The 144,179-nt window shown below is 44.1% G+C and overlaps 3 protein-coding genes across 9 annotated transcripts in view; 2 read left to right on the top strand and 1 right to left on the bottom strand.

Annotated features, from left to right (window-relative positions):
* The window catches only part of slc4a3 (solute carrier family 4 member 3), a 53,205-nt gene extending 13,713 nt beyond the window's left edge, over positions 1 to 39,492 (top strand). For 3 of the 5 annotated variants that reach the window (XM_030342913.1, XM_030342914.1, XM_030342915.1), the window contains 20 exons: positions 3,931 to 4,205; positions 6,860 to 7,086; positions 8,871 to 9,097; positions 14,544 to 14,686; positions 16,551 to 16,731; positions 17,008 to 17,143; positions 23,263 to 23,464; positions 24,235 to 24,340; positions 24,946 to 25,130; positions 25,385 to 25,607; positions 27,156 to 27,371; positions 27,752 to 27,900; positions 28,378 to 28,572; positions 29,303 to 29,527; positions 29,716 to 29,805; positions 29,929 to 30,095; positions 31,616 to 31,869; positions 32,955 to 33,124; positions 33,645 to 33,818; positions 34,903 to 39,492. In XM_030342913.1, coding sequence (XP_030198773.1) covers positions 3,931 to 4,205; positions 6,860 to 7,086; positions 8,871 to 9,097; positions 14,544 to 14,686; positions 16,551 to 16,731; positions 17,008 to 17,143; positions 23,263 to 23,464; positions 24,235 to 24,340; positions 24,946 to 25,130; positions 25,385 to 25,607; positions 27,156 to 27,371; positions 27,752 to 27,900; positions 28,378 to 28,572; positions 29,303 to 29,527; positions 29,716 to 29,805; positions 29,929 to 30,095; positions 31,616 to 31,869; positions 32,955 to 33,124; positions 33,645 to 33,818; positions 34,903 to 34,980 — 3,623 coding nt within the window. In that variant the 3' untranslated portion in view covers positions 34,981 to 39,492. Of the gene's footprint in view, positions 1 to 3,930; positions 4,206 to 6,859; positions 7,087 to 8,870; positions 9,098 to 11,397; positions 12,750 to 14,543; positions 14,687 to 16,550; positions 16,732 to 17,007; positions 17,144 to 23,262; positions 23,465 to 24,234; positions 24,341 to 24,945; positions 25,131 to 25,384; positions 25,608 to 27,155; positions 27,372 to 27,751; positions 27,901 to 28,377; positions 28,573 to 29,302; positions 29,528 to 29,715; positions 29,806 to 29,928; positions 30,096 to 31,615; positions 31,870 to 32,954; positions 33,125 to 33,644; positions 33,819 to 34,902 lie in introns of those variants that run through there. The other 2 variants (XM_030342916.1, XM_030342917.1) reach the window with 2 other exon arrangements.
* A 7,527-nt stretch (positions 39,493 to 47,019) lies between these two features.
* On the top strand, positions 47,020 to 79,157 carry LOC115532895 (insulin-like growth factor-binding protein 2-B). Of its 2 annotated transcripts, XM_030342920.1 has the most exons (6): positions 47,020 to 47,151; positions 59,975 to 60,102; positions 61,027 to 61,435; positions 66,765 to 66,919; positions 75,860 to 75,982; positions 78,448 to 79,157. In XM_030342920.1, exons 3-6 carry the CDS (start codon positions 61,057 to 61,059, stop codon positions 78,604 to 78,606), a joined length of 816 nt encoding a protein of 271 aa, XP_030198780.1. In that variant the 5' UTR covers positions 47,020 to 47,151; positions 59,975 to 60,102; positions 61,027 to 61,056; the 3' UTR covers positions 78,607 to 79,157. The 2 variants fall into 2 exon arrangements, with proteins under 2 accessions (XP_030198780.1, XP_030198779.1); XM_030342919.1 differs by lacking the exons at positions 47,020 to 47,151; positions 59,975 to 60,102 and having other exon boundaries at positions 60,664 to 61,435; positions 78,448 to 79,156.
* An 8,966-nt stretch (positions 79,158 to 88,123) lies between these two features.
* On the bottom strand, positions 88,124 to 102,598 carry igfbp5b (insulin-like growth factor binding protein 5b). Of its 2 annotated transcripts, XM_030343256.1 has the most exons (5): positions 101,781 to 102,598; positions 92,943 to 93,151; positions 92,431 to 92,550; positions 92,031 to 92,130; positions 88,124 to 91,675 (listed from the first exon to the last, which is right to left on the bottom strand). In XM_030343256.1, the coding sequence occupies exons 1-5, from the start codon at positions 102,112 to 102,114 to the stop codon at positions 91,665 to 91,667; spliced, it is 774 nt and encodes a 257-aa protein (XP_030199116.1). In that variant the 5' UTR covers positions 102,115 to 102,598; the 3' UTR covers positions 88,124 to 91,664. The 2 variants fall into 2 exon arrangements, with proteins under 2 accessions (XP_030199116.1, XP_030199115.1); XM_030343255.1 differs by having other exon boundaries at positions 88,124 to 92,130; positions 101,781 to 102,597.
* Between the last annotated feature and the right edge of the window lie 41,581 nt (positions 102,599 to 144,179).

Below are 144,179 nucleotides of genomic sequence, written 5' to 3'. Positions count from 1 at the left end.
GACAAATAAAGTCTATTCTATTCTATTCTATTTTGTTACACAGTTGAGCCCTTTTCATTATTTAAGAGCAGATCGAATCGAATCTTGATTAATCGATTCAGAACCTTATGAATCGAAATCGAGTCGATTTAGGAAATTCGCCACGATACCCAGCCCTACTAACCACTCTCTTTTTGGTTCCTTGTGGTTCCTTGTTTGGCCACTTTTTGGTGATTGCTTTTTTACCGACTACAAGTAATATTTCGAGACGATATTTATCTTGGTTGCTAAGTTCAGTTGGTATATTACCTCAATATACAGTGCCAAAATTAAAATTGATCTCAAAGCCCAAAATAGATTTTATTTATGACACTGCGACTGTCTAACCAGTAGGGCTGGATTGCCATGCAATTCAAAAATATTTGATAGTGTTCAGCCATTGTATTGTTACATTGACTCCAGCAGTGTGTGGAATCTGCTATGCCATTCTGTAAATACTTTCTTCTTGGAGTAATATAAAGAAAACTTGCAGGGTTTTTCCATGAAAATTCTCTCCATTGGCGAACTGGTAGTGGAATAATTTATTTGACATATATTTAACCATTCATCTTCTGTTAAGGTTATGTTTGCTTCCTTCTCCCAATTATAAAGTGTAGAAAGTTTCTTGGAATGTTGTAAACAGGAATATAATCTTGACACCAATTTCTTATGGATTTTGCCTCCATAAGCATCAATAAAAACTTTGATGGGATTCAAAACAGCTTCATCATAAATTCTAATGTTTTTGTCCGAATGATGTCTAATCTGTAAATATGTAGAAGTCCTGTCTGTCTAATTTGTGGGATTCTTGAAGATGTAGGAAGCTTTCAAAGCCTTTATTGGTTGAAATTACGCAGTATGATGTGATGTGATGTGATGCCCTTGTCAGTTGTTTAAACCTCAAGTCCAGATGCTCTGGTTTAAAATCATCATCATGTTCAAAGCATCTCAGCCCTCGTGCTTTCTCCCCAATTTTAGATTCTAACATTCTTTAAACCAAATATTGAGAGGAACCATTGTAAATTTACTTAATTTTTCTAGATAAATGGTCTTAGACTTTGTATCACCAAGCAGGGATTGAAGTGGGATATCAAGTTGGTTTATTTCTACTTCTTTCCATTTTGCTTCGTAAATATTGATACACCAGTAAACTAAGTATTGTAATTGTGCTGCCTCATAATAGTCTACTAGACAAGGTAGAGACATGCCTCCCTTTTCTTTGGATAACTGTAGTGTTTTAAAACGTACTCTCGGTTTCTTACTTTGCCATATAAACCTAGAAAAACAGTCGCAGCAAAATTATCATCTTTATAATCTCTATTTGATTATGCATACTAAGTGTTAGAGAAGCCCATCTTTCCAAATGTATTTTTATTTGTGATAGGGTGATAATTTGTATTATATATATCAGTTAGGTTTCTCGGTATATTTACAACAAGATACTTAATAACATTAGTTTTCCATTTAAAATTAGATATTTGACATTTTCTTGTGGGAAAAAGTTATAAGTAAGGGTTTGAGTCTTATGTACGTTTAATGTGTAGCCTGAATAAAGACCATATTGTTCAAGGCTGGACATGAGTTTGGGCAGGCTTAAATCTGGCTCGGAAAGAGTCACCAAGACATTGTCCGCGTAAAGGCATATCTTGTGTTCTCTTCCTTTAATTGAGATTGAATATTTTATACCATTCTGCTGGCAGCTCATCTCCCCCTTGTACCTTATTTATTTTTATTTATTTTTCTCTGCTGTTATAATTGCTTATGTTATGAGCTTATTTGTTCCTCACTAATGGAAGGTGAATCTAATGTTTCCAGAAAGCTTTTGAGGGTTCCGCTAAATTAGGTTGGGAAGTTATTGTAATACGTTTCAAAGGACTCTTGTATTTCTTCTGGTTGTGTTGGAGTGGGAGAAAAAAGTATACTGCTTTACAGATTGGTGGGGTTCCCTCCATTAAGGCTGCCTCTTTAATAGTGTTGCAGAAGCGTCGCTACACATAATGACGTTACTAGTTTTCAGTAGTCAAGCTCTTTTATTGTTCAGTAGCGCAGTAGCGTCCACACAAGCTACATTTCCAGAGCGTTTCTGAGGCTCAAGCACAAGGCTCTGCTGCAGTCTGAAATAAATCGAAGGATCAGTACCCCCAAACATGGCTGATAAACATAGGAAGACGTTAGGTGTTCTATGTCGATGTTGATGGTATATGAACAAAACACTTCCGTATGACGGCGACATCACGTACCAATCATTGAGCTGATGCTACGACCAAAGACACACAAACTCACGCACACACCTGACACATGAAGTTGATGGCAAAGGGAAGGTAACATTTTTGGTTTACAGGTGAATTGAATAATCTTTGCTTATCATAGAAATGTGAGCTTGATCTTTTTAATGCTGTTAAAACCTGTCAATCTGGCATGACATGGTTCAATCTGGAGTGTGTTGTGAGTTCAGATCTCAGGTTATTGTTTAATAAATTCCAAAAACAAATACTAGCTTCTGATGTAGTGAACTACTTTTGCCATTTGTAGGTTAGCTTGCTTAATTTCTCTGGGGGGCTGCTTCTGTGTAGTGGAGTTTCATTTGCTGTAGAACTGGTTGCTTAGCTCAAGGCAGTTTCCAAGTAGCTTGCCCAACACAGCTCTTAATCAGAAACAGATATTTGATTCTCTGTAGTGTATTGGAAATCTTATACTGAAAATCAATAGGATGTATTGTATTGCTGTTGAGTCAATGTTACGCTGTTATGCCATAGTCAGCATGGTACTTAGCTTTGTTATGCCATGACATGTTTCCTCTTTATCACGTGATGATTTTGTTTTTTTTGTCGCTCACTTTTCTTTTGCTCTTAATGTTATTTATTCATTATATAACACTTTACATTTGTACATATAGTCATCTAATAATATAATGTTATCATTTTGTAGTAATACAGTTTAGTAATAGTATTACTAAACTGTAATTGCATCCCAGTATTGCATTACTTTACATTAAGTCCTCCTAATTATTTCCCTTTATCATCCATTCATCATCTGAATGACCTCTTGCCTCCATTATACGATACATGGGCACATTGAGGGCAGGTGGTATGAACACTCAATATAGTCACAGATTAGCATTAGAGTGTTCCCTATTATGAACGCCTGATGGTAGTGGGGTGGTCGGGGAGGGGAGGCGATGTGCTTTGATGTTTAGTAAACACTCAATGTCTCTATCACAGCCTGCTAATTGAAATCGAAGGGCTTTTGTTGACGTGTCCCAGCTAGCTTAATAAGAGCTTAACACAGAGTCCTCTGAGCAGAACCCCTTCTGAACGCCTCCAGCTACACAGACTGTCTACCACTCCACTCATGGTTTATTCAACACCATCACGACCATCAGGAGGGAGAGGCACGCTTTAGTGCGGGCAGCCTCCTTGTTCACTAGTTATTTAGAAGATACTTTCTGTGACTTAAAGGGAATCAAGGTCGTTAATGAGTAGGTAAGGGTGAGGGCCTCTTGCTCAAAGACGCCGGCAGGATAGACTGCATGCAGGTTTGAACCCGGTACCTTTCAGCTTGTCCATTGCCCCACGACTAAATGGACTGCATTTATATAACGCTTTTCTAACCATTGGCAACTCGAAGTGCTTGTGACCCATTTTTGGGTCTAAAGAATTTTCTCCCCCTGACTTCTTCGATCTTTCGTCACATTTGTTGCCTCACTCAATACATGCCCTTAACAAAAATGTCCCTGAGAATGATTGCACATTGCACCACACGCGGTTAAGTAGTCGCTCACTTTAAATGAAAAAACAGAATTAAAGGCACTTGATTTCTAAAATCACTATATCACGTATATTTAACCTTGACCCATTCGCATAATGACCTTTAACCTTTTCCTTCATCCCCCCCCCCCCCCCCCCCTTGCAGACCACCGCCACACGTTCCACCACACGCACCACCCGCTGTCCACCCACCTGCCCCTCCCCCAGCGGCTGCGCAAGCGGCCCCACGGCGGAGAGCGCCGCCGCAAGAAGCGGCGGCGGAAGAAGAAGACGTCCATGGCGCCCTCCGAGGTCACGCCCACCATCCACGAGGTAGACGAGGAGGAGGCGGAGCTAGAGGGCGAGGAGGCGGAGTCTGAAGCCGACGGCCGCTCCTTGTCGGAGGCCACGCCTACCCACCTGCCCGCCGACCAACCACAGGTAACATATGGCTGACGGGCGAGGCCGTGGACCAATAGGGATTATTCTAGGCCGACGCAGGTCTTTTGGGTAAAATGTTGAACGTGTTGCCTCAGTTCACCCTGTGACGCGTCGAAGCGCTGTTAGCGATCACCTTTGCTGACGGGCGAAAGCCGACACGCCGAACGGTCTGAAACCGCTGACCTAGGCACGACGGACACCTGCTCGGCAGTAGTTTATGTGTGTGTGTGTGTGTGTGTGTGTGTGTGTGTGTGTGTTGTTTATCATACCGGTGCTGCAGGTATAGAGGAGCAGGTGGCAGTGAGGGGTTAGTTGTCCCGAGACATTTAGGAAGATGGATGGCCCGTGTTGAAATGTGAATGTTTGTTGGTTTGGGATGCAGCGTTCAGCACTGATATGTCAAATTCAAGGTAAACGCAATCTATTTATGATACAAAGGTTTGCAGAGTGTGTCACCTTCCTTTTGGAAACATACTTTACTGTGATCGCACTTCAGAATAGGTGCAACAAGCAATAGTAAAGTCAATAGTGAATTTGTCATTTAGAAAGCATTGTTCATGCGACATTAGTCAGTAGTAAGTGGTTCATAATCAGTGATATAATCTTAATTAGATAAGAGATAATGGTTCATAAGATCATTAATAAAGTGTAATTGAATGATTTCCGAATTATTGATAATGTGTTTATAATGTTTAATTAACACTGAATAATGCTGCAGTTCATGATTTGTTCAGGTAGATAGAAAGCATTAGTCAAGTTTTTTGTGTGAGCTCATCTAAACTGAGGATTATCTATGCCTTACTTAACATTTATAAAACCCTTTTAAAGGTTGGAACTGCCTCAAGTAGGCTACCATTGCAGCAGTTCCAATACTAACAAGTCTCAAAAAGATATCCTCAACAGAAATAATTTAGAAGGACACAACGCAAAGTACTACAGACAATATCAATCTTTATTGTTAATACAGGAAATGTTAGTATTTCTTGTTGGTACAGAAAATTGCATGATGCATGGTTAGTACCAAAAAAATACATAATGTTTGTTAGTACAGATTATCAATTTGTGCTCAATAAGAACAGTGAAACAACTTTAACTGTACAAAATGCCAAAGAATGTTTTGCCAGTACAGTGAACTCTCAGCCATCCGTAAGACACAACCAAAAAAACACTGATTAAGAAAAGCTGGATAAAAGTCTGAGACTTAAGCTCACTTCTTCCAAGCAGCAGCTTACCAGAAGTCTGACAGGCGTCCATTTTGTCCCCGATATCCAAGACCAACAGAATCGCAGAGTCACGTTCTCTGACTAACAGGGACGGTTTCACCAGACCAGCCACCGCTCTGACCAGTGCAAAAACATTTTGGGGGACGGAGAAAGTAAACTTGCCTTTTCATATCATTGCTCAGGAAGTTGGCAAGTATAGAAATATATCCTTGTTGGTGTGAATACAACTGATCGCTAAACAAATTGTCTGGCCAAAAAGCGCAAAATTTCACACAACTTTACAGATATCTCGCTGGTGTTTTGGTCTGAAAAACCTTTCGGATGTGAGCAATGCCAAGATGGCGTACCAAGTGACATTACATCCATCGAAGCCGTGTGACTCTGGATTTTGACCTTTGACTTCCACATTGGCAGATTACTTCTACTCAGCATCTAACCCTCTCATCGACCACAGCATACATGGGCTGAAACAGAATGCAAAAAAAACATTTTAATAGTAAATAAAAAATAAAAAGGCATTTCATCAGAAAAAATGGCTACAGAAGAGGAAACTGAGGAAAGTAGAGTGTACCACCAGGACATGTAACTGAAGGAACAGACAGTTGAGAGAAATATTCTTGGTATGACATGTTTAAAAAGAAAAAGGTAAATTATTACAATACTGACTTTGCATGGAAGTGTGTTGTAGTGATTGTGGTGGTGTTTGAGAATTACATGTATGCAATGTGTTTAATGTTTAGGCTGTAATGTAGTTTTATTTTGACTATTTCAATTACTATTTTCTTATTAACAAGTTGCTGTCTTCTGTATTAACAATAAATATTAATACTTTCTACAATGCTACTTTGTGTTGTGTCCGTTTTCTGTATAAATAGTTATTAAGTGTTTACAATGCATTATTAAACACATTGTAAATAGAAATGTTGGAAATCATAACCTTAATCTTTATAAACCATCTCATAACCCGCTATCTCAATATCTTTTTTGCCGGAACAAAGCTTTGTAAATAAGACAATTACTATTTACTACAACTGTATTAATCCTTCGAAGTTTACTAAATTAGTGGCTGGGATTCCTGCTCATAGATCAGCCATTATAGGGACTGACCAACATCCATTCTGCCGGAAATTGACCACCTTTAGACACAACATTTAGAGATAAATGGAAATATGTTGCGTACATTCACATATCATTTGAACGGAAAAATCCATCAATTTGTATTGACCATCGTTTTTCTTTATCCGTTGATTGTCGAAGTTCAACCTGTTCTATTTAAAACCTTTTTAATACAGAGTCAAGGTGAACGTGGTAGTGAGGGTTCGATTAATTCCTGGATTAACCTAGAGACAACCCTGCCTCCATTTTGCCGCCATGACACCACCACCATTTTCCAACCACCACTCCACTCCCTGAACGTTCTCCTCCTCCCAGTTTAGCTCGGGGAACCAAGAGCAGCCCGGGCGCCTCCCACCTGTAAGCTCCTTCCACGTGGAGACTGAGACGGTAGCCGCGGCGTCGCAGGGGCCCATGGGGCCCGCTGGCCAGAAGGGGCGCCCTGCCCAGGGCGGGCGTCAGGCAGTGGGACGGACGGCCTCCGGACCCCTGGCGATGGAGGAGGAGGAAGAGGAGGAGGAGGAGGAGGGGGATACAAGTCGCAGGTAGGATGGCTCTGGTGCCATCTTTAAAACACTGCAAATAATATTGATTATTATTGATTATGCTGTTGGGCTCTCTGTATTCTCCAACCCCGACAACCGCTATGTATATATCTCACCTGTAGTGACGCACTTGTTCATTCACTAAGTCAATCACTCTTTCATTTGCTCTCTCATACAGTAAGTCACTCGCTGTCTCCGTTACACTCTCACTCACTAAGTCACTCACTCTTTGACTTACTAAATCGCTCTTTCACTTGCTCACTATCATTTACTAATTCACACACTCCCTAACTCAGTCTCATTCCCTGTCACTCTCTTTGACTTACTCACTCTACATACCTCCCTCACTCACGCTCTCACTTTTTCATTCACTGACTAATTTTCTCACTCACAGAGCAGGCCCAGTGTGTTTCCCAAAGTGAGACGTGTCGTATTAGGGAAGAACAGTTTGTTACCTTGTATTGTGTGAGTGAAGTCAGGCAGCCAAGACAGTGCAAACACAGTCAGGCCATGTGACTGAAAGCCCCAATTGCCAAGTGCTCAAGAACGCATTCAGCTTCACAGTGTAGAGTTTCTTCAGAACAAGTAAACCTGTTGTTGGCTTCTAAGGACAAAGCTGTGTGTGTGTGTTTGTGTCTTCGTGTTTGTGGGTATGTGTCTCTGAGAGCCTGGGATCCCTTTAGATTCTCACAATAATATCCTTGAAGTTGGTTCTTTCTGTAGGTTACAGTGTTCTTGTTATATACGTAGAGGATAAGACAGGATCGTTTAGTGTTTAGGGTTCCCCGAAACCTGACTCCCAGCCAAAAGGTTCTGGGTTTGACCCCCAATGCCGCAGTATACCTGCAGGAAAATGGCAAATGAACAACTATTCATATTTATTTTTTGAATACATTTTTTAACCATTGCACAATACATTGATTATGATTACACACATTGCATGACCCTCATATTTTTCTTTCTTCGATTAACAAAGTGTCTTATATTATTATATGTATTAACACTATACATAGTGTTATATACCCACTATACATCTAGTTATATACACACTACACATTAGGTTACACTTGAGACGACATTACAGACTACACAAAGCAGCAGACAGTGTTTTGCTGAGTCAAACAGGCATCATGCTATCCTCATGGTGTATAAACACCAGAACATGGATCCCCGTGTCGATATGACCGATGAGGTAATGCTCTGAATAATGGATGAAGCTCTCTGCTGGCAGCAGAGGGCCACATATTATTCAGTTTGTTCCCTCGCTGGGTTGGGGAGGACTCCAACTTGATGATAGTCCAATGATACTCACTATACAGTCAAGCCTATATTTTGTGCTTGGTTTATTGTGCACGTTTCATGTATTAAATGTTTGTACAAGAAACATACTCTATAATATATAATGTTGTCTTATTGTATATGTGTGTACACGGTCTCATATCTAGGGACGTGTGTGTGTTTAGTATTTGGTTATAGAGCCCCCTCCTGGTTAATAATAAGCACTGCAACTAACTGCAGTATGTGTCAGAGTAGAGTATTGTTTGGTAAAGTTTATCATAATTTGGGTTGCATGGATTGCAATACATTAAGCAGGATGAACCTCAAACTTTTTCAACCAGTTTTAACTACTTTATAAATGCTATTGCCCATTTCCCCCGCTCTCCATTCCATCCCTCCCTCCATCTCTCCTATCCCATCCTTTCTCTTCCTCTTTCTATCCCCTCTCCCTTCGACCCCCCCCCCCCCCCCCCCCCCCCCCCTCCCCCCCCCCGCCCCCACCCCAGCACCCTGCCGTCCCCCGACCACGTGTCCCTCCCGACGTCTCGGGGCTGGTTCCGGAGGCGCTCCCCCCATCGCCGCCCCCCCGGGGCCCAGCGGAGCAGCTACGACCTCCGGGAGAGGGTGTACATCGGCAGCCTCATGCCCCTGGAGATGGCCGTCTACCAGCAGGTGCCCACCGACGAGGCCGAGGCCCAGATGCTGGCCAGCTCCGACCTGGACGACATGAAGAGTAGGAGGAGACACACACACACACACACACACACACACACACACACACACACAGTAGATACAGTAGATACACACACACACACACACACACACATGCATACCCTGGACGACATGAAGAGTAGGAGGGAACCCACACACAGACATACATAAACATATACCGTATATACACGAACAATACATACACAAGCATGCATAGACATATACAGTGTAAACACATACACACTTCACACAGACTACGACTAGACATAACCTGGACGACATGATTAGGTTAAGTACCATTGTATATACACACATACATAGACATTTGCAGTATAGAAACAGAAACATATACTGTATTTACAAGTTCATATTGATACACGCATGCACCTGGACATCATGAAGAGTAAGAAGAGACCAATGTAAACAAATTGGCATAAAGTATATATGTACACATACATAGACATATACATTATATAAACAAGCACAAATAGTAATTACCGTAAGTTCGCTGACAAACACATAGACACATTCCATACACACACAAATACAGTATGTATGCAAACACATTCACATCTACAGTGTGCACCTGCACCCATACATTTACATTTAGGACATTTAGCAAACACTTTCATCCAAAGCAACTTACAACGGTTCACACAGACATTTGCAGCAGAGTCAACCGTGGAAGGTGACAGCCAGCTCGTCGGGAGCAGTTTGGGTTAGGTGTTTGCATAGCGACATCTCAACGCTCAGCTACGTTGAGCCGGAAATTGAACTAGCAATCTCAAAAGTCACCCCATATACACACTGAACACACGCATATCTGAAAGACATTAAGAGTAAGGACAATGCATATACACAGGATATTTATCCATGTTTAGATGTATACACACATACAAATAGGGGCTCTTTCACTGCTTCACTTTTGAAAGATCGTCTATGGCGCCCTCTACTGGTGCTTATAGATACTAAAGACTTGTTGTTCATAGCAGTTTTTTTCCATTATTTGTAGTCTGTAGATATGTGACCAAACTAGGATAAACATTTTGTTGCATAAAAGTAGCTACTATGAAATTGGAGTTAAGATGTAAATTCCACACATTGAACCCGCAAGATGGAAATGTGGCTTTATATTGTTTTTCACACTAGTGAATTAAATCAATGTTGGATGTCTCATAAAGTGTTGACTCGTGGTGAATATGGCTAATAATGTATTTATGTAAAACACTTTGGATAAAAGCAGCCACACAGTGTAACATACTTTCATTGAATATGAATGGTCTAAAGGGGAGAAGCTAAACTGACAGTGAACTCAAACAAGGTTGCGAGTTCGAGTGAGATAATGAATGTGAGGGAAAGTGGTTAGAAACGGGTAACTTTTTGGGGTAAAAGCACAGTGGTTCCACCTCCTCGGGGGGTGTTAATTAAAACCGGTTGATTCCCCCTCCACCATCGATCCCGCCGCCGGCTCTTCCCGCTCTTTACAGCTCTGTCGCCCCCCTCCGCCCCCCTCCACGTGATCGCTCAGATCTGGGCCGCCTCCCCTCCATCCGTCTGGACCAGGACTCAAGTCATTGGTTCACGCCCTCGTTCACTCGTGCTCTCTCGCATTGGCTCACAGAGGCTGTCCTGATATGGGTTGTGATCATGCGTCTGTTGAATGAGGCATGAGGCATGAGGTATTTTTAGATTGTGTCAGGGGGATTTCTTTCTGAACTATTGCGTCTATGGCGGATGAGGCTTCTCAGAGCATAAGTAGCACACGGTAGTTGTAGTATTGTCTCCTCTCTCACAGAGTGAGCACTGATCAAAATGTCAGGTAGAGTTTTTCATGCCCTTGCAGGAACGCTACTTGATTCTTCAAGGACCGCAGATGTGCTAGTTAGTGGGAGAGTCAATGTACCAGTAAGACATTGAAACAGGGGTACTTGTGATCGTGCCACCGATTGTGGCTGGGAAAAGCTAAAAAGGATAAAGTAATGCAAAATAGGATCCATGACAATTTTCATTGATGATGATCCAATGTCAATAATATTAATATGAAATATTTGGTCAGTTTAAACTATACAAAAGTGAAAATTGTTGCTCCTACTTTCTAAACTGTGTGTAAATGTTTTTGTTTTTTTAACAGATTGTTTATCAGCCGATCATATCCAATTAATAAATCTTCACATTTCGCCGTATGCACATGCACACACAAACGCAATTGGTTTCCATAGTTACCTGTGATGCATGCCATCACAACCAGAACATCCCCGTTGATTCCTGAGTGCTATTTAAGAACCGAAAGTATTTTGTTTGTTGGTGTGTGTTCCGGTTTCTTTGACCAGGCATTTATCAACATATCGGAATATCAGCCTGTATTAGTCATATGCTAGTACGGTCCCCTCAATAGTCAACCTTTTACTCAAACCGTGACATCATCAGGTTGGACTTGTTTCGTCATGGAAAAACTACTTTAGGAATATTCCAATCTATATGTTTTCCGCTCAAAGGATCGATCCACTGGACCACATCATGGAACAGGGCGGGGCTTCAGTAGGCGTTCGTTGGTGGTGGGGGTGCTTCTGAAAAAAGTGCAACACTTTTATCATGATGTCCTCTTGGAGGTCTGGAGGTAAAGCCTAACTTTCGTAGTTTCTCCTCTGGCTGTGAATAAGGGCCCATCTGCTGTGGAGATTACGCCATACTTTAGACGAGTGAAAGTTTCTTGATTTGTCCTTGACAATCTCTGTATTATTTTCCAACGAGTGAAATCGATTTTTAGATAATTACCTTTAAGGCTCCATTCAGGTAATTAAGTTGATTCATTTCTTTGATTTGTTGAGGGGTAACGTCTTTATAACGCCAGTATCCTTAACGTCTTCAGTCACTTGGCTTTTCTTTGTTCCAAGCAACCTTGATCCTTATCACAGTTAAAAACTGGTTGAAAACCAGAGGATTACCAGTTCTGAAAGGAGTTTGAATATCTAACAATTGAGAGAACACACTGTTTGTGGAAAACAAGATTTTGTGGAGACCCATTCCCAATCTTGTGAGAAGCCAGCCGTTGTGAAGACCCAAACTTGTTTAGACAAGCCTTTGAGAAGACCCCACTTTTGACGAAACCAAACGGTTAAGAAGATCTGGTCTTTGTGAAGACTCATTCTTTGGGAAAACAGCTTTTGGAACACGATATTTGTGCAGACCCAACGTTTGTGTAGACCCAGGCTCCGCAGAGCACAGGGGCCCAGGGGTGTGCAACGGCACCCAAGAGCCCGGAACCCTGGATGAACAGAGTGTCCGCCCGGAGCGGGGTGGAGCGGAGGAGGAGGAGGAGGCCCCATCCGCGGAGATGACAGACCACCCAGCGACTGAGGACAAGGAAGACAACCACAAGGACCACCACCAGGACCACCACCAGGACCACCATCAAGACAACAACCAGGACCACCACCAGGACCACCACGACGGGTATACCCCCAAGAAGCGGGGTGCTCAGGCCAAGCACCACCAACCTCTGGAACACCAGTCCAGCGGTTTGATGACCCCCCGTCAGCAGCACGACCCGGCGCACCGTGGCTCGCTGTTCACTGCCGAGCACTTCGACTTTGAGGAGTTTGTTCTGGATTTCGACGACTATGACCTGCTGGAGTCCATCCACAGCCAGCTGGCGTCTCCTCTGGAGCCCATCCGTGAGTAGCGTTCTTCTGATAGTCACCGTGTCACCTTAGTCGGGCTCTCCTGGTCCCCGATGATGGCAGCAAGGAAGAAGTTTTAAAATGTGGTTATGAGGTCAAACCAAAGCAAGACATGGGGATTTTGAAGGGACAGGAGTGTCTATTGACTGCTGGTTAGGGTGACTCCTAGCTGAAAGGTGGTGAAGGGTTAAAACCTTAATGTCCGCAGTCTATCTGAATTCATGATGCTGCCTAACTCCTACCTACTCTTTACTGACATGAATCCAAAAACAAAGGAATCACTTTTATGCTTGGGATGAAAGAGTCTGCTGAATGACTAAATATAAATAATTAAATCATATTATACATCAAATTAGACCATTTATTTTATATATGCAATTGGTGTTGTTTGAGGAAAAAGGGTTTCATTTTATAATTCCCTTCCTGTGATCCGTCCAAACTCTTGAACTGATATGAATAGCCATGCATCTGAAAGCCCCCATACTATGTTCTGAACTGGGCTAACGCCATAGCGATCGACCGCTGGGCCCCTTGTTTCCATTGATCGCGTGACCGACTGCCAGACTAATTAACCATAATCTGGGGCTTGGCCGTGCCGTGGCCACAAGCAGTACAGAGCCAGCCCATGTTATTGAGTGCATTGACACAGAGCAGCCCCACTGCTGTGTTAGATCCGGTGGCTCCAATTTGGTGTTGGCGACCTGGCCACAGCTGGAGCGGAAACCCGGCTCATTGATAAACTATAGCTTTTTGCTCTCTTTTGTCTTTTTTGTCTGCCACGAGAATCTCTATGGGGTGTGTCCAAGTTATGTAATGAATTTGTAGATATAGGCCTGTGCCATGAACGGGTCAACTGTTGCGTTATACTATGCTGCTTGTCAAACAGACACATATCTGTACCGGTACACACACACATCCACAGACCTTCTCAATCGCCCACTCGCACACTCACACACGTACACACACACACAAACACTTGCCCTCTCCCCCATGCACACACACACACTTACCCCCCCCCCCCCACACACACACACAGACACTTAGACACACACACAAACTTAAACAGACACAAAGTGTTGCCAAGGCCTTATCTCCATCTTTATCCTATTTTTGAGTTTATATACATTAGAACATGGAACATGAACATAGTGTCATCTAAACCCATTGACCATTTAATTTCCCCAGTTATGGGGATGCCATATTTATACATTTAAAATTGCTTTAAACTTCCCACATTCCTCACTAGCCCCTTTCAGTAGGCCCTGGGGTTATCCCCTTCCCTCTGGCTTTCCAGATCTCTAAATTGTCCTTTTGAAGTCAGAGGAAACCGTGTCACGCCGTCTCCGTCCCCGGCAGTAAGCCATAGCGAGGTCTTCTGGTGAGACCTCTTCCTCCTGTCTCATTAGGTAATACACGGCTTGTGGGCGAAGGAGCATGCAAATTCAATTTCTCCCCCTGTGACCACAAATGTCTGCCGGTAATTCTTCATCTCTCTCCAATAATGACCTCTACCTTGGTTCCAATGGAAGACTGGGATTCTCGGTTAGCCATGTTGACATTTCCCCAAACTATTCCGGATTATAAATTCTTTCCGGATTTAAATTAACTTCATTATAAAGGAAGGAGAAATTGCTGACATTGCACAAAAACGTAATATTCCAATTTGACTTACAAGTGTGACACTCTCTTGACTCTCACCTCTGGAAAGCTCAGCGAATGAGACTTAACATAAGAGAACATCTTCCACCAACCCCCACCCCCCCCCCCGGTTGTTGTTTGTGTGCACAGGTCACAGATTCGAGGACAACCCCGGCGTGAGAAGACACCTGGTGAAGAAGTCGTCGCGATGCCAGCTGTCCCGGGCCAACAGCTCCGGCCCGCTGTCCAGCCTCAAGAAGAAGAAGAGGGCGGCGGACAAGAAGACCCACGAGGTGAGGGGTCCGCACTCACGGCTCAGACCCAACAGGGCTTTATTAACCCCGGGGGCACCGGTCATCCTTTGCTCAGCTCTCAATGGAAGATAATTAGAGGAATTGGGCTATCAATTAAACAGGACAGTATAGTACAACAATACAGTTAATAGGAATAAAAGTAGTCTGCCCGTGTTCCCCAAACGTCAAGTTTTTTAGATTGTCTTTTACTCTTCTTCTCAAGTTAATTTGTAACTCTATTGGATGATGGCATCAGGGTTTTAGGCTGTACGATTGTACTGATTCCACCCATGTCTGCCTTTTTGGTTAAAGGCATAGACAAAAATGCTTTTATGTTGAATGCTGTGGTAAATCAATCATCATATACACACAACTAATTGGCAGTTCTTTCTGTACTACTTTACAATATCAATAAGTGATTGGTATTGTCATCTCAGAATTCTTAAAAATCGATCTAATGAAATCTACCAGACAAATTTGTTGACATTGGGAAATCGGGATGTTTATTTCACCTTGCATTCTTTCAGGGCTAGGCTGTACAGATACTGTGTGTTCCTGCAGATTAAATTCAATTTTCGGTAAGACTTTGAACTAATCCTGTTTGAACTGCTGGATTCACTGAAGAAGTGACTTACGCCAAGATAAATTACCAATGTTTCTTTTTATAGCTTTGAGTTTTATGGGAAGTGAATTTAACCATGACACCGTGTTTGGAAGTCGAAACTTTTCCTTTCCAAGTACCCAGTTGCTCTCTGAACTATATCCAAACTGCGGGTAATTCTATTAGTTGGACTATGTGTAGACTGTCTCTTTGAATTAGCGGTCCCCATCTGTTGGATTTTCCTCTGTCAGTTTGACCTCATGTTTGGGTAAACATAGAACTCCTCCGCAAGGTGTCTGTCCACAACCACAAATCTTCAGGAAATGTAAAACATCTTCCATGTTTTAACATTTGACTGTTGAGAAGGAAAAAACAAATGGTAATAGCTGTACAGGCCCTGGGAACCTGCTTGTGAATTATCATCATTTGCTGTTTGGTAAACGCGTTCATCAAACAGACATTAACAACAGTGCACACACTTGGGTCGGCCACAGTTGGGATTAGAGCGGCCATATTGGAGCCATTTTCCTTTAGTTGAGGGGCCAACATCAGGTTCAGTGTCGTTAGGTTCATCATGTTCCCAGTACATCCAAGGAATGGAATCCTAGGGAATTTAATATACAGGTCTGATTTTTTGTCGTAAAAAGGCACTGCTCTGTTACGTGTTACCGTTATGTCTCTGCCCATAAGTCCTTGAGACTGTATCAAAATCCAATTTGTCCATAAAAAGTCAATGCTTGTCTAGAGCATGTGTACCTGTGCAACCTCTTTAAGATTCAAGATTCAAGATAATTTATTGTCATTTCAGCCATATACACAGTATACAGTGAAATTAAATAGCGTTTCCCAAGGACATAAGGTGCAACATAATAATAAATAATATTATAATATAATAATAATATAATAGTAGTCTAATCTCCTCCCACAGCTCTGTCAGTATGGTCAAAAACACATCCACACCGAAACCTTAAGGTTTTCCTTTGAACATGTATAATACCTTGTATAATATAATATAATATAATATATCTTTTAGCATCAACATTAATATTGTGGTGACCTAGAGGCGCTTAAATAGACGACGTTTCAGACTTCTATATCTGGTCTTGGCTTTATTGATCAGCAACGGTTAACATGTATAATAGTGACTTTATGGGTTTTAGCTTTGTTATGGGTTTAATAAACCTAAATCGAAATCCTAAAATGGCAGATCATAGACCCATAGCAAGCTACATGCTGTTACCTTTAGCGTGCGTCGCTCCGCAGGTGTTTGTGGAGCTGAACGAGCTGATCGTGGAGAAGGACCACGAGATGCGCTGGAAGGAGCGCGCCCGCTGGATCAAGTTTGAGGAGGACGTGGAGGAGGAGACGGAGCGCTGGGGGAAGCCCCATGTGGCCTCGCTCTCCTTCCGCAGCCTGCTGGAGCTCCGGCGCACCATCACCCACGGTACAGTGGAGCCACGCACACACAAACATCTTTATATATCTTCCATATTAATCACTACTTATTAAGGTTCTCATACTATTTTAATAATACATAGCAGAATATCATTTGAAACTTACAAATGTTTGATATTTGAAATTTAGAAGAAATGAAATCTTCAAATGTTTTTCAAGTCTAAACTTATTTTCTTTAATGGATGACGGTTCCCCTGCACCTCCCTGAACTCGCATCAATCTCCACTCCACCTCTAACCCACACCCTCCTCCACGCCCCCTGTAGGAGCCATCCTGCTGGACCTGGAGCAGAACACCCTGCCAGGCATCGCCCACCTGGTGGTGGAGACCATGGTGATGTCGGACCAGATCCGGGCTGAGGATCGTTCGGGGGTCCTGAGGGCTCTGCTGCTCAAGCACAGGTCAGACATGAGAGGCGATCAGGGGGGATTGTTTCCACCCCAGACGGGGAACAGGGCTGTGACAGCCGCAGGTAGAGAGAGAAAAGAGAAGAGATTGAAAACAATGACACAAAAACTAAAAACACAGAAAATATGTGTATAAACACAATAATAGTAGTAGGAGATTAAAAACAACATCAATAGATATTGATAATTACAATAAATATATAATATTTATTTTTTTATAGACAGGCAGTCCAGGCAGACAGGAAACTGGATTAAAAGGTTTCGCTCCCGGGTTAGCGCACATCAGCTAGGCTGAGCCACCATCACCCCACCACTACCCCCGGAGGAACCTTAAAGTGCATTAACCCTTTCACCTTTTCGGCTAATTTACTCTTAAACCTGATGCGATATAATGTGATATGATGCGACCACGACCTCAGGTCCAATAAGCGCACCTTTCCAGGTCCGGGAAAGACATAACTCAATGGCGTTTGAATTTCCTGGAATACATATGAGACCAGAGAGGGAAACAAACTCAAAGCTTTGGCCCCAGGGCCACCTCTCCAACCCAAGCAGCGCGTGTTAACCTTCCCCGGCCTCGCAGCCCGCCACGCCTCATCGGAGACCTGTTTTTCCTCGTGCAAATCCTTCATCCTTCTTTTCATCCTCTCTCTCTCTCTCCTAACCCCATCGGGAGGGTCGTGTTTCCACCCTGGCTTTGAAACGCGGCAGGGAATGGCGTGTAAGTCAGGGCTCGTGGGCAGCAGGTCTCTGAACCCTTTATTGGAAGCGTTGGGTTGGCGGGGTGGGGGGGGTTGCAAGCGTGACAGGAGCCAGGATGAAGGGGGGGAGCGCGGACTGCGTATGTTGTGCCGGGCATTAGCGGGCTAAGAGCGTGGCGTAGGCCTTCTCTGCGGCCCGTGCAACACCAGATGTGGACGGTTTCCGCTGGCCCTTGAAAGCGCCGCTCGCCTGATGCCCAGGAAAAACAGAAGGAACAGATCATTTGAATAAAGAAGAAAAGATTCCTGGAATGTGCAGACGGCCATCTGGTCTCTCTAAGCCACCGTTTTTTGTTGCGTGACATAAAGGACTTTCTCACCGTTTCTCTGTGAATTCATAATTAAAATATTTTAAAAGGTGTTCTTATAAAATTGAACTTCTACTGGTGATATATGTGCAGACATAAAGGTATTTTCAGTGTTTTAATGACTGAGAGCCGTTCACTCTCACCCGTAGCAAGAATCGGCCAATAGGGAGTAAAGCACAGTTATTTAGTTGAATAACCACATGAGGGCACTGAAAACTACAGCAGATGACCAGGAGTGAGGTCTGACCAGCGCTATAAGTAACCGTTTCTAAGACATGCATGAATCTGTTTTAAAACCGAAGGATATCGACCGATACCAATCCCCTTCCCCACAGACCAATTAACAACCTTATATATTTTCTTATTTCCACAGAATTATTGTCTAGCATCTCCACAGACTTTGACTGTCTAGTTATAACTGGTGACTTCAATTTTCAGACTGATGATTTGAATGACAAGTGTGCAAACATTTTTTTTACCATTTTGGACACATTTGAACTGTCCCAACATGTGAAAGAGACTACTCATTATAAGGGGCATCCTCTAGACCTGGTTATCACAAAGGGCCTCAATGTTTCTGATCTCTCTGTGACTGATCCTTCCTTGTCTGACCACTTTTGTGTTTTCTTTAATATATCTTTTATTCCCGACATACAGACAAAATCAAATACTGTCAAAAAACGGTATATCAATGAAGAATCTTACGTACTTTTTAGAAAGGCCATCTCCTAACTACCACCTCTCAACCCATGTTCTGCTGATGATCTTGTAGAAAACTTTAATTTGAAAAATTTGAAAGTCATGGATGTCATTGCACCTTATAAGGTTAAAACGATTTCTGGAAAGCAAAAGGCACCCTGGAGAAAAGCTGCTTCTGTAACAGCACAGAAAAAAGAATGCAGGAAGGTTGAACGCATCTGGCGTAAAACAAAACTTCATATTCACCATGATATCTACAAAGAGAGCCTCCGTGCCCACAATTCAGACTTAAAAAGTGCTAGAGAAACATTTTTCTCCAATATCATTAAATCCAATAATAATAATGCAAAAACCCTATTTGCAACTGTTGACAGACTGACCAACCCCCCAACACAAATTCCACCTGATCTTCATTCCACTCAGAAATGCAATGAGTTTGCAGCTTTTTATACTGATAAAATTGAAGGCATCAGACGCACCATCAATATCTCCACTTCAAACAAAAATGTTGGACTACCACCCTGTTCAGGCAAAAGTAACGTGGCAGGGATGGCATGCTTTAATGTTATTGACTCTAAAACTCTTGTGGAAACTGTTACACAACTAAAGCCATCCACCTGTTGACTTGATTATTTACCTACCAACCTCTTTAAGAATGTTTTTGACTGCCTAGCAATAGGCATATTGCAGATAGTTAACAACTCTCTCCAGTCAGGCAACTTCCCAAAAGCCCTGAAAACTGCAGTTATTAAACCCCTTTTAAAAAAGCGGAGCCTAGATACCTCTATTATTAACAACTACAGACCAATATCAAATCTGCCCTTCATAAGTAAAATCATTGAGAAAGTTGTCCTCCAGCAACTTAATCACTTCCTGGCATCAACTGGTTGTTATGACACCTTCCAATCAGGATTTCGACCCCTGCACAGCACTGAGACCGCCCTCATTAAAGTTGTAAACGACATCCGTCTTAACACAGACTCTGGCAAAACCTCAATACTAATGCTACTAGACCTCAGTGCTGCGTTCAACACTGTAGACCATACAATACTTTTGGACAGGTTAGAAAACTGGGTGGGGCTTTCAGGCACAGTCTTAAATTGGTTCAGATCCTACCTACAAAATAGGAACTACTTTGTTTCCATTTGCGACTTTGTATCAGAATCAACCAACGTGATGTGTGGAGTCCCACAAGGTTCGATCTTAGGACCCTCTTTATTCAACATCTACATGCTCCCACTAGGGCAAATCATGCATAATAACAATATTGACCATCATTGCTATGCTGATGACACGCAAATCTATGTATCGCTATCACCAAATGACTATCGGCCCATAGATCTGCTGTGCCAGTGCATTGAGCAAGTGAAAGACTGGATGTGCCGAAATTTCCTTCAGCTAAATGAGGACATAACAGAGATAATTGTATTTGGTGCTAAAACGGAAAGGCTTAAAGTAACCCAACACCTTCACTCTCTGTCCCTGAAAACCTCAATCAAAGCCAGAAATCTAGGGGTTATCATGGATTCTGATTTACATTTCGAAAGTCACATCAAATCAGTTACAAAATCTGCATATTATCACCTTAAAAATGTAGCAAGACTTAGAGGGCTCATGTCCACCAAAGACTTACAAAAACTTGTACATGCCTTTATCACTAGTAAGCTTGATTACTGCAATGGTCTCCTTATAGGTCTCCCAAAACAAACTCTAAGGAAGCTTCAGCTTGTTCAGAACGCTGCTGCTAGAGTTTTAACAAAGACCAAAAAATTTGAACGTATTACACCAATTCTTAAATCGTTACATTGGCTTCCTGTAGGTCAGAGAATTGATTTTAAAATCATGTTGCTAACCTATAAATCCCTACATGGTTTAGGCCCAAAATATTGAACTGATATGCTTCCACTACATAAGCCTTCTAGAACACTAAGATCTTCTGAGACCAATCTGTTAATTATCCCCAGAGCAAACACGAAACATGGGAAAGCAGGATTTAGTTACTATGCAACAAATAGCTGTAATAAACTCCCTGAGGATTTAAGACTTGCCCCAACTCTGAGCTCCTTTAAAACAAGATTGAAGACTTTTATGTTTGCTTTAGCTTTCTGCTAAATCTTAAATACTTTACCTTTATTTTACTAAAATGCCTTTTTAACTTTCCCTTTATTTTCTATTTTTACCAGAAAAATACATGATCTGATACCAGAGAGAAAGGTTGTATAAGGGTTAGAGTCCTGAGTTTGTTTGTATAAGGGTTAGAGTCCTGAGTTTGTATTTGTATAAAGGTTAGAGTCCTGAGTTTGTATTTGTGTAAGGGTTAGAGTCCTGAGTTTGTAAGGGTTAGAGTCCTGAGTTTGTATAAGGGTTAGAGTCCTGAGTTTTGTTGAATAAGGCCTTTGGTCTGGGCTAGAGTCCTAGAAGCTGGGTTAGAGTCCTAGAATATTGTATAAGGGTTAGAGTCCTGAGTTTGTATTTGTATAAGGGTTAGAGTCCTGAGTTTGTTTGTATAAGGGTTAGAGTCCTGAGTTTGTGTATAAGGGTTAGAGTCCTGAGTTTTGTTGAATAAGGCCTTTGGTCTGGGCTAGAGTCCTAGAAGCTGGGTTAGAGTCCTAGAATATTGTCCTTTAGGTCGGGTTGTAGTCCCGACTTGGGTTCCAGAGAGACTGTTGATCTGATCTTCAATACATTGCACTTTCAATTTTACTTGCTAAAAAGCCTTTTTAACTTTCAATTTATTTTTCTCTTAAATACATTGCACTTTCTATTTTACTCATTTCTTGCATATGTTTTCTTTTACTTATCTATTATTTTATTTTATTGTATGACAATGTTTATATGTGAAGCACTTTGAGTCTGCCTTGTGTATGAAAAGTGCTATATAAATAAAGTTGCCTTGCCTTGCCTTATGAATCATTTAATGGTGGAGCTCAAATGGAATAATGACCATCACATGTGGATGTATTCATAGGAGGTGTACGCTTATCGCTTCCTGACGCCACATTAAATCACAAACCTCTTCATTGATTACTGTTTCCATGGAGGCACTCGGTCCACTGGCCCGGCACAGTGGGGTGCCAGAGGCATTCCATCGATCAGTCAAAGGCACAGAGTGAGCGTGAACTACATTGCAGTCAGCTGTCAGATTGAATTACCGTGTAAGGGCTGAGCCAGGCCTAGTGTGTGTGAAGAACCCTGTAGGATCCACAGCTCTCCATTGTGCCGAGGAAGCCAAAGTTGAAACCTGTGGATTTAGACAGGGAATGCAGTTTATCCTTCATAAGAGTATGAATATCTTATTACAACTGGCCTACAGGTGTTCGTGTCACCGGTTGTGAAGGTTATTTCTTTATTCATGTGTTCATGACAATTTGTTCGTAGTGTAAAATAATTCTAGCTTCATATTTATTTAAAAGAAATCTAGAATAATGTTACCTGGATCGCCGCAAGGGGTATTCCTATGTGTTTAGCACACAGGCAACCTCTAGGAAATGCAATTATCTGTCTGTATGAACGCCTACACACAGCATTGACAGACACATGTCCTCTATGGGATTTAAAAGATAATGAAACATATGGGAGAGCTCATGGTGTCCGTCTGTCTCGTGCAGTTCTCCTCAGCCAAAGTTCCCGTTTCCTCTGTCTGGACCCCCCTCTTTAAAGACACAATGGTACATAACGGTTTTCCACCAATAACACAGTAATAGTGATGGACACTGCTCGCCAGTGCTAAAACTTTGTCTGTGTTACGGTTGCAGTGATTGCTGCTGGTGCAACTAACATGGATTCATGTTTTATTGGAATGGCTTTGTGATATTTGACCTTTGGACGATGTGACACACTGACGTTTAACCCTTGTTCAACCCATTTAAACCGAAGAGCGGATCGATTAACTGGATGATGTCGTCTAAAAACTAAAACTTAAACTAAAACAACTCATTTATTCCTAAAAACATTCTGTTGCTTTTGTTACTAGCATGTGTCCTTGCGTAAAGCAACTGCATTGTTTGCCCAACTTCACGTTGAGCAACTTTAAGGTTGTTTAAGAGGAATTGCAGAACCTGAACTTCCCCTGCACCTCCATTGGGAATTTCTGAAACATGTGTGACGGAGAAAAAACCATTAGTGAACTTATCAAAAAGACCCATTCTTCTGCCCAAAGTACAAGGAGTGATGTTGTTTTGACTTTTAGGAATTGAACAACGGACATGAGTGACACTGTTGTTAAAGAGTTATCATAGAAAGAACATCTATTGTTCTTTATCGTTGTGCCATTGATACATGTTCCCACGTGTCAGGCTGCTAAACCTCCTCTCTGTGTCTCCTGACTGCCCCCCGTCTCCTCCAGCCACCCGAGTGACATGAAGCACCGCTTCCACCGCCTGCAGTCCACCAGCAGCCTCCAGGGCAGCTTCAACCACCAACCCAACCACCTGCACCCCACGCCCCCACCCGACACCAACCTGCCACCGCTGGCCGAGGACGGCGAGGAGCACCCAGACAAGGGGCCTGTGTACGACCCCAAGCAGGAGGTCTTCGTCAGCCTGTTTGTATGTTCAGACGGTCCTTCTTTGTTTGTTCTCTTTTTTTTGTATTTTCTCGTACTTATTGTTGTCCCATATGGCTCTCTGGTTTGGTTGCCTTTGAAGCTACTTATTTTTTAAATGATGTGTATTATTATGTGTGATGTCTCACGATGGCATATGTTCATTAACTTATCCAATTTGTGGATGTTAACTTCAAATGAACTTGAACTTGAACCAATGAACTTCCGCTCTGTCCTTTCCCCTCTGTGCTTTCTGAAACGTTCTGTTCCGAGTGTCTCGGTTCTGCGGAGATACACTTGCACGTGCAGAGTCGTGGTGTGGTTTGAGTCCTGTGATTCCACTTTGATTGTACTTGTAAGCGTCCCACCCTGATGAGGTCATGGGCGGGTCTGTTTTAAGACCCTCCTCTCGCACATGTGGCAGTTATTGCTCTTAGTCAGCCTGCAGGTGCTCCTAGTTAAACCCTCTTGATGCATTAGCTGCGAACACGTAAAGCTCCCCGCAGCTTCAACCGTTGGCAAACGCAAAACAGCCCATTCTGAGAAAAAAGAAACCATAAAACCCAACGCAAACTTTGGAAAAAGGGGGTTCATTGCCTATCATAGTGTAATGATAAAGTACGATTCTGATTGGGATATCCCTTTTAAAGAGATTGTTTTTGCTCCATTGTGATGACAAATCGGGGTCTGCCAGAAACGTCCTGTTGTAAATCGTATTCACCCCCTCCTCCTCATCCTCATCCTTCTTCTTCTTCTTCTTCTTCTTGTTCCCAGAAATCGCTCCACCCGCTGCCCCCTGAGGGCCACCCTGCTGCGGCCCGCTCCATGAAGCTCCTCGCTAAGATCCCTAAAGATGCAGAGGCCGTCATCGTTCTCTGTGGTGGGTGTAACAACAAAACACAACACAACATTACCACAGATAGGAATGTACTGAGTTTAGTGTTCTTCTTGGGATACCACACTGCTTTCTAACTGTTTGCTCCGCACTAAGAACAACCACAAAGCTAAAAGTAGGTTGGGCACTTCGCTTGTATCCTTCACAATCTTTTGAAGTTTGCCCTCTGAGTGAATTTGGACTATTTGTGTAGTTTTGTGTATTAGTGGCTAATACACATGTAGTGTATAAGTCCTATATGTAGCATAGTTAGCTCCTGCTCCTTCATGACTGTGTTCACTGTAAATCGCTTTTGATAAAAAACATCTGTTAGATTAAAAAGGAGTGAGATGTTTATGACTAATCTCAATTATGTTAACATTCGGATTCTGTGTTTTTTATTGAAGTTCTAATGCGCATATCATGCACAGATGTGTATTTGTGTTTTATTTTCTTATGCAAAAATGTTTGTTGAATTATTGCTGTGCTGTACTTCTGCTACTCTGTGAGGTTGACCTTACTCATCCGGGATACATGGTATTAAACATAGTCCATAATCTTGAATGGTAAAGCGGCACTCTTGACGGGCAGCTCTCTGGCCATGTCCCTAGGTTGCGTGGAGTTTCTGGAGCAGCCAGCAATGGCGTTCGTCAGGCTGAACGAGGCGGTGCTGCTGGAGTCGGTGCTGGAAGTCCCAGTCCCCGTACGGTTCCTCTTCGTCCTGCTGGGCCCAAGCCAGAATAACATGGACTACCATGAGATCGGGCGCTCCTTTTCCACACTCATGTCTGACCAGGTACAGCATCAAAGGCCTTTGTCCATGGTACTGATCTCCTTCCCCCTTGTGGAGGGTCTTTGGCGTTTATGCCCTCCAATGTCATATTTTATTAAAAAAAAATCTAGATTTATTTTGGATGGAAATGGGATATCTCTATGCTTTCTAAGTTGAAGGAAATGCTTTGTAACAATGAGGTACAGGGATCCAACAAAACAACCACACAGTATCACTTTGTTAACTTTGATCCCGCTCCTGGTCCCGCCTCCACCCAGAACTTCCACGAGGTGGCCTACTTTGCCGACGACCGGCAGGATCTTCTGAACGGGATTAACGAGTTCCTGGACTGCAGCATTGTGCTCCCGCCGTCAGACGTGGCGGGGAAAGACCTCCTGAAGACGGTCGCCGGCTTCCAGAAGGAGATGATGCGCAAGAGGAAGGAGCGGGTGCTGAAGAAGCAGCAGTCCTTCTGCCTGGGACCAGAGCAGGTCCACAAAGGTACCTCATCCAGTCCTTCTCCCAGGGACTGGAGCAGGCCCTTCTCCCTGGGGTTGGACCAGGTCCAAATAGGTTCCTCATCCTTCTCTCAGAGGGTGGAGCAGGTCCACAAAGAAACCACATCATATCCCCCTGGGATATGGACATGGACAAAATAAAGTGTGTGCTTTATTTTTTATGCATACCACAGAAACCAATTTTGGAGACTTGATCTTGTTCCAAAACATCTATCATTATACCACAGTATTATTAAATACTCGATCCTGGTCATTAACGCTCCAAGAGTGTACATCGTTTTAAATAATGGGACCTTGCCTCTTAAGAGTTCAAAATAAATTGGTCATACATGACTATTGACCAGATGTGTCCTTGACAACGCAACAACAAAATGCTCAAGCGTCATGGGAGAATATTTTAATTTCAGCTGATTAAGTCGATCATAAAACCTTCTGCGGTGGTAAGCAATCTCAGCCTCACCTAAGCTGCATCACCTCCCGCGTCATACATAATGTACCTAATGTCCTGGCCCCCCCTGTTGTGCTTTATCCCTTCCATATGCAGTGTCTTTATGACCTTACTGACTCATTAGGACAGCTTGCACGTTGGAGATACTCTGTTGTTTGTAAGTTTGAGAATCATTTCGACAATTTGGGCTACTTCTTCCAGATGATGAGGTTGGTGCTCTGCAAGCATCCTGGATGATATGATCAGCTATGATCCATCTTGTTCTAACTGCATGGCAGATATTCACTGCAAACTACTGTGAACAGGAAAAGAGCATTTCTGCTCTCGGTTGTTTCATTGGGGATGATACAAAATCGAAATGTATTGTATAATCCATCTTCTTGAAAAATCTATGTTTCAGTAGCTCATATACATATTTCAGTGGCTCATGTACATATATTAGTAACTCATGTACATGTTTCAGTAGCTAATTTACATATTTGATTAGCTCATGTACATATATCAGCAGCTCAAGAATATATTTCATCAGCTTTACCATTTGTTTAGGGGGCAGGGTGGTCGTCTGATCTAGTCTTGTGTTTGACTCCCGGTCGACAGGTTCTTGGTTTGAACCGCAATGTTCACGGACAGTGAGCAAGATCAATTAATCTTACCTGCCCCTTAGTGACATATACAAAATGATAAGTCCCTCCGTATTGATCATGTGTTTCTGTATTAATTCACTGTAAGGCGCTTTGGGTACCTGTATTTAAAGAGTCCCTTCGTATTGATCATGTGTTTCTGTAATAATTCACTGTATGGCGCTTTGGGTTCCAGTATTTCAAGTTTTCCCTTCGTATTGATCACGTATTTCAGTAATTATTCAAGATCGAGTTGCTTTGGGTACCTGTATTTAAAGAGTCCCTATGTATTGATCATGTGCTTCAGTAATAATTCATTGTAAGGGGCTTTGGGTACCTGTATTTAAATTGCCCCTTCGTATTGATCATGTGTCCAGGTAAGGTGCTTTGGGTGCCTGTATTCAAAGAGTCCCTGTGTATAGACTGCGGATATCAGTGGACATTCTCGTCACTTGCCCCGCAGAAGCAACTCAGGAGGACCAGGAGGAGGCGGACCAGGAGGTGGACCCCCTGAAGCGCTCGGGGGTCCCGTTCGGCGGGCTGATCCACGACGTCCGGCGGCGCTACCCGCGCTATGTCAGCGACCTCCGCGACGCGCTGGACATCCAGTGTGTGGCCGCCGTCATCTTCATCTACTTCGCCGCGCTGTCACCCACCATTACCTTCGGAGGGCTGCTCGGTATGTTCTGCGCACTCCTGCAGTGGAAACACACTGTGTTCATTATGTCGGTGGTTCTTAGACTGTTTGATGTCCCTTTTAAGATGTTTTAATCTGCCAAGTGCCCCTTGGTGCAAACATGAACATTAAACGGATTGGTTTAGTGAGAAACATGGGCTTGTGCTTCACTTATGATTGCTGTCGTTTATTGGAAATATTAACCATCTTTTTGTTAATATTCAGAATAAATTATTTGCTATAAAGATGGAATTATCTTTTTGTAATTTGCTCATAACCAACATCGGTCTTAATTCACTGTAAGATAATGCTTCAGCTTGGCCTATTTTAAATTCACACGTTTTAAATATTCCTTCTTTGGTTTCTGTGTCCTTTTTACACAGGAGAGAAAACGGAGGGCATGATGGGAGTGTCGGAGCTCATCGTTTCCACGGCAACCCTGGGCGTTGTCTTCTCCCTGCTGGGGGGTCAGCCACTGCTCATCATCGGCTTCTCTGGCCCCCTGTTGGTGTTTGAAGAAGCCTTTTATAAGGTGATGAAAACACTACCTCTCCACCACGCCTTCAAACAGCTCAGCCTCAAAGGTCGCTCTTGTAGACTCAAGCACTTTATTGATTATAGCATAAAGAAGAAAGAAAGTACCAAAAATACACTAAAAGACTAAATAAAATCAACCTCCACGACCAACATCCACATAAAGATACTTTCAATAGTTTCCCATCTGGCCTTGATGAGGTATTTTCACCAGATATGTATTTTCCTTTTCCTCATATATTCCAATATAACGCCTACCGTCACTCCCAACAGGTGACATTAAGCGAAAGACCAACAAGCTGGTGAATTATGAATGGTTAAAGTCTAAACCATGCATATTTACAATATTTCCTTACGTCATTTTGTTCCCCTCATATATTGCAATCAACCATCGCTACCAATCCAGAACCGCTCATTAGCTCCCGCAGATGTTTTGATGAAACCGTTTCCCTTGTGCGCGTTTCCCGGTTCCCAGTTCTGCCAGGCCCATGACTTTGAGTACCTGACGGGCCGGGTGTGGATCGGCTTCTGGCTGGTGTTCATCGTGCTGGTCATGGTGGCGGCTGAAGGCAGCTTCCTGGTGCGCTACATCTCGCCCTTCACCCAGGAGATCTTCGCCTTCCTCATCTCCCTCATCTTCATCTACGAGACCTTCTCCAAGCTCATCAAGGTAACCACTGCCAGTGGGGTAGTAGAGAGGGCTCTCAACCAGAAAGCTACTGGCGTGATTCCCTTATCGTCCTAGCCAAGTGTCGAGGTGTACCGGAGCAAGGCACCTAAGTGCTCCCATTGAGCTGGCTGTTGTCCTGCGTGGTTGACCTTGCCATCAGCGCACGAATGTGTGCGTATGGCTGCAACATTGAATTTGAGGCAATAAACTGTACAGCGCTTTGAGAGACCACAGTTCTGAAAAGCGATGCGTAAATGCAGTTTGTTTAGTGTTTGCAATCTAGTTATTTAGCAGATGCTTTTATAAATGCTAATCAATTTTGACACATTATGATCATTAATCACCAGGTAGGGGTTGGGACATATTAGCTCAAGCATGCCGACAGATAGAATGGAGACCTCTGCGTTTTAACACAGAACCTTTCAGATGTGAAGTAAGACCACCCTAGCATCTGTACACAATCCTTCACATTAACTGGTCAAAGCTAAACAAGTAATCCTGATAAGCAATTTGACCGCTTTGAGCTGTTTGAATACTCAATATCAGATGATGTAGTCATTGTACCTATTAACCATATCAGACACCATAACATATAAGTAAGTTATAAATTGAGTTCATCTTAATTTCCATTTGGGGATGAATAGTGTTATAAAGCAACGATCCATCCTTCTACTGTTTCTATCGCGTCATTAGTATTAACCAATCGTTGACCCTGTTATGGTCTCGCCAGGTGTTCCAGGAGCACCCCTTGATGGAGACCTATCCTGCCTCCCACTCCCATACTGGCCCTTGGATCGGCATCAAAGTGGGCCACCCTTCAGAGGGTCACGAGGACGAGGCCATGGTCCTGAACCAGCCCAACACGGCCCTGCTGTCCCTGGTCCTCATGATGGGAACCTTCTTTGTCGCCTTCTTCCTGAGGAAGTTCCGCAACAGCCGCTTCCTGGGTGGGAAGGTGCGGAACTCTCCTCCCCCTGTCAGATCCCGACGGTCCACGTTCCTGTTGAATGTAGAGCTGAAAAGTTCAAAGCATGCTTTGAATTTCATGGATTTTCCCTTATATTCGTTCGAAGCATAAGGATACATGAAGAAGCATCTATCATGACGCTGTTGTTTATGTATCTTTGTTCTTATCCTCTGCAGGCCAGGAGGATCATCGGTGACTTTGGGATCCCCATCTCCATTTTATTATCCGTTCTTTTGGATTACTCCATTTCCGACACATACACACAGGTATTCATACGATAACGACTTTTGAAAGGACAATAAGTAAAAGGCAATACAAGAAAGAGAAGGCAAAAGGTAACACATAATATGTGCTGTACTCAACCCGGGGGTCTTTTTATCTTCGTGCAGAAGCTCAACGTGCCATCGGGGTTCTCGGTGACGTCCCCGGACAAGCGGGGCTGGTTCATCAGTCCGTTCGGGGACAAGAAGCCCTTCCCCCCCTGGATGATGGCCGCCTCCATCGTCCCCGCCCTGCTCGTCTTCATCCTTATTTTCATGGAAACCCAGATCACCTCGTACGTTCCCCCCACACACACAGTACGAGTTCTCAATCTGTCGACCGCGGGCTGTGAGCGATCCCCACTATTAGGGGACCCAGTGGGTGGCAGCTAGTCACTTTTTAGCTGTTTAATCACGTTTCATATTTTGAGCAAACATTTATGGATTGGGATGCAAACAGTACTCCGTGCCTTGTCTCTTTTGACATGCTCATATTTTACTGCACAACACTATTGTGTTGGTACAGGACCATAAGTACCTTGAGCTAAGTACCTCTCATGAAACCAATATGGTCCAAAATGGTCTTAGAACGAAGGCAGCAATCATAGAAAAGTAGATGCTGAACATTCCTAGTTGTCAATTCAAATATCAGTTGGTAGAGTTCCTCTTTACAATTGCAGTTATGGTTGTATTGTTTATTTAGGGGTAGTTAGCCTAGCTGTATGCATTATACCGTTATTTAGTGTCATCTAAAAGGGTAAATACAGTTAAATAGGGTTGTTTAGAAATGTAATATTATATATAATAAGTATACCAGTTAAAAACATTGGTTTACTTGGGAAATACTTCACTCAAATTTTCCACACCATTCTATTCTGCATGTTTCTAGGTTTTTTTTGTTACATTTGGCTTTTTTTTAAAAGGCAGTAAAACTAAACCTAAAATGGGGGGGGGCAGAGGGGTTAACCACATAATTGACTGCCACTGATGTCATGCAATTAGTCCCAGCCAGTGGGTCCATCTGGGGTTAGGCTAAGGCTAACCCTTTCTAACCCTGCTATCATTTCACTTCATTAATCACCGCAGCAGGACGGCCGCTAACCAAGCTAACGAGACACAACGCAGACTCCGTACCTGGCCTCTCAATATTTCCTATTAGGACACACATGTTCATACGTTACTTTCTCTGTTGATGCTGCTGATACCGCCAGTTAATGCTTTCAATAGAGATGTTATAAAGTCGTAAAATAGTTGAGTTGGGTTTAAACCCTAAATCTTTTTAAGATGGGGGTCAAACACTCTAACCCCTACTAGACTATCCCATGCCCTTCCCATCTAATATAATCTTAAAACTAGGTTTGCACAAATACCATGTTTTCATAACCGTTACCCATTCTGATTACAGACAGTTCCATAATACGAAGTAACCATCCACAATAGCAGTGGTTCTCAAACTTATTTTTCTTTTGTTAAAAAGCTGAAAATTATGTAATCGATTTAGTAACATAAATTGATTGATGCATGCAACATGACAACATGAATTGTGGCCTGTACAATATTGCTTCATTATCAAGTCAACATCTTGACTTGTCAGATATGACTTGACAATAACTGTTTACAAATATATATACAGTATATAAATAGTTTTGAATTAGCATATCGACATAGCCCATTTTTTGGTCTAGTATCGGATCGGGGCATCCCTACTCGAAAAAGCCATCTCACCTGGTCTCACCTTACCCCCTCCTCTCCCCTCTCCCCCGGTCCCTTTTCTCCCTCTCATCCTCCCCCCTCCCCTCCCTCTCCTCCTCCCCAGGCTGATAGTGAGCAAGAAGGAGCGGCGTCTTGTGAAGGGCTCTGGCTTCCACCTGGACCTGTTGCTCATCGTGACACTGGGCGCCTTCTGCCCCCTGCTGGGCCTGCCCTGGCTCACCGCCGCCACCGTCCGCTCGGTCACGCACGTCAACGCCCTCACGGTCATGAGCAAGGCCACGGCGCCCGGGGCCAAGCCCGTCATCCAGGAGGTCAAAGAGCAGAGGGTGACCGGGCTGGTGGTGGCTGTGCTCGTCGGTGAGGGAGTGAGAGAGTGTGGGAGTATGGGGGGGGGTCATCAGTGATGAATGTGTTCAGGGTTACAGAACGCTGGGACAGTGTTGCAGACCTTTGACAGGCATCTGTGTCACTGGGTTGAACGGAAATAGGAATACATCTGCTTTTTAGACAGACGCTGAATTTTCAGTACAGTAGTATCTTAGGTTATGAAAGGGGTACTGTTTTTTTTTTTACTATATAGAAATGTTATTAACAGTAAAAACAATACTTTCCCCTCAACAATTCATAATTGTCCATGCATGAAAAGTCTAACTCTTTGTTCCCCATAACCCTGCACACAATCTTTCACTTACTGTATGCTCTTATTTTGAAGGGGATCACCTAAGGGGGATTAACCTTATTTGTACAATGAAAAAATCCATCTCACATAGCAAATATGTTTCTTCCAGCGAGTTAGAGGAGGATATCAAACTGAAATCATCCTTTTACCAGATCACTATATTTCCAAAAGTGAAACATGTCTGTTGTTTATTATAGATCATTTTCTAAACCCATTGCATTTCGTCATGTTCAAGGCCCAATTATCCATGGTGAATAACAGTCCCGAAAGACAGTTTGGAAGCCTTGCCTTTGACTGAGGATCTGATTTATTGTAATTTACATCTGTACATTCTATGAATCACAGCCTATTGATGATCGAATTCAGCCCAGCCTGACAAACACAGAGAATTATTCACCAAGGAAACAGACTGAGGGATGTAAGGTCCATCCATACTGACACGCGATCACGCATCCAATGCATCATTGGAGCCCATTACGTCAACACAGACTGATGCAGTCCCGTGCATCTGTGCAGTCAAATGCATCAGGCAGTCCCATGCATCACTGTGATGCAGTCCCATGCTTCACTGCAGTCCCATGCATCACTGCAGTCCCATGCTTCACTGCAGTCCCAGGCATCGATGCATATCTTATATTGTGATTCATATTAACACTGCACTCTGTTCAGCAGTTGCTTTTTTATGTTGATTTGACTAATTGCTTCTTTCTCAGCCTTATTAATAAATCACTTGTGATTAAAGCACCTGCCAAATTACTCCCAGGTATGTCCATTGTGATGACCGACGTGCTGCGGCTGATCCCATTGGCCGTGCTGTTTGGGATCTTTCTATACATGGGCGTGACCTCGCTGACGGGCATCCAGCTGTACGAGCGCATCACCCTGATGGTGACGCCCGCCAAGCACCATCCCGACCACCTCTACGTTACCAAGGTAACACACCCAAAAGGATGGGGGGTCGAGGTTGGAAGTGAAATCTCTGTTTTGTTGTGTTGAGATGAGTCCTGATCATGTTCATTTACAAGTGGTTGAGCGATGAATTCTATCATTTGAAAACATTCTTATAGGCTTAGCTTTCGTCTGTTAGAACCCTAATTACACCATACGTTGTCAACCAATCCGTTGTGAATAAGTATCGTTACTAAGCTCCACTAGATGGAGCCCCATCCATGCAAAAGTTTCTGAACAGCCCAACAAAAGAGTACTTATGTATTATCTAAGCTTTTTGTGTGTGTGTGTGTGTGTGTGTGTGTGTGTGTGCGTGTGCGTGTGCGTATGCCTGCGTGTTTGTACACATTCATGCTTGTCCATGGATGTGTGTGTCTTTGTATCTGTGTGTGTGTATTTCTGCACATGTTTGTGTGGGTCTGCGTGCGCGGGCCCCGTGTGCGTATGATTCTGTGCTTACCCCCAATGTGTGTCCGGTGCTGTGTGTGCCCCCTCCGCCCCCCAGGTGAAGACGTGGCGTATGAACATGTTCACGCTCATCCAGCTGGCGTGCATCGTGAGCCTGTGGGTGGTGAAGTCCACGGAGGCGTCGCTGGCCTTCCCCTTCATCCTGATCATGACCGTCCCGCTGCGCCGCCTCGTCCTCTCCAGGATCTTCCAGGAGCGAGAGCTGCAGGCGGTAGGTCCCCACGCCGTCTACCCCTACACCCCACTGCCCCTGCCCCCAACGGGATTCTGGGAAATCGACCCCTCGACATGGAGATCCAGAATCTGTGGCTGGTACACCCGTAGACATAAGCACCTACACATGCGTTTATGTATACGTCTAAATGCACAAAAACGCCTTTAAATGCACACACACACACACACATACACACACACACACACACACACACACACACACACACACACACACACACACACACACACACACACACACACACACACACACACACGTATGCAGTGACACACCAACACCGACACACACATACATATGCAGGCACACACAAACACTGACACCAACACATGCACACATTCTTTCGCAAACCGGAGGCATCGCCCAGACTCGGGTTTCCCTTGCACATCTTCAATGAGATCCCAAATAAATCCAAAAGACATGCAGTGGCTTTAATCATTGCAACTTCGGTGTGTAATCTTCACCGTGCTGCTCCCTTCTTTATTCAATAGTTTGTGTTCCTCTCTTGTTCATCTGGGCTCCCCAGCTGTTTTTCCTTATGTGAACACAGAGCACGACCAGCTCTTTGAGTCTGCCAAGGCAGACAGTCCAACCAGTCGTTCCTCTGGCTTTCGAAATGCACACTGGGATAGGATTCACTCTGCCAAGGACCAGCTCGCATACGGTTATCATTGTCATTTAACAGGCGTTATTTTATCTGAAACGACGTTTACAGTGGTGATCAAACCCAGAGCCATTCTGCAAGGAGCCCAAGGCCCTACTCTGTGCTACACCGGGGTTATATCACTACGATCAGAGAGGGGATGAATGACCTAAGTACTGCTGCTCCTGGCTAAACTACTTGTACGCCTACTCCATGATAGCGGGAGGATAGTATAGCGGCTAGGGTTTCAAACCGGCTACGGTGTTGGACCAATCTCCAATGTCCGAACCCTAACCTGTATACCAAGATGCCCCTAACCTCTACCTTGTCCTCTGTGACCCATGGACATAGGAGGGTCTGCATTGGCACCACCCCAACTGGGATTCAACATCATAACATACCCCCCTTATCCTCTGTTCTCAGCTGGACTGCGACGAGGACACCCCAAACTTTGACGAAGACGGACGGGACGAGTACAACGAGATCCACATGCTGGTCTGAGATATGGATGCCCAGCCAGCCAGCAAGTCAGCTAGTCAGCCTGCCAGTCAGCCAGACATCCTGCGGGACCAACCCTTGAAAATCCCCTTCCATGGACCCACTACAGAGTGAAACCATCCAGAATGCACCCCCTGTCCGGCCGTTCCCTCTACACCCAACTCCCTGTAGTACTTTACATTTGAAAACATTGTACCTAAGGTGGCGCTGGTGGTGGGGTTGTTGTTGGCGGTGGTGCCATTGGTTGTGGTGGTGGTGTTGCCCTCTGTGAAGATCTCCAAGTCTCCGGAGAAGCTTCAGACGTTTCTCCAGCTTGAATGCGAGCGTGGACAGGGCATATGGTGTCACTTTAAAGTCAGTACCGTTCCTATCCCCATAACCCCTTCCTTCCTTCCCCCATCTCCCTTTGAATATGATGCAGGTTTCTGGGCTCAAAGTGCAATGCAGACGACTTTGAGATCGGAAGTTAATTCAATTGTTCAAACAATTGGTGGATCATTGTATCGTCTTTTTTAAAATGTTGTTCATGTTTTGTCTGAATATGTAAGCCAAGTGGATGAAAGGCAATATATGGCTACTAAGATGAAGATCACCATTATTCAAGTCCGATCTTTCATCCAAACAGGGAGTGAGTGGAGTTTACACTAAGTCCCACTGCCTATGTTAATTTAGTTACCATGTCCCTTAATGCTAGTTCAACTGCCTGTGTGCTTTGGTGCTGTACAAGCAAGTGAAGTGTCCCCTCCCAATCTCCGTACTAGACAAATCTGAGTCCTGAGCACATTATGATGGTGTCCACCATGGCAGTCGAAACCCCTGTGTGAGGACTCCCGTCATAAATATGTCCCCCATTTTAAAAAGTTAAAAACACCATGGTTAGGGATGTTCCCAACACAATAGTGCACCACATCCCCCCTCAACCCCTTGATTCTACTGTAGGTGTACATCAAAATGAGCTGAAATATAGCCTCAAACCTTATTTTTCTACTTATGTGTACTTTAGTTTGATGTGGTTATTTTGTAAATGTAGGTAGCTTAGTGTACCAATGAAAAATGTTGACGTTTAATTTCTAGAGAATCACTACGAATACCTTGTGTAAATGTGTATAGGTGTGTGTGAGTGTGAGTGTGTGGGAGGGTGGGTGGGGCTAATTTAGCTACATCTGTCAGTGTCATTCACACTTTCACCTTTTGTCCTGACTCCAAAAAGCGAATTGCGTGATTCTCGTTATTTCTGGCTTCAATAGGAACAGAAACACACACCCACACGATCGGTGAGAACATGACAAAAAGAACAGCCAAGACGGAAGATTGTACAACAGGGTGAGTGGCAGTTTGGAAGAATAAGGATCAGCTCAAGTTGAAAGAACTCTCGGCTGTATAAGTGTCAGTACTTGTTCGTACAATGACTTCACGAACTAATACAATTTACATGTTATTATTTACATAAGTGTACTCTATTGTGTTGCTATTGTTTTTGAAGGAATCGGTTCAGCGTGGTGTGTGTGTTTAGCTACACAATCTACTATTGTCTTGAGTCGTTAGTAGAATATACTATTATCATAGTACTTTGAAACTAACTAGCAAAACTAACTTGACCTTTCGTTTACCCCTTTGTAAGCAGTCCGACCTCAACAGTTGGCTGGGATTCACCAGTTGTTATGTCAGGAGTTTGGCTGTTTGTTGCGTTGCTATAGAAACTGTTTTCCTTTTGGAGGATTGAAAGCCACGGGACAAGTTAGGAAGAGGATGGGACTCACACCTTAATAAAAACAATCTTCTTTCTAATATTAAACTAACATTTTGAATGCAGACTGAAAGCACTGGCCTAGTGTAGTCTTTGTATCTCAATGAACCAGATTACGGTTCAAGTTATTGATGGACACATATATTTTGAACATAGAGACAGGCAATTTGGCATGAACAAAAGAACAACATTTGTCTATCTTTTTCCTCTGAGAAGATCCATCTGGTTCTATTTCTACAGTTGGTTTGTCTTAGATACGGCCGTGCAAACAGACCGCGAGGAAAAACACTGCGATGCAGATTGATCAAGTAGCATGTGCAGCTGTCAGGTCACCAGTCCACTTCTTTTCAAGACTTTTATTTTGAACGGTCTTCCAGCGCTCCATAACCAAAGCTCCATCATTGTTTCTCCGCTCTATCAGCAAATAATTCCACGTAGACATTGCCATTAATTTTGCTAGTCCACACGTTGAGAGGTATTGAAGGAGTGTGAGAGACCTAGGGATTCAAAGCACAAGGGCTGGGTCGTTTAAAGTGCGTATTTCGTTTGTTTCGTTGACGCCACCGGGAAGCCCATGCTATTTGGGTTTAGATGGCTGTGCCCTAAATTCAAAACAATGCAGGATTTCGGTCTTAGGGGAATCTGACCTCCGATCTGTAAACATGTCTCTATAAACTTGCGTTGTTTCTCTCTCTATCCATTTTGTGTAAATAACGTGGGTACGGGATTTCAGTGGTTGGACCAATAGGAAACAGACATAAAACACCCTTCCCTGTGGAGGGAAGATAATTAACAATGGCATTTGGTTAATGTAAGAAAGACAACGATATTGTGTATGATACACTGAAAAAGCCTTGCTGTGCCAAGTATTATTGCATAAAAATGCACATTGAGCCGATACCATTGTTCAATTTCTACAAACTCACTTTAACTCATCTATGAGTTACTTACTTTATTTGTTCGATTTGACCCTATCCTGTGTTTGTCCCAGTGTCTTTGGGGGGATTTAGCCCAGCTGGGATCGGGACGGGATGGTCAGATGGACAATGGATGGCAACGTTTGTTCTCACCACATTCATGTGATATTGAATGTAGTGGTACGGAGGGTGTCAGGGTTGATGCTCTGTTGTTTTTCATTCTTGCCTCCCCCCCTGCCCTCATAACAAGACAGGCCAAGTTTGTGCCATGTATTCGCCAACAAAATTCCCCTTTCCCTACTTCTGCTCCAATTCAATACGGGTCATTTTAGTCCACCGCTAAATTCTGGCTGAACTCCTAACCGTCGTGGTGGGGGGGTGCTACAATAACTGTCAACCCGTTTATTGATGTATTTACTTATTTATTAATTTAATGCGCTGTTCTGCTCGCGCAGCAGAGTTCGGGAGGCCAGCCGTCCAAACCGCGCAAAGTTCTGAAGTTCCGTCTTTGTTGTGTGAGAACACAGAGTAAGTGTGCACGAGAGACGCCAGGCCCACGTGCACTTTGTTATTTCAGGAAACTCTTTGGAAGTAGTGCTTCTACACCGGTGTATAGTCTCAATATAGTGTGTGTGTGTGTGTGTGTGTGTGTGTGTGTGTGTGTGTGTGTGTGTGTGTGTGTGTGTGTGTGTGTGTGTGTGTGTGTGTGTGTGTGTGTGTGTGTGTGAGAAGCTAGGCGAAGAATATTGTTAGGGGTCGAAAGTAAAATCAGTGTTTCAAATCTTTGAGAGAGGGAGTTAGAGAAGGGGTGGGTGGGTGTGTGTGTGTGGGGGGGGGGGGAGGGACCGGAAAGGTGGTTATTATTAAAGATAATAAAAAGTTAGAGAGCAGCCACTCTGGTGGTTTCAAATAGGAGATGAAAAGGAAAAGTACATTCATTCCCTTCTTTCCTTTTTTTCTTTCTGTTTCAAAGTCCCACTACATGAGTCGGTGTGAGTAGTGCAGGGCCGCTCGCTGCCTCATACCACCATGCTAGCCGGGTCAGACCACCCAGCCCAAAGAGCAGGACGCTTTATTCCTGTTATTCCTAGACCTCCGATACCTCCACCTTATTGGGGTGGATGCCTGGCTTCGGGCCCACCCTGGATTTCAACAATTCGGAGCAATCTGTAATTACGTTTGATCATATTTAAAAAATAATATTAAGTAGACAATCAGCTATGTATGCAAGTAGACTAGTTTAATCATGTGTGGTCACAACGTTAGCTTTTTAATAGAAGTAAGCCGTGTTTAGTACTAGCTCGGCAGGACGATAGAATGTTCCGGAGTTTGAATGCCGTATTTTTGGAGAGTTTTGTATATGTTGAGCCATTCATGGCTGTCGAACACTTCAAGGGTTGAAAACACATTTTACATGTTTTTGAACTAGAGTACTCAAACACACTCAATACATAAGTGTAGTTTTTAACATATTTTGGAGGTAAATTCCCTTATTGTTGTTGAATGAATGCATTCAGCGGGGGGTTTGTGAGCCATGGCTATGTTTATCCCTTGCATACTTTAACTGGCTGGTTGAATAGTACCTTTTTCTTTTCAAAGGAACGATGTCGTTTGGAAGCTTGAGAGTATCATTACGTTTTTTTAGGTATATGCAACTGCATAGCTCAGAGGTATGAACAAAATCATTCTCTTCATGTTTGATTCCATGATCCATCACGAGATAATTTGGTATTTGTTACAATTGTTGTTGTCAGACCATGTATTTAACCACTCAAATAGCAGGTTGTCAAAGCACTGTAAAATGAAAGTATTTTTTTCTTTCTTTCTGAAATAAATATTTATTATGCGTTTCAAAGGGATTCTTCATGCTTCATTTACATACAACTTGTCGAAAATAAAATACAATGCAAATATGCCTGATTGAATGTTATTTTTATCTATATATAAAAATAACATTCAATCAGGCATATTTGCATTGTATTTTATATATATGTGTGTGTGTGTGTGTGTGTGTGTGTGTGTGTGTGTGTGTGTGTGTGTGTGTGTGTGTGTGTGTGTGTGTGTGTGTGTGTGTGTGTGTGTGTGTGTGTATGTTTATATATATATATATATATATATATATATATATATATATATATATTTACACAATGTATATATATATATTGAAAGACATGTGGTTGGTTACTTGTTGCTGTCCACTCACATACATGGCTATGGTTTGAAGACGGCAAAGTATATTTTGCCGTCATGGACACACAACCACACACACATGCACAAAGCGTGTGTGCGCGTGCGTGCGTGTGCCTGCCTGTCCCACGTTCATGCATTTGTGCACATATATTAATCATAATAAAATACATTTATGTAGCACCTTTGAATAATCCTAAGGCACTTTGCAAGTGATGACTGCAAACCAGTGTGCCTGTGAGTGTCTGTGTTCACTTGCATACATCATAATACATTGTATATGCCCATTTGCACAAAAAGATAGACACCCACACACACACATCTAAACTAAGTGTGTGTCCCATGCCTCAGAGCCCCAGGGTGCCGGGCATCTCCTTGTGGAAGGTGGTAAGGGGGAGGCAGAGCAGGGGCAGGAGCAGGGTGAAGATGATCCCCGGGGAGATGAGCAGGACCATGATGGTGAGGGGGGGGTCTTTGAGGGGCACTGGAGGCCCGCACTTGGAGAAGAACTTGTCGTGGATGTCCAGGTAGATGCCCTCCGCCACGTAGCGCCAGTTGTTACACAGGGTCCTTCCGCTCCAGTCCTTGATGCACTCCCTCAAAGTGTTATAGATCCTGTAGGTGAGGAAGAGGAGGGTGAGAAAGAGAGAGATGAGACAACCATTTTACAATCTCTTCAAAGGGAAATAACGCTAAGTGTGACTCAAACCCAAAAAGCTTTGGGATGCTTCTGGTAGGAATGTGTAGGCCTACATCTGCATGAAGTTTGTTTGAATCTGCTGTTCAGCTCCCCTCGGCCGAACCTCGGGCGCGGAGTCCAACGGAGCAGCCATCTGTAGCCCCAGTCCCACCACTGCCCCGTGACTGGGCTACTGTTACCTCTGTCTGCCCCGGTGCCCCCCACCGACTCTGATCTCAATCCAACAACCAGAACAGATGCTGCTACACCACTCCCCCCCCCCCCCCCCCCCCCCCCCCCTCAAGTCCCATGCCGCACAAACAGATCTGTACAGTTCACCAGAGTGTGTATTATCTGCATACGCAGGTTTATGTGGGGGCGCCCTGGCCCGTCTACTCGGATTCAGCTATGGACGGAGCTTACTTCAGATATACTGAAGGTGGGAGGCTACGCTTGTTTCCTTTTGAAGACCCCAAAAAAGCCCTACTCTTCACGTGGCTTGCTCAGGCTCGAGTTATATAAATACTTAAGGCTGATGGAGTGTCCCGGCTGAGAACACTAATAAAAGTCACGTCGGGGCGTTAAGTGAAGCCATTGCTCACCCTTTAGGGCGTCGACCCTCCCGATGATGGACGCCCCCCGCCTGAAGCACCGTGTTCAAAGGGCGGTCCGAGGGGCCGTGACAGCGGCGGTAATATATGTGTTGTTGCTGCGCTAATGAAAGAGCCGCTCTACGGTAGCTCGTCGCAGGCTAGCCCCCGACTCCGTCTGCACAAACATGTGCCGTCTGGAAACATCAGCAGGAGGCCAGGGAGGGGGTGGTGTGGGGGGGGGGGGTCGGTTTTCATTAAGAGATGACTAATTAGGTCCTCTCTGGAGAGGTTCTTTTTTTATACCTGAAGTATATAAAGTGTTGGAGAACCACGCCAGGAGGAGCCCGGAGACAGGAAGGAGGCCGGCGTTCCCATGACTCAGGGTCCTATATCTTCCCCAGGAAAAAAGATGAGGTACAGTATAAAAGTGCTCCAACGACCATGTCATGTGTTGTCCCGGTGAGATCAGTGGTGGCTCTGGGCCGCTGCTGTGAAGCCAAACACAGGCAGAACAGAGAGACAGACTCCTGTACAGAGAGACAGACGCCTCTCCAGAGAGACAGACACCTGTACAGAGAGACAGACGCCTCTCCAGAGAGACAGACTCCTGTACAAAGAGACAGACACCTGTACAGAGAGACAGACACCTGTACAGAGAGACAGACGCCTGTACAGAGAGACAGACCTCTGTACAGACAGACCCCCGTACAGACAGACAGACCCCTGTACAGAGAGACAGACCTCTGTACAGAGAGATAGACGCCTGTACAGAGACAGACTCCTGTACAGAGAGACAGACCCCTGTACAGAGAGACAGACCCCTGTACAGAGGGACAGACCTCTGTACAGAGAGACAGACCCCCGTACAGAGAGACAGACTCCTGTGCAGAGAGACAGACCCTTGTACAGGTGGAATGACCCCAGTACAGAGAGACAGAGGGACTTGTAAAGGGGAGACTGTTAGCCCTATGTTACCATTTTTCCTTTATTTGTATTGTGGGAGCAAGGGTAGGTTCCACATGATTTTGATTTGCAGTGTTGTCAGATACCCCTCTATCTTTTTCTTCTTTCTCCTCTCATCACCTTTATCTTGGTAGGAGGAGGAAGAGTGAGGAGGCAGAGGGTAGGAGGAAGTGGAGGAGGAGGTAGGATGAAGAGGATAGGATGAGGATAATGAGAGTAGGAAGAGGAGGTAGGAGGAGGAAGAATGGATGGGACGGGATCTCCCGTCCTCCCTTTCTTGCACGCATGTGTGTGTGTTGTCCTGGGAAAGATCCTCTCTCTCTCTCTCTCTCTCTCTCTCTCTCTCTCTCTCTCTCTCTCTCTCTCTCTCTCTCTCTCTCTCTCTCTCTCTCTCTCTCTCTCTCTCTCTCTCTCTCTCTCTCCCCCCTCTCTCTCTCTCTCTCAGAATCATTTTGTACCCACCACTTGAAAAAAAATACAAAAATAAAATAAAATCGAGTTGAATTATTATGGATTATTACACGGGTCTTCTCAATGCCGTGGAACGCTCCATTCACTTGCATGGGCTCTTCACAACTTCGCGGTGAATGCTAGATATAAATTGACAGCTGTCAAGGAAAACAAATTACTTTTTGCCTATAATGACGTCTTTGGTATCACTCCTCAAGTGGTCCGGTAACTTTTCGACCCAAGCGTCTTCGGTTGCTAAGCGACGTCAACGTCTTTGGCGGACTATTTCTCTGCTGATCAACACTACGAATGCTGGTCGCAAATAAATTGTAACAAGCCACACCATGTGAACTAATTTTTTCGTTTTGGCACGTAGCCGTGTAATAAGCGGGATAATGTATAAAACGTCGCCGGTCGAATTTAAGCGCCTTCAGTGGGAAGCAATTACCCTCGCTGCGCGTCGGTGTCCTGTTCGCCCTGTCGGGGCTTATTTTCCCGATAATGAACGGCATTCTATACATTATCCCTTACTTATTACACAGCTCTTCTCAATGCTGTAGACTACATTCGTATTCGGTTGCTAAGCGACGTCAACGTCTTTGGCGAATTATTTCTCTGCTGATCAACGCTACGAATTATAACAAATACATTGGAAAAAGACACACTGTGTGAAGTTATCTGAAGAGTAGGCCTATCAGAACGATAACCTGTTGAACTAAATGGATGTAGTAGGCTACACCACGGGATGCATCTGCAGACCACTGACACATAAATAAAGGTAAGACGCGATATTTATTGCTTAAGATTTGCTGGTGCTGTGGCGAGGTCTTTTGTGTTTTTTGCACTCATGTGGTCGGCTGTTTTAACTTGCAATTGATAGTCGGTGGGGTTAGTCTCTTGTTGACACAAAGTGACTTTTGGTCATTCTTGCTTTGCTTGAATTCTGGAATAATTGTGGAGGGGAGTTCATGAGTTTTGGTCAGAATGCCTGATGTAGGCTAGTTTTGATGGAATGCGTGTTGTGAACTGAGAACAGCCAGCTCCTGATGTGATACAGCGTTCAGCTGTGCAACAAATATTTTTTTCTTTTTCAATCTTGACGACTTCTGTAGTGCTGTGTGTAGCCACACCTTTGGCCCTTCTGAACTTAAACATGCAGTTAAATTCCTTTCCTAGCTCCTCTTGTTTACGTTGTTAGCTTAGCCATATCATGTCGTCAACATTGGATACATGGAGCAGAACATATTGGGTCATCTGTCCGATGCTTTTTGAAAACGTTTTCTTCATAAAACGTGCCAGACAGATTTTGTAAACATTGTATTCCTTAGTAATTAGCTAGGCCTACATGGTTATGCCGTCTTTCAGAACCTTTCATTACCGGCACTAAAGAGAGAAAAAGAGTGCATCCTCATAGTGCCCAGCACTTCTAAAAATGCACTTCCGAATGCGTCTCTGTCCCCAGCACATTTCAAACCAAACTGACGCCCATGATCAGGGCCGTTGCACCAAATCCTGGGCCCCTATACTATAGGTCAGGCCAGGGGTACTCAAGTAGAGTACCCCTCTACTCTACTTGAGGGGGGGTGGAGCGATTGTTGACGGGGGGGGGGGGGGGGGGGTGGAGTAATTTTTTTTTTTTTTTTTTTTTTTTTTCTCATGGGCCCCCCCTCTGCCTTGGGCCCCCCCACAACTGTCCCCCTTGTCCCCGCAGTCCGTCGGCCCTGCCCATGATCCTCATGAGTCATGACCCAGTGGTCCTCACCCTTTGACGGCAGGCCAGGGGCACCTCTCCTGGTAGCTGCTGGCCGCCATGGCCTGGCTGAATTCGTCGAGGCACACCTCGTTCACGGAGCTGGAGAACAGGGTCAGGTTGCAGGGGACTACCGGCTTCACCACCTGCTCTGAACAGGCTGAAGAATAAACAACCCTTGATTACCCTATATTACATTGCATTTATATTACATGTAGATGTGTTTATCGAACACGTTGTAAATTCATCAATGGTATTCGCTAAAAATAAACTCGACAGGACAGAGTGCGGTTTTTGTGCAAACACTTTATAATAACGTGCAGTCAAGCCATTTATAAGCTTTTATTAACTATTCATGATTAGGTCATTATTAACAATTTAATCACAAGTGGGTGTGTCCACCCAGATGTATGATGGATAGATCAGTTATTCATCTTCTTAAAATGTGTATTCATGTTTTGTTCATGATTAGTTAATCATTAACTAAAGAGTTATCAATTACACATTATAAAATGTTAATTGTTTTTTATTAGTACAAATAATGTATGTGTTTTACATATCAAAAAGCAAATACACAATAATGAAACAGCAAAGTGTGTTCTACCCCCTTCCACCAAATTCTGTTCCAACCGCATTCAAAAACGATATGCACATGATTGGATGAAGGGTTCAAGCTTGTAAAACAACAAATGAATCCTTAAATGATTTAATCTCCTTTCATTTCATGAAATTAATATTTTAAGGAAAAGGGTTTTTTGAAGAATCCGCAAAGTCATTACAAAGGAAAATATCGTCATATTTTCACGAACTCTGGATGCCCTTCTGAGTGAGTGAAGTTGAGAGTATTTCACTTAACCTAATGTTCAGGTTCAATGTCCCAGCACATGATATTAGAAACGGCCTTTTACAGGCCAAAAACATTCAAACATTCATCAGTTTCTCCTTACCTCTCCATGTCATGAGGAGGACCAACAAGTACGTAACCATGACAACCGGTGTCCTCATCTGAAAGGGAGGGGTAAAAAAAACAAAAGGTATAAGCAGAGTCCCTTGGACACTGAAAGTGATGAACAGAAAAATGTGTAAAAAACCTTTAATTAAGTTATCAAGGGTCATCAAGGAAATTATGTTCCATCCCAGCAATTGCAATCTCCAGTAATTTGAAGTCTTATCGATTTCTGTGCTTTAATGGGTGGAGTGTATTTTCCCTCCTGAGAATGTGGCCAAGCGTGGGAGTAATGACCACACACTGATAGCACAGCTGGATGAAGCAACAGGGTTTCGGACTTTGAGTACAAACACAACAAAACAGCATGGGTTGGAGGCAGGGGTGGGGGGGTGATTTAGATCACACACCCACAATCCAGAGAATTTTCAAGATTGAGTATAAAAGCGCACTTTGAGATGTGTATTAATAGTGTAGTGGATAATCCTCTTTTTAGATGCTGTTGTCCATCGTTCTGAAGTAGGCTATATCATAATAAATAAATAAATAAAAGCAACGTCTTGGATTAATTAAAAAAATCATAATTAGTTTATCATGATGTCTAATGTCTGCCTTTGCACTACTAAAAAGTCAGACATACACACACACGCACACACACATACACGCCTTCAACACACATCAAAATATAACAGCACACAAACCCATGCACTCACAAAGCAACAGTCATACATTCATATTATTTTTTAAGACACACGCTCACTTAAACACACACACACTTACCTAAACACACACACTCCTCTCAGAGTGAAAGGGAGCTATACCACCTGGTTGGGAGATACATTTGGGGACCTGTAGGCTGGCAGTCGGCCCCTCTGGGTGCAGACAGAGAACCCCTGTGGCCAGAGGGAGCCTACCACTCCTACCTTCGCCCTGCTAGCTTAACCACTCACATGCTACTTGCTCTGTATACTCTTCCTCATTACACACAGCAGAGAGAGAGAGAGAGATAATCGATGAATCTAAGAGAGAGTGAGTTTAATTGACAGAGAAAGAGATATAATGAAGCAGAGAGGGGAGAGAGAGAGTGGGGGGGGGGGGGGGAGATAGAGCGCAAGCTCTTGATGGGACTGGATGACCACGTGCTTCCGGAACATTCTCACAAATTGATGAGTGTTTCCCTGGGGAAGACAGCTCTCGAAACAGATGTGAAATGAGAATGTAGGGAGAGTTTGGTGAGGGGGCTGGGGGGGTGGGGGTGGTGGGTGGGAGAAAGATAAAGAGAGTGGGAAAAACAAGGACGAACAGAGCGCGATAAGATGGGGGAGAGAGAGAGGGAGAAAAGAGTTAAGGCAAGAGAGGGAAACGATACACGGAGAGAAAGAGAGAGATGGGGCGAATAGCGCAGAGGGGGGGGGGGGTCGGGGTGCACTGTAATCCCACAATCCCTCCCTTTATAAAGAACGGATGTCCGGTTCCCCTGGGATCCTCGGGAACATGGGGTCTACATGGCGAGGAACCCTGGTAGTCATCGTGGGTCTTGCAGGAACAGGGTGTGTCACGGGACGAGCGGGCTAAGCGTACGTTCATCTTATTTATTTACACACCGATGACACAAGGGTGGAACGGGGGGAACAAATAACGCAATCCTCAATTATCTCAAAGCGCCAAAGTAAAATAAATATAAATCGAGCAAGAGACAAAAAATACAAAAATCAATATTTCTCTTATAAATAATTTCATTAATTGCTACATACCATGGTTTTTAGATGGTGTCCACTCCCTAAATCCTCCTCTTCATTGAAAAAAGTAAAACAAACAGAAAAACGTGAAACAGAGTGGCAGAAGAATACCGAAGGCTCCCGTTGGTTTTCAAAACTCCCAAGTGCACCTGTTACGCCGGACAGATGGACAACAGCAAGAAAACCACCACCAACACAACAAAGTGAGCGCTCCTTCTGCTGTCTGTGTGTGTGTGTGGTGTGTATGTGTGTGTGTCTGTCTGTGTGTGTGTGTGTGGGTCTGGTGGCTCTGCTGTGTAACTGGAAGCTAACTGACTTATGCAACAACAATGGACAAGCTGCTTCCTTTCCCAAGCGCTTTGCTTTCCCAGGCTGCCCCATGGCCATATACTCCCCCACGCAAACACAAACACACACGCAAACACAACCACACACACACACACACACACACACACACACACACACACACACACACACAGACTCCCCCGGAGACCGGAAGGAATTTGCTGGGTTCAAGTGTCCATATAATGATGAGAAATCGTATAATACCTCCTTATGGTTAGCGGCTATGTGTAATAAGTGGCTATAATATTTAGAGTCTGGGGGTTGGGGTGGGGTTGGTAGTAGGCTAGTGGTCTCACCTCCCAGCTGAAACTGGTTCTTGATTCGACACACCCGAGGTCCAGTCCTGCCGTAACTGTAGGCATCCTTGTGCAATATGCCCTAACCCCCCCCCCATTGCTCTTTAGAGGAGTTATTTTTTTATCTAATAGGCCTATATGTGTACTTTCTGAGCAGATATACCATCCATCAGAAAATACAAAATAACATGACGATTGTTATTTCAGCCGTCTACCCCAATGCAAAGAATCCATGGTAAGCCCCTCACCAAAACACGAGGTCTGGTTTCTGAACCGCAGCCATGTCCACGTCAGGATGCACATGGTCATCTTAATCAAGAAGTTTCTCTCGACGCGACAGCTTAAAATGTAATCACAGGTAAAAAACCTGTATACATTTGGATTTGATAGGGTGTGAAAGATTAAAAAAATAAATACATGTTTTGTTCGTATCAAGCGTTAGCATTGTGGTATGCGTTAGCATCAAAGCTATATTTGAATACATTTACATTTCCTAATAATATATTACAAAACAGACGTGTGATGGACTGTCAGCTGCACAGCCACAGAGACAGGCCCTGCCAGTGTATAATTTCGGGGTTTCAAAATGTATCACCCTCTGAAATGTATCTGGATTAACTGTAAATTGCTTTTGATAGAAAAGCATATTCTAAATGAGTGAATAGTGAATGATGATGCTTGTTGGGTGGTTGATATTAACCGAGGGCAGCTTGCAGACACATTAAAGCGTGACTGTGACTTTTCCCTTTCTGGTGGAAAGCGGTAGTGACACACAGTGGCGTGAGAGGGTTTGGATGTTGAAACAATAGTTTTAGGTTGTAGAATACAATGTGTGGAGCATTTTTGTTTGTTGTTTGTTTGGGCTGTGTTTCTTTAATCATTTTGTTTCTTAAATATTTTGTTAGAGGAGCCAACGTTACACAAAATCCATCATAATCAAAAGGTGATTATATTAATCTCTTACACGGCTCTTCTTAAAGGGGACATATCATACCACCAGGTGTGAGTGTGATTAGCCATTACAAGCAGGTTTGAAAATGTGCAGCATTGTGACATCACAGGTGGGCGTGTCCACCTAGATGTGTGCTGGATAGATCAGTCTACCAGCACTGTAAAAACTCCAACTTAATATTGTTGTCCTAAAAAAGTATTTTAAGTTTTTAAGACTTGAAAAAATTAATTATTCATATTTGACTTCAAAATGTAAGTAATTCCAGCAAACCATCCATGCATCAACAGCATTTTGTAAGTTAACACGACTTATTTCCTTCAGTTGGGATGCACAACCTGTTCACAACAAGTGAAAAAGTTCTGGCAACTCGTATGTCCTTGTCGTAAAATGCGGGAAAGCCAACTTTCCGAGTTGAGGTTTGTTACCTGAACTCACACGAGTGACTAGTCATTTTTCGTCAGGGCTGGAGACAACACAGGCAAGTTTTAACCTTTCCAATTAGACTTGAAGTGTGAGTTTTTTCCATGAATGTGAATATAATACACGATAAATAAGTGGATACGGTATGCATTTTCACTGACGATAGTATGACCCTAAACAGAATAAATAATGCTTTAGCTTATTTATTCGTTAGCTTTAGCTTATCGCAAGCTAGGACGAGGCCTGCGGTGCTTATCTCGGTATGTTCAAGCAGCAAACAGCGCAGTCGTGCGAGAACGGCACTGCAGTCCTTTCAGACCGGCAAGTTCAAATACTTGGTATTCTACTAGACATATCTCGTTATTGCAAGAATACAGTAGCATACACTTCTAGCTATGTGTAACTAACTGTTAAATTAAGGAAGCTGTAGGACGGTTTTCCACGCCGTACGATTACACTTTTTTTCAATGGAGTCTGGTGGCTAATAAACTCCAAGTCACCAGACTCCATTGGAAAAAAAAAAAAAAAAGATTTTACGGCGTGTAAGACCGGTCTACAGCTGCCTTAATTAAACGGTTTGTTTGTGGGTTCTATTGTGTGGTTGTTGTATTTCTGTGGATACTAATGAATACTAGCGTTTTCGCTGGGGCATGTTGTGCTTTTCAGCCGTTCAGCCAGGCGGGCGCGTGCATGCGGGCACACCATATATAGTAGGGCTGGGTATCACTAGGTACCCCACGATACGATACTATCACGATATTTTACCCACGATAACGATAATATCACGATACAGCGATTCTGCGATTATCGATATATTGCAAGAAATTTCACCCACGATACATCACGATATCAGTGTCACTGAAGAAATTCAGAATTTATTACAAAAACATTTTATGCAAAGTAACAGAAAATTAGAAAACAAAATAAATGCAGAAAACATTTCATTGCTTAGTTTCATTCGCTCTGTTTACAGTGGATGTATCGCAATGGCGAGGCGCACACAGCCTTTAGCCGTGTTCTGCAAATATTCTAGAACACACGGGAGTCCTGGAGCTCTATATCAAAATATTATCATATAGCCTACATAGATATCTATATAATATATATTATATCCGCCAAAAGATGTGTGATCCGGTATTATGAATCTCAAACGACCGCGTTGGGTTCTCCGACGTTCCTGGTTCTTCAACGTCCTCATCAATGTGAAGTAGACCGAACCACGACAAGGAGGAGAAAGGGATTGTTCCCGGGCAGCGCTTAGGCACCTCCGCCTCCGGCGGTGGTCCCTCAGCGGGTCTCAAGCTGGAGACATTCGCCGCCAACAATCCCTTTCTCCTCCATGTCGTAGTTCATGTTCTTGAGGGAGTCAAAGCCAAAGTTCCTTCCCCCCAATTCATTCTCAACGTTGGCTGAGATAACCCCCAATACGAGTCTCGTTGTAGAAATACCAGAGACGAGAGTCCGACAGAACGGTTATCCAAATAACAAGGAAGTGTACAACACTTGCGATACAGTCCTGGAGCTCTATATCTAAATAATATCATATAATACATAGAAATCTATATCATTTAATACATATTATCACGGCCAAAAGCGGTGTGCGCCTCCAGACGATATAATGAATCACAAACGACTTTGTCGGGTTCTGCGACGTCTCTGGTTCTTCCACTTTCACATCAACCTGAAGTCGACTGAACCGCGCGCTGCCAGCTGCCCGCTGCCGGGCGATGGTGCCTCGCGGCAACCGGCGGCATGACGCAGTTCATGTACTTCAGCCAGTCAAAGCCAAAGTTCCTTTCTCCCAATTCCTTCTCAACCATGGCTGAGATAACATAACCCCCACAACAGTCTCGTTGTGGAAATACAAGACACGTCAAAGAACCGACAAGAAACACTTGCGTTACAGTGTGTGTATTCACACAAACACACACACATGTGGCGCTCGCACGGTCGAGTCTCATTGGCGGGCCAACGTCTCTGGGCGGGCCAGGCAGAGTAAGGGGAGGAGCTGAGATTCCTGATGACGTCAAGAATACAGACATTCCAAATCAGCGCACTTGAGCCTCCGTTTTTTCAAAGGCGAGCAGAACAGCTAGTGCTCGTTTTACACCAAACGCAAGTTTTAGCAATTGGGGGACCATAGGCAGGCTAGGGGAACTCATATTTATGTTAGAAAACCTCATATTTTCATGTCATGGGACCTTTGAATATCGATATTTGGCGTCAGCATATCGATAACGTCCCGCAAGACGAAATATCGCGATATGTCGCAGTATCGATATTTTGGCACACCCCTAATATATAGTTTATGCTTCATTCAGTGATACAGTAAATTGTGTGATTTAAATTTGAGAAAATATATCAGATAAACTCACCATTGACGTTTTCCTGTTTGCTCTCTACTTTAGTACATGTTACTTTGATTTTGAAGTAATGTTTAAGACAAATTACATAACAGCACACAGACAGACCGCAGCATTGAAGGGCCTTCCTTTTATTTCTCCGTGAGAGTCACGAGAAGCTGTTCAGGAATTGTCTGGTGAGTGGTCATTAGTAGCAACCGTCACTTGGATTATACTGTTACTAACAATATTTTAAAATAGACTGCTTGGATCATAATGTCTATTCTGTTATTGACTTTAACCTCTCTGCCCTTTATTTTCATCCAGTTTATCCATTCCAATGTTCTCCTTGCCCTCTTTATGTCAATGCATTAAGTGTCGTAAAAAGCTGTACTTCGTTGGCTATTACTTTATTTAGTCTGAAACTTACGAGATGGAAATGTTCTGTTTTTTAACATAAGTGTCTCAAGGTAAAATAAATGTAATATTTTTTATAGTTATTTGAGAGTAAGAGCTTATTCTGAGCCATAGGAAAAGACAAACCTTTTGTTTCATTTATTAATCATACATTTGTCTTTGTCTGTCATCACAAGGATACTGACCCAGAAGAGGAGAAGACAAGGGGTCTCATAGTGGGGATACTTTCTGTGATGGAGGATCACAGTTCCGCTCCTGCAAGACTTCAAAATGTAGCTGTGGTTTTAGAAGAACATATCGTCTTACAAGACCTCCCTGACCTGCCAACGGCCCTTGCGTTGCTCTTTGGGCTGATATACGCTCTGAACATCCAGTTTCCCAAGGAACTGCGATACACCTTTGAAATGTTTCAAAAGATCTTTTTGGAGCTGGGGACAGATCTCTCTGCAAGAGTCAGATCCCTCAAAAACAAACTTCTTCTGTAACCCTGTGTCAGAACCTAATGTTGAGCTGCAATTTCTGTTGAAAACAAACTTGTTGGGCCTGTTTTAAATTGTTAATGTTCATGCTGCAGCTGCCCTTTTGTATATTTACTTATTTTACTCAGTCCCCCAAATATCTCTTCTCTTCCTGTCTATAGGAATAATGCTGTATTATGCATTTTAATACAGCACGTGCTGTTATTTCAATGTTTTAAGAAAGCAACTGTTTCACCTGATCGGGTGAGCTATTGGTCTTCTGTGCTTTTGCACAGCACTTGAGACATGCAAGACATGTTCAATAAAAAAATATTTGAATTGAGATATTATAGCCCCTGTAATTTCTTTCATGCATGATGTATTATATATAGAGTTACTGCAAGTCGAAGTTGAGTTATGAGTATGGCTTTAAAGTTTTCATATTTCAAAGTTATTGCAAGTTTGAGAATTCAAGATGACTAAGGATTTAAAGTATTCATAACTTAAAATGTCAAGTTACCAAAGTAAACATAAGTCGAGATGACTTGGGTTTCAAAGTTTTCTTAATTTAGAATTGTGAGTTACCGCAACTAGACTTAAGTCAGGATGATTAAGGATTTAAAGTAGTTTCAACTCAAAATTACAAGTTACTGCAACTTAGACTTTAGTCAAGATGACTAAGGTTTTACAGTTTTTTAACTGAAGATTGTGAGTTACTGAAACTTCAGGTTGAGTTAATAGAACTTGAAATTCAAAGTATTACCAACTCAAAAGCAGAACTTAAAATGTTAAGTTGTCATTCCCAACTTAAAATTCTATTGCAGTTTGTTGCCTTAAAATTGTAAGTTGGCCCAACTTTAGATTTTTTAGGGCAGTGGACTGTAGCAAACGTTGCTCATCTATTCGTCACACATCTAGTTGGACATGCCCGCCAGTGATGTCACAATGCTGTACATTTTGAAAACGGCTTGTTATGGCTAATCACACTCACACCTGGTGGTATGATATGTCCCCCTTAAGGCTGTAGGATGCTCCGTTCACTTGAATTATTTTTGCATAATTGACAATTGCTAAGCATAATTGACCACTATCAAGGAAAGTGGATTTTTTTGCCTCTGATTCACGTCTTTCGTATCACTCCGAAGTAGTTACCGTACTTATAAACCCCAGCGTATTCTGTTGCGAAGCGATGTCAACGTCTTTGGCTAACTATTTCTCTGCTGATCAACACTACGAATGCTAACAAATAAATTGTAAAGACACACTGTTTGAAGTTATTTTTTTGTTTTGGCAAGTAGCTGTGTAATAAGCGGAATATGTATAGAACACCGGTCATTACCGAAAGTGAAGCAAGACCCCTCCGCTTCGTGTCGGGGTCGGGTTCGCCCTGTCGGGGCTTATTTTCCTGATAATGTCCGGAGTTCTATACATTATCCCTTACTCATTGATTACATTTGTGCTCAAAATGATCTGCACATGTACTTCCAGTCTTCATGCATGGGCGTGTGTGTGTGTGAGTTTGTGTGTGTGTTTCGTTTGTGTGTTTGCTGCCCAGCTTAGGTGTTGCGCTTACCCTTTCTCGAGAGGAAAGTGAGAAGGCTCATGTCTTTGCAATACTCTCCGTTCAGTCTATAAAAACGCCTAGAGTGACATTGAGTTAAACCGTTTTTGTATGTGCAAATGTTTCCACTAATTGTGTCTCGGGTTGTGTGCTCTGTTTGTGGAAGTTATGAGCCCTGTACAACAAGATGCTGAATTATATTTGAGTTCAGCCAAGAGAGAGGGAATTTGAGTGTTAAGGTGCAATTAAAAAAAAGGAGAAGGATTAAATACGGAGCAGAGTCGCTGGAAAGGTGTGTACCCGCGGGGGGCCTTGTTACGGAAATATTATTGGCCAATCAGCAGTGGGTGAAAAAGAACGGCAGAGTTCAAGTAATTTAATCTCACATCGCTCCATCTCCCTCCGTCCCTTTCTATATATCTGTCCATTTCGATCCGTCACACACACCCGCAGGCGCGCACACACATTAAGACACAGGTACATGCGCACATAGTTACAAACACAAAGAGGTAAACTGTCATGGCCTAGGGTAACCAGACAATGATGGAGGACAGAGGCGTGGTTCTAGTTTCACAATGATCACGGTTTATTTGACAACATAACAAAAAGGAGATCAAAACGTCGCAGCGTGGCAAGCAGGTAGAGATGCCAAAAAGGAAGGGGGCCTGGACTGCTGGAACAGGGCGCACCATATAGGCCACCAACACGGCGACTCCGCCCCTCTTCACCAGTCCTAATTCGGAGACAGGACAATCATAGGCAAGGCCTTGCGGCCGTCACATCTCCCCCCATAAAAAAAATCCACCGGATTTCCGATTCGGTCAATACAGCGATTCCACTACCTACTGCTCTTAAATAAAACTCATCAACCTGGTTCATCAATCAACCATTTTTAGCAATACAAATATTCTACGTCAAACAGTCGTAACCCACACATAAAGTTACTCAACACTACCATATACAACCTGACCAACAGCTCCTGGTCTCGTACTGACCCCCGTATTCCGGCGCCTGGAATAACTAAGGATAAGACAAAACGAGAGACTGCATAGAAATTACCACAATTGCATGTTAGACACACTAGATGGCAGGAGCGCGTGACAGCGCGTCCGCGATCACGTTCTCTTTGCCCCTGATATGCCTAATGTGCAGGAAAATACTCCAGCGCATCAATCTCTGGTTCGGGTTTTGAAGTGAGTGAAGGAAAGTTAACGGGTTGTGATCACTATAGATGACGATGGGTGTTGAGCTACCCCCAATGTAAACCTCAAAATTTTGCAAAGCCCAAATTAATGCCAATGCTTCTTTTTCTATGGTTAAGTAATTCAGCTGATACGAATTCAATTTTCTCGAGAAATAGCATATGGGACGTTAAACGGAATCCTCATCATCTTGGAGCAAAACGGCTCCAGCTCCCACATTGCTCGCATCTACGTGCAACCTGAATGGCTTATTAATTTTTGGAGCCAACAGAAGGGGCGCAGATGAGAGAAGATCTTTGGCTCTCTCAAACGCCGCTTGACAAGTGGACGTCCAAACAAAAGGCTAGTTCTTTTTAACAAAGTTGTCAAAGGCACAACGACTGAGGAAAAGTTCTCGCAAAAACTTCGATAATATCCCATCATTCCGAGAAATCTCATTAACTCTCGCTTAGTGGTAGGTGGTGGGTAACCATCTATGGCCAGGACCTTTGCGCGCACTGGGCGCACAAAGCCCTGACCAACCACTTTTCCCAGGTAGGTCATCGTCGCCCTGGCAAACTCACACTTCGCCAGGTTGACGGTGAGGTTGGCGTGTGCAAGTCGAGTAAATAAGTGATGAAGTCGATCCAAATGTGAACCCCAGGTGTCGCTATATACCACCACGTCGTCCAGATAGACTGCACAACCGTCCAAATTTGCCACTACCTGATTCATCAGTCTTTGAAAGGTGGCGGCAGCGTTACGTAGCCCGAACGGCATGACCTTGTGCTCATACAACCCACTAGAAGTAACGAAGGCGGATAGCTCCCGTGCTCGCTCGGTCAACGGAACTTGCCAATATCCTTTTAATAAGTCCAATTTGGTAGCAAATTTAGCTGACCCCACTTGGTCCACGCAGTCCTCCATTCTAGGGAGGGGAAATGAATCGGGTTTCGTGACATTATTCAATTTCCTATAGTCGGTGCAGAACCGATGTGTTCCATTGGCCTTTTTAACTAGCAAACAAGGACTTGTCCAGCTAGAATAGGACCTTTTTGCCAAATCATTCTTCAATAAATAATTCACTTCACCTTCTAAGATTTGCTGTCTCTCCCCAGAGACTATAGAAGCGTTGCCGAATTGGGATGGCCTCCCCAACGTCAATATCGTGACTAATAAGATCAGTCTGAGTGGGTGTGTCGGAAAAAAGACCCGGAAATTCCTTAATCAGCGCACTCAACTCAGATGCTTGATCTGGAGTCAGATGGCCCAACAGCAACGGTAAATTAGCCAAAGATTCAGTATTGTTGAGTTTTCCCAACAAAGCTGCATCGTCAGGCTCACAGGCGTCCACCTCCTCCAGCGTTGCCAATGCTGGCATGGAGGGGATGGAAGTTGCGATACAAGTCTGAATGCAGGTAGCGCCGTCCTCATCCGGTGCTACCACCACCGGACTGGGAACAGTGCTCAAATCAGGCCGCACAGACGGCAACTCCTCTTCCTCCCCGTCTCGGTTAAAGTAGGGCTTAAGCAGATTTGCGTGACACAGCTGTGTACGTCTTTTCTTATCCGGCGTGGCCACTACATAATTGTCATTTTTCTCTTGGCGAATCACCTTGTATGGCCCTGCAAATTTAGCCTGAAATGGAGAGTGTATGACAAGTAGAATGACCATCACCTGGTCTCCAGGTTTGAAAGAGCGACACCTAGCTTTCCTGTCATACACTTGCTTCATTTTCACTTGCGCTTTTTGCAGTTTCAACATTATTTTGCGCAGTGAAGATGGCACTACCAACTACCAGTCATATACTCCTGGCAGTCCGCTGCGTGCTGGACATCTGCGCATTAGGATATCCTCTCTAACCACATAACCATGTACGGTATCGCTGTCCTTCACTCTAGCGTATAGAGACTGTAACGAAGTGTCAGATCGTTGCGCATCGATCAGCTGTTCTCTCGGGATCGAATCAGGCAAACCAGGCAACGCAGGCAGCGCAGAACTGTCGCCATCACCTGTTTTGGCAGCAGCCCGCGAGGCAGAGCGTGTCACAGCAGCCACTGGGTGCACACAGGGGGTCTCACACCCCTCAAAGAGAGATCCTAGGTTAGACTTATCAACGCTAGGCGGTGCACTGGCCCATACTCTGGACTTGGCCAGCCCGTTACCAAGAATCATGGCGGTGCCCTGTAACGGGAGCGCCGGACGTACGCCAACAGCCACCTCACCTTGGACCAAGTCGGAGTCTATATACACCCTATGCAGGGGCACAGACAAAACATTTAGGTTAATTCCACGCACTAAAACAGACTGGCCAGTGTCGGAAGCAGGCGAGAACGGCAACACTGATTGCAAGATAAAATGATTCGACCGAACCAGTATCTCTGAGTATCTTAATCGGCACTTTCTCTCCATCAGCGCCTAGTGAAACAGAGCCATCTGAAATAAAGGGGGAAAAACTCACTTCGAATTCAGGCTCGTTCACGTTAATCGGTTGACTAGGGAGAGATATGGCCAAAGCAGATCCTTGTGCTGCGCCTTTAGTCTGAGTAGCGGTACCAAATTTAGCCTTATATTTTTGTTCATTCTCCTTTTTCTTTTTCAACGCCTCACATTGCCATTTCGTATGCCCTACGCCTAGGCAGGAGTAGTTTCTAGTTTCACAATGATCACGGTTTATTTGACAACATAACAAAAAGGAGATCAAAACGTCGCAGCGCGGCAAGCAGGTAGAGATGCCAAAAAGGAAGGGGGCCTGGACTGCTGGAACAGGGCGCACCATATAGGCCACCAACACGGCGACTCCGCCCCTCTTCATCAGTCCTAATTGGGAGACAGGACAATCATAGGCAAGGCCTTGCGGCCGTCACATAAACACACACGTACACACACACACACACACACACGCACACACACACACACGCACACACACACACACACACACACACACACACACACACACACACACACACACACACACAAACACACACTAGCCAGATCATTTGCCAAATCACGCAGAGACTTTCCTGTGTGATTTCAGATCCGACCACAGACTGGTATAATTTCAATCACACACAATGTTCTATCTGGAGATCTGAACTTATCCAGTATCGATGTTCAACCACGAGTCTATCTCTGTCTCTGTCTCTCTCCCCCTCCCTCGCTCCCTGTCTCTCTCGCCCCCTCGCTCCCTGTCCCCCGCCCCCCAACCTGTCTCGCTCTCTCTTCTGTCTCTCTCTCTGTCTCTCTCTCTCTCTCTCTCTCTCTCTCTCTCTCTCTCTCTCTCTCTCTCTAAATGATATCCTTGAGTGACGAGTGGAAAATGTGACCACCTCAACGCGGTATTCACTTTGTCTCCGCTGAACGGCTTCTTGAAAGACGGACCTCACAGTTAAAATAGCTTTCAGCGCCCCACCGTCACAGTCTCTCCTTTTAAGTGTCAAATTAAACGTTTGTCTACATTGTTTAGCAATTTCCCCCCTTCATTGTTGTTGGTTTTTCGCAGTCGCCACGCAACCCGTACACATAATACAATCAAAATGTGCTTCCGAGAGAGCAGGGGACGTTGCGAGGGGCCAGCCATACGAAAATCATTTCCATTCGGGCTAATTGACGGCTGTGAGCTAGCGGGCCAAGCAGCCGATAGACACGCTCTGCTTGTGTGTTTTTAATGCCCTGCGTGTGGAAAGTTAAACACTGTTTTTATTTTTTTCTCTTTATGGTGGGTAATGGAAAAAAAATCCCTCAAGTGGGCATGGTTAACCTGTAAAATAACCCCTAATCTGGTCTTGTGGTGTCAAACAGTTGCCCCTCTGTAGGTTTTATGTTTACATTTCCGTATGACATAGGTTTATCCGTGCAGGGTAAACCTGCCCGCAATTTGTTGTTCCCACAATGTAATGACATAACTGTGTACATTTTCCTGGACGGGCAACTTAATGTATGTCGCACGCACACGCACACACACACAAACACACACACACACACACACACACACACACACACACACACACACACACACACACACACACACACACACATACACACACAAGCAAATAAACAGACGATTATGTACTTAATTTTTCTTTACTAATACATTTATGCAATGTTGCAGTAAAGTAATTTTGCCAGACCCCCTTTTTTCACTGCACTTCTTTCCATTCCTAAAATAGTCTTTAAATACTCCACTGATAGTTCTGAATCCCAGCCCCTCACTGCTCCTGTTTGGAATCACATTTCACTGAATTAGTCATAACATTTCCATTTAGTCAATATAGCCGAAAAACTGTCTACTACATCTGCCGAGAAGTAGTGTGTGTGTGTTTGTGTGGGTGTGTGTGTGTGTCCATCCTATCTTCTTCGATCACCAACTTTTCTTCTGTTACTGTATATTCATCTGTATCATATATTTTGAAGTTCAGTGCCAAATTTACTGCTATTACTGCCTTGTGATGGCTTTGACGCCTACATTTCCTACACAGAATAAATGATTTTATCTCAATCTTAAATCAAGAACACAAACGTGTCGTATCCAACAGCAACAAAACAAAACATCTGCAAGTAATGTCTCTAACCTTGTCTGACTCTGACATATAGTTGACGAGAGACACAGTTCTGACAGACCAACCACCCCCCCCCCCCCCCCACATCTCCCCTCCTTGTTTTTTAGATGCATGTCAGTGAGGAGCAAGCTGTCATAGGTAGACTGTGGACATCACAGATCAAAACCACTAGCCACTACACTATCTACCCTCCCCCCTCCTACTGGGTTACTAAACACAGTGGGTGTTGTGGGGGGGGGGGGTCAATTCCAACAGTACAGAACGGTTTTGGGGCTGACCAGGCTTGAATGAACCAGTGAATGACGGATGGAGAGCAACTTTGGCTCGGGGCAAAAGGTTGAATCAACCCAAGAGTGTGTAAATGTAAAGTGCTAAAGTGGCCTTGTGCATGTTCTCGGCACTGAAGGCATATATTTCCCCTGGAAATATTCAGCGTTTTTATTTTTTTTCTCCGCCCTGCTTTTAACTCAAAAATGTGTTTTCCTTCGTCACAGGAGAGGGCGGCAGTCCAGCGGGTTGAGGCGCTGTTCTGTGTCTGTGGTCCCGGGAGGTGTGCGGAGGAGAGCGGACCAGGAGGGTCGTCCGGTCCAGGAGGGGAGACCTCGTGGGCTGTCCTCTGGAGGTTTGGAGACTGGGTCCGGGGTTTGGATCATGCATGCTGATGATGTGTCTGAATGAATGATGTGACATGCGTTCCTAGGCAGTACTTAAGGCGACGTTGATGGTTCCTTCCACACTTTGTACTACTTTGGTGTTCGCTCTCTATTTTTGTCCCTTTCCGTCTCTCAGTCTCTCCACCTCCTCTGTCGCTCTCCCACTCTCTTTAATTCTCTCTCTTTATAATTCCCTCCCTCTGTCTTTTTTCTTCTCTCTCTCTCTCTCTCTCTCTATCGCTCTCGCTCTCTTTCTCTCTCATTTGTTCATTTTTCTCTCTTTGTCTCTCTCTTCTCTCTCTCTTTCAACTCCCTCTCCTGCTCTCTCTCTCTCTTCTGTTCAATCCTGCTTTGGGAACACATATTTCCACTTCAATATTACACCGTTAGGTCATTCAGATCCCTAAACGCTGCCAAATAACAGATCATTGACGATGCATTAACCCCTTTTCCACACACACACACACAGACACACACAAACACACACACACTCACACACACACACACACACACACACACACACACACACACACACACACACACACACACACACACACACACACACACACACACACACACACACAGGAAAGCACAGAATCCTCCTGTTCATATGATAACCCTCGTGAAGCTAGTTAAATGACTCACACAAAGTCGCAGGCACTAGGACCCTGCAGCCCGGCCACGGCGCCGAGGTCTCCTGTACCTCCACCTGTTTGCCCGCCCAGAGCAGCTGAGTAGCTGACCGGCACGGGTGCAACAACAGTCAGGTTCACCAGCCTTATCTTCCCAGAGATAGTGGGGGGTCAGTCAGTGCGTCTGTCAGTCGGCTCGTCCCTCTAAAAAAAATAAACAAAAATCCCCCCCCCCCCCCAACCACAACTTTATTCCTAAAGGCTAAAGCTTTCCAGTCGGTGGAGGCGAGGATGGTTGCCTGCTTCTTCCTCACCCGGGGGGGCCTGCTGCTGGCGTGGCTGGCCCTGCCCGGCTCCCTGCTGGGGGACCTGGTGTTCCGCTGCCCAAGCTGCACGGCCGAGCAGCTGGCCGCCTGCCCCAAGGTGATGGCGGTGTGCGGGGAGATCGTGCGGGAGCCCGGCTGCGGCTGCTGCCCCGTGTGCGCCCGCCTGCAGGGGGAGCCGTGCGGGGTGTACACGCCGCGCTGCTGCACGGGCCAGCGCTGCTACCCCACGGCGGAGGCCGAGCTGCCCCTGCAGCAGCTCATCCAGGGCCTGGGCCGCTGCGGGCCGCGGCAGGAGGAGGAGGCGGCGCCGGCGGACCCCCCCCCCAAGGGGCAGGGCGCCAACGGTGAGTGGACGTGGCGGGAGGCGGTGGTTGGGGTTAGCATTGTGGCTAGCATGTTGTTCAGATTCGATGTGTTGCTATTGGAGTTTGTGTTATTATTTCTGTTGTTTGTATTAATATTATAATTAGTATGAGTTTTATGATTGCTGGAATGCCATATATAACTTTTCCGTTATTTTGTGTTTTAATAGTGTTATGTATTGTAATTTTTTATCATTCATATGAATAGTAGCAGTAAAGTAGTATTGAGGTAATATGAAAAGATAAGAGTACTAAAACAGGGCTTTATTAATCCCAATGGGGAGATGAGGATGTCAACGGAGCAAGTACAGGACTGTTAATATGGATACCAATAGTGGTAGTAAAACAAGTAGTACAAGCAGCAGTGGTAGCCTACTATAAGTTGTGGTGGTAGTAGCATACTAAGTTTGGGAAATAGATTCCAATACATGGGTTGACACAGTTCATGCCTTGAGAGCCAGTGTGCTGCATTCTGCCATTCAAAGTTCAGCAGTGTGTTATTGCACAAAAGTCAACAGATCATGGATTATAATCGATGCCACCACACTGATACATTTGCACAATGGTACACTTATTGCATTTTTTCCACCTTCATAAATCTGATCCATGCATATGAGTCTTGCGCTTTAGACAAACACAGAAATATGGAAGACACTTATGCATTCACAATTTTGATGTCAAGGAGAATCATCTTAATATGCTGACAGTAACAGTCCAACACAAAAGAGTTGTTTTTGTTTAATTCACCAACATCCTCCCCCCCCAAAAAAACATGTTTTATTAAATCGAAGGTGAATACTGCGGAGAATGGAAATGTTGTGCTCACAAAGAGTTAGCGGGACAAAGGGTCACGATTGATTTCTTCTGAATGCATGTTGACACACTGCTGCCTTTTGCTGCCAAAGACACAGAAACGTCCTCTGTCCCCTTCCTGAACCCGGATCGTTACAGCTATAGAGTTTGCAACGCGTGTATCCTGAAAGCTGTTTATTCACATTGGAAGTCACCTTGATCAAGACTTGTTTTATATTGTACTGATGTTGTTATGAACGTGCTGGGCTTCACTGCTCGACCAATCATCTAATCAGAGAGAGATCCAAGTATGTGTCTCTTCCACCGTGGCTTCAAACTCCCTTTGTAACCTTTGATATATTATTGTTTAGATGCTGTGTGACACACTAACTCCTCTCTGCCAAGGGGTTATTATTAGGTATTCACAGAGTATCTGTGGATACCTACCGTTATTGTCACGATTCTTATTATTCCGGATTGGTAATCCCGATTGCTCAGCCCCTGATTTGCACACTTTGTATTCCTGGTAAGCAGGTCCATTAGTGCCGAAATTCCCATAGGTGGCGCTATATAATATCCAGAGTTAAATCCTCGGATTACCCTCCTGACTACAAGAAGATTACTGAAACTTGGTGAACATGCCTTATTTCTCATGCTGATTTTTTTTGCCATTTGGACCCATGATATCTGTCAGGATAGATTTAGCTATGCAGTGACATTTCGAGAGAACTTTAAAGTCTTCTCAGAATCAACCAACAGTCAAGATGACCCAGAATTTGGTCCAAATATTTATCTAAGATTTAGCATTGTTTTTTGTTTCAACGAAAGAAGGCAGTCTTCCTGGGAATACAAATGTTGTGGACAAACTTGAAAACTTTTGTCTAATCGGGGATCTATAGAGCTATAGAGATTAACAATCCAGAATAATAAGAATCCTGACAATCACAAAAGGTAACTAACCAAAACATTTGAATCATAACTGGAACATGGACCTTTGGTGTGTGTGATACAAGATACTTCCAATGAAGTATCTTCCATAGACATCTACTTCCATAGATGTCCATTATTTGGGCGGTATTATGTCACCCTGGTCCCTGTCTCTGTTGTGGTGGATATCTGTTGTTTGGGTTTGCGTGACCTTGAGTAGGCTATTCTGGTCACTGTAGCACCGGTCACTGGTTGAGATTGGTAGCCCTTGCATTTTCCTATGTTCTGGCCACTAGCTGAACCCCATTCTTTACTTATACACGTGAACATTTGTAATAATTCTATTCTAATACTAATCCTCATTGTTTTTACGATTGAACGTATACATTGCACATATGGTTATGAAAGACCATGGTCTGTCTTTCTGTTGGTCTTATGAGCTGACGCTGCGTTTGACAGCATCTGTCTATCTGTCATGTCTGTCTGCTGTCTGCTTGTGTTTGCCAGTGTTTGTCTGTCTCTTAGCTCTGTCCGTGTGTGTGTGTGCCTGTGTGTGTGTGTGTGTGTGTGTGTGTGTGTGTGTGTGTGTGTGTGTGTGTGTGTGTGTGTGTGTGTGTGTGTGTGTGTGTGTGTGTGTGTGTGTGTGTGCGTGCGTGTGCGTGTGTGTGTGTGTGTTTGAGCTATCACCTGGCTGGGAGGGTGCATGTGGGGGCCTGTAGGCCGGCAGTAGGCCCCTCAGGGTGAAGACGGGGAATCCAGCCAGAATGAGAGTACTGCTCCTCCCTTAGCTAGTCCTGCTAGCTAACCGCTCACATGATACAGGCTCTGTTGACTCTCTATTACTTATTGATTACTTATCCATTATTACTGCACATCATAGCATGATCCGTTCTATCCATGGTGTAACGGTATTCTTCAGCTACAAGTAGGATACCGTTATTTTGTTTCAGCAGAGCTGTTACACATATATGGTCGTTGGTGGTAGCGCTTTTACCATTTCTCTTCTGCGGTATTACAGAATTGATCCGGTTTGGACAAAACATTCCTCTTTGGAACCCTAGGAAGAACACACTGATGTTCCCGGCGCTCGGAACCAAGAAAGAGGTTGCAAACACAAGCAGCGGTGGTGATTAGCGAGCACTGTGTTATGACGACGCCTTGGAGCGCAGTTTTGTTTTCAACTCACGTCCCCGTCCCCCCCCGCTCCGCTGCCATCCCGTGGCTGATGTAGGGCCCGGGCCAACGGGTAACGCCGCGGCCCTTCCCCCTTCAGACAACAACCACCCGCTTCGTTTGGCTACACAACGCAGCAGAGACCAGCCTCTCCCAGGAACGCAGCGGGTTCAAGAGTTTAAAGAGCTCGCCTGACGGTAAAGAGGTTTGGGTAGGGGATGGGGGATGAGGGGCTTGGGCGGGCTGGGGGGGGGGGGGGGGGGGGCGTTGGATCTCTGGCTAGACAAAACCGCCTCTTTTTTTAATGGTCCATCTGCCAGCCATGCAGCGTTTGAAGTGGTTTCACCCATTTCACGTGAACAAGGGTTCAAATCCAACAAGGCGCCCTCTCTCTCATTCACTCTCTCTGCACTCTTACCCCCTTGTTCTCTCTCTCTCTCTCTCTCTCTCTCTCTCTCTCTCTCTCTCTCTCTCTCTCTCTCTCTCTCTCTCTCCCTCTCTCTCTCTCACTGTCTCTCTCTCCCTCCTTCTCATTGTCGCTCTCTCATTCACTCTCTCTGCTCTTTTACCCCCTCGTTCTCTCTCTCTACTTATATCTCTCTCTCATTCACTCTCGCTCTGCTCTCTTGCCCCCTTGTTTTCTCTCTTTCATTGTATCTCTTTCATTCTATCTCACTCATTCTCTCATCTCATCATCTCTCATTGTTCTCGCTCTCTCATCCTCTTCCCCCCTCTGTCTCTCATTGCTGTCTCTCATTGCTGTCTCTCTCTCTCTCTCTCTCTCTCTCTCTCTCTCTCTCTCTCTCTCTCTCTCTCTCTCTCTCTCTCTCTCTCTCTCTCTCTCTCTCTCTCTCTCTCCTTCTCTGTGCTCAGTGTATATGATGACGGTGCAGATGCGTTAATGCCAAGCAACCTTGGAAAGACATTACTCACTGTGTGTGTTATGGGAGCCGGAGAGTGCCAATGCTCCAATGGCTTCAGACAGGTCGTTTCTATGGAGCCCAAGACAAAATCAACAACACTTTATTGATATGACAGCTGTTGGCGTGGAGAGCTAGCATTCTACCATTTTAGTTTTTTTTCTTCTCTGGAAAATAACATTTAGCTCGTTCCTATAGCACCTATAGTGAGGTGCTCTGCAAACACAACATCACACATTGCCTTTGAATAAACAACGCTTACATTTTTAATTCCACATTAACATTCCAGTTGAACCTTTATTGCCCCATGCACAGTGACGGACGTAATGGCGATGACATGCCTATTTCTAGCTCGCATGTAAGCATTTTTTAACTGTCGTTTGAGTCCATTTATGAAGGGGACCTTTAAGGTGGTTTTGGTAGATTGCTATCAAAAGGACTGCAGCGTAGTCATTTTCAATCGTTTAAGAGGTTAGTTCTGAGCTTCATGGTTGGTATATTATGTGATTCATTTGATCTTCTGTGTGCTCAGAAGAGAGGTGAATGTTGTAAAGTACTTAACCTGACTGCTGTTTCTTGGAATAGGAGCAGATATATTTCCCAGAGCTGCTTGTTCATGCTGAGTCAGGGTTCTTTCTGATCGTACAGATTTTTTTGGACTAAAGTGCCTGCCTCGGGCTTTGTGTGTTGGGCTGTGTGTGCGTCTGGGTGTACGGTGGGCGGGTGGGCTTTTGTGTGCAAGTGTGTGTGCTTGCACACGTGTATGTGTGCCTGCCCGTATTAGTGATTGTGTGTGTGACTGACTCCTCTCTGTAATTAGTGTGTTTGTGTTTGTGTGTGTGCACATGTCTGTGTATGTGTGCCTGCCCACATGTGTGAATGTGTGTGTGACAGACTCTAATCAGTAATGTGTGTGTGTGTGTGTGTGTGTGTGTGTGTGTGTGTGTGTGTGTCTGTGTGTGTGTGTGTGTGTGTGTGTGTGTGTGTGTGTGTGTGTGTGTGTGGGGATGTGTGTGTGTGTGTGTGTGTGTGTGTGTGTGCGGGTGTGTGGGTGTGTGTGTGTGTGTCTGGAGAGGACCATATTGACTCATCATCATACCTGAAGCACATCAAATCACAACAGCTGTCACTATTATTCACACACGCGTGATTTTAGTCGAACACTTTGTCTTCTCATGATTCTTAAAATGGGTTTCTCCCTAACACACACATTGACTCCACAGCCCTCGATGTATTCCAATTGATTGTAGATCCAGAGCAATGGGTGACCTGGACACGGCATGTGACGATAAGACAGGAACTTTAAGGACCCCCAAAGATGAAGCAGACCCTAATTATGTACTTTTGTTTTCAATATTCCTCCAACATTGTGTTAATCTTTATGTGTGTGTGTGTGTGTGTGTGTGTGTGTGTGTGTGTGTGTGTGCGTGCGTGCGTGTGTGCGTGCGTGCGTGCGTGCGTGTGTGCGTGCTTGTGTTTGTGTTTGTGTCGCCCTCCAGAGGTGCACGGCACCGAGGGTTCGCCGGTGCGTCCGCCGGCCATTGAGCCATGGAGCAGGACCAAAGTGTCAGCCGTGATTAAGCACAAGAATGACCTTGATTCCAGGATGAAGAACACCCAGTCGGACGACGCCAGACCCCCACTCTTGTCCCAGGTCAGCGTCTTGATAAACACACGTCCAAAATACCCTGCGTTCGCTCCAGCTTTTGGCTTCTCGCGTCAGGGAGCGAAACCTCCAGTGAGCCGACTCCGCTCTGTTAATCTGTGGGGTTCTGCCTCGGGGCTTGCTCTGAAGGGGCAGAGAACCCCCAGCGTCTCGCAGACTGTTGGGTCGGATCGCTTGCACCACACACATCCACTCAGAGGAGCCAAGGGAGGGACGGGAGTAGTGAGTGAATGGAGAAATGGACGGATGAATGATTTGGGAAATTGATGTTTATATTAATGGATGGATGAATTGATTCATGGAGAAATGGAGGGATGGATAAATGGATGGCTGAATGATAGATTGAATGAAGAAATTGTCATTTGAGATAAAAGGTGAATGAATGAAGAGAGAAATGGACGGATGAATAAATGGATGGATTCATTCATTAATCATAAAATTGATATTTGAATGTATGGATGGACAAATAAATGATTGGAGAAACAATTTGGCTGCCAGCTGAAAGGTTCTGGGTTTGATTCCCCACATACACAGTAGGGCTGGACAAAATATCGAATTTTTATCGCGATGACGATATTGACGTCCCACGATGACACGTAGTGTTCCCGCGATATTTCCGCGATATCTTTTTTAAATAATGCATCCGCAAAAAAATTAAATCCAAAAAAGAAACGAGCCCCACCCATGCAGTATACGCTCTACCTCCACTGCAAAGCAAACCCTGTACACATGTCTGCGACTGCGTGAGTCCATCCTGCACACAGCGGCGCAAAGCCTAAAAAGGGGGGGGGGGGCGTGGCCTGGCGCCAATTTGCCGCCGAGCACAGTGTGTGGCTCCTACCTCTAGGGGGTGGTAGAAATTCAAAAGATTTTTTTTTCAATGAATAATCGTGGTAAATAATCGTGATATCAACATTGATCAAAATAATCGTGATAATCATTTTGGCAATAATCGTGCAGCCCTAATACACAGCCTACCGGTCAGAATCTTTGATCCAGTATGCGCCCACCCCTACCTGCTCCTTAATCAAATTTGTTTACTGTCAGCAAAAAAACACTGGATTAATGAATGACCGAATATAAATCCCACTTTGCCGGCTTGAACAGCATTTTTATCATAATCAGAACGAGTTTTATTTCAAAGTACGTTTTCCAAGTTTTCATAAGGAGTTGCTGTGGTGCATCGATGCAGAAATACAAATACCAGACAAAAGGTTAGAAGAAAAAAGTAAAAAGTCATACTTGTGACTCGTAAACCAATGTAATAAAGCAGATTGGCCTCCCTTTTCTTTGTAGGGTAACCATGGTGATGTAACAGATAGGTCAGCTGTGTCCTGGCTGGCCATTCTTGTGCTTTACAGTAGTGCCCTCCACTGGGCAACCATTCACTTACATGCAAATTTGCTTTTATATGCATGCACGTACCCACACACCTATACGCACACACATTCACATGCACATATTCACATACACACTCCATTTCTCATGGATTAAACCGACCGCTTAATGTTTAATAATTTCAATTAAAAAATAAAAGTACTATATGCAAACATGTGGGATAAAAGCAAATCTTTTGTAAAAATCTGCAAGCATAACAGGGCAGAGTTATGCTTTTGTAAGTAATAGGATGTGAGGTGTGTTTTATTCATTCATTCCACTCACAAACCAACACACACACAAACCGTTAATCACACGTAATTCCCATCAGTCTCACAAATCAGTCTCACTCCTTATTTACATCACAGTACAATTATTAAGCTGATGCTTTTGTCCATCAAGTGCATTCAACTACAAATAGAAAACCCAAGAAGCCAAATAATCATTTGAGAACATACAATTCAACTGCTTCAAGTGCTACGTTAAAGAAACATGAGATTGATGCTTTTTTTTTTCAGGGGTGCTGAACAGATGTTTTGAGTCTGCGACGGAAGATGTTTAGGGTTTCTGTTTAGTGGAAAGCTCATTCCTCCATTGTGGAATCAGCACAGCAAACAATCCGGATTTTGGTTGAGAAGCAGCTGGATTTCCCTTCTAGTGAGGGAGCAGGATGCCGTTGCTGGGGTGTGGGGTTTGACCATGTCCTTGATTTGGGACGAGCCTTAACATTTCACAGCAGGGTAGTAACTGTGACTTGAATTGAATTTGTTCATTTACCATTTGTACATAACCCTATATTTGGATTGATCCATTTTAAGTATCTTTAATAAATAATACTAATTTAATATTGAAAGATAATGTAAAGTGCCAACGGGGCAGCAGCAGCCCCAGTAGATGTTTGCCTAGATTGCCGCGTGGGTCCTGGGCAGGCAGGTTTCTGTTTTGTTTTGGTGGTCAATTGCTGATTTCCATTTAATCTAATAAGAAGGAAACAATACGAGAATAGGTGTTGTCCCCTCAGTTTCCCCCGGCCCCAGTGCAGAGAGGCGCAGTAATAAGCAGTTCCTTGAAGAAAGGTTTCATCCAGAACAATGCCCTATGTGTGCCCCGGGGCCACATACATGCATATTCCTTTTTTTCTATTAAATTGTTTTTGATTGTCTCGTTTTTGATTATCAACCCTTTTATTTTGTTCCCTTCTCTGTTGATGAAGCTCACTGGGCTCTTCTATCACTAGACACCAAAAAGCCTGCAGGGCGAGATAATCTGGGACCATACTTTTTTAAAGTTGCAGCTGACACCATTGCTAAACCTTTATCAAACATCTTTAACCTGTTTCACTCGAATGTCATCCCCAAAATGTGGAAAGCTACCCATGTTCTCCCTCTGTTAAAAGAGAGGGACCCCTACTTAATAAACAATTACAGGCCTGTTTCCAATTTAACCATCTCATTAATAATATCACCAAAAAACCTGTGCCGCTCTTTTTATCAATCTTTCTGTAAAAGCTGTTGATACAGTTGACCACCTTCAGAAATGGCTGCTCGATATTGGGTTGCTGAGCAGACGGTTTGCTGGTTTGAGAATTACCTCTCTGAAAGTGCAAAATGAGTTAAATTGAGTGGCACTGCCTCCAGTTTGTTACATGTTGTGTCAGGGGTTCCGCAAGGTTCTGTTTTGGGTCCACTTTTGTTAACTATTTATGTTGACAACCAACCTCGGTCAAAATTTTCCTCATGCACAATTGGATTTTAAGGTCGGTAATATTGTTATTTACTGCTGTGGTGCCACCCTTCCTCATCACTTGAGTATTCACAGTCTGCTTTAGGTATTATAGAGTCACGGTTGTGTTGAATGCTACAAAAAGTAAGTTATTGTTGTTTTGTAATGCCAGGAAGACATTTGGTTCTCTTCCTAACATTGTAACCTTGCACGGCAGTCAGATTGAATTAGTGTCAGAGTAAAAGTATAAAGGTATTTAATACATGATCGTTGTATGATGATGATCGTAACTTTCGAGCTTCAAATTGAAAAATAAGCAAAGAAACTTAAGCCTACGCTTGGTTTTTACGTCAAAAACAAATCCTGCTTTTTCTATGCTGCCAGGAGAGAAATGGTTGATGTTCCTTCCGTTGTTTGACTATGGTGATCTGTTGTACACGCAGGCCTCGGCCCAATGCTTGCATTGGCTGGACACTGTACCACAGCGCTCTGAGGTTTGTCACAGGCTGCACAGCTCTCACTCACCATTGTGCCCTACATGCCATAGTTAAGTGGCCTTCATTGGCCTTGCAAGACTCACTCATCGGTACACATTTATTGATAAGTCCATCCTTGGTCTGCTCTCTTCTTACCTTTGTGGGTATACCTCAGCCAAAACTAGCAATTATTGTTTGCGCTCAAATTAGTCTCTTACTGTCCGTGCCTAGGGTTCACACTGAATTTGGCAAACAGGGCTTTATGTTTTTAGCGCCTGCAGCCTGGAACCTCTTGCAAACAGATCTGCAGCTAGAGGACCTGATCCAAAAATGTCTCAAAGGGTCTGAAGGCAAATCTAATTGGAATTTGTAATTGCTTCACTATAACCAGTACTGTCTCCAGCAGTCTGTTGGCCTTATGATTCTGTGACCTATGACTATATATTTTGTTTTATGTACCTTAAATGTTGTTGTGAAACTGTATTGCTGCCAGGGCTCCCCCTCGAAAAATTGATATTTTCGCCTCAATGGGGCTTGCCTGGTAAAATGAGGGTTTAATAGTCATAAAATAAATGAGTGAGGCCCCTAGGAATTATGCTGGTAGGGGGGTGGGGAGTGTTGGGGCCCCTCATATGTACTTTTGCGAGCTGGTAAACAATGTTGTACATGATCTGCATTTTCCCCCTAATTTCCCTCACTCTGGCAATTACAAAAAAGGCAGCAAAAAAGACCAAAAGTGGGGGAGGCGGAGGTTGGGGGGAAACAATTAGTGATGCCTTTCAATTGGAGTGTGCTTGTGTGTGTGGGCGGGGCTGGCGGGGGGGGGGGGGGCTGTTGGTTGGATGAACGGTGTGAGGGTGTGTGCGTGCGTGTTTGTGTGTGGTCCCTGATAAACAGCCCTGAGGGGTCCTCACACCCTGTCAAGGCCCCTGGGCCCCTTCTGTCACACCCAACCCCCCACCCCTCCTCCATCGCATTCATTCCACGCCGTCATCACGCAATCTTGAGGACACTTGTTTTGACCTCAACCTTTGTTGATGTTTTTGTTTTCTTTTATTGATTTCAAGTATTACACTAAATGTGCAGTTGTCCCACCAATCCCTTTCCAACGATATAGGCATAGCCACGGTGTACTGGCCCGAATGGTGCCAGGGGGTACTTCCAAAATTTTGCATTGTCCACTGCAACATTGAGCAGCCAAGTGTCAAGTGATGAGGTTCCTTGAAAGATTTATAAATTGTGTTTAGTTATTTGGTCTGTAAAACTATAGGTCGTACCTTCAAAGTTTTAGAAATGGGTTGATGGATGGAATGATCGATTGATGGATGAGCAGAGGGATAGTGATGGGTGGATGTTGGTGTTGGAGGCCTTGTTTTACTTAGCTATTTGATTCTCTTGAAATCTCGATTGAAAATGGTTGTGAGCCTGAGATTTCTACAAAGTTGGGCAGGCCTTTTGTTTGGTTCATTAACTTGTGTGGTGTCTCAAATCTCCTTCGGAAGCGAGATCTGAGGTTAGAGAGTGATGTGCTCAGCTCAGGCGTAAGGGCCCGTATGCAAATGTTTCTGAAACATTGCCGCTCTGTGCCTACTTCGGTTTTCAATGAGTCCAAGACCTTGCATTTGTATTATTAAACATGATTCCCAGCATCATCCAAATCAATGTAAAGTGATACACCACCGTCGCTACATCTCCATCCATTCTTGGATATTGCGAAACCATGGATGTGTGTACAAATCTGAAACCGGTGTGTGCATGCGCATAATCACAAGGCGACATCTCGTAAGCCCCTATGTGTAGGCTGAGACGGTTGTAAGCGCCTGGTGCCTTTCATGCACACAGTTTCGTTTTTGAGTCGAGATAAAATCATAATTCTTAAACGGTTGCAGATCTAGATATGTATCTTGTGTAAACAGGGCCTGTGAGGAGGGGTATGTATGTTGCTGTCTGCACATATGTATGCGCAAGAGTGTGTGTTTCTGTGTTTGTGCATGTGATTCTGTGTACACGTGTGTGTGTGTGTGTGTGTGTGTGTGTGTGTGTGTGTGTGTGTGTGTGTGTGTGTGTGTGTGTGTGTGTGTGTGTGTGTGTGTGTGTGTGTGTGTGTGTGTGCTTGTGTGTGTTTCTGTGACTGTGCATGAGGGTGCAGATACGTGTGTGTGTGTGTGTGTGTGTGTGTGTGTGTGTGTGTGTGTGTGTGTGTGTGTGTGTGTGTGTGTGTGTGTGTGTGTGTGTGTGTGTGTGTGTGTGTGTGTGTTTGTCTGTGTGTTTGTGTGTGTGCCTGTAATAACATGAATGAGATGAGTTGAGACATGGTTGGGGGTAGGGCTAAATGATAGGGACAGCTGGGAGCTGGAGGGCTACATGAAGAGAGAGAGACAAAGAGACAGACATAGAGAGAGGGAGGGAGGGAGAGAGAGAGAGAGGGAGAGAGAGACATAGAGACAAATAGAGAGAGGCCTGTGATGTGATAATGTCTGAGAGACCTTCCTCTCTCTCTCATCCACAGCCAACTAATCAGAGGACAGGGGTCCTTTGATCCACCAGCCCCTGAGACACACACACACGCACACACACACGCACACTCACGTGCACATACACACACACACAATCTATTAGTAAATTCAGGGTATTTGACCATTTTTTATTCTTATTTAATATTTAATTATCGATTGTCAGGGATGCAAACAGCTCACTTTTTAAGTGAGACTCACTTTTTTGACGGCCAAATGGGTCACTTGTGATCCAAGGAGTTTTTGTTTGGGGGGGGGGGGGGGGGGTGTCTAATTTGCGCCGGAACTTTCCTGCGCATGCGCACTCCTCATTCCCGTAACTAACCGTTTCTGCTATGGTTTCTGCTATCTAGATCGTTCAAAAACTATCAAGCGGAGAAATAGAGCTTGCGCCCGTATATTAATCATTACGGTAGCCCACACCACTTCCGCAGAACTACCGTCAAATCACAGAGACAAGATTCACCAGCACCTGAAGTATTTGTAACGTGAGCTTCTATGTACCGTAACTCCTGAATGGTTGGGGAATTTCAAAAATTTCGACCGGTTTCTGAAAGTAAAGAATGAGAGCTTAAGGTAAGGTTGCAGTCTTTTGCTGAAAGTTTAACATGAATATTATTTGTCTTGGAAGTATCCATGATGGAGTGACCAGACGTTCCCGGTTTCAGGGGACAGTCGCAGCTTTTGGTTGCCTATCCCCGGGAAAATAAAAATAAACTCTGTCCACGTTTTTTTTAAGATAAAAAATTAAGGAAGGCCGATATCAATCAAACTGATGGCCACACAGGAAATCTCCCCGTTTCTCTCCGCCTTTTTGGGATTTATGTCCTGGTATTGAACATCGGATGACTGGTCATTTTCATCCATGATATCAGTTAACTTGAGCTGACGTTAGCTAGCGTATAGACCTGCATAGTTAGAGATAACACTGTTACCAATTAAGTGTGGCGTAGGTAATCTAGGCCTAGGGAACGTGAAAGCTTGCGATGTGTGCGTTCGCACCAAACGCGACGGGGCGACAGGATCCCATACAAAGTGAGGCGTATCGGGCAATTTTTTTGCGAGGGAAAACCGGCGACAAGTTTTGATTTGTCACACCATACTTTCGCCGTGCACAGGCGAGCGCGTTCATGAGGATTTGTGGCGCGACAAATTCGCTCGACTTGAAATATTTAAACTTTGACGCAAATTTCGAGTGATGACAGCCAATCAGCGTTCAACAGCGTGGCCACTGAGTGACATGTGTAACGTAACAGTCAATCAGCGTTTAACCGTCAAACTCAGTGCAGTGCAGTCCGGGGTGAACTGCAGCATGGAGGAGAAAGTGATTGTTGCCGTATGCGACTCCCGGAGCTCTATATATATTAGTATATAATATGATATAATTGTATATATAATATCACAGCCAAAAGCTCTGCGCCTCCCGATGGCCGTAGCGCGGGGAGCTCACAGGGATTGGGCTTCTCAGGGTTTGTTTACCGGCGTTGCTATGGTTTCCGGTCTTGTGTGTTACATGATGAATGAAACAGGCGGTCGGAACTCTTGTGCATTAAGCTTTATTGTTTAGTGACTCTTTTAGTCAGATTCTATCTAATGTAGGGAGGTAAAGTAAAAACCATTCAGGTAGTAAATGTTGAATGAAATTAACTAGGACTTAAAATTTGCAATTTGGTTCACCATGGACTAGGCCCACATGTTTCAGACCTGGCCTATATCTACAAAAGAAACTACCTTTGGAGAACCCCATCCTACTATCCCTCTCTGCTCTAGACCCCATCCTCAGAGGTCCCTCGCAAGCTGTGATCCATTTGAAGAAGCTGGCCACCAACCTTCAACACTTCACAGACCCTGAAAGTGATGTCCACCTCGAAATAGTGGGGTACAGTGTGTCTCCAGATTTGGCCTCATTCAGTGAGGGAGAGGACATGGTCACTTGGTTGGCCAAGGTCTTCAATTCTCAAAAGTTCCCTGCATTGAGCAAAGTCGTGAAAGCCGCCCTCTCCATCTTTCATGGCCCATTGGTGGAGGCCTCCTTCAACCTTATGGGGGGCATTATTGACCCAAAGAGCAGCAACATGGCTATCCCTACATTTAATGCATTCCAAACTGTTAAATACACACTAAAATCAGGCAACATGTCCGCCACTCAAATTTTTAAGAGGGACGATCCAAAATATGGGAAATTGGATCAAAGGCTGTGTCAAAACATCAAGTCTGCTGGGGCAAGGGATGCGGCTAGACGCCAAAAGAACCGGATTTCAGCAATGGAGAGGGCTAAAGAATATGGGTACGAGAAAGCACAAACTGCAGAGGACAGTAAAAGGGCTGCACTCAAAGCCGAAAAGAGGGCAAGAATGAAGCATGCGGCCAAACAAAGGCGTCGGGCACTCGTGATCCTGGTGGCAAAAAAAAAGAAGTAATTCTGTCAAAATGACAATGAAAATGTTGTTTTGTTTGTTGTATTAATCCGTTACTCTAGCTATTGCCAATATGTTTACAATTCAATAAAGAATGGAGTAGAAATCTTTGGCCCTTTTCATCATTGCGCCCCTTCCACGGTCTCATGTGGGATCGGCAAGTCGCCGCGGTGTACTCACTTTTTTGACCCTTCACCTGTTTGCATCCCTGGATTGTACATGGGACAATATCTTATGGGTATCGTATTTATTTATAACACAACTAATCATTTCCTCTGTGTGTGTGTGTGTGTGTGTGTGTGTGTGTGTGTGTGTGTGTGCGCGTGTCTGTGTGTGTGTGTGTGCGTGTGCGCGTGTCTGTGTCTGTGCGCGTGTGTGTGTGTGTGTGTGTGTGTTTGTGTGTGTGTGTGTGTGTGTGTGCAGAGCTCCTGTGAGCAGGAGCTGAACCGGGTGTTGGAGGAGATCTCCAGGATGACCCTCCAGGAGAACCTCTACGAGCTCCGCTTCCCCAACTGTGACCGCAACGGCCTGTACAACCTCAAACAGGTACACACATTCATTCCTTCACCCATTGCCTCCCTCACTCTTTCGCTCTCTTACTAACTCATTCACCTGCTCTTATTTACCAACTCACTCACTTAATGCATTGACTTATCAAGATCACACCACATCATTGTATCCTAAACACCAAAATAAACACATTTTGGACAACACAAGACACAGACACCGAATAAACAACATGGAAGCATGCTGGGGCGTCATCTCCAGGGAGGCTAAATGTGAGGGAGAGACTCTTGGAAGTGGTCAAAGTTCATGGGAAAGCCATCGCCTGGTACCTTACAGAACGACAGTTTTCACTCAAAAGTCACACCAGGGTCAAAGAGAAAGACATAAACAGACATGCGCTGCTCTTTGGGGTTTCAATGGCTTTTTTATTATACACATTACACAGGTTTCATTACACGGGCATCCTAATAGTATAATTAGTAATAATGTAATATACCTGCACTGCTGAGTAATTGTCATATTATTCTTCCTCAATTCGATACTTTGTTAATTAAACTAGAAGTATTTTAGTTTAATTAATTTTACAATTAGCGCATTTAGCAGACGCTTTTATCCAAAGCGACTCACATCGGTTAAAACACACATTGACACCGACGGCAGAGTCAACCATGCAAGGCGACAGCCAGCTCGACAGGAGCAGTTAGGGTAATAATCAAAAATAATTAATAGTACTAGTAATACAAATAAATTATCTCACAACATTGATCTCAACCTAACTATGACAATGATCCTGGTTCGGATTAATAATAATGATGATCATGCTTATAATAACGATCCTATTAATGATGAAAATGATCAAATGATCAAAATGGGAGCTGTGTCAATAGTTAAACAGGTTCAACGGTTCTTGAACACAGGTCAGAGGCAACTGGCGTTGTTTTGCCCAGCAAGAGAAAGAGAGATAGCTAGATAGAGAGAGGCCTTCTTTCCCAGGACAACACACACACACACACACACACACACACACACACACACACACACACACACACACACACACACACACACACACACACACACACACACACACACACACACACACACACACACACTGTATCTCCCGTCCCTCCTTTCTTCCGCCACCAATTACTGTAACTGTCACTTGTTTTGTTCTTTCTCACCCAAGGAACAAAATGGACGTCCTTTTCTCTCCTCTTGCCCCTTCGCCCCACCCTGTCCCCTTCTCCTTCTCCCCCTGGAACTCCTTGTTCTTTCCCATTCATTCACCTCCTCTCCTCCTCCACCTCCTCCTCTCTCTTTTTTCCACCTCCTCATTTTCCTTTCCTCTTCTTCCTCCTTCTACTTCCTCCTCCCTCTTCCCTTTCCATCTTCCTCCTTCCCCCTCTTCCGCCTCCTCCTCCTCTTCCTCCTAAACCCTCCTCCTCCTCCTCATCTAAACTCTTCCTCCTCTACCTCCTCCTCCTACCTTACTCCTCCTCCTACCCTCTTCCTCCTCACCCCTCCTGCTCCTCCTCCTCCTATCCTCTTCCTCCTTCCCTCTTCCTCCTTCCCTCTTCCTCCTCCTCCTCCTCCTCCTCCTCTTCCTCTCCTGGCCAGTGTTTATGGCAGAAAACACTTTGATTATGACCTCATTTTCTGAGGGGGCGGAGGGGGGGGGGGGGGGGGGGGGGGGGTGTGTGTATCTGGCAGGCAGAGGGTCGGGGGAGGGGGAGGGGGTGCAGTCTGTAATCCACTGATGTGCATGAGTGGTGGGAATGTAGGCGGGCTACGGGGTGGGGGCACGGCTCGAGCCAGCACTGCTATTGGACGGCCCTGGCTCCGCCCCCCACCCCGCCTAAACTTTAGCCCCTCCAAATCTGAGGTCATGTTTTTGTAGACATGCGAAAACACGTTGGTGTGGAGCGCGCGCACACACACACACACACACACCCACACACACATGCCCTGTCTTAGTCCACATTGTCACGCCCCCAACTAACGTCCCCGAACATTCATCCCCCTCCTTTTTGTATTATCTGTCTGTGTCCAGTGTAGCTACTTGGGGGTGTGTGTGTTTATGTGTGTATGTGTGGGTAGGGCTGTGTGTGTGTGGGGGGGTGTTTGTGTGTTTGGGTGGGGTTGTGGGTGTGTGTGTGTGTGTGTGTGTGTGTGTGTGTGTGTGTGTGTGTGTGTGTGTGTGTGTGTGTGTGTGTGTGTGTGTGTGTGTGAGAGAGTGTGTTTGTGCCTCAAATGTGTATCAATTTATCTTGTTTGCTGTTTGTTGTTTTGCTTTCATTGTCATTGTCTTATTGTTTGTCGTCTATTTTTGTTATTGCTTGTAACAATGTGCCATCATCGGTTGTCCTTTGTTGTTTTGTTTTCATTGGTCAACGTCTCTTTGTCGTCACGTGTCATGGTGTGTTTTTATTGGTGACCTTGTGGTCACGGTGGTGCGGTGGACTCATGGTGGTGTGGTGGTCTCATGGTGGTGTGGTGGTCTTCCCCAGTGCAACATGTCCACCCATGGCCAGCGGGGGGAGTGTTGGTGCGTGGACCCCATGACCGGGACCCAGCTGCCGGCCACGCCCCGGGTCAGAGGGGACCCCAACTGCAACCTCCTCCAGGAGGACCCCGGCACCGTGCCCACGGCCGCCGCTATGCGCTAGGGCCTCGTCCACAGTGTCGTCTGTTTGTTTGTATGCTGAGCTTGTTTGTGGTTTTGTTTTTTTACCGAGGCAACATGGCTGTAAAGGATGTGGCAAGGATTTCTGTGTGTGTTTGTGTGTTTTTGGGGGGGGGACGGCTTTATAATGATGGCGATCACATGTCACATCTTTATGAAGGCAGATTGACTGTGTTTTATAAAGCAGGTAAAAGGATAAAAACCAGGAGACACATTCCTTTCAGATCCCCTTCATACATATGAGATATTGGCCGAACAAAATAAGTATTTAAGTGAAATGATCCATGTTGAAATATATGTTGAAATAGGAAATGTATGTTAAAACTTACATTTAACATCAACATTGTTGTTACCTATTTTGCTTAAATTTTCCTACGCACCCAAAATGGTTGATCTGCCGTTTGTGTGTGCGTGTTTGTGTGCGTGTGTGTGCGTGTGTGTGTGTGCGCGTTTGTATGAGGGGCCGCCTGGGACAGAATTCATACTTGGTCTTACACACACTATTATCTCGCATATACACCACTATACTCATACACACACACTATTAAACTCTTTTTACATGTAAGTATGAGAGTGTATAGTCGTGTATGTAAGAGGGTATAGTAGAGTATGAAAGAGAGTATAGTAGTGTATATAAGAGAGTATAGTAGTGTATGTAAGAGAGTATAGTAGTATTTGTAAGAGAGTATAGCAGTGTATGTAAGAGAGTATAGTAGTATGTGTAAGAGAGTATAGTAGTGTATGTAAGAGAGTATAGTAGTGTATGTAAGAGAGTATAGTAGTATGTGCAAGAGAGTATAGTAGTTTATGTAAGAGAGAATAGTAGTGTATGTAAGGAGTATAGTAGTATGTGTAAGAGAGTATAGTAGTGTCTGTAAGCGAGTATAGTAGTATGTGTAAGAGAGTATAGTAGTGTATGTAAGAGAGTATAGTAGTGTATGTAAGAGAGTATAGTAGTGTATGTAAGAGAGTATAGTAGTATGTGTAAGAGAGTTTGAATGAAACGGAAGTGAGTTTGAATGAAACGGAAGTGAGTTTGAATGAAACGGAAGGGTTTCCTCATTACCATTTACCTCCACAAACAAAAAGTGACCGTGGAAAATAAAGTAAATAAGAAGAAATACCACTGACATCTTTTTGCCACGGTTGTTTCTGCTGCTTGATTTAAGCACTTTATGGTCAAATCCCGCCGGCGGGCAATTTTTCGTTACACCAGCCCTTCCCCCCAACATGCTGGGTCATTTTCGGCATCATACAGTTGAGTGTTATAGCCATGTCATACACCGTTTGAAAGCTTAGAATCTCAGGAATGTCATCCAATGTCAACCATATGGTGGAATAGATATTTTTGGCGAATATAGATCAAAAATATCCTAGTGTCTTAGGTCAAAATAGCCCCCCTCACCTTCCTCCTCCCTTGGTGCATTCTAACTTTATCGTCGTTTTGGATATCCTTAGCAATGAGTTGATACTTCATGTTGGGTCTTGAAATGTTCATAAGAGTCTGCAGAAATCGAATATCAATATTATTTTAGTGTAATTACATTGTGTATATGCACAAGCCATCTTATACAAAGCATACTACAAAGCATACTACTATACTCTAATATTATAGACTTCCCAGCACTGTGAGAGTACATGATACAGTTATTCTGATAATGTCATAAAATTCTACAGGTTATCAGCTTTCCAAAGAGACCAAGCATGTGATTAGAGGTCATACTATGAAGGAGCAGTGCTCTCTAGAGTAGGCGCAGTGCAAAAACAAAAAAATTGCCAAAAATGGCCCGAACACTAAGTGGTTAATTTTTCCTTGTTACTCTTGAGTTGGTGGTGCTAGCTTTACTTTCAAAGCAGCAAACCCACTAGATAATATAGGCGGCGGGCACTGAGCCGCATAGGGACCAATGTGGGCCAGTGCCACTATGATTGACAGGCAGCCCACCCCATCAGGAACCGAGGAATCAAACTCACTTCCGTTTAATTCAAACTCACGTCCGTTTCATTCAAACTCACTTCCGTTTCATCCAAACTAACTTCCGTTTCATTCAAACTCACTTTTGTTTCATTCAAACTCACTTCCGTTTCATTCAAACTCACTTCCGTTTCATTCAAACTATTAAACTCCTTTTACATGTAAGTATGAGAGTGTATAGTCGTGTATGTGAGAGAGTATAGTAGTGTATGTGAGAGAGAATAGTAGTGTATGTGAGAGAGTATAGTAGTATATGTGAGAGAGTATATTAGTGTATGTGAGAGAGAATAGTAGTGTATGTGAGAGTGTATAATAGTGTATGTGAGAGAGTATAATAGTGTATGTGAGAGAGTATAATAGTGTGTGTAAGACCAAGTATGAATTCTGTCCCAGGCGGCCCCTCATACGTTTGCACATGTGTATGTACTTTACGCAAAAGTGAGTGTATAAATACTTCCTATTTTTTTTATACAGCATATCAGATATTTCTGATACGCTGTCCTTGGGCTCTTTAGCAAGGCTGTGTGGAAATGGTAGTGTGGATATACGCTACAGGTTGCTGTTATTAGCAGGTGTCTATGGGTGGTATTGTGGATGCTAACTGCTATGCCAGACGTTGCTGTAATTAACAGTTGAATATGGATCCTAGCATGGATGCTAGCCGCTACGCTACACGTCTCCATTGTCAGCAGAAGTGAAGGGGTCGTAGCGGGGATGCTTGGTGCTATGCTACGGTTATTAGCAGTCAATGCCAGGTGCTATGCTCCATGTTGCCCCTTTTATTCCACGCGTGTGTATTGCAGCGTTCGGGGTATCAGGGCTCCTGTTTGTTCAGCTGCTTCCCTAATTGGTCACCCCTACATGGATCCTAGCCTGTCGGCCTGTGAGCCAGAGAGAATACAACATATACAGTTTCTATACAGGTGCTAAGTGTAATCAGGCCACATTAGATATCTAAATGTTGAATCTGTGACACCCTATTTTGGTGGCCACACATCCCACAATGTGGAATGTGTGGCACCTTTATCTTTTCTTATTTTTTTCTTTCTTGTTTCATGTTGCCCATGTTTTGTGTTGAGTGTTTTTTTCCACTGAATTGTAACTCATTTGTTTGTTTTGGCTGTGGATGTAATGTTGTTCTCTGTTGATTTCTATGTGGTCGGATTGGTGTTCTTAACTGATTCTAAAGTTTAGTTTAAAGCACTTTAGAATAACTACAACTTTAAAGCATTAACAAAGAAGCAATTCATCATTTATAAAGCATTGTTCATGCATTCATGTATGTTTTTCATAATCAGTTGTAAATCGTTAATAAGACGGTTTCAATGTTAATTTATAAAGCTAATTGATGACTTACAAACTATTTACAAAGTGTTATTTTGTGCTCATCTAAAGTGAGGACAATGATTTGTACTATGGCAATGGTACTTGAGGAATTGCAATTGTAGCCTATGAGTATTAATGTAGTAACAATGCTTTGTAACTGATTCATTCCTACATTCATTTATTATTGCTGTAAATTGGAATTGGCCTATATTCTGAGATGCTACCCTTTAGTTCATTCAAATAACATCAACCAGTCAATACAATGCACAATATTTCCGTAGTTTTGATATTGGATTAATATGCATTACTTTGCCATAGGGAAATAGGTGCTTGTTGTTTTTTAAAATACCAGTATGTTTATATTCCTGTCTGTGGTGAAAAAATATACACAAAATATATTATCAAATAAAAAGATACATTGCTATTGTCTATTTCTACACTGTATATCTTACTGCAAAGTGGTGTGATGGTGTGTGTGTGTGTGTGTGTGTGTGTGTGTGTGTGTGTGTGTGTGTGTGTGTGCGTGCGTGCGTGCGTGCGTGCGTGCGTGCGTGCGTGCGTGCGTGCGTGCGTGCGTGTGTGTGGGGAGGTGGCATATATTCAGTTTTAAGTGTGCATTACCTGTGCATGTGTGTGTGTGAGCATGTGTGTTTGTGTGTACGTGACGTGAGTGTGGCTGTGAGTCAAAGAGGCTGATGTGGAGCACCTCTTTCTACATATGTGAGGGAGGAGAAGGTTGAGGAGGAGTAGAAAGGGGGGAAGTGGACGGCCCATAGCCTTCCTGGGCGGGAACTCCACAAGAGAAGAAGACTCAGAAGACCTGTTGTGTGTGTGTCTGGTGTATCTGTGTGTGATTTGTGCGATTGTGCATGTGTATTTGTAATGGGGTTTATGTGTGTGTGTGTTTGCATGTGTTTTAGTGTGTGTGTGTGTTTGTCTGCCCATGCATGCGGGTGTGCTGTATGTGGGTCTGTCAGTGAATACATGTTTATGTGGCCACATCTGTATGTCTAGGAATGGATGTGTGCATTTGAATGTGTGTTACTGTCTGCATGGATTTGCATATGTGTGTATGTGCCAAGGACCTCCATTTATCCAGAACCACAGGTATGGGGTGTGTGTCAAGACTTGGCACATGCACACGTGTGAACAGGGTTCTTCTTGGGGGCCGGTGCATTGAGGTGTGTGTGCGTGTGTGTGTGTGTGTGTGTGTGTGTTTGTGTGTGTGTGTGTGTGTGTGTGTGTGTGTGTGTGTGTGTGTGTGTGTTTGTGTGCATGTGTGAATGTGAGTGTGTGTGTAGGTTACTAATGACGTGTTGACATGCAGGGGATTAGAATGGCAGGCTGACATTGACAAATGTGATACAAGTGGGTTATGATGTCTATAAATACACACACACCTACGCACACACACGACATATCTACGCTCAAACACATCTATGCACACACACACACATACATGTACACTAACTTACCTACATATTCATATACACACATACACACGCACATACATACACCTAAACATATGCACACTACCACACCTACACACACAGATATTTGTGTGGGGCAAAAAAGCGCCTCTAGCCTGTACCCTGAAGGCTTGTTGTTCTCACCACTACTCTACTTCACACAGTATGTCTTTTATCTTCACGTTCCATCAAGCTACACCATGGTAACTATGTTAAACACACATAAGCATTACGATTCCCAACGTTCTTTGTGGTTTGTAGTGTACAAAGAAATGAACATAAAGGCCCCCATGGCTTTAGGATTGCTTTGGAGGGCACACAGGTGTAGATTAAAGATGTGCTAGCACCGGCTGACTCAGCAATATCATTCACTTGCCGCTTCTATTTAATTGCTCTACTGCTTTATGTTACCTAGCATTCGATCAGCTTTGTCTGACCAAATAACTGTGTGTAAGGGTTGAGACATTACAGGAAAGCTTCAACACACAGCACACAGCTGCTTGCAGAATTAATTTATATATACTGTATAGATATAGATATAGATATTTCATACGGCATAATCAAAAAAATATCTGTTTAGAGTTAGTTGGCACCCTTGACAAGTGCAAATATGTTCTTGATGACAATTTTATTGTCCTTGTTTTTTGGTGTGCATATACTTTTAATTATGTACAACAAAGTAGTTGAGTTGGATCAGATCATATACACGTATTTATGGAACACAGGAGTCTTCGGCTTGACAGATACCCTGTCTACATCTTTATTGAACATCTTTTAAACCAGCACAATTCTGAGAACTAAGCCACGACTTCCCATCATACTTTCGCTGTTGCTCCACATCCCTCATAAATCTAACCAATTTGGGTTTTTCTTCCTCAGGAAGTTATTTTGTCGAAGCCCAGGCTTAGTTGGGCCGAGCTGTAAAGAAGGCCCACACTGTCTTCCTAACGCATCAATACTTCGATGCGCGCCAGCAATAAGACTATCAAAGCCCTTATGGGTTGAGGCGTGTAGGATCGAGGATGTAAGGATCTCATTCCAGGTAAGCTAAAGAAACACACAAAAAAGAGCTGCGGTTCACACACTTACATCCGCCCCGCACCGAAACCCTCTATTTGGATTCAGCGTCTGAGCCCGTGTTGGATGGAAGGGCTGGCTTAAAATAGATAAATAGCTAGCATACACTTATCTCTTTGCCTTCAACCCCTGGCATCGGAGGATTCCACTACTACTCAATTGTATGATTTAGTCCAAACTGCCTTTCACATTCTTTCGCGAGTCGCCTTTCATCTCCACGCCGGTGACAAAGTAGATCACTGTCTTCTAAGAGATAGCGTAACCAAGAACACAAAGCAGTTATTAGCCAGGCTCCCTATTATGCAGTAAACATCTGTATGCCATTTGTAACTGTACATGGTCTTATGCCCCATCATTGCTTCTAAAAAGAGGGGAAAAGGTCACATGGAATGCATGAGGTGCATGAGGCGCACGGATCCCCCCACTTGAAGGCATCGCAACCAAGATGGTATGAAACCGGGTGGCGGGCGGTCATCGAGATGGACCCCCTCCCACCCCACCCTCAAACCAAAACCGTAGTGTCAGAGGCTGAGCTTTAAACATGTTCTTAGTAACGCTCAACACACGCAAGCGCACACAAACGCACATACACACACGCACACACACACGCACACACACAACGGACTGTCATGGAGCAAACCTAGGGGTGGGGTCTGGTTCTTGAGGTGAGCTGCGTGTTGAGATTAGACGTAGCCATGCAGCGTTGTCGCCCTAATTATGTAATAAAAGGGGGCATGAGGGCTTTGAAGTCCTAAGTGCAGTTGTCAGTTTCTTTGAAGACAAATCGTAATAGTCATGTTCACTGCCTCGCAAATCAAATCTCGTGCACATGTTCCCCTCTGACCCGCGAGTCTTTAACCTCACTCTCACGACATACAAATGTGTGCATGTGCTCACACACACACAGATGCAAATGTGCATTCAAACATGCATGCACACACATACAGGCACACACACAAACACACTAAAACACAGGCAATGCACAAATACACACTTAAAACTGCAAATATGCCACCCCGCCACCCTCCATCCCCACCCCGACACACTCACAAATACACACAACTATTAACACAGCAAGTAATGAATGAGTCTGAATTATGATTTGACATTTCACACACACACCCTCACACTCACACACACACACACACAGACACACACACACACACACACACACACACACACACACACACACACACACTCACACACACACACACACACACACACACACACACACACACACACACACACACACACACACACACACACGTACACACACACACACACACACACACACACACACACTATCATACACAAACACATCGAAGTACCCCAGTCTCCTTCTTTTAAGGCAGCCTTGATCATTGTGTAGTTCTGGGAGTCCGGGGGGGGGCTGGTTGTCCTAAAGCCTTTCATGGCTGTGTCAATCACTTCCATCTGGACCTGCTCAAACTCCCCTGCTCCCAGGGGACAGATGCTGTGTGCAACACCCCCCCCCCCCCCCCCCCCCCCCCCCCCCCCCCCCCCCCCCGCTTACACACACACAACAAAAAAAGCCCTGTTCTGTCACATCCCGCAATGCACCAGGGGATAAAGATGGCCAGACGTTGTTTCTGGGAGATCTGAGGGCAGACCTCACTCCTGTGAAGTCCAGTCCCTCTCTGAGTATAAGCATAGTTCCATTCAAGGATGTAGGGGGAGCGGGAGGGGAGGGTGTTCTCCATTGACATATAGAACACACAAGCACATATACACTCAAACAGAAACTCATGCACAGAAACACAGTAACACAGTGTCACACACACACACACACACACACACACACACACACACACACAACACACAACACACACACACACACACACACACACACACACACACACACATAGACACACACACACACACATAATCTCAAGCACACTTTCACACACCTCAACACACATGCATACAAACATAACCAAATGCATGTGAGCAGACACTTGTTTCTCATTCTGACATGTTATATTGACCCACCCCGTATTTCCTAACAGAGAGGGGGATAGATTGGGTGACTGAGAGAGATATAGTGAGAGGGTAAGAGAAATTAAGAGAGAACATGAGAGAGACAGACAGGTAGAGAGGGTGTGGGAGAGATGAAGGGAGAAAAGGGGATGACAGCGATCGATAGAGTGTAAGGGAAGAGGAAGGGAGAGAGTGCAAGAGAAAGAACTACAGGGACAGAGGTAGAGAGAGAAAGAGTTAGAGACGACGGGAGAGAATGGGTGACATAGAGTGAGAGATAAAGGGAGAGAAAGGGGTGATGTTCAGAGAGAGGGAGGGAGATGAACAGAGAGAATGGGGGGATAGTAAGAGAGAGGGAGGCAGATGAAGGGATAGAAAGGGGTAATAGAAAGAGAAAGAGACAGCAATGAAGGGAGAGAAAGGTGTATTATTCTGAGAGGGAGGGATATGAAGGGAGAGAAAGGGATAATATTCAGAGAGAGGAGGGAGGGAGGGAGATGAAGGGAGAGAAAGGGGTAATATTCAGAGGGAGGGAGGGAGATGAAGGGAGAGAAAGGGGTAATATAAAGAGAGAGGGAGGGAGATAAAGGGAGAGAAGGGGGGATAGTCAGAGAGAGGGAGGGAGATGAAGGGATGATAATCAGAGAGCGGGAGGGAAAGAAAGGGGTGATATTCTGAGAGGGAGGGAGAGAGAGGAGTAATAGAAAGAGAGAGGGATGGAGAGAAACGGTTGACAGACACACAGAGAGACTAAGGGTGAAAGGGGTAATAGACAGAGAGAGGGAGGGAGATGAAGGGAGAGAAATGGGTGATATTCAGACAGAGGGAGGGAGAGAAGGGATTAATAGACAGAGAGAGAGAGAGAGAGAGGGGAATGAGGTTAGAGAGAGGGGGGATAGTCAGAGAGGGAGAGATGAAGGGAGTGAATAATGTGTTTTTCAGGCAATGCCACCATTAAGCGGTCATAAAAGGGCCCCCTTACAGCAGACCCCCACTCACTCATTTGATTCATGCTTCCAACGGAATTAATTACACTTTGAACTTCAAACTCACACTACATGACTTCCTGGTTCCTCTGCAATCTTTTTTGACTACCGTGTTGAAAACCAGGTTACTACCACCTTAGGCTAGGCTTTATGAAGTCACTTCCTGTGCGGCCTGATATGCACTTCCTGTCTCTTTCTAATGTCTGGGTGCCTCATCAGAAAATTGGTGTTGAAGATGTTTAATGCCACTGTGATTCAGCCCAAAAATTATTGCAGGTCTTGTATACAAAGGGCCTTACTAACTGGGTTTGTCAGTGGAAAGGTATATAATGAGATGTATATAATGAGAGGTTAGGGTGTTTGTTTCCAAGCCAGAATATGGTGTGTTTGTCCCCTTTTTAGACCCTGTGTCTTTGAGCGTGATACCCTCTGATCACCTCTACTTGCTCATTTAACATATTGGAAAATAACCTTTCATTTTAAAGTAAAGTAAAATGGTAAGAAAAAGTTATTTTGGAATTAAAATCTGATTATGTCTTATGAACAGTTTGTCAGATGAGATGGTTGGACATTTTGGAAAAAACGCTTTAAAAAAACCCTAACCCTAACCCTTACTCTCTTCTTTAGTCGTAGTAAATGCAAGTCAACGGAAAACAAACAGTCAAGTGCTTAAATGAATACATAACTTTATTTAAATAAATGCTTTGTCATAACAAAAAAAAGAGACAAAGGTTAAACGAGTACATAAATTACAAGTTGAATAAATATTACACAGTGATATTCACTTTAATAATTTGCGATTTTTTGTATTTTTTCCTTTTTTTTCATTTAATTAATTTCCTGCAGTTCCAAATGCTGACCGTGTTCATATCCACCTTTATATCCTGCCAGGGTGATTTCTCAAGCCATTTTAACCCCGTATCCTAGCGACCAATTGTATTGTCTACCAGAGTAACAAACAAACCAAAACAAAAACCTGTTGTTATAACTGTAGTAAAGAGTCACATAAAAGAGCTGTCGTTACTGTAGTACTACTGTAGAATGAAGTATGTGATTATGAGTTTGAACCATATTAGAAGATTAAGAATCTGAGGAATGTACTCGTCGCAAACAGTTTAGAAGTTTCTTTTTTTTCCCTCCCCAATAAACTAAACCTAGCACCAAAACACCAAAAAGTACAAATTACCAGACATGCATGTTCAGTTTTGTACGATCGATATTTTCCTCTGATTGCAAAATGTGTAATCTTCTTAATAAATCAATCTGAAACTTGTGATTGGTCACTAAACCTTGACATAAAGAACTAAAAACTCCCGTCATCCCCCACCGGTTGCTGAAGACATCCTCAGATTCCAAAGAGCTCCTGTTAACTGTCTAGCTAAAATCTGTCTACCGTCATGCAATTGGTGAGCCCTTGTATTAGGGAGGGTAGGAAGTGGCTTAGGCCCTCCCCCCAAACACACACACACCCACCCACACAACCCAGATTCCAACTACATCCCCCCAATGCCTTCATCCCTGACCACCTTAGGTTCTACGAACTGTCAGAAGAGCCACTGTGTCATCGCTACACTGGGATGTCAATCATTCTAGACAATCCCCCCCCAAACCCCCCACCCACCAACTAGAAGATGTAATTCCAGGTGAAGTCCAAGGCATGGGCCACAAAAGCCCCTGTCGACGAAACAAAAAGAAAAGTAGAACGACCTCAAGCATCCTTCCCTTTTGAAAGAAAAAACAAGATAACACATGTATTGTTGGTTTCCTGTGATGTTCTGTTGTTTGTTCTTTTTTTTGTTTGTCCCCTGGATTCTTTTTGATTTTCCCCCCCATTTTTTTTTCCCTCTTAGCTTCATGACACCTGATCGTTACGGACGCCATTGTGTGTCAGTATCCCAGACTGAATATTTGTAATAAGTGCAAGCTGCTTCTTTTTAAAAGCAAGTTCTGGGACTTAGAGGAAGGGGCGGGGGGGGGGGGGGGTATCGGGTATACCTTCACTACTGTAAAGCCATTTTTTAAATGCACTTGCTGTTTCTCTCTCGCACGTTCTCACTGTGATTCAGCAAATGGGCTCCTCTGAAAATCTTTAAAAAAAACTAAAACAACAATAAAACTGGAAAGTGAGTATGCACCTGGGAGAAAGATTCACGCCCTCCTTTGATAAGCCATCTCTGTATTATAAACATCCTTTGGCCTTCCCCTGTTCTGGCAGTCGCGTACGTTGGCAGTCACTTGAAACAAACATCCATCCATTAGCTTATTAATAGAAGAAAGAAAGAGAAGAGAGAGAGGTTCGAACCGGCTAGTTGCTACGCAGCTCTTTCCCCCCACAAATCACTCTTGTCCAGAAATGTCCCGGGGTTTAGCTGGGGAACGGGGGAGGAATAATACCAGATTTTGTGACACATTTGAAAAAAAAATGACAGCAAAACAACAACATTTAAAGGACCGACCACATTCATTGTTCTTTAACTGTTTCAGGAGTGGACTTAGAATCTTTTGTTGTAAAACGTAGAGGCCACACGAAAAATAACAAAAACTGTCACTTTCTTGCCACGGTTTTCTAACGTCATCTCATGGTGGAAGGCACTAGAACCTGATCTCAAAGATAGAAAATTACACCCTAACCGACCTAGCCAGCTACCCTTGTGTGGTTGGAAAAGTGTTGACTGATTCCCCCAAATTGCAATGGTCGTAACTTGTAATTGTTTGAAGTTTTCGAAAACGCAATGACAAAGATTTCCCCAGAGCGGCATGCATACATCGGGCTAGTGTCTCTCAAGGCTAGCCTCTTTTAACCGCTCTGCATTCATATTAGCACAGGACTGGCGTACGTGCTTTGTCATCCTCATCCTCTCAATGATTCAATCTTTTTTTTTCTACACAATGCTGAAACAATGCTTTTTCTCTTTCAAGCACCAAAACATTGTCGTTGTTGGTTTCTAAAGGCAAAAAAAATAAAACAAAAAATAAAACATTCAATAACTATATTTAAATGTAATGTTATACACCACGATTACACTGTAATAGCAGTACACCACTCATGGCTCAAAAGTGGGCGGTCGTTACTTCACTGAAGGCAAAGGTAACAGCACAAACGATACCGTACAAAACTGTGCTTCACCCAATAGGAGCAGAGGATCCACTGGCCTTCCTGGTGAACACAAGCCTGAATGTGCACTCGAGTTAGCTTAAGCGAGGCATAGTTATTTAGTTTAACAGATTGAGTGTTCGTTCAGGGCTCAAGGGCAGAACATTTTCCATGATCTTTGTCTTGTGTGCGAGTCAGGCCACTTTAAGCTACTGAAAAGAGAAAATGTAAAAGTCAATCTTTTATTTTCCCCAGTAGAGTCAGGACTCTCTGTCAAAGTCTGTGTTGCCCTGCATGGCAGTGTCTGTTCAAATAGGCACAGTTGGCATTTCAGGCTAGCTACATTGTCAACGAGCCACTTATATAGGTTCATCTGAAGTTACCTGTCCACCATTGTGCTGTCAAACGCTCTCTCTCTCTCTTTCTCACACTCTGTCTGTCCCCGCGACATACTTGTCAAAGGCCAGTAAATAATTCCCAGCTCAGTAACCACTTCAAGCACTAGTTATAGCTTTTGTGACTTACAAAGGAAAAAATATAGAGAGAAAGGACATTCTTTGTTATAGGCTCGTTGCATCGTACATCTATACAAGATCATACATAAAGAAACATACTCACGGAAACACCAACACTCACTCAACACACAGTTTTCTGAAGTTACACATACATCTTAGCAGGTTCCCCTATTCATAAGTGCTGTGACAAACAAAATACCCCGACCGAATCGACTGTTACAGCCAATCCATACCTCATCATAGATATTCATTTTCTTATTTTCTTTTGGAAAAGAACGAAGCCACTTAAACCAAATAACGTCACCAATCAACCAATTAGATTCAAGATGCCTTAATTGCAGTTTTTTCCCCCTCCACAATAGTTTTGCATTAATTTCATATCATACAAAAATTTGAATTGTAATCCCAGCATCTACAAAAATATATCATATATATATATGTGTATATATTCTGATATATATGTAGCTGGGGAGGGGGAGCGGCAGCACATAGATGAGCCCCCCACTTTGAGCAGAAGTCTAGGGGGTCTGTTCTTGCAGGGTGTGTGGGGGGGTTGGGGTGGTAGTGGGGATACCCTTGTTCGAAGATGAGTGCTTGGACATCAAAAAGAGCCTACAAAAGTAAAGAAAGAAATAAAGAAAAATATAAGTGTCCCCATTCATTCGTTTGGATTCTTTTTCCTTTTATTTCTTCCTTTCGACAAACCCCCCCCCCCCCAAAAAAGAAATCTCAAAGCGACAGGAGGGTGGAGTCAACCGGTGTGATGAAGACGATGGTGATGGAGGAGGAGGAGCAAGAGAGGAAGGTGTGGGTTCAAGGTCAGGTGGTGCACGGGTAAGGGTGGAGGGGAGGGGGGATCAGGTGGGGGGGATTGTGGGTAATAGAGTTCTTCCCCCGTTGTTGATATTGTTCTTTATTCTCATTCACTCATTGTTGTTGTTGTTACTGCTGCTTTCCAGATCCTTACACTGGATGTCCCCACCACTGTAGTCTGTGCCGGGCAGCTGCACGCCGTACTTGTCCACGCACCAGCAGATCCCCCGTTTACGGCCGCGAGACGGCTTGCACTGCAGAGAACAACAACACGGTAGAGTTTTAAAATGATGCTGGATCGGATTAGGATACGTATCTTATTCCGAATTCAGTAAAATATCATGGGAGCAAGTGTATATCTTGATGTGGTGTTTTAGTCCCGCTAATAATAAATATTACAAAGTCAGAATATCTATCTTTCAAAACATCACAATTCCCCACCTTACCATAAGCATGCACATATATTATTTAGCATACATATATTATGTATGATGGCATTTTACCAATAAAGTTTTTATTTCTAATTCTCTTTATAAGTGGCAAAAACTGTCTACCTGTTTGCGCTTGAAGAATCCTTTTCTGTCACAGTTTGGGAGGTACAGAGACAGAGCCATCACGCGAGAAGTGTCCTTCATTCCTTGAATGATGCCATCTAACTTTCTCCTGCAGGGACCCTTTAAAGAAAAGTACAAACCAATGAGGATCAAGAAGAACAGTCAATGTTTCGCTCAATTTTAAAGCTTTAGAACAACCACTCTAAAATAACCCAATAACAACTATCACCGGACCATTGCTGATATGTTGACATCCATGGCTGATGCGTTGGGATGTTGCTTTAACTTTGATCATAATAAGTGCCTCACTTTGTTGTCAAAGTATTTGCGACTGAAACCACAGCCATTAAACTTGTTCTAGACTGTTTAGGGTTAAACAAAACCATCACAATAACTTTCGGCAAATTCGTAGGTTTGACCGATTTAGAAACTGAGAAAACAAGGGTGGATTGACAAGAGAATTGTCACACAAGCAGCAGTATTATGGCTCTGCAGTTGTAAGGAATACGTACAAACTCGGGCTCATGCTTGTCGATGGGGAGCGGGGAGTAGTCCATGGGGGGGCCCAGTGACCGCTGCTTGCCCTGCTTCCTCTTCTGCTCCTTGCGCACGGCGTGGGCCTTCTTCAGGATTTCCTTGGCCATGATGGGCACCTTGGCCGGTTGCAGGTCCTCCGCCATATCGGGCGACATTGCGTCGTCATACTCCCGTGACTCACGATCTGTACGTCAACAAAGATATCAAAAAGAACCGCATTGTTGTAATGTTTTTCAAACTTGGTTCATAGATATCCAGCCAGGCAGACGCTGTATGATGGAAGTGATCACTCACACTGCAACATTTTGATTGGCTGGCCGAACAATTCGATCTCTAAGCTCACACTGTATGGTTTGATTGACGTGCCACGATGTGGGTTATCACACAGCATGAAACAAATTATCATAATCAGGCAGGATATTGTATTGGTTTGATTTTTGACTCCTCGCCAAATGGTTCTGGGTTCACCTCCAATGTCTGCAGTCTACCTCGTGGAATCCCTGAGAAAGATGCAAAACCCCTAGTGTCCTCTTAGTAAGCTTTGAATACAAGTGTCTAGTGTTAGTCTATAGTCTTTAAGTCGATAATATTTCACCCAGCAAAGCGCATATAAATAGTGAGTCAAGTAGATTCCCATTCCTCTGGATGTATTCTCACTCCTTCCTCGTCGCACGGCATGTTTACCGTTCTATAGCTTGTTGTTTAAATGCTTCAGAAATGCATGACCAGATGCAGTTCCCAGGCTTTCTGGCCGCCAAATGTTGCTTTCCCATTTGTTTATGAAGGAGGGGGGTGAAACCAAAGATCAACAGCTGATGAACTTCAACTCTAAATGCAGACTTCCTTACATCCAAGTATCTCCTTATGGAATTCGTACAAACCACATAAATACAGCTTGGGTCATCTGCTACGTCAACCTACTAGAGTGCTAAGTCTTCACCTGGTTTTGATCTCCTTGGTTTCTCTACCACTTCACTTTAATTGAAAGTTAAACAGTCAGCTTTTTTTTTGGTCATAGCTTGGTTAGCTAGTTCAGATTGTGGCTGGAATACAAAGTGAGTTGGCAAAAGCAGGCGCCAGGCTGCACATCTGTGTGCTCGTCGTGAGACCTTTTCTGAAATACCATCAGATATGTCCCGACTGCCAAAGGCTTGCCTGGAAACTCAGTTGCTGTTTGTAGCACAGCGGCCCAAGTACATGAAGCATTGAGGCATCTGACGAAGTGAATCAACGTCCCACTAGCGTCGCAAGCTAACAAAATAACTCGGCAATGAATTCAAGCACATTTTCTGCTGCAGAAAGTCACGACACTTACTGGAAATGTATCTTAAGTTTACAGTGTTGATTTTTTTAATTGCATTTGTTTCACCAAATGCCTTTTTTTCTCAACGTGTAGCAACCTAGCTTCCCCCAGGTGGCAGTTGGGTCCCAGGGATAACAAGCGTTGTACCAGTAGGATATTAGAGGGTTGGTTGAGGTCCCTTATCCTTAAGCTAGCCCCTTACCCTCCTCCTTCTATCTTTGGCGGGCTCAGCCTCTTAAGCCTACACCTCCTCCCCCCAGCCCCCATGCCCACCCCCCAAAGCCAAAGCCAGAGGTTCCTTGAGGCCACCGAAAGAAGCGCCCCGCCCCCCACTACGCTGGCTCCGCCCCTGCCCATCGGCTTAATAGTAGCATAACTTCAGGGGTGTTGCCGGGGCCTTTGCCAGGGCTTTAACCGGCAGCAGCGGCAGTGTGTGCCAGCGGATGACCCTGGTTATATTTATCTGACAAGGAAATCTGCAGAGATGCGCCATGGCTGGGGGTTGGGGGCTGGGACAGAGACAGGCCTGCCGTCAATGTAGACAGAAACTTTTGTCTAGGATGGGCGGCATTATATAACTGATTAACATAAAGCAAATAAACTCTGTCGTATAAGAGGAATCAGGGACTGGGGTAACTATGTTTTTATTATTTGAATTATTTGAAGCAGACAGATTTGCCCTCCTCTCTCTCTTTGGTAAAAGACAAGACAACGGAGGGAAATAAAGCAATGGAGGATTGAACAAGGACATAGCTACTCCCAAGGAATTAAAATAGCCTGACACAGCATGGGTGTCTAGGGCATATGGGAGAGTGGGGGAGGTGGGTGTAGGGTGGTGGTGGGTAGTGGTGGGTGGTGGTGGGGGTGGGAGGTGATTACCAGAATCGGGTCTTTGGCTTCTGAGCTGCAGTGCTGCCTCTTTGAAACTAATCTCGGGACTCATGACTTGGCAGCGCCATGGTTTGTGTTTGGATATGTCCGCGTGTCTGCCTGCTCAGACTGCAAGGCCATAAACTGTTATAAATAAATACGCCACTCAAGCGCTCATCCATACATGATGCTTGTTGCCATGGTGAAGAAAAACTGTCTATTCATTTTTCTCTTAGCCGTCTTATTCATTCCGCAGGTTCAATAGATCAGCTCTAGAAGGTATTTAACACAAACTGAAAATATCAATGAATGCGTGTCTCTCTTGCAGTTTGGCGTGAAGAATATTAATATGTAACGTAATATGAGTAATGTTATGTTGCGTTTTTAGGGGGCACGTTACCTGAGGACTACTATTGAAAGAGACCCCACTCTGCCCTTGTTGCCCAGTGTAGAGTGTATCCATTGTAAAGGAAAACAGTCTCTCTCTCTCTCTCTCTCTCTCTCTCTCTCTCTCTCTCTCTCTCTCTCTCTCTCTCTCTCTCTCTCTCTCTCTCTCTCTCTCTCTCTCTCTCTCTCTCTCTCTCTCTCCTACTCTCTCGCGCGCTCTCGCTCACTCTCTCGCGCTCTCTCTCTCTCTCATTCTCACTAAATCAGTTGAATTCATCTTTTCTGAAGTGGGCCCTGCAGCCACAAAGAAAGAAAAAAAATCACAATTTTTCCATGCTCTGGGTCCCCAGCTTGTAAAGCAAGCTTAGAGGGTCTGTGTTTAACTACTGAAACACAGCCAAGACTCTGGACACCGGCCAACACTGCCTGGTCACGTGCAACCTCTCCATTCAGCTGAGCCCAACGCTCTCTCTCTATCTCTGTGTCTCTCTCTCCGAGTCTCTCACCCTCTCTCTCTCTCTTCCTCTCTATGACTCCCACTCTGTCTCACCCTCTATCTCACTGTCTCTTGCTCTCTCTCTTGTACTCTCTCTCTTTGCCTCCCCCTCTGTCTCACTCTCTCTCCTCTCTCTTGCTCTGTCTTTCACCTGCTGCCTCACCCTTTCTCTCTCTTTCGGTCTCTCTCTCTTCCTCAACTAATGAAGATTTCATTAGAACAAGAGGAGTGGAGGAGCCAAAAGAGGTGCACCTGATACTCTGTTTAAAAATTTACATCTGTGCTCAATTATTGCTTCATCAATATTACCCAGGATCGTCACGGAGGTGAATGCAAAGCCCAGAGAATAAAAAAAGTTATAAACCGCCTTCAAGAGGATTCTCTCAAGAGTATGAGCTCCGATTAAACATTTGAGAGAAGCGCTTTTCCTTAGCTAATAATAACCTTGCCATCGTATTCCTAAAAGTAAAGGTACTGACCAACTTTATCGGTCATTTGTGCCTTCTTTTCTTTCAATGCATCATTAACGTGATCTTTGGTCAAATTAAAAAATAAATGCCTGGTCGTCTCAATGAAAAGACAAATGCCATTTCGAGGTCAACAGAAGTAAAAACGTTTAGCACCACTAGGATTTAGTCATTTAAAGGTCCAAATGTCAAATCCTCCCATCTTCGGTTAGTATGTTCGACAATATGCATGAATCAGTGCACCTTTAACCAATGTAACCATGGCAGATCATTGTTGATGACAGCAACATGTTTAAGCATTGATGGACGTTATTCCCAATACTTCTAGTAAGGTTCGAATTTCTGGCGACGTGTAACAGTGCAGACCGCGTTAAAGATTGATTTCGAAAGGCTTTTCTCAACATTTGTACACAGCAGCAGCAGCAGCAGTAGCATCCAGCGCCAAAAGGCTGAATCTGTCGTGGGAGATCTGGCCCTATACTGCGGGAAATTCTACCCACTTCTGCCCATGGCCCGATAACCCCTGGCTTTCTAGAGCAGAAACACTGCGGCTGACAAGCCAGCAGATGAGTTATGCAAAATGCTACTACAGTATAGATTTTTTAGAATACTTAATTTTTGGTCCAAATTTGTTAAACGATTGACCATCAAAATCAAATATATTAATACCGCAACACCATACCTAACTACTGACAAGACGTAAAGATGATTTTCGTTTGTTTCAGCACAACAGAACTAATTCCCGCAGCCTTAACCCTACATTACCCTTGTTGCACAGTGTGTTCTGTACTGTTTCCGCAGGTTAGATGCAAGTTTGTGTTCTGCCAAGCGCATTTTTTCAGCATCCTGGACTTCCAGGGAACAACTTTTCCCCATGGTATTGTGCTTACATATGTTCATCGCAATCAAATGGCTTCCTGTTTCTCTGAATGTTATAAATAACCCCGAGAACAATCCAAGTATTAGAATTTATATTTTAATGGATGAAGGGGGAGAATGAAGTGTGCAAAAGGTGAATATATTTCTTTGTACAGCCTCTAGAGGTAAACTGTAGTTTAAAACTAAACCAGTTACATCAGAAAACATACAGTATCAGTGTTGTACAGATGGTCAAGTTAGGCTGCGCTCCTAATTTCGCTCTGAGGTCTCAACCCACATCTTGAGCTTGGCTCCTCAATAAGCCACATGGACAGGCGCAACCTGTTTTCGGGTCACGGCACCACAACACAATTGCTGGGTGTGACAATGTTCTGGCTCTCTCATGGCACCAGCAGCTATATTGGCTGGAAGTTAGGATTCCTGAGCTCACGTTCCGTGAGCAGAGAGCCTCCCAGAGACCTATAAAGAAAGATCCCTGGAGGGGGGGGAATGGAAGGGACAAGCCAACATATACACTGTTTTCGGGTTAACACTATGTTTGGTTTTGCAGTAGCCCACTCAATCAACTTTTTTTTATTGTGGCATTTATCTTGACCTTGGAATACCTGTCCCAAGGTCAGAGTTGGGGCCAGGAGTTGTTGGCCGGGGGACTATCATCATTTAGGGGCGTGAGGCAGGGGGTCGCCATTGGATGCCAGAGTTTCATGCAGTTTCTAACAAAACTGCCATGCCATGAGCGAAGGCTGAAGGCCAAGTTAATACAATCCACAGATTGTAGTGGTTGTGCACTGAAAATGTGCCAATCCAACTAGGGAACAGGGAAAGGGCAAGCATGTTGTAAATGAACTGGATTACATCTCAAATGTTCTGAATGGAGCACAGTGTGTATGCTAACCAGGTCAATACAATAAATCTTAAATTTAAGGATTGTGTGCCGTGGACAATGCTAAAGTGACAATATCTAACCCTGAAGGTATGTGTGTCCTTTGTGTCTTTTTCCCCACAGGCTCTACACAGTAATCCACTGTTCTGCCTTTCTAGGTTTTCAAACCTGTTTGAGTTGTGCCAAATCTCCATGCCCTTTTAGAGAGCGCCATGTGGGCATCCATAGTTGTCAGAGGCTCTTGACAGAGAAAGACTACTGTGTAAGCTGATGCACCTCACAGCTGTTCATGTTAGCAAGCCAGGTGTCTGTGAGCGGCATGCCGCACCAAGACTGCTGTAAAACTTTATAGGATGAAATCAGACAAGCGTGTCAGAGAAATCTTTCCCTCTACCATTGAAAGACTGGCACCTCGGAAGCAGATGTAAAGAAAAGAAAATCCCGAGCTTGATTCCTTCCATGTATCAAGTCAAACAGGTTTTCTCCGGCCGTTCTTAGGTAACACGGGCCTGGGAAGGCGGTGGATTGACTCTTGGAAGTCCTTGCATGGTATCTCGATACGACAGATCTTGCATATCGTCATGGCAACTGAAATGGATCTCTGGTGGTTCGCGCTTGGCTCTGGTCTCTAGGCTTTCTCTCACACACAGAGCTACAATGTGCTAGCGATGGAATTGAAATGAAAATATCTTTGTTGTGTGCAAGTTCATTGTGAAAGTGTCAAGCGATACAAGCAGCTGTGGCCCAGGGTGTGTCCTGCAGTCATATTTTGTGCATTCAACGCATTGACCAGAGAATGATGGATGCTCTTCATTTTAAGTAGGAAGATAGAAAGAGCCATTCGATTATTTGCAATAAAAGCAAAGGGTTTACACAGCTGAAGCTCAAATTTCACCATTGTATGTGATTCATTGCCATCCTTCGCTCTGATGAACAAAAAACCAAACAATAATTTACTTTTCACCTGAACTGAATGAACTCAAACATTTCCAAGTGTTTGCCAGCAGAACAAATTGCCTTACATGAATAAGAAAATAGAGAAACCCTAACAGCAACACTACCGCTGCAAAGCCAATGCAGGGTTTCAACAGGTTTGACAAAGAAGGCTGCCAGGTTTCCTGCCGCATGTGAAATGAAAGGGCCTGGCGCGCCTGCCAGCGTACGATTAAAGTTCCCTGGATTTAGGAGCCCTTTCCTAATCATCTTTTTGTTTCTTGGCAAATAGCAATCTGTTCAAACATACGGTTCTTTCACGGAGCAGGGCCCAGAGGGGCGCCTGTTGCCTTGAAGTCATATCTCTTGGCAAAGACTTCCCATCTACCCACCAATCACTCACAAGGTCCAGAACTCTCCCCGCACCCTCCACCTCCACCCAAACCCTAACTTACTCTCGACAAGATAAATCAACAGAACCAAGGACAACAGAAACACAGGGAGACAATTGTCTCAACAATGTAGCTACCGTTTACCAGCTAGAGGTTCGATCCATCCGCCGTTCAATAACAATAGCAGCTATGATGCTACTACAACTAACACAAAACAATAACAAAGCTAGCTTGGTCAGACGACTTGGGAGTGATAGCGGTCGGTAGCTACCTCCCTCCCTCCCTCCCTCCCTCCCTCCCTCAGCACCGGCTGAGCGAGGGAAACGGCACAGACGGGCTGCAACCCCACACCACAGGAACCCAGCATGGCTTCAACTCACCCCGCCCCCTCCCCAGCCTCCCCCAACTCCTCCTCCACAACTGCCTCCCCCCCCCCCCCCCCCCCCCCCCCCCCCCTCAGAGGGAGCTGCGCGGCCGACAGCTATGTTCATGGAACAGCAGAGAGCAGCGCCGTAGGCATTCTGCTGAATCACTGTGTTGCGACTGAGCGCCCGTGCAATAAATGCACCGCCCGGGGCCAGGAAAAGTGTCTGATTGCCACTGTGGACAGACGGAGGAGACGGCACTCATGCATGCACACCAACACACACACACAAACACACACACACACACACACACACACACACACACACACACACACACACACACACACACACACACACACACACACACACACACACACACACACACACACACACACACACACACGAATGCAGTGCACACATATACATATAGACTCAAGTATACACTCTGATACATACATGTACACACATGCACACACACACACACACACACACACTTGGATCCATGTCTGAAGCGTGATCACTTTTAACCACTCTAAGCGACACAGGCTCAGACACAAACAGTTCTGGGCCTGTGTAAATACACACACCCCACAGGTCACGCTGAAAAATACACGCGCGTACACACAGACATGGACACACTTTTTTTCTTCCGCGCAACGATCCTAAGAACAAAGCTTGGCTTAAGGAGTACTTTGTATGTAAACGGCACGAATAGATTCAGCATCAGCACCTTGTGTCTAATGTTGTTTCAATTAATCCCATGGCGTCTGAAGGAGATGCGCTCTGCATACTAGGTGCGAGGAGCCCTCAGAGGCCGTCCACAACCGAAAGGAGCCCGGCGGTATTTCATAGTATGTGGCATGAAGCCGAAACCTTTGGTGCTGCCCCCTACTTTTGCAGTTGACAAGTTAACAAATAACTCTGGAAGGACAGACATGCGGCTGAAAGTCAGGGTGCGCTCTCTCTCTCTCTCTCTCTCTCTCTCTCTCTCTCTCTCTCTCTCTCTCTCTCTCTCTCTCTCTCTCTCTCTCTCTCTCTCTCTCTCTCTCTCTCTCTCTCTCTCTCTCTCTCTCTCTTTCTCTCTCTCCCTCTCTCTCTTTCCCTCTCCCTCTCTGTAAATATCTCATATCTAAAATCTAGGCTGCTCAACCAACCCGCGGTAAAGGATCACATAGTCAAAAAGCAAACGCTCCAAGCGCATGTAATAGCCTACGCTCTCTTTCGTGAGGTTGAAATGGAAAATAGCGAAGAAGGCAGGCTCTAAGGAGATAGAGAGGGAAACGAATGTGTATAACATAGACAGATAGAACACAGAGCTACGGTCACTCTGCAATAAGATTGGCTAACGGGCCACAGTGCATCAGTAGGGTAGCGATATATTGTTGAGGCTTAGTGGTCGAGACTTTTCTATCTGCGCTCTGGGGACGGGGAGAACTGGAGCGATGCTGCAATACGGGTATTTACGCACGAACGATCATGCATCTCCAACTCCAACTCAACCAAAACATTTCACATCCGGCCAACTTATTCGCAAGTGTCTACCTCAAATAGTGTTTTGTAAAAGTGTAAGAAGTGTCTGTTGCAAGCCTTAAGGTGCAATCTCTTTCTTCGGTGTTCGGTCACGGGGAGGCGCACGGTTTAATCGCGCCCGGGACGCGCTAATCAGACGGCACCTCTCGCCATCTGTCACACGCGACATGGTGTAAGCGCCCGATATTCCTCCATATCCCCTGCCAATGCACCCTCCCCGCCCTCTGACCCGTTATCTCCACCATGTCGTCCTGGGTGCGTGCGGCGGGGCGGCAGAAGAGCAGACGGCCGCGGCGGAGGCATCTTACCTATGGGAGGATGAGACGGTTTGTATCCTTTTTCGTTGGTGCACACGCCTCTGCCGTGGAGGAGGGCGTGTAGGGGCTTCTCCTCTCCGCTCCGCGGCAGACAGCGCAAGCCCTGGGTGCAGGTCCCGGTGTAAACCCCGCACGCCTGCCCCTCCGACAGGGCGCACGTGAGGCAGCAGCCACAGCCGGGCTCCTTGACCAGCTGGCACCCCAACGGCACCGGGGGGCACATGGACATCGCCTTGTCGTCGCAGGGCTCGCACGGCACATAGGAGCCTAAGCAGCCGGACAGCCCCAGGACGAATGTCACCAAAAGGCAAAAACTCAAAAACATGTCTGCGGTGTGGTTGGAGAAAAATGTGCAAATTTGTCGCAAATACAAAAAGAAAAAATACTATATATAAATATATATATAGAAGCTTTATTCTAACGAACACACAAACGCGGTCCGATTCTGATAATCCAATTATTTTTTAAGCTAAAGCCCGAGAGTCTTCATCCAAACGAGTGCGCTCTTGTCTGCTGAGAGGGGTGAACACTGACAGGCTGCAGTGCAGCATGCAACAACATCTATCACACACAGAACCAGTTCAAGCGGCGCGCTTTTCTCTGCCCAAGATCTGCCTTCTCCTGCAGCGGTATACACGCGAGTCTCTCACAGTAACACATACACGCCAAAAAATAAACACTCAACTTCTGCCCGAGCACCTTTTCTTTCCCCAAACGGATTCCGATACTCTCTCCACCCGAGAACTTTCCTGAGCTGCACTGATCCACTCGAGCACTGCCTTGCCTTTTTAAAAACAGCCAAGCCCGAGCCCCTAACTATGAATACGCGCAACAGAGGGGAAGGGAGGCGCACTTGTTCCACGCCTCGGCAGGGGGCCAGCCCTTTTCTTCAGCAGCCACATCGATCTCCACTCCGTGCAGCAAGCAGCACAGAGATCGATCCTTCACGCCGTCGGCTCGGACGCCAATGTGTGCATGAGGGCAACAAACCAGATACATGCAGATTAAACCTGCCGCTTCCAAAAAGTTGCTGCAGGCTTTTTTTGCTGTGGACAATCATATTGTTTTAGAAGCTCTCTCCGCTGCGTCCCTGGGTAAAGCCCATCCCGTTGTTTCGTAGACCCCCACACACACGCTGAAGGAATTCAAAACGGTCATCTTGTTTAGGAGAGAAGGGCATCAGGATATCGATCGGGCGTTACACCACATATCATCGCTGTTGGATGATTGTTAACACACGTCGGTTTATCACTCTTCGGCTTCTTCGTCCAAAATCTTGGAGACTCTGAATTGGTTATGCGCCATGAAATCACGTCCCTCCAAATAAATGCACACACGCCGGTCTTACTGCAAGGCGTGGAAGGGGATTAAGAAAGGATGCGTTTTGAAATTGTTGTCCTGTTTGGCTTGTGTAGGCCTAACCATATTTTCCAATGGTTTTCACTTGGATTATTGGTCGTTGATGATGCCTGTTCAATGGAATGGGGTTTGGATTAAAGCCTGCACCTGTTGACTTTTGGACCCCATTCTATGGGGACAGAATCATATATAGGCACACGTCCATGTGGACAGCGCTCCTCTGTGCTTGTGTGTGTCTGTGTGTGTGCGTGTGTTCGTGTGAGTGTGTGTGTGTGTGTGTGTGTGTGTGTGTGTGTGTGTGTGTGTGTGTGTGTGTGTGTGTGTGTGTGCGTGCGTGCGTGCGTGCGTGCGTGCGTGTGTGTGTGTGTGTGTGTGTGTGTGTGTGTGTGTGCTGGAGGGGGGGGGGGGGGGCGACAGGCTAGAGTGAGGGAGAATGTTGTTCAAAGCCCGGTTGTTCACGCCACGGCAATAGTCCAATAGTCCAGATCAGGGCGTAATTGTTCCAGCGTGTGTTTTCTCCCCGTATGCAAGTGCCCAAATGTTTCACGACGGATGAGGTTTCTGGACACAGATGCTGTCGGCCTGTTTCATTCGTCTGCCGGCCCCAAACAAAACCGGATAGTGGCTGCAAGACGTTCAAAGAGAATCATGTTGATTTTTTTTATCCATCAAAACTTCCCTTAATTTCATAATTCACCTCACCCCTCCCACCATTGATCATACATTTTAACCTTTTCCTCTGCCCCACAAGACATCGATTCCACTGCCGTGATTTATCTCCCACAGTACCATTGTTGACCAGTAGAAGGCGCTGTTAACACTGACAAGATCCTGTTCCTGGCCCCCGACACTGAACCCTGTTCTCATGACAAACTAATTGATCATCATCAACCATAGATTGCTTCAACACGAATCAAATATTTTCATAAATACAATACTTTTTCTGCATTACAACACACACACACAACGTGTGTTTGTTTTATGTGTATATTGTATGCATACATGTGTAGGCCTATATTGTTACTATGTCTGTTTTATTTGTGTGTGTGTAACTGTGTTATGTGTGTGAGTGTGTGTGTGTGTGTGTGTGTGTGTGTGTGTGTGTGTGTGTGTGTGTGTGTGTGTGTGTGTGTGTGTGTGTGAGTGTGTTTGTGTGCTTGCACATATGTTAAATATGTGTGTGTGTATGTATCTACAGTATGTGCGGGTATTTGTGTGTATGCATGTAGGCTACAGTATGCGTGTGTGTATGCATGCGTGTGTTTGTGTGTCTGTGTGTGTATGTGTTTGTGAAGTTCTGCTGCATCACATTTCTTTGAAGGCTGCATCGCTTTTGGCAGAAGTCCATGGAAAATTTGTTGCCAAGGTTGATATTGTCGTTTCTGTTGCAACAAACTAAATTTGATCCAACGGTGAAGCTTGTTAGTCAATACTTTTACCTGATTCCAAAGAATTGCGTTACATATGCTTATATTGAATATAAAACATATTACTAGTCATCATGGCCCTCGTCTGGCTTACACAATTCCTAATCTAATGCATTGAGGGTGGGTAGTCGTCACGTTTTGCATGTGTCTTGTAACCCAGTAACAAACATCTATTATTTTTTCTCCTCATTATTGTAATGATGCAAACACTTATCAGGCTGTGTCTCAATTGCAAGTATGCTTTCTAAACAGGTACTACAGGAAAGGCAATTTTATGGAGGCATATGACCCATTTGTCACACTTCAGTTGAAGGCATTAAACATTCTAACCAGGATGCCTACCCTAGATTTAAAAAAACGTCAAGGTTGGTCAGATGGTTCATTGGTCTGCGTAGGATATCCCATAAGGCCTTGCGGCACAAACACGAAAGTAGCCTAATGGTAATCTTCATCTATTTAATAAACACATGTGTTTTTCAATCAAACATCCAGTTAACTCTGGTTATCTGCGGTTTTGACGGTCATTCAATTTTGTTTGGTTGAAAGTCATTTCTTTCAACTGCTTAATTCCCCATTGTAAACCATATACTTTATTTTTCTTAGGTCACTTGTCACGCAATCTTACTAGGCTGTCTCACTTAGTGAAGCGCATAAGTGGGAACCCAAACAGGATGCATCGGTATCAGCGTACAGTCTTATCCAATGAGATTCAATTATTACATTAAGCACCGCCTTCCATTCGTGTTGTCGTCAGCCAGCACGGGAGTCCAGCCAACATATCCCGCTTTATTACGTATTTTATTTTATTCATTTATTAAGTGGTAACATTTTAATAGGATAAATGCACGCATTGGAAGTGGAGGAGCGCTCTGTTTGACTTTTTAGCTGCTCTGATACGTTAATGCCATTAGCTTAGCTTGCCGTCGTGTGAGGCTGTATGTGTTTCTCCATAAAGGATTGTTTCAATTATTGTAAGTGATTAATCCTATTTGAATGTCACTTAGGTTTCATAATATTTAATTGTTTGTACTGTTTATGGCTTGAATTTTCTGTCTAACGTTTGTACTTTGTTTAACTTTTGTTTCTCGAAAGGTAGTTTGTTATAAAACATTATGACGCTTTCAAGGCCATGTGTAAACAGTGCATGTTGTGTTACCAAGTCAAGCTGGGAAATTCCATAATTTAGTGAAGATCGAACTAAAGCATAGCTCATACATTGCTCCTGTTTAGTTTAAATTTGTCTTTCTCCATATATTGATGTATATTGTAGAAAGTTGTTATAGTTCATTAAATAACCTTAGTATGTTTTGTTGATACAGGTCAAGGTCCTCATCTTGGTTTAGGCTTTTGGTAAACTTGGCTTGAGCTTGATGAAACAGTTCAGCGGTTCCTGAGCGATGTCCCAGATCCGTGAGCTTCAGTGGACCACGGCAAATTATCCTGATGTTGCGCTACCCAATTATGTTGAAGAAACCGAAACACCATTTGTGTCTCAAAAGGTCAGTGATAGCAAACAAACATTTGTTGAGCTTAAACTAATGTTTACGTTACAATTCCTTTGTGTCTTTTGTGAGAATTGTTTTTGGCTGTTAAAATGTGGTTTGATATTTTTTTTTACGTTAAAGTTCAACTCTTCTTCCCATATTGGTTTTGATACCATTCCTTTCATGGTACTCTGTTTATCCTTAAGCTCCCTCAAACTATACAATTACAATTAGGGCCTTTTGCAGACGCTTTTACCCAAAGCGACTTACATCAGTTAATACACACATTGACACACCGACGGCAGAGTCAAGAGCCAGCTCGTCAGGAGGCCGACCCATATAACTTACCTGTGAACTAACCAACACAAGTTGGTGACTTGCATACTGTATCAATGCTGAGATTGAGTTCATATGCTCTAATCTTCAACATTCTCTTAGTGTATAGTCTTTTTTTTGTAGCATCTATAAAAGTAGTAAAGATTACTGAACTTCCGTGAGATGGACACAAAAACCAAACCAAGAGAGCCAAAATTACACAAACACTCAAAGACACACAAACATTTCCATAATTGAAGGCGTGCAGATAGGTGTTGTTGTGTCTATCGTTGCGAGGCCGACGGCAGGGGCCCGGTTTGTTTACTTTCATGAATTAGACTGAGTCATGCAGAAATAGAGTGCGACAGATAACCCGAAACAAAATTGTTAGTTAAGATGCTTTATAGCGGTGTTTCTCAACTGGGTAAGCATTGGGACTCGCATGTGTTTATTAGTCATCAAGTGACGACCCAAATTTTGTTTTTATTTACCAATATTGCAGTAATCAACTTTGCCTCATGAAGTGTAAAACATTGAACAAGAAAAAAGCTGCAACAATCTGGCCCATATAAGTCATATATGACCCACCAATTGAGATTCTGTATCCTCTTCTAAAAAGTAATATACAGTTGGGAATTACCGCTTTAAAGGTACTGTTTGTATTTTCTGTCTGCTAAGGGTTCTCAATTGCATCAATAACAAATATGTGGTTTGATTAGGTTGTGAAGTAGTCTTGGATCTGTAGTCTGTTGGGGAGTGGTCTTCACCACCGTTAATGATGAAAATTGATCTAACGTGACACATGTAGCATAAGGGTTTCTGTCACCAGGGGTAAAGGATGCGGTAGCTTGTGCTTTAAGACCATGAGTAATATATATATATATATATATATATATATATATATATATATATATATATATATATATATATATATATCAATATCGGATCGGCCTGCACGGGAAAATCCCGATCCGGACTCCCGATCCAGTTTGTTTTCAAAACTCCGGTCCGTGTTTTCGAGCGCACCAATGTAGGTAATCCAACAGCTTTTCCCCCCAAATCCGGTCCGCGTTGTTCAGCACACCTAGCGCACACTGTGTGTGTGGTAATTTGACTATTTTCTACTCAGGTTTTGTGTGTGTTGCTTTTATATATAATGTTATATTGTTTACAATATTGTTTTCACTCTTGTTGTTCAAGAACAGAGCACTGATGCCAATTCAGTGTGTGTGTGTGGTAATTTGTTATTTTGTCTATTTTGTGTTTATTTAACCCTGAATAAACAGGTCAGCTTCTCATTACCAACTATTGTGGATTATTCAAATTAACCTAATTAAGTTGGCTAGTTGTTCTTAAGAGTAAAACCCTTTTCAACATGAGTAGTACAACAAAATAAGTAAATATCTTTAATCTTTAATACATGCTTGGATCGGCCGGTATCGGTATCGGCCGATGCTAAAAGCTACAATATCGGTATCGGATCGGAAGTGCAAAAAGCTGGATCGGGACATCCCTGAGTCAATGTTGAAGCAATGTATGACCATTATTTGATAACCCTGGCTTAGAGCTTATTCAAGAAATAACAGAGCAAGACAATCGGAAACGAGTCGCTAAGCTGGAAAAGCAGTTTGTAGCAAGCAAATTCCCACTAGGTAACTCTTACAGGGCTCCTGCTCCAATTTGCCATGTAGGATATCTATCCTTGAGTATGTGTGTGTGGTGACGGTTACTTTAACCTGCGCACACTGATTGCTCAATGTGGAACACTAGCGCAGCCTCACCCAGCCCCAGAGTACATTCAGTGAACTTTGGCCAGGTGAGGCTGCCTAAACCAGCCATCAACCACGCAGTGGTTCTGCAGACCAGCTTTGATCTTGTATTTCTTTCTTAATATTTAAATAAAGGTCTAAAACTGTATTCTGCGATATCCTGATCCATTTTCTTGTGGGAGTTAAAGTGTTGTACTTTCCAAAATTGTATGCCGACAAGGTTATCCATGGTCAGAACAATCATTCAAAAAACATGAATGCTGTTATGTTATAACGTTACCGTTAGCATTAGCCTGGTGAATGGTATGAGCGACTTGTCATTGTATATTGAATAATTTAAGAATATTACTAATAGAATACATAACATAGGTCTAGTTATTTCTATATGTTTTAATTGTACATATTATATCTTTTTCTTTAAAGCATATGATTTTCTTATGTTTTTTTTACCCAAATGCATTTTAAACCCAGCCCTGGCAACCAATCTCTAAATGACACTGTTTAGATGCTAAACTAAATTGGCAATAGCAATAACAAAATAGAAAAGATAACATAGTGGTACAGATTGCGATGCAGATCCACAGCTAGGTCAAACTTCCCTCGTTGACTGATCTTTCTTGCATGATTTAATGTTGTGAGACGTATTGTTGACTAACTTTACAGAGGCATATGACATGGGCTCCCATTCGTTGCTGGAATCACCAGCCCTTCATGTTGCATTACCCATTTTTCTGTAGTCTTGAACAGACATTCGGTCATGGAGAGGAAGTGTTTTTATTTATGTCAATCTCTATCTAGGGCTGTGCCAATTTATTTTTAATAATCTCCCTCAAACAAAAATATTTATGCGTCAAACTCCTCTCCTCCCCTTTCCGCCTTGTTCACATGCGGCACTTGTCATACCAAAGCAGGAGGGGGGAGCGGAGAGGAGAGGAATTTAGGGCAGGGGGGCTGTCCTGTTGGTTGCAATCTGCAACCTCACCACTTGAAGGCACTAAATCTGACATGCCGCACCTTTAAGATAAGATACGTATTCCCTCGAATATACGATTTTTGTAAGTTAGTTTTCAAAAGTGTTGTACAAAAGCTATATATTACAAGTTTAGGTAGGCTCCGATCCCCTCCATTTTCTTATTTGCTTTTTTAATAGTGGTTGCTATGGTGGTGGGCAACAGTAAATGGGAGATTTCAGATTGTCCCGTTTGAGTAGCTCTGTGATGGAAACAGCAGAGATTGAGATAAAGTGGTCATTAAATATGAAATACTACACAGTTGGCTCAATCACTCTCTTTTGAGCTTCCCGAAGTTTCCAAATATCTTTCCAAAACACTTCCTTTTCAAAGTATAAAAGAAAACTAAGAGATAGGAAGGGGAGAAGGATCACAAGAAAGGAGTAGAAAAGAGGCTAATAAAGTGAAAGGATAAAACAAGTGAGAAAGGGACTTGCATCAGGGTGTATACGTACGTATGTGCGTGGGAGCACTGTGGGAAGGTTAATCTGAGTGAAACTGATTCATAGCCAAACCCTAAGCATCAAGCAGCTAGCCATGGTGATGTACAGTATTTATAGTTACCCCTCCCGACGGTTTTCCCTTGTTTAACGTTCAAGAAAGTCTCATCTTAATCCATTCAAATATACTGTACAAATCCCCTTTATTTTCTACCTCCTACGTAGTTTCTGACACTCCATTCAACGCTTGCATACCAAAGGCCAACCTGAATGTTTGACAGTGTCTTGGAGCAACAGGTTCCTACAACAACCAAGCTGACAAATATTTGAACTTTCAAATTGAGTGCTGTTCTAGTTTTGCTCAAACAGTCTCAAACAATCAAGTCAGCCATTTCGTCTGTGCTCTTAATGAAAACACTCAACACAATCAGATTCTGTTGCTGGGAATGGGTCAACTCACCATTAAGTCTAAGGGTCAGAACTATTTCATGATGAATGAATTCATAATGCTTGCTGCTCACATGAGAGTAAGGTTCAAACATGTTCATAGGCCAAAAATAGCTTTGCCAGATGCCATATTTAGACCTTGATTTATATTTAGCATTCACTCGGCTAAAATAACATTTTACATATAAGGAATAAAATAATGAAGTTTGATTATTCACTTTCTATATAGTTTGGGACTGATTAAGTTTCCCTTGTGCATTTGATCTGTGCTCACTTAGGGAGGCTAGTGGAATAGATGGCTTTTATATTGCAGGGTGCTAAAAATAAAATTTTACAGAAGAGAACACCTACCAAATTATATCATAGACAGTTTGCCCTTTTTACTTTAAATATCGAACAAGGCCCTCCCAACGCACAGCTCTGTATTGGTTGTGACATTGTACAGTAGAGGAACTTGGTACAGTATAAAGCCAAAGTCAGGGCTTTGATACTCGAATATCACGGGTACCAGGCCAACCTTTTGGATATGAACACCACGTTGGCTGAAACAAGACGGATTCTCTCAGGCTGGCTGGAAAGGGCTGTATAGGTTACCAGATCCCTGTACCCGACTAGCAAGGATATCACATGCCCTAGCTAAGTATGCCAGGGCGTGTGTGTGTGTGTGTGTGTGTGTGTGTGTGTGTGTGTGTGTGTGTGTGTGTGTGTGTGTGTGTGTGTGTGTGTGTGTGTGTGTGTGTGTGTGTGTGTGTGTGTGTGTGTGTGCACTCATGTGTGCCACAGTGCAAAAGAAAGGAATAGAAGAAGGGTGGAGGAGTGACCGAAAGTGAGCTGGAAAAGATTGATTGATTATTTTATTTAATTTGGTGAGGAAGTTAATGACCTGGGATCTGTCCACTAAAATTAGGTGCTGGAGAGCAATACAGAAATAGGTGTGGGTGACAGTCTTTTGGAACCACAATGCAGAAACAATGTTGTGTTTTGTGGCCTTCTTGCGTCGTTAGATTTTTCCTTCGATTTTAGGGTTTACATTTTGTTGCCATCTGTTGGTCAATTAGAGACAAGCTTCGATTCATTCATTCATTTCACACTCATTCTTAAGCAACTGACAAAGCAGCACCACGACCACCTACATTACTGCTATCAGAACCATCAGCTCCTAGACCAACCACACTGTCATTAACACTACCTCAGCCACCATGACCAACACCAACACCATTTCATCCACCCCCTTACTACCATGACTAAAGCCAGACAACATCACTATCACCATCAACCTCATTATCACCATCACACCACCAACTACCTCTCCACATCTTTACCACCACCATCACCAGCGCCAGCATGGTCTCCACTACCCTCACCCAAAACACCACTACTATTACCCCATCTCCACCACCACAACCTCTCTCACCATCTCCACCAACTTTCAGACAACCAAGTTGTCTGTAAAGTTTGCAATGACATATGACGTCATTCCACCCCCCAAGTCATCACATTCTCCAATCAAAGCTTATCTGACACCTATCTGTCCACCCACACTATGACATGAACATATACTGAGGAACTCGTACAATGACTACAGCACAATGGTGACTTTGCTGCCCGCTGAAGAGAAGTTCTAGCAGAAAGCTGTGGCCAGCTGTCGCTATGAGCCACATTATGTTGGGAATGTTAAGGTGGATTCCCCGTTTGGCTGTGGCTCAAAAAAGCAAAGCACCAAAAAAAGAAACATTTGGCTTGAGTGAAAATCGCAAATTACACCCCAAATGTCGGTCTGAAGGTATTTAGCTAACTGCAAACATTAAAGTTTGCCTCTGGATGTGAGTTGTCCAGTTTTTTTGATTAAAGAGTGGGTTTGAATTTTGATTTGGTCAAGGCTTCGGTCGTGTCTGCATTGCTACACAGAATCCCAAATGGGCCTGAATGGACATAGAGGCTTTTGCAGAGTATGTAATTACATAGTCAATTATTCGGTGGGTCTGAACCAAAACATTAAGGTATTCATTTTCAAACCCAGCTTTCAAGGAAGCCTCTGGCATTGGAACGCAACAGTATATATAATAAAGCAACCTTCAGAATGCTGGAACGTTGTACCTGGAAGTGGTTTGTTTTCCTTGCAAAACTGGGTCACGTTTTTTTACTGTTATTATTGTTTCACAGGATCTTATTGGTCGCACTAAATATATATTGTGCCACGGTGAAACGCTAAATCATAATTGTAAAAGTCAATGTCAGTATCCTATCCCAGACGAAAAGCACTGAGGCGAGCTAGCCCTAACCGAAACCCAAGGGATGGAAACCATGACAACAAATGTTACACGTACTACAGTTATATTCTGAGAAAATAAGGAGGATGATTCGGTGAACTCTTGAGAACCACCAGTTAAAAAACAGTTTAAAGTATGCTGGCTTCGGCGCCAAACCGGCCAGGCACATCGTGTCAACATTGCTTTCTCGAGAGTTTGTTGTCTTGTGCAATCCAACAAAGATCTGCCTGAATACAGAGCAGATCAGTCTATTTGTCATTAAATGGATACACAGCCCAAGATAATTTACATGAAGCAACACAAACACAAGTTTCGTGTTAAATCATCATTTTTACCAAACATTATATTATACAATGTTAACCATATTGAGAAACATTGCAATTGCTGCTTTGGGTGTATTTAAATTAGTCTTCCGTCAAGTCCCAACAGAGAATGGTGCACAAAAACAAATAATACAGCAATGTTGTTCAGGCCCAAAACCAAAGGAACTGCAAAAGCAAATTTCTGCTTACATTCTTCATTGATTATCCACATTAAAATTACATTCATTCATATTTCCATGAATCACTGTTGCACAAACAGTGCAACACTAGAAATTGAAGAACTAGTTTTGAGTTGATTTTGACATTATTGTCCGTAGCACCTTTGGAAGATTGAGACAGAAATTATCCGTGCTAGTTGTGGAAGAAGGAGAGACCAGAGACCTAGTTAAGTGAGACAGTTATTGTGTGTCTGAAGGTCTTGGCCATAGGTGTAATTGGATCTAGGGAATGTATTTTCACAGGGATTCAGACAAGGGATAGACGGATATTGATTCTAGGAAAATATCTCATCTTAATTGAAATAGAGTATCCAATATGTTTTGGCATTCCAGCGTCATAGAAAAATAGTTTGGGAAGATGAAGAGTATACTTGGTTTGAATGTACAGTATGTGCACATGAATACAATGCAGTGTGTTTGGTAAGCAGTGGCTCAGAAGGTCGAGCGGGCGGTCTGGCCACCGGAGGTTTGCTGGTTCGATTCCTGTGTCGAGGCGTCCCTGAAAAAGACCCCTTATCCTAACTGCCCCGGACAAGCTGGCTGATGCCTTACATAGCATGTCTTCCATCGTTGTATGAATGGGTGAATGGGAGGCAATAATCATTTTCAGTGGCCATTCTTTATAAAACAACTATATAAATGCAGTCCTTTTAGCAAAAAATATGATGAAAATACGACTTTAGAAATTTCGTTAGATTTCTATATAGTTAGTTTGAAAGTAATATTGCTACCATTGAAAGACTTACATAGCTCAATACAAACAGACAGACTGACATACTGACAAACAGACACACTATTTGTAATCATCCAATATTTTATTGCTGAAGGACTGCAGTCAAACCAGTAAGTAAACTGGCTCCATCCAGGTCAGCAAGGACTTATGGTGTAGAGATTATATAGTCATTATGATTTGAGGTAGTTCTGCAGTCTCCTCTTTATTACATCTGCCCTCCCTCCAAGCCCATGCAATAGATTTGTCACTCGACTTGATGTTACCACCAAAGTGCTTGTGATAAGTTACCATAGCAAGTCAACAATTAGTGGTTTGAAAAGCACTAGTCCACCCCAAAACATCCATCTGATAATGGAAGGTTTGAGCACTCGAATGAGCAACCTCATGAATTATGACCAAGGGGAGCCAGTTTGCTAATCCAAACATCAGCTCAATTTTAATAGGGCGTAGGCCAAGGAGATGGCTCTAATGGAAGATTATGAGGTAGGGAGGGAGTCAAGCAACCCTCATGGAGCCCTCACCCTGGGCTAACCCTAACCCTTACCCTCGGCCAGAACCACTGATTCATGAAACATCATACTTGGAATATACAATTTTATATTTATTTAAAAAACAATGGTTGCGTAGATCTGTATCACCGACTGCAAGCAACCAGCGTAGATATAAATCAAATTAGAGCAATGAAACGTGGGGATTGAAGTCTATATTTTATGTATAATAAATCTCTTTTATCCACCCTACTGCTGACCTGAGGTGAGGGCCAAGATAAAAGAAAATAAAGGAAATAAAGGGGGCTGACTGTTTTTTCTATTCATTTTATGAGGCAGAGAAATATGGCCTGTAACTACAGTTTGACCAAAAAAAACCACTTGCTTTATTCTTGTTGAAATGTTGTTTATAATTTAACCAAACCACGATGCCTTCTTTAAAAAAATAAACAGTGTTGGTTGAAATTAAGTTTCTTAAGATCTCCAATCCCCAGCTGGGCTAGGCCAGGGCCAAGGCTCCCGGCCGGCTTGATTGGCTCGCTTAATTACCCAGAGGCCTCGGGGTGAAGGAGTGCTGGGGTGAGGGGTTATTTGTATCCCAAGAGTATGTGTGTCGCCACAGGTCATGGGCTTGGGGGTGGGTAGTGGGCCGGCTGGTTTGGGGTGATTGGTGGAGTGTTTCTGGATTGGTGGTGGGGTTGATGGTGGGGCTGGATAGGGGGTTGCTCAAGGGTCTCCGTCAACATTTCGGCATGCTTTCAACATGTGCCTGCTGAACCCTGCACGGGGATCGGCTTGCACTCATTTAAAGGGTCAGGACTTGTGTAACCCCCGGTGCCTTTTGCTTAACTCAACCCTTGACCTCCTCCTGGACACTTGCTCAGACCTGAGCCCCCAACAATAGGCCCCTTTCAGAGCCCGGCAACCTGTAGAACATCTGGTAGTGCGGACTGGGGCAGACCCAGGGAGTCGATCACCGAGCTAAAGATCCTGGCAGTATTCAAAGTACAAATTGAGGTATTTAATTAGTAAAAAGGTTAGTTACTCTGTTAGCACATTTTGGTATCTTCAATGCTCTCTCATATAATGTTCAATGTATTTGTATATCTACATTTATTTGAGGGTTTATGTTACGTGCATGTGTCAATGTGTGTGTGTGCGTGTGCCTGCTCATGTGTATGTGTGTAGGATATATACACACCATGCATATGTGGTATATTTACAATTTCCTGCTGCAAATTATCAAACTCAGGCTGCAGTTATACAGATTCATAATTCATGTGCTCCGCGAGCATTGTAATCACCCGAGGGCTATTGATGTATCATTTTCAAGAGTAGGCCAACATCGATTTTCTTTTTCTAATGAGGTGCATTTTTCATTCCCCCCCCCCTGGAAACACTGCAGTAGGCTTCTCTCCTCCTCCCCTTCTCTCTCCTCCCATGCGCGGTGCAGCCTCCCTGCTTGGTAGAGCATAGTGGGGTGAGCGAGGCCTCTTCCTTTGTAAGCCTCTCGTGACAGGACAGAGGCACCCCAGGCACTCCTGCAGCAGGCAGGGCAAGCCGTGGCAGGACCTGATGAGTCACCGTAAGGAAAAGTGCTGACATGCAATAGAGGCTCCTCTCTGCCTTCTCCCTCGCCTCACACAGGGAAAACAAAAGCAACCCAGAACCCTGCCCCCCCCCCCCTGTCCCCCCACCCCCCGCCAGCTGTACCATAAAAGACGGTCACAAACTGTAAAAGTTTTGTGGACGCAGGTTTTTGCTTTTTTTTTTGCTTTACTTTGTGTTTTTCATTGTCTCTCGCTCGGTTGTTATACTTTAAATTCTGGATTGCCGAGGTAGACAATATTTCTTTGTTCAAGATCCGCTGTAGTGCTTGCAGACTGCAACCAAACAATGAAAGAGGTAGAAATTATAGTGGGTAAAAAGACGCCGCAGATTATTATTTTTTTTATTTTCCTGGTCCTCAGGTAGATGCAGGGTGATTGATTTTTTTCACTTTTGTGATTTAAAGGGACCTTTGACAGGCTTTTTCGTTTGGTTTGTCCGAATCGGAATCACATTTTATACTTTTGGTTTGTTATGAATTAGTCTGGTTGGGTTTCCACACTGCACAAATGTAAGCGGACCAAATGCCTAATTTTATGTTGCTGAGGGGCGTGTATGAAGCCGTCTTTCTCATTGGTGTTAAGTCTTGTGAGCTGCCACTTCTAGGCAGTAAATTGCTGGAATACTGACCAGGTTCTGTTTACCTTTACCTGGCAGACACCAGTCTAGAGTTTAAATACGTTTTTATGTTTGTGGACTTTATTCTTCTGCTTTATTAGTGTTTTTCGGCCCAGAAGTCATGCAAAACATAGAGTGATCACATCTAGTGAAAATAAACATCATGTGATTTATTTGTATCCCGTTTCTGAGTATACCTTTTTTATATTGTCTAGGCCTTCTGTCAGTTCACCCAAGTTTTTTCTATAATATCAATGTTTTGAATCCCTTTTGTACTTTGCTTTGGGAATCTAACTATTTAATATTAGGTAGTACAAGAATGCTTTCAAATAAATACTGCGCAGCTGGACTCACCCGGCAAAATTTGCCTCGACCTGACAGAAGGCCTATAAATATAAAATATGTTCTGTTCGTTTTGACAAATAGTTCTTGCATTTAGGTCAGATTGCGTTCTCATTCCAACGGTAACCAATCTAATCCAATTGGGTTGGACTGGTAAAAGTCAGGTTGCCTTGGCCTACACCAGAGCTCACTTATGTTCACAAGTGCCCTCCTAACCGTACCAGCAACGAACAAAATGTGTGCATGTGAAAGTGCACTTATTGTCTCTTGCTCAGTTGCAATTTTTGTGGGTTGTGGATTCAGTTACTTTGAGTTTTAGGCAACTGTAACAAGTATTTTCCCTTGTCCGAGTTGGTGCAGGTTTTTTTTTAACTTTATGATTTGTATTGTCTCATGCTTTAGTTGTAATTCTGTGGGTTGTGGATTGCTTGGAGGTATACAATCTACTTTGTCAAGGCGAGGCAGTAGAACTTGAGGTTTGGGGGTAACCGGGGCATTCAGTTGAATGGTAGGTCGAAAGATTTGCCTAACATTTCCTTTTTTTCTTTTGACGGCTCACAAATGTCACATTTTAACTGGAGCAACTGCACAACTTCAGTGTGTGTGTGTATGTGGGTCCATGGAGGCATCATTGACTGTGTTTGCGAGCGTGCCTATGTGAATTTGTGTATGAAGGCCAGCATGAGGTAATCCCAGTATTGCATGCCTGCTAACCATACGCATATCCCACTGTGTTCTGCTATGGGCATCTCAAGCCCCTTGGACCCTCCATGTGTTTTGGGGCAAAATATCCCAAAAAAATAATTGTCCGGTACAGTGATGTTAAATGTTGCTGCTATTCTGATTATTCCTAGTTTTCATGGCAGTGACATCGCTATGGTTACCTCATTGATCATGTGATCGTTTTCCCCCTTGGGTTGACAAACACTAAGAAATTCCTAAATAAGTTTGTGTGTGTGTGTGTGTGTGTGTGTGTGTGTGTGTGTGTGTGTGTGTGTGTGTGTGTGTGTGTGTGTGTGTGTGTGTGTGTGTGTGTGTGTGTGTGTGTTGCCTCTCCCGGGGAAAAAAAGGACACTTCAACCAAACGCTGTGGTGTTCTGGTTATGCTTAGCTGTCATATTAGGTCATATTTATGATGTTCTCTGCTAATTATCTTTTGGATTATTCAGGTTTTCCTAATTTCATTAGTGGAAAAATCGTCTTACTTCCAGGGGATACTCCCCCGTAGAGACGAGAAGCAGGATGTACTCTAGCCCCACTATGACCTTAGAGAATAAAATGAACAATTATGGAAAGGAGTGGACCAATAGTTGGAAGGATAGACGAACCGGGCGGTGGACAGAAGAACGGCTGGATAGATCAGGTTGGGGGTGAGTGGATGGATGCATGAAATAACTGGTGTGTGGCTGGCTGCTGACGGACAGACAGATGTGGGTAGAGGGAGTGGACGGACAGACAGATGAATGAATGGAAAGATGGATCTTGAACTACTCGGAACAGATAAATGAACACTGTTACTGTATGGAATGTACGGTACAGTCCTGCCGTATACCAATGCCTTTGTCCCAGTAGAAATACATCTAGAACACAAGCCAAAACACGCTCAGGATAAAAATCTTCTCGGGTCTGTAGTGAGAGTGGAACGAGGGTGTGTGTGTGGGGGGGTTGTGGGGGTCTGTGAAGATAAGCCCACAGGTTCAAGGCCAACATTGTCCCGTTATGCGTCCCTGAGCCTGTAGAAAGGAGGCAGATTTGGTGGAGCGAATGGGGGAGCCAGCCGCCCGACAGTCATCGAGGACGGTCGACACGGTCGGCGTGCGGACACGGTTGGCATGGCGATAGGACGGCGTGAAAAGGCAAAAACCTCCATGTCGGGAACCGATGGCAATCTGTATCTGATAGCAGCCAGCGCGGCTCGCCGATGACGCCCGAGAACGAGCAAAACGTTGCGTCCGTAGATCCCGCTATCCGCTGTTCCCTGGCGCCTGCCCTGTCTTTCTCTTCTTCTTTTCTTTCTGCTGTCATCGAGCGTGGAAAGAGGGAGGGCCTGAACATCGTGTCTGTCGGTCCCGCTGTGCGTTGGCTATTTATTTTTTCCATTGAAGACGCCTTCCGTGTCTTCTGGTTTTGTTTCACGTTTTTTATTTCCCGCTCTCTGTGCATGTCCTTCAGGGACAACAAAGCGAGCGGTGACACTGCGGCGTAGCATTGCAAACACGCCCCGGTGGGGGGGAGATGAGCTCTCGTCAGCGCTCTCATGCAAGCAAATAACCAAGCCTCAACGACTCCCCGTTTCTCACGTTTCTGCTCTCCATTTACGCCTTTTAACCAGTTCAGACGCTCCCTGGCTCGGGTTTCCCAGTCCAAACTCGTGCAAAAGACGCCTCCAGTGCAACCAGCCCTCCTTTTGTGTTGAGGCACTGTGTTGTGTGTCACAATCTCTGCTACAAATAGACAGAACATGATCCCCACTGTATTCAGACGCCCCGGGCACAATGCGTTGTGAAATCTAAGATGGAGGTTCCCCTTCCTTTTGAGTCTATTTTTGGTTGTGTTTGTTCAATGGGCTCTCTGGTGGTTACTATGGCAGGTATAGACAGATTAACAGGGACGGGTGCTCTCGTCGCTCTTTAATGCCCCAGGATTAGCCGAGTGGAGATAACAGCTGTGGCGTGATTCAATAGAAGAATAGATCTAGGCCTCGGAGTAGTGAGGAGGAGACGTTCACCCGCTACAGTTGCAGGGCTGTTATTACTTGTTGGCTGTTACTAGTAAGAAGAGTTTGGATGAAGCACATGGTAGAATTTAGTATTTATATAATGTTGATATTTGTATATAATGTGAAACATTAAGTACAAAGAAAGAGCTCTTAAAGAAAATCATACACCAAATTTGGCTTTCCAGGTGTCCAGTTCCAGCATCCCCAAATGAGGCTTGAATAATGAAACTTGATTGAATTTTTTTGGGGGGATAATAATGTCGACCATTTTAGTTTCTCAATAACTAATGTTCAATGTTTCCATAAAAAGGTCAATGAATCCAAAAAAAATGTGGCCTGAAAGCAAAAGCTCGGGCACAGAAAGGATTTTAAACTGAAAACTCAAACAATGAGATATCGGGTTGCAAAGACACTTTATTATTGACATGTGGATTCTAACCCAGTGACGAGTTTGTTCCATACTGAGGGCAGTGGGGCTCCGTGCGCGTGGCTTCAGTTTGTGTGCAAGGCAAATAAATATGGGCGTGGCCTGGTGGCCAGAGACCGCCAGAAAGGTGTGTTCTTACCGTCCCAGAGAAAAGTTACACCGCACAGGAGGTCAGGAGTGTCTTCTTCCCTCAGGGAACGCAAGCAAACATGGTTACTGGAACCAGGGCATCACAAAAAGACACAGACAGACAGGCATGTGGACAGACAGACAGACAGACAGACAGACAGACAGACAGACAGACAGACAGACAGACAGACAGACAGACAGACAGACAGACAGACAGACAGACAGACAGATGGAGACAGACAAACAGACAGACAGACACAGATATTACACATTGGAACTTGACATGGGAGGATAAAGGGACATGCAGACAGATTGGCGGATTAACAGACTTGCAGATGTTGAAAGATAGCTAGACTCATATAAAGATACTCTAGTACTCTCTAGATACTTCTATAATTCCATTGATATTGAGTCAGTCCATCTTGCATTGATATATAATAGATAGACTAATAGATAGATAGACAGGCCAATAAATAGATAGACTCAAAAATGGAAAAATAGCTTGATGACAGATATAAAGGCAGACACATACATGGAGACAGACAGACAGACGCACGCCAAACAGGTCGAAACCCAGAAAGAAAATAGACGGCTGCACCGACTGATGGATGAACAGACAGATCATGAGAACAGAGTGACCCTGCCCTGAGGACATCCCCACCCTCACCCCCTGAACCACTGTTAGTAATCTGGGCCGAGCGCTGGATGGAACAGCCACTGGAAAAACATCAGTGCTCACATTCCCGCCCAAAACCTGGAAAAAGCCCATGTTTGCCTTCATCACGGTAACTGAATGGGACCGGCTCTCTGTATTGATTTAGGAGCGCACAGGCGTTCGTCCCATTGAAGCGAGGCGGGGGGCCCTGTTGTCTTTCCTCGAAGTCCACTCGGCCGTTCTGACATCACATCCCCGGGGAGATGGTGTCATGAAACACAACGTGTGTTTGCCGAGTCAGTCTTCCCTCTCTCCCTAGATTCCTCAAAAGCACCGCTCTTGTTTATTCTGTTGAAATCTGATTTTGCAAATATCAGCTCACATTTCAAAATTACGGCAGTTTTTTATGGGAGAAAATGAGGCTCTGGCAATGAATGAGTTTGGATCCATTTCTTTCCCATCGCTTCTGAAATCCTGGCACGATGTCGGTGGTGTGAGTCTCATGTTTGAACTCATGCGGAGAGTCCGTGCACATGCATAAATACTGAGATGTGAGTGAGTTGGACGAGAGTCACAGCCTGTTCACATCTCTTGAGTGAGATTTCCATTACCTAGAAAGATTGTAAAGGTCACACATAAAAGCGGCTCCCATCGATGCAACGTGTGCAAGGCACAGTTCAGATCACAGTACCCTTGACTCAAACCCTAGTTCTTAGTGTAGCTACAGTGCATCCAGGAATACCAATTGACCAGATGAGGAGTAGTTGACCTTTTTAGTTAAGACAAAATGTAACTTCAACAATGTCTGCCCATCTCGGACATGCGGCCATTCGGGCATGAACTCGCTGGCATCAAACACATGACCCCAAAATCAGGCTGCGAGGCAGCGTTGTCAGGGGAACAAGTCCTGACGCGTACATCATCTGTTGCCGTCAGCTTTTGTTTAAAAGGCCCACAAATGCGTAGGTATCAAAACAACGCCTTGGTGAGCCTGGGTAGGTTTACTGTTGCTGGGATGTGACCTAAAAAAGGGGCCATTGTCTGACTTTAATAGCCGCCGCAATGTGGCATCGGTGGTGGACAAAACCATCTGGCGAATGCCATGGCTGTGAGTGACTCATTAGAAAGAACCGTCCGAGTGTTGCCTTTCTTTGGGGGGCTGCATTGTAAAAGACTAATGAACTCACTCTGTGCTTGACGCAGTCACTCGCTAAGACTGGGTCAGTGTGGTAAAGCGTAAACCGTTGGGGAATGAAATAGCGAAACCAGCCCACACGCAAAAAAACAAACTACCCACGTTCCCTCAGCCTGAACAATGCCTCTGTGGTTTTTGTTTTGATTGTTAAATTGACGGTGTGGCAATGTGGAACCGGTCGGATGGTGCTGCAGGAGGTTAAAAAAAGCATTTACTTAGGAATGAATGTCACTAAACAAATCAGGGGACAGAAAACCACCCAGGCTCCTGGTTCTTGCTGTGTCACCAGGAAATATTCCACTCCAAATTTCCCTTCTGACGAAGACCATGCCCTTTTGTCATCGATCAAAAGTCCCAACAACAAGGAGCGTGCCAAGTCTTGATCTTGCAGTGAATTCTGAAAGATTCCACTCCAAATGGTCTTCATTCTGAAAGTAAACCTTCTAAAGAATTTTCCTATGCACCCACAAACGTCCAGGAGAAGGAAGTGAAACACAGATGCACTTTTCTTATTTTACCCATATAACAATCCTGCAATCCTAGTGATGGATTGGGCTGCTCATTGTTAACACAGCACTTTCTGGTCATTGCAATTCAAAGTTAAATGCGGAGGAGAAACTTTAGTAAACATTGCCAAATTCCCCCAACACTGCTCTCTCCACTGGCCGCTGAGTCACTTCTTCCTGGCAGAAATCAGGAAACCAGTGCCCCCACTTTGACGATATATCAGGTGACACCCGTTGAATCAGATAGCGATGTGGTAGATGCATTAATCTCCCATCATGTGTGTGTGGGAAATGTGATTTGCATGTTAAAGGAGATGATTAAGGCGAGGTTGGAAATTCCCTATGTTTAAGCTGTGGTGTTTTTTTTTTTGTTTTCTTTTCCTGTAAAGAAATTCAACAGTTTTTTAAATAAACTCTCTTTGTTTATTTACGTTTCAACGTTAGCATTTTGTGCTTCCCCCTATTTCGCAATCTTACCCCCGGTAACAACAGAACACTGCTGAGACTAAAATACAGATGGTCCACAATTTATAATTTTCTGGGAGGGAATGAGCATTTTAAAGGATGATTCCCCATACAGCTGTCAATTGTAATTTGTGAGCAGTAAATCCTGTCATTCCTCGCTTTCATGGTCATTTGCCATTGGATTGACATTATTTCTTGCCACTTCATCTTTGGAGGTGGGAGATACTTTATCAGTGGTACTTGTGGTCTCCTTCAACGCTACGTCAACCCAGAGGCTTATAGAATGTTATAGAATGAAGAACAAGGCCAGATTCGGTAGTCCATCGTAATCAATTACAAGGACATGCTGTGTCCAGCTCTGGATATACAACTAACAGTCGAAGCAACTTGAGTATCAATATGGCCAAGAACTATTACATGTCTTTTTAAATTACTTAATTACATCCATTTTAATAAATTATAAAACATAACGTCCAGCTATATGATGTAATACTAAAGTAGCCAAAGCCATGTATGCTTTATTAATTTACCGTCCAAGTAAGAACGTATCAAGTAACGAGGCAAATAACCATGACCTGTTTATATTTAATGCAAGGCATTTTATCGAACATGCTGTCCACCTATGGAATATATATTAGTAAAGCAGCCGGACACATGTATGATTCACACATGATGGCACATGTATGATGTTTTTTAATTAAACTATTAGCTTAATGTCCAATAACCATGACATGTTTTTGTGATAGCACCAATCAGCAAGTTATTTTCACAGGACAAATCAAACATCCTCTTCCCATCGAGACCATGACTGAAAACAGACTGAAAGCCAGTTTCCTTTAAAAGGCAACAGAAACCAAAACAAAACAAGATAGAATGTATTTGGGGGATTGGAATGGCCTTTGAAAGATAGGTTAGGTAGGTGACCTTGCAGAAGGCATGCCGTCTCCATAATATTGTGTCTGAAGTGACAGAGATCCACAACAATGTCTTGGCCCCTGCCGCATGTGGGTGTATTTCCGAACCAAAGCAGTCCTTGGATTTTTCCGAGCATTTCACCAAACACACCCAAATATAGAATACTTGGTAATGAATGAGTAAATACAAGTTCTTTGTATTTTCTACTCTTTGAACAATTGCACAAAAGTTGACCTGATTTAAATTCAAACTTAACCTGGAATTCAAGGGATTAAGAGTCACTTTTGGATACAAATTAAACAAAATAATTGCGGACAAATCATTTATATGCTATTTATTTTTGGGCCTGTTTTCCATCTTGACACTAATGAGCAACAGTAACTTATCTGGTTGACAGGCATTTTTGATAAAGCATCGTAAAGTTGCAGCTTGTGTGTAGCACATCTTGTTCAACCTTAAAGTCTGGCCATGTTGTGCATGACGGTGATATAATTTATTTTATTTACAATTGTGTAAATAAAAAACAAAACATTTTTGAACTATCTTTGCTAAGATAGAATAGGATAAAGTCTAACAAGTATTTCTTTATGTATGTGTGTGCACGCCTGTTAGCTGGACCTAAATGCAATCTTTCCATGTGCACGTGTGTGTATTCAACCTTTGCAATGCTGTGTCCTGGGAGTAAAACGATTGCTAATCAGCACGTATCCCAAGGTCAAAGAATTAACACAGAGCATTCAGAATTTCCCCTTTTGCACTCTCTTGACTGCATTTTCATAAAGCGGCTTATTGAACGTGACGTTGAATCGTTCAATTACGCTCCCCGGTGGGAGCCTTTTGCGTCTGTCGTTTTCAGAGGCACCTGGACTTATCCGCGCTGCGCTCCGCTCAGCGGCCGCTGATTTGGATTTGACTCTGGATCACAAACGCACCGGGCCTTTGGAGGGTTCCCATGCATGGCCCTTTCCCACGTAGACATCTCATCACTCATATCAAGTCAGCAGGGTTACTGGAAGTTTGCAGCAAGGGAGTCAAGGTCACTTCCATCTACCACACTCTCTCTGGGAAACAGAGTAGCAACAAAAAAAAGCCCACTTATTGGATTCATTATCGTTTAGCGGAGACACGTACACTTTGTTTTGCCAAGGGGAGTGACACAGCGCGAGGAGGAAGGAGCGGCCGGAGAGGCTGTCTGGTTTCCGTTCCCTTCACCCACGGGCTTTTCTTCATGACTGGAGTTTGTGCTTTCATCCGGGATGTTGATCGGGCTTCCCTGTGCGTATTAAATGCGGTGGGTTGGATTTAACAATAGCGCCTTGACACTGGGAGTCAACCAGTTCATGTGGTCAGGGTTCGGTGGAAACGGTTGAGTTGTTGGTTGAGGTTCAATCCATTGCTGAAGGACGCTGTTGATATTGAGAAATGTTATTGATTGGAGGGTACTCCCTCGTGGCTCTGTCTTTTTGCCTTTTGTTTCACGTTTGTCTTTTAAGTTTTCTTTTGGTCGTCCTTTAAATCAGAATTTGGCCCATGGCCTTCGGGATTTCCTTTGTGTTTGGAGAGTGCGGGATAAATTACTTCTCTTACCTTATTGATATATAACAAAATATGAAATGACTTATTCATACTTGAAATTACTGAATATATAATCAAACAATATTGGCCGCCAAAGGTGGATAGAGGCTGTTAACTGGTAAAACATGTATACTTTTTAGAAATATTAGCCTTCCTTCTGTGAAATTAGAAGCCTGTTTTTAGCTCCACTCCGTAGCCGACTTACTGTTTTGAACAGAATCAAGTTGAAACAGAAAATACATCAAGCGATGAAAATCACATCACTCTTAATTATTTGCTTACAGAAAAGAAGAGGAACATGTGCAGATAGACCCAGGCACACAGATGCTTGTATTTGTCGAAGACGCCCAGATTGAGTTGCAGTGTATTTAATGTCATTTTCTTTTCTCATAATACGTAGAAACGGTTACAGCCCAACAGTTTTTAGCCGTCAGAGGGGGCAAGTGAAAACAAAAACTCTTCGTCAGTAAAGTCATGATGGTTTTTATTGCAGATTTACCACCAGATCAGATTTGTAATTGCATTAAACCCTTCATTGAGTTTCATGTACATAGATGACATGCCTTGACCCCTAACGGTTCTGACTGTTATTCTTAAAGGGCCCCAAGTTTACCACAATATTAACATGCCAGCCTACCTAGTGGACCGTAGCAACTATCCATACACATCTAGTTGGACACTCGCAAAATAATGTTCTCCATATTGCACTTTATTTCATTGTACTTTTGTTCAAAGGGCGGTTTCTGTCCCATCTTGGACAGAAAACGAATCAACTAAAAAATAGCAACAGGCCACATCTTGACACCTAGTTTTCATTGATAATAGCTGAACCGCAACACAAATTAAGTGTGTTTATCACATTTGTTTGATAAACACAAGTTTACCAAACATTCAAACGTGACACCATGCACACAGACGCACACTCACACGTACATACCTAAACAAACCCCCCACACACACACTCAATGTACACACTCACACAGGCACACCTCAAGACATACAAAAAAATTCCATACACACACACATACACACACACACACCACATTCACACACCAAAACCCCCTTGCTTTGTAAAACCCTCTAGATGTTTATGGAAACTTCGGCCCCTGATGAAAATCCAGCACAAAAGAGCCCAGTGGTATGGCCGACTTGGTTCAAACAGCCATGACACGCCAGATAAGGCCTGGTGGGACTTGTCATGAATGCCCCCCCCCCCCCCTCCTTCAGTCCTGCACCACCACCACCTGCATCTTTTAGCTACACACAAACACACACACACACACACACACACACACACACACACACACACACACACACACACACACACACACACACACACACACACACACACACACACACACACACATTCTCCATGTAGGCATGGCCGTGACCTTGATGATCTTCTCGGTCTTGGATGGGGTGCCTGCTCTTTACGGACACACAGACACACACGTACTAGTCCACCTCACAACAGTGCAACATGCATGTTCACAGTTTTTAATAACAACCCCAAATCTTGCCTGCTTGCCTTGCAAATCAAAGTTTTCCGAAAAATATTCCTACCTTCTTTCTTAGCCGTGGATGTTATTGAACTAGTAGTTGTACTTGTTCTTTGCTTAGTTGCCTATAAGGAAGGCACTGCAACGATACGCGACATAGGATGGATCATCACTTAATTAAACTTTTTGTTTCCTTTCAGGAGTGCGTGTGTGTGTGTGTGCGTGTATTTAAGAATGTACTTATATTTTTCATTTGATTGGTTAAACCGCCACCCGCCCAAATTGAATTAAAATAGTATTTTTCGTCACGTCATCCGCCCGATCCGTGGTTTAGCCGTGGAGTCCACGGCTGGAAACGCCAACCGCGCATCTGTAGTGCGTACTCGCACAAAGGCATGCAGCAACACATGCATTCAGTCAGGAAGACGCACTCGTACACAAAAACATAGATCCAACACATGCAATAAACATTCTTAATTCTGCTGTTTCAACATGACCCTGTCACACAGGATCCCAGCCCACACACACACACACACACACACACACACACACACATGTACACACACAAAGACACACAGACGCATGAGGTGATCACACTGATCTTTTTTTAATGAACTTCCTCCAGGAAGTGAAGTCGATCATCTGCATTTTGTTAGGCTTTGATTTGACAACCGACCTGAGTTGTTAGTCATTTGTTCCGGCACAGAATAGATTAAAACGACACCCCCCCTCCCTCGTTGGATGATATGAACAGCATCAATGTGTTTTCCACAACAGAGATTAATCCGGGATTATTCACATTAATCACACTGCAGCGTATTGAATAAGTAGTTATAAAATAAGTACCACATGCAAATTCGATGTTTCAACAAGCTGGCCTTGGCTGTTGAAAATAATTTGTTTCAGTTGAATTATATAAAAATACAATTGTTCCTTGAGCTGTTTTGGACTTCTTTGAGGTTTTTGTTTTGAAGGCTTGATTATAATACAGTAAACATTTAATAATTTGGATTGTCACATATGAACAGCATTAGGAGTTGAAAAGAGAAACAGAAGTCCATCCACCCCCCTTCCCCTCCTGGTTTCTTAACTTCCTGTCCGATCCCTCTTGCCCCAAGCCTTTTTAAAGGGTAAATAAACATGAAAACTGTATTATTGAATACCATTTATAAAGTTAGTATACTGGGGAAACTTTCCATTAATTAAAGAATACACAAACCCTTTGCTAAAGCGGTGGTTTTCTATTGGCTGCACGACCTTGCTCCAGCGAGTGTGACAACGCCCCTCTCCCCTGCTTCTATTGAACCCAATGGGAAACTTCACAGCCTTTATACTTTTTGCTTCAGATCACATATTTTTTAATCATGTGGGTTAAGGTTCTTCTGCTAAAACAGGTGGTTTACCTACCCTTTTAAGAAGGAAGAGGAAAGGAAAAAAATGAACATTAGAATGGGTACGTTGACATCTCCCCCCCACCCTGTCACCTGCCGGTAATCGAAACAAAGCTTTAGTGCACGACTACTGTGCATTAACCGTAATCTTAATGGAATCCTATAATACCCTTGATTGAATCTGATAAGTGACCACGGTGTCAACAATGACATCATTCAGCGCCAGCATGCTATATGCTCCCTGCAGGTTCTGTGTGATGTCGTCCGGACACAAAGGGTATTTGATTAGAAACACAGCGAGATCCGAACACAAACGACTCTGCCGTCTCTTTGTTCGGACCTTATAACCTTCGGGGTAAGAAAAATAAGGGAAGTACAATGCTGGAATGCTGATGGAATCTGTAGCTTTTGAAATGGCCTGCACTTAATTTAATACATCCTGTTATAAAATGAAAGAATCCTATTCGCCTTGCAAGCTAACCATCCACTTATTCCCCTGATGTTGTTCCTTATTTGATAAAACAAGTATGATTGCTGCCCGTGTCTGAATATCTGTTGTGTTGATATGGGAAGTTGAAATATACTAGGTCCCTCAGCGTCAGAATGTTAATATTTCACAGGGGCTTTATTTTAATAAAAGAAATATCTTAATTTGAGGTTTTTCTTCTTGTGATGGTTATTTTAAAAGGTTGAATGTACTTGAGTATCCCCTATTCTGGGGCTAATTTCACACCTTTCCTACACTACACTCTTTTGATTAAACACGTTCAACACTTTTAAAAGCACAAACATGGCCTAGAAACTGTGTAATCCAACGACACCAATTTGTAAATCGATATTTTCGTACGCCTTGATTTTAATAAACTCCCACCGTTTTATTTTTCCATGATGTGATGCCCTGCCACATAAAAAGCTTGCACAGTTATTCAATTATCTCTCGAAACTGTGAGGATTTAATGATCTGTTTTAACGAGGTCATCCATCAATGCCCAAAACTTGGCTCTTTCTTGCGCAGAAAATACCCAATGTGTGTCTCTATGCCGGTTGGACTGATCTCATTGCGATATCAGTCTTTATTAAAATAGTAACATCACTCTTCACTGCCAGTAGTGTACACAATACAATGACCGTTCCAAACGGCGCGATTAGATCTAATTCTATGTAAACACGAACAGCGTGGTCGAGATCTTGTTCGTTTTGCCTTGCCTTGTGGGCATGATGGTTATCGCTTCGCCATGTTGCCCCTATAGTGATGTGCTTCCTGTTAGAAGGCTGTATCATGTTTCCAGAAGAGGTAGGTGTGTGTGTGTGTGTGTGTGTGTGTGTGTGTGTGTGTGTGTGTGTGTGTGTGTGTGTGTGTGTGTGTGTGTGTGTGTGTGTGTGTGTGTGTGTGTGTGTGTGTCTGAGCGTGTGCTGATTTATTCCAAAGTTTGTTAAGTCTGTTTGGACGGGAACTTGAGTAACATAATTACACTTTTAACTCATTTCTAAACCACTTTTATCCGGGCTGGAATCTCTAGGCGTCGAGTGCTTGGATTCCATCCAGCTCTTTAAAGGCCAAACGTAAATAGGACAGTTAATTAAATAATAACTCATAACTATAGATATTTTTTAATTACATTTGTAAAGGTTAACATTTCCTGACCTCTGACCTGCATTTATTCACCAACAGGCTAGCAAGAGCTTACAGTCAATGAGAAGTAGTTCAATTCTCAAAGCGCTACCTAGCGTTATTAGCAGAGCATGCAACCACAGAGAACATGACTCATCGGATAATTAGTCATGTACTAACCCTAATTGCCAACTAATCAGCAGTTGTACAGGGTGTGTCGTACATGTTAATGGGTGAGTGGTAATTGTTTTTAACCACTTTTTGTAATTATGTCATGCGATGTGTTTGCACGGCTCGGGAACGTGGCTAGTTATTGTGGCCGTTTTGTGTGTTAGCAGATTGAGCAACGGTCGGTTCCTCCTGAATTTAACAACAAACGCAGCCTTGTTAGAATCCAACCATTCACCATGAAGAAAAATTATGTGTTATACTTTAACCATTTTTATTTTTTGACAGTTATTTGATTTGTAGGTTGAAAAGGTTTAGGGATCCTAACATTTCTGTCCACCTGCTTCCCACTCGTCATTATTACATCTGCTGGTGATATCAAGGTCTCAGTCGATGGATGGTCATTGCGCCGCAATAAGTCAAAAGTGACTCATTGTTACGCAAGTAAAATTGATCATACATTTATAGTGCATTGGAGCAGTGCAGTGTCCGCATCCCCTTTGGCTAGTGCAAAGGATGTTAAAGTGATGTAGTGTTGAGTGTTCAGTGCAGCAGTGGTACCGTGTGAGCTGTCTGTATGAAAATAATAGAATAGTGTGTATGTGTGTGTGTGGGGGGGGGGGGGATGTGTGTAGGAGCACGGTCTCAAGAGTTCCAGAGACTTTTGGTTTGTGGGATAAAGCGGCACCCATGATGAGAGCTGGTTCAACTCTCTAAATGCTAAGGAAAGGTGCCTCAATGCTTCCTTTATCTCAATTAGCTCGGGCTAAACTGGGCCGTCCTTTGGGAAAGAGAAGGGGATAATGCCGTCACACAGTTCTTTCTCATCAGGTGTTGTTGATGGTGTTCGAGCTGTGAGTGGCCACATTCTTGTTCAGAATGGTATAAAGTGCATTTCACAATTAAAGCAGACTTTCAATTCCCAATTTAAGGCACATGGCAAACCAACTCTGGGAAGCATTCTTCGTTCATTTCAACTGTCAAATCATTCTTCACTTGTTTAACCCTCTGGGGTGCATCATGAACGTTCTGGGTGTTCCGTAAAACCTCTTGTGTGATCTGAAGAAGCTTGAGAAGAAGGAAGCCGTGGGGGGGAAAGGGCCTTCTCTTAGACAGCGTTGTTGCCGCTGGCGACGGAGGCTGGCCCTGGACTGCCAACCGGATGTCTCTGCTTGGTGGCTGAAGATGTCGGCCTGCAGGCAGGTCCTAGACTGTAGAGTTTCATCACATCACACTACAAACAGGGGTCTACCAGTCTGTAGGGTTACATCACATTACATTAGACAGGGGTCTACCAGACTGTAGGGTTACATCACATTACATTTGCTTGGGGTGTAGCAGAATGTAGGGTTAAATCAAAACATATTATACAGCGGTCTACCAGACTGTAGAGTTACATCGCATAACATTACATTAGAAAGGGTTCTAACAGACTGTAGAGTTACATTACGTTACATCAGGGGTCTACCAGACTTTAGGATTCACATTACATTGCATTACATTAGAAAGGGTTCTATCAGAGAGTTACATCACATTGCATAAGCTTGGGTCTACCAGACTGTAGAGTTACATCACATCACATTACATTAGCTTGGGGTCTACTAGTATGATGGGTTGAATAACAATAAATTAGAAACGGGTCTACCAGACTATACATAACATCTAAATTAATAAATAATGATGTATCTTTAGGAAGTCTGTGTGTAAATGTAGGATCTTTAGGCATTTAGACATTTAAAGGGTTTGGAATGGTATTTTTGAGACAAAAAACCCACACACCATCAATATCTGTTGCTTATAAGGCAACAATCAGGGGGGACTCTGATTAAGGTTTATACATATAAAACCGACTTGACATATGGACGCACTTTGAAATGCAATCGGCAGCTCGGCATCGCGGTGAACCCTATCAAAGCAACCAGAGGCCGCTGGCGTATCTCTGGCGATGTCTGGGGCCGACTTATCTCAGGAATAGGGTCGCATTACCTCACACAGGGCTGCCGGCCATGGATCTGGGGTTGGAGTTATACCCCAGATTTACAACCTGCTGGCCTGATGGTGGTAGACTCAAAGGAGGGAGAGGGGTGTGGGGTGGAGTCTGGGCTCTGGAGACAGGTGGTGCTTCTCTGCGCTGGACTGATACTGTGTTTTGATAATATGCTGTGGCTGCCAGAATACAGCGTGCTTCTCTGCACTGGACTGATACTGTGTTTTGATAACATGCTCTTGCTGCCAGAATACAGCCCCACTTACCCCCACAGCCCTCACTAACCCTCCCCCTCTCCCCCCCCCCCCCCCCCCCCCCCCCCACCACAAGAGCACAGAGCAAGAGCCCATTCGATGATATCATCCCCTAAGAACCAAATCCTTGACCAGGATGTGGAAGGAGCACCCCCCCCACACCTAGCTCCATCCCCCCCCTCCCTCCTCTCTCTTGCTAACTCGCTCGCTCTCTCTCTCGATCTCGCGGCTCTCTCTCGCTCTCTCCCCCTCGCTCCCCCCTCCCTGCTCTCCTCTGTCAATGGCACAGGAGAAGAATGCGCAAGTCAGAAACAAAAGAGAGATTACCATTTCCTTCCCGAACGGAATGAACGTTAATAAAATCACATGCTTCAGGAATTCCTGTCTCATAGCGAGCGCACTTCCGCTTCCCAAACAAAGGGGGATTAACGCTCATTTGCATTTCTGGTTAAAGGAAAAAAAACAAAACAAAACAAAATAGACAACAGCCAAAAACAATACCGGCGTTCCACCTGACTCAGGCTCTCGCCTCGGCATCGTGCAGGTGGTGTTTGCACACAGCGGAGCGCTGTGCGTGTGCGACCAGCCGGTCCGTAGACGTGCTGGTGTGCTGAGAGGAGACCTTTGTGTCGCGGCGGTGAGGCGGTGATCCGGGTGCCACAGTGAGATCATGGTTTAGAGCCCAGAGTGGCGGGGGGTGTTTGCACCTCCCTGATGCCTTTTTTACAGCACTCCCACAACGTGATGCCAGAGGATAAGACAGTAGAGACGCTGGGAGGAGGTGGGGCGGGGAGGTTAGGAGGACAGGAGAATGCACTTGCGCTTGCACAAGGGGTTTGCAGCACAAGGTGGCCAATTCCGGGAGTTATGAAAGGCCTGGTTAGCGATGCATCAGACTTTATTTGTGCAATGGTATTGGTTGGAGACTGCACAACAAAGTGCTTTACAGTACAAGAAGTGCAAGATATCAAATGCAACAACGGTAAAACATCTGAATCTCAGAGATACAGGGACCCGAACAAGTCCATTGCATGTAAAGTATTCAGATGCTTTATGAGTGGGTTTGTGTATTCCCTGTGTGTGTGTGTGTGTGTGTGTGTGTGTGTGTGTTTGTTCATGTGTGTTTGTTCATGTGTGTTTGTTTATGTGTCTGTATGCATGCATGCTGGGGAGGTTAAATTAGAGATGTGTGTTCATTTCTGTGAGGTTAACCGCTGATTAATTGCTGGAGTTCCAGTCGGTTGCGGTGGGCCTAGGCTACTGTAATTTTGCAGTTGCTTGATTTCAGCATACGATACGTGCAATCCAACTAGCTCACTGACCGCATGCACTCGAAATAGTGTTATTTTCTCCAGGCTCCTTGCTGTCAATTTAACAATATCGCCATGTCCTAATAACGTGTCTTCTGCAGAGTTTGAAACGGCGCCCGGATTTCTTCTGTTTCACCGCCAGATGTTCAGTCCCCTTTCTGCAGCTTTTAAAATCTATCTCAAAAGGTCACGCTCCAAGGGAAAGTCACGACTTGAAAAATGGCCACACCGTAGGAAATAAAGCCTGAGCTAGTCTGTGTATTTCCCCATTCACTTTAGAAATGTCGTATAAGGAATATTCCGAAATCAATCCGAAGTGGAAAGTATAAACTAATCTGTGACACCGCGCTGGCTGGGGAGTCGAGTTCCTCCAAGCGTAATTAGGATTCAAAAGTAATTACAGGACTGCCTGGCCTTATTATAGGCATGGTTTACTACCAAGTATCGAACGTGTGTGCCTGTTAAAAATATAATAATCCCACTAAAATGTCCCCAGGGGCGTGACAGCGTATCGGTGACCGTGTAAGGCGAGAGGCCGTCACCCCCCCCAACCCGCACGTAACTGCCAGTTCATGTCAGACCCCCTTCTCCACGTTTCAAACTGTCAGCTTTCCTGGCCACTCGCTAAATGACTAAGCTCGTCACCAAATGGACACCCCGGCCCCCCACACTCCCCCCACACCCCCCTCCCACCAGTACGTGTCATCGGAGGAAATTACGCTTTTCGGAAATATTCCGAAGGATGGAGTGTTCATTAATTGAAGCCTCCAAAGAAAATGACACTAGATAATGACTTACTTGCTTACTTTACTCTGAGATTTGACTTTTCAGTTTGTTGTTGTTGATGTTCGGAGGGGCTGGGTGGTCGTTTTCTGTGCTAGATTCAGGTCTTAGGGAGGAATGATAGTGTGGTAGTTCACACAGATTACCAAAAGGAACTGGGTTAGATCCCAATGTCTTGTCTTTAGACATCCTTAATTAAGATTCCCAAACCCCTACCTGCTCCTTAATAACATTAATCTAAGTTCACTGTAAGTGAATTTGGCAAAATAGTACTAAACATGTACATTTTGCAATCCTAAAATCTTTATCCCCCTTTGACAACTATCTTATTAAAAGATTGTAATTAGTCATATTCACTGTCACTCTATGTCATTAGCGCACAGGGGATCTTTGTAACACTGGGGAAGTTGGACACTGGTTCTCTCATTAACATGTCAAAACAGGCAGCTGTGAACATCTCCTAAAAGTTAATAGCAAAAACAGACTGAGAGAGAGAGAGAGAGAGAGAGAGAGAGAGAGAGAGAGAGAGAGAGAGAGAGAGAGAGAGAGAGAGAGAGAGAGAGAGAGAGAGAGAGAGAGAGAGAGAGAGAGAGAGAGAGAGAGAGAGAGAGAGAGAGAGACACTACGTGGCAATCCGTCTTGGAAGAAAGAGGTGTGCATTAATGGAAACCCTACCTCCTGTCATGCTAACTCTACCTTTTCTCCATGTCTTTGTTTCTGTTGCTTTTGTGACTATATGAATACAGTATGTATACTGTATTCATATAGTCACTGTTCTTTGGTTGTAATTTTAAGTAAGGTTAAAAATTGCTGAGTGTTTGCTTCTGTAAGTAAAGTTGAAATTAAGGACAGCATGTTGGCATGAATTCCACAGATGTCATCCTTATAGAAATATCAAAATATAGTCCTTTAGTGGGAGATTCACCCATTTTCCAATCAACCAACTGTGAACATTCTTAACCTTAATCCCCTAAACAAATTAAGTTTGGGGAGATTCCACCGTGAGCGGAAAGCTTTGGAACGCAGTTCATCCCCAACTTTCCTTCCTTTCTTCTCCACACTAACAAGTAGGGGTGGGAAAAATAATTAATTCTTCGATGCATCGCGATTCTCGCTAGAACGATTCTGTCTCGATGCAGATATATTAATAATCAGAATACATTTTTTGAAAATAACAATAATAATATTTTTTTTTAAATTATTGAATTTATCTTCAGTGTGTATTGGCCTGATCTGATTTGTCTTGACACAATTGCGATTCAGCCCATGGATAGCATGCGCGCAAACTCACAGCCAGACACAAGAACTCCTTCTAATTCAAGAGCAGCTTTTCCTTTAATGACATAGAAAAGAAAGATTAGAAATAAAATAAAACTGAAACCTATTTTTTGCATGCTTCCATATTGTGTTATAATGCAAGCTGTAATGCATTGTTCATAGAAAGTCATATTTGTGACAAAAGCTTTCTCTCTTATGAAATATTAGATAAGTTAATTCATCTGTTGATGTCTTTAATGATCATCACAAAAGTAGGAAGTGATTAGCAAACTCTGAGTAGCAAACCCAGATGTATGCATATATTTTTGAAAATCACGCATGGAAATATGCATAAAAAAATGTGTTGCATCGAGATGCATCGATAATCGCTTCAGAATCGAATCGTTGACCTCATAATCGGAATCGAATCGAATCGTGAGGTGCCAAGAGATTCCCACCACTACTAACAAGAGCCCCCCTCCACACACTCCTACACACACACACACACACACACACACACACACACACACACACACACACACACACACACACACACACACACACACACACACACACACACACACACACACGCGCACACACACACTTGCACACACACGCACACACACGCTCAGGCACACACACACAAGCGGAGGTACAGACATTTCCTCTAACCCTCTGTGACAGGACACTTGAATACGGTAGGACGACTGGGGGGGGGGGGGGGGTGATGGGGGGGTCACAGGTGAGTGAATGGATTTCACAGCATTTCAAACAGTGGTAACAGGCGTTGGGGGATTAGGACGGGGTGAAAGGGGGGCCGCGGCACACAAGAACAGGCTGTCCCCCGGAAAGACATCTCACAGAATCCTTTTCATTTCAGATTTTAGTTCTTTTTTAGCAAATGCATCAAGGAGGATGAGGAGGAAAAAACGGGGACCCGGTGCGCCGCTGAGGCTAGTGCACCGTAGAGAGGCGTGAAACGAGGTCCCGCGACGACAACTCTCTGAGTATCAGGGTGTACTGAATGGTGATGGCATGCAAAGTGAGTCTGAAGCAGAGCCTGAACTTTTGAACCTGTCACCTCTCAGTCCTCCCCGACGTCAAACACACACACACACACACACACACACACACACACACACACACACACACACACACACACACACACACACACACACACACACACACACACACACACGGACCATTACATGCGAAGATACACAGACACTCGCACGCACGCACGCACGCACACACACACTCCATCACAAGAACGTACACACGCACCCTCACCACTGTGTGTGAACCCTGTCTACCTTTGTGCTGCAGAGCTCAGATAGAAATCAGGGAAGTTGTACTCTGGTTGAACTTTTCTCATTACCCTGATTCCCCGTGGCCCAGCCCCAGGCTACGAGTCGCCGCGGCCGCTCTGGGCTCCAGACCCGCGGTGGTGGTGGCTCGGCACGCCGTGCTGAACGTCTCCTTATATACCCTGAGGCAATGTGTTCCCTATCCCCGCTCCCGGAGCACATATTTAACTGCAAACACAGGCGTGAATACGAAAGCACACACAGTGGTATTTATAGTCGCCCTTCCTCCTTGCTCTGTCCCCTCTCTGTCCTTCTTCCCCCCCCTTCTCCTCTGCTTCCCACCCCCCCCCACTCTCCCTCCATCTTCCCCACTATCTCTCTCTCCCTCCCCCTTCTTTGCTTCCCACTCTTATTCCTCTCTCCCTCTCTATCCCTTGTTTTCTCCCCTTCTCGAATTTCTCTGTTCTTTCTTTCTTTCTTTCTTTCTTTCTTTCTTTCTTTCTTTCTTTCTTTCTTTCTTTCTTTCTTTCTTTCTTTCTTTTTCCTCACCTCCCTCCCTCTCTCTCTCTCTCTCTCTCTCTCTCTCTCTCTCTCTCTCTCTCTCTCTCTCTCTCTCTCTCTCTCTCTCTCTCTCCCACTCGTTTCCTCTCACGCATGTTGTTTCCTCGACTGCTCCTGTCGCTTCTCATAGTTGTTGTTCGTCCTGAGGAAATCTGATTTGTTTCCTGTCCAATCATAATGTGAGCGAACAAGCGTTCCTCACAGCACCAGGAAAACCAGAAACAGAAGTACCGGAAGAACCGGAACCGGGGGAACCATTGGTTTTAATGAACCTTGGAAGAAGAACTGGAGCAGAGGTGAATCCTAGCTGAGACATACACTTAATGGACCGAAATAGTATACAGCGAGGGGGGCGTAGGGAGAGATAAACACACTGATGGTTGTAGCGTGCCAGGTGAGATGGGGAGCGTACAGATAGTGTGCGTGGATGCGTTGTGTTTATACATTGGACAGAGCTGGATGGTTAAAAAGACACAGGCAAGATAATCAACTCTTCTCCATGTTTTAAAGGCATGCAGTGGTAAAAAAAAAGGGTTAGTTTAATACATTGGTGGTCTACATACATAAAGGGAATACAGAAACCCTTGCGTTCATAACCCGTTAAGGCTTAAACCTTAGGAGCACAGCAAATCAATGCGTATGAGGGATGCATATAGATACTGTTTACACATCGTATTTGTATCCTGTGTCATGTGGATGCGTAAACAGCACCGCAGGCTAATTCCACTTGAACCACCGCTTTGCCTCTGGCCTCCAGAGCAGTGAGGGAGGAGCGAGGAGGCGGGGAGGGGAGGTGACAAGGGGAGAGGGAGAGGAGCAGAGGGGACGGGTGAGAAAGAGTGGTTGGGAGGGTGGTGAGTGGAGGGGGTGAACATAAGCTAGATAAGATGGGGGGTTCAAATCTTCCACCAACACCTGGGTGCGTGTACACGAGGCCCTGGGTTCTCCCAGCTGGCGAGGGGGGGGGGGGGGGGCAGGGCAGGGGTTCTATGAGTCTTTCTCTGACCCTGTTCCTGCTCTGCAGACCGATGCCATCACACTGGAAAGTCCTTCTCAGCTGCTGGAAACTGAGAGGTCTCCCTGAGCCCCTGCAAGCCCCGATAAATTGGCTGAGATATCCAAGCATGCAAAGTGTGTGTGTGTGTGTGTGTGTGCGTGCGCTCGCGCGCCCAGGGCGTGCATGTGTGTGGGCGTGAGAAAGGGAGTACACGTGTGTGAGCGAGCACGTCTGTGTGCACACTCAATTAGCAGTTTTCTTGTGCACTCGCTCGTGTATTGGGATCTGCAATACTCTTAGACACAGTTTGAGTAGAGCAAAAAGAAGAAAAGACCATTGGAAACGGGATTGTTTGTTTTTTGTTTTATCTTTCTTATAGCCCATCTTGTCTATATTCAATCACACCAAAGACTGAATATACGTTGCAAGTGCTGTATGTCAGATTGAAGACTAGGATTTTGCCCAAACTTTGCTAGCTTCCCCACGAATGAATGCAAAATGCAGCTGTTTTTTGTGAGTTGTTAAAATATGGCTATCATCTCTACTTACTCTTTACAGCTCTCAAAGAGTACCTACATACTGTATATGCTGACCATGCATGTATGAGAGATTGAACAAGGCAGCACTGACCTTTTTTGGGTCCACACTGTGAAAGAAGAACAAACCATTGAGGGCGCATTCACACCCATAGTTTGGTTAATAGTTCGGTCTGAACCGGAGACTCATTTGTTAAATGTTGTCCTGGTTCGGTTTGTGTTCACACTTGGATATTTAAAAGAGGACGTCTCCAAACAAATTACCCGGGACCTATCAGCATCGTCATTTGGTCAAAAAGGTTGGTCAGTGTGTAATGCTGTGAACATTAAGCCGTTCCGGGTTTTCGGTTAAGCCTGTCCAGTGGGAAGTGCCAAATACATTGCTAGCTGTCTTCTGGTTCAGATGTGATGGTGTTTATTAAAAGTATGGCATTTGACGAGCAACATGTCGAATCACTCTGGCAATGAAAAAAGAAAATGTATCGAACTCTACAATGATGTAAATCTGTTGCTGCTATTCGCCGGATTTAACGCCGATGTTCACACTTTGAGCAGCACTCGGTTTTACTGCGAATCATGGCTTTTCATCTGCATTTATGTAAGCATGTCTGTACGATTTATGCTGATTCATGTCATACAGAGTTATAAAGCCGTGCTGGCTTGACACATTGTTCTGTTTTTTTCCTGTATTCAAGAATTTATTTGTCAACAAACATTTGTGGAACAAAAAGAAGTGACATGGGGATTGTGACTGCAACTCCCAGCTGTGCAAAGTTTAATAATAGAAAAGTAAGGAGATAGGGAAAAGAAAAAAAAAAGAGAAGGGGGGTGGGGATTAAATAAATAAAAAATAATTATTATTAAGAGGGGGGAATTATGCATTCATTGTCCGTATGGCTTGGGGGAAAAAAATTCTTCTCAGTCTTTCTTTTCTGGCCTTTTAAGATCGAAGCCACTTTCCAGAGGGCAACCATTGAAAAATATTATGGCCAGGGTGATGACAGTCCTTTAAAATTGTATTTGCCCTTGACAGGCAACGCCTAGTTAGATGTCCCGAAGTCCGGGGAGTGCAGTTTTGTTGATTTTCTCTGCACACCTGATAACTCTATGCAAGGCCTTCTTATCCTGAGAGTTGCTATTTCCGTACCAGGTTTTGATATTTCCAGAAATTACAGACTATATTGTTGCTGAGTAGAATGTTTTCTGCAGTTCTTTGGATATTCTGAATTTGTTCAGCTTTCTAAGATGGTACCGACGCTCGCTTTTTTCACCAGGTTGGAGTTGTGTGATGTCCCTGAAAGGTCCTCAGAGATGACTACTCCAAGATATTTAAGTGGCTCACTGTCTCCACCAGTGCACCATGGATGTTCGGTGAGCCTCTGCTTATCCCTTCTGAAGTCAATCGCCAATTCCTTGGTTTTGGCAATGTTTAGTTCAAGGCTGTTGTCATTGCACCTTGATGTCAGCATCTTAATTTGATTTAGATAGGCTGTCTCAACGTTGTTGGAGATGAGTCCAATCACTACTGTATCTTTCAAGTTCTTACCTAAAGCGAACCAAACCTTAGTTCACTTCGAGGCTGACCGAGACATCCATTTGAAATCAGACCATGGTCCATTTGTTGGGTCCACACCAGAGTTATAATCAGCGTTCACACCACTTCAAACAAACCGGACTATCGGAGGCCATGCTCCATGGTTTCCATTTGGACAGATCAAACTACTCAGTTGTGAAAGCGCCCTCATTTATTGCGGGAAAAGATTGTATGTGGACATCGTTAATATCTCACTCTGGTGGAGGCATGGCGCAGTCTTATCTCAACCCTTTTCACATGAAGGGGCAGGGGATCATCGTAGACACCATAATGTAGAAGCTAATGGATAAGTTATAGAAGTGCATCAAGAAAAGGCTCAGTCTTACTTGAGCTAGAAAATCAACAGGGAACCCAATTGATTTGTGGTACAGCTCATACAGACCCGCACACCAGTTTGAACGATGTTGGACAATACTGTTCAGCGACAATGCCAAGCATCCCAAAGATAACAGTGAATGGATTGGATTGCTGTCCGTGTATAAATCACCCAGGTCTGAATCACGGCAATAGAGCAGAGTTCACCGCTGTATGCCCCGATATGTGCGTGTTCATCCCTTCAGTCCAGACTGTCTGTGTCTTTTCCCCGGGTGAGCGGTGAGGTGAAACACATGTACACTCTGAGCACTGGGAGAGCTTCTGAGAGTAGAACACAGATGGTGTCCACGTGCAGACTGAACACGTTTCGTACAGAGATAGACAGATAGGCAAGCTTGCAGACAGACGGGTAGATAGGCTCAACTCAGAGAAATGCCAAAAGACAGACACAGCAGACGACGCGCAGACACACATTCCCCTTTCAACACCCTAGGCCAACAGAGAGTTAAGACCCTGCTAGACCTCCCCAACGCACGCACGCACGCACGCACGCACGCACGCACGCACGCACGCACGCACGCACACCCCCCCCTCCCTCACCATAAAACAATTATCCTGCACAGGAGGGCCGGGGGTTGAGTGTGTCTATGTGGAGGTGGAATGGGGGTGGGGAGGCAAAGGGGGGCAGGGGAGTCAGGGGGGCTGGCGGAAGGCAGGAAAGGGCAGGAGAGGGATTTCCGGCAAGAAAAAAAAAAAACACCTCACAAATTGGCCCCGGAGCGAGGGGGACTGCTGGAATGGGGTTCCCAGGTTCCAGCAGCAGACGGAGGCTGCTGGTAGCTCCTCCAGATGGGTCGCACTGGGTCGGGGTTGGGCAGCGGAAGCTAGCTAAGGGGCTTGGGGGGATGGGTGGGGGCTCGGGGTGATTGAGGAGCCATCTGGAAAAGTGTGTGTTTGTGATTCCCGAGGCCCTAAAATTAGGTGAGGAGAAGTGCTTCACCCCTCGAACCCCTCCACCCCACCCTTCTCACTGGGGCCTACGCATCCCGGACGGTGATTAGAGAGAGAGAGAGAGAGAGAGAGAGAGAGAGAGAGAGAGAGAGAGAGGGTCGAAGAACATGTTCTCAATCTAGAAAGCAAAAATTTCCTTCACCTTCTTGCAGGAAAGGAAAGAAGAAGAAGAGAAAGTCAAGGAGGTGGAGGGGAAGAGTAGCACTTCTCCCATCCACCTCTACCCCTTTCACTCTCTTCCTCTCTTCCACCTTCCCCTATGCTGCCTTTCTTTTTCCACATCTGTCTGTATTTATATTTCTTACCCTACCCTTTCTTAATTTTATAACTAAATTCTCTCCTCTCTCCGTCTGTCCCACTCCCTCTCCCCTTCTCTCTTGGGTCTGGTAATCAGTGAGGCACAAGGGAACAAGCCTATACCAGGCTTGAATGAAGAGGCATCCTCCGTAACTGTGATTATGGCGGTAACCTAAGTATCTGGCTGAACCGCCATCACATAGACGTATTGGACCTTTCCCTTTTTTTTTAATGAGGATCGCACATTGTTTGGTTCTGTTCTAATGACAACTGGCATTTGGCGGCTGGATTGTTCCACAGCCGTGGTTGTGTGATTCAGAAAGCCCGGCTCCAAAAGCAACACAATTGTATTCAGACCACACTTGAAAAGAAAATGCCCTCTTAATGCGACCAAAGTGTTAAAAATAATGATTTCTGACTCGTTTTGTCTTCGTAAAGAGATGTGGTAGTCAATAGGAAAGCACTCACAGGGTGGGGAATGTGATTTTTGTGTGGGTTGAACTCCTGTCGTCATTTGGACCAGGGCGGGTGCAGCTGATAGAATTAGGTTTCACAAAACGTCATTATCCCCCTGTTGGCTCATTTCATGTATCATGATATCTCAGTGTGTTTGGACTGGCACACCAGCACTCCCATTAAAACAGCATGTGATCCACTGCTGCAAAACTCAAATGAATGCATAATCTCGGGTCAATTTGTCCACTGGTTCCTGAAAAAAAAGCTGTGAAACGTTTGCAGATGAGAGCCACATTTACACAGAAGACGAATACTACACTCTCTTGTTCTCTGCAGGATAGGGGAAAATAAATAAATGGCGTTATACCTCTGAGATATTAAGCGAACATCTCCCGGACCCAGGTCCAATACTCGTTGCCAAGTGCAGTGCATAATGTGAGTGACATCATGCGAGATACTGGCTGGCGTTGCAACCCAATCTTACCCAATACTCCCATCGCCATGAGAACGGGACGGGGGCATGGGGTAGTAGCCATGGCATCTTTGTGATGGATTGGGCTAAAGGGGTTTGAGGTTGCGGTGGAGGGGAGGACATTGGGACATTGGGGTGGGGGGGCGGAGGGGAGAGTATTCTCCGAGAACAACATGTACTGTACTCGCCTTGGCCCGTTGGGGTGTTCATGGTTTTCAAGCGCTTTAAGGGTCGGACGTTCCCCTTTTTAAAGTGCTATAGTCGGGCCGAGGCTGAGCCTGTCGCGGTTGTCCTCAGCTGTTTGCAGGCCTTAATGTGAGAACTGGAGGCTCCCAGCGGCCCCCACATTGTCTGGGCCCACAGAGGGAGTCCTGTTGATGACTTATTTTGGAAACCAGAAGCACGGGCCTCTCAACACCCCGGACAAGATGGCGAGTGACAGGGCCAGGCCGCCCCGGGGGCTTAAGTGTGTGAAAATCTCAAGCCCGTTCCGCAGTCTTTTGGGAACCCTCTGAATAATGGTTAAATTGTTATTTTGGTTTTATTTCGATATTGTTGTTGTATTATTTATGTATATATATAAATGTATTTTATACTAGTTTTAAAGCTTATTGTATCCTATCCTAACTGATGGTACAGTAACGTAGTTCCAGTTGACGAAATGCAGAAAATGTTCTGCTAAATCCGCTGAACTGTGTTATGTTAGAACTATCGGTTGATTGTTTTTATTGGCTGGAGAAGCGCTCGCGAAGCAGTATCTACCAAATGCTTTGCATCGAATAAGACGTACCCGGAATGCTGCAGAAACTCTTTACATCTGTCCGAAGATTAAGTCTCTATCTCTATAAGGACTTTCAGCTGTGTTCTTTTTTCGCTTGCATTTTATTCAAACTGTCTTTCATTTGGTTCATGGCAATAAGAGCTCCTTTTTTTGATTACAGCTGCATTACTTCAATTCGGGTTAAAGTCTTACGATAATCCCTAAAGCATTATACCCAGCTAAAGTTCTCCATGTAACTGCATCCCGGCAACTTTAGCAAGGAGATGCTGCAAAGTAGGTCAGCTCCTTAAACTGTACTGAGTAACAAGGAACATCTGGGATGACCCTGGCGTTGTACCTGCAGTGGAATGACGCTCTGTTGGCTT

This window comes from Gadus morhua, chromosome 20, assembly GCF_902167405.1.
Source record: "Gadus morhua chromosome 20, gadMor3.0, whole genome shotgun sequence".
Classification (NCBI taxonomy): domain Eukaryota; kingdom Metazoa; phylum Chordata; class Actinopteri; order Gadiformes; family Gadidae; genus Gadus; species Gadus morhua.
The sequence above is the reverse complement of the archived record's forward strand: the minus strand, read 5'-3'. Positions and strand labels throughout refer to the sequence as shown.

Excerpts from the sequence above, each read along its gene's own strand:
- LOC115532895 (XM_030342920.1), top strand. The coding sequence starts at position 61,057 with ATGGTTGCCTGCTTCTTCCTCACCCGGGGGGGCCTGCTGCTGGCGTGG. Across the intron at positions 66,920-75,859 it reads GACCCCCACTCTTGTCCCAG|AGCTCCTGTGAGCAGGAGCT; the intron begins GTCAGCGTCTTG and ends GTGTGTGTGCAG. Across the intron at positions 75,983-78,447 it reads GCCTGTACAACCTCAAACAG|TGCAACATGTCCACCCATGG; the intron begins GTACACACATTC and ends GGTCTTCCCCAG.
- igfbp5b (XM_030343255.1), bottom strand. The coding sequence starts at position 102,114 with ATGTTTTTGAGTTTTTGCCTTTTGGTGACATTCGTCCTGGGGCTGTCC. Across the intron at positions 93,152-101,780 it reads ACCGTCTCATCCTCCCATAG|ATCGTGAGTCACGGGAGTAT; the intron begins GTAAGATGCCTC and ends GTTGACGTACAG. Across the intron at positions 92,131-92,430 it reads GATTCTTCAAGCGCAAACAG|TGCAAGCCGTCTCGCGGCCG; the intron begins GTAGACAGTTTT and ends TGTTCTCTGCAG.